The following is a 140,361-nucleotide window of genomic DNA, read 5'->3' on the forward strand; positions in this document are numbered from 1 at the left end:
ACTTGGAATCAGACTGGATTTCAGGTTTTATTTGTTCAGGTTTTGGAGCGTTCGCATGCATGTAATGAGCTGTCTTGGGGATGGGACCGGGAAACTCATTTACATTTGATATACACCTCGGTACTCAGCCTGCAGGTGACTTTGTACAGTATTTTTAGTGCCGCCGTGTTTTGACTGCAGCCTGTCCCGTGAGGTCAGGGGTGGAATTTTCCACTTGTGGGGTCACAGCAGCTAATTGATTCGTTTCTGATTCTGGAGCATTCTGGATCTGGGGCTTCTGGGTTGGGAATGCTCAGCCTGCATGGGCACCCACCAGCACAGTGCCTCCTTTTCCTCATGACATCTCACAATGCCCTGTGAAAGACAATGCCAGCTGCCTCACAGACCCTGAGTCTGCGGTAGCCCCCTGGTCTACGGGGCCAGCGGCCCTGACCAGTCAGCCTGGCCATTCTTAGGAGCTCGGCCCCTCCTCTAGGAGCCCAGAGGTCATCCTTTGAATGACCTGCCTCAGATTCCTGCCTGGCGCCTCTGCAACACACCAGGTGACGTTGGTGGAAGCCACCATCTGTCCTAGATGGTGAAATCCAGAGGGCACCTGCCAGCGCCTGCCTTCACCACTGCCCTTGGCCCTCAATCATCTCTGCAACCCAGCAATGTCACCCAGGCATTCTGGGACTGGGGACAGAGCCGCTCCAGGCTTGGAGGTCTAAGCGCATTCAGAAGTATTTGCCAGCTTTCCCTCCCTGCTCCCCGGAGCTCTGGCCAAGTTCCAGGGTGGCCAAGGGGCAGAGGTGCAGAGCGGGTCCCAGGGCTGGAGCCCGGCACCTGCTCCCCACAGCCCCAGGGGCTCCCTGCGATGCCCTGTGGAGCTGGGGCCAAGCGAAGGCCCCTCCACTGAAGGGGCTCGGGAGAGAGGCCAGTGCAAACAGACTGACCCTCGAGATTTAATGTCCTGGCACAGAGGTGGACAAAAGCCAAGGGAGCACCCGGAGGGAATGACTCAAACTTCCTGGAAGGGGGGATGACTTCCCGTAGGAGGTGACATTTGGGCTGGGCTCTGAAGGATGAGTTGACACTCCCTCCATGGAGAAAAGAAGAAGAGAAATTCCAGCCCCGGGAGCAGCCTGGGCAAAGGCCCAGAGCAGGAGGGCGGCCATGTGTCACTCAAAGCCAGGGCTGAAGGCTGACCTGGGTGGGGTGTGGCAGAGGGGGAGTCTGGGGCTGTGCTCAGTCCCAGAGAGCTCGCCTGGCCCTGGGTCTCATCTGCAGCCTTCGAGAAAAGGAAAAGGAGCAGGAGGGAGTCGTGAGATGGCAGAGGGCAGAAAGCGCAGGGCCCTGAGGCCCTGAAGGGCCGTGTGTCCGTCTGCCTCACCTGCACCGAGGATGCGTGTGTCAGGCACTCTGCTGCGCAAGTGTGGAAAACCAGCCCTCCCCCAGACAGGGCCAGCCAGACCTGTGACCCCACAGGGACATCAGCAAGTGGCAAGAGCTCTGAGAGGGTGGCCCCAACCACAGGGATGAGGAAAGGCTTCCGGAAGGTGATGGTGCCCAAGAGCAGGGACTCTGGGGACAACTAGGAATCGAGCCGGGAGAATCCTGGGCGGGGGGAATGGCAAGCAGGAGAGCGTGGAGGCAAAGAGGTGGGGGACGTAGCAGGCCTGAGGCTGGACCAGGAGGCCGGGCAGGCCACAGCATGAAGTCAAAGTGATGGGAGTCCCTGGAAGCTGACCAGGACACAACACTGTCTGGTGCGCCCCTGGACTGATCTGCAGGGAGTCCACAGAGGACAGAGGTCTAGGGAAGGGGGGCCGGCAGGACGCTGGGGCAGTGTGCCAGAGGGAGGCGTGGGGTGGCGATGGGGACCAGGGAGGACAGGACGTGGACTGTGTCAGGAAGAGAGGACGAGGGACAGGACCTGGTAACAAGTGAGCTGCGGGGTGGGACATGGGGGTCTCCAAGCTCCACACCCGTCTATGGCTCAGGTGCACAGAGATGGAGGGGCCACCCGTCAGCCAGGCACTGTGGCCAGGTGGGGATGAGCAGGGCTCCCACTGCTGTCCGTGGTGCTAGTGGAGTACCCCAGAAGGAGCTCTGGTGGAACTGGGGTGGGGGCTGGTCTAGGGACAGAGGCAGGAAGCCAGCAGGGTTTGGGGTATGGAGAGTGGTTAGAGGAACAGCTTCCGCCTGTAAGCCCCAGGAACTCCCCTCTGCTGAGGAATCTGGATGATGCTCCCAAGCACAGATGAAGATCAGAGAGGGACAGTGATATCTCAGGGTCACACAGCAAGGAGTAGAAGACAATGGCCTAGAACCCAGGATCTTAGAACTCAAGGGCAAGGACATCTGAGAGAAGGTTATGTCCTCAATACCACTGCTACTCTGCCTCCTTCAGGGCCTCTGTCATTCACAGTCCCCCTTTCTGCCTTCTATCTTCTGAATATCCCTTCCCCAGCACTCTGAGGCCAGCAAGGGGAAGGTGTGGGGGCTGGGGACACCCCATCTAGGATGTCCAGACAAGCCCAATCCCTTCTTCTCTTTCTCCTTTCCTCCTCCCCTTCCTTCCCTCCCCTCCCACTCCCTGGGAATGAGGCCTCCCAGTTGCTTAGCAACTAGCAGAGCCTTGGAGAAAGAAAATGGAAATAGCTTAGGAGGTGCCTCCCCTCTGTTAAGGTAGAGGCTCTTGGTGTGTTGGGGGGAGCAGTGTTTTACTTTGGATGTAGCCCAGAGTCATACCCAAGAAGCCAGGGCTTCTTATCTCTAAGCCATGCTTACCCTGAGACTAAAAGGATTTGTCTGCCTGGAAAGCTAATGTCAATGTCATCTTTGGTCACATTATTAGAAGCAGTGTTTCCAGAACAAAGGAGGTGACAGAACTGTGGCCTTTAATGTGGGGGAGACACCCCCACCCAGAATGTTGGTTTTAAAGAAATTAACCTGATCACTGTAAGGATTGGAAAGTATGTCTGGAATGGGAACTTGAGAAGACCCCGGCTGAGAGCTGCAGAGCTGCCCTGGGTGAAGCCTGGGAGGTCGAAGCATCCATAGTCTGTGACCCTATTAGACAGAGCCAGGCCAGTGGGCTGGGGCATGTGGGAATGGTTTAAGCTGAGCCTGAAGGAAAGACAATAAATAAATAAAACTAACAAAGATTCCGAGTTGCCTGATTGACTGGGGAGTTAGGGGGCCACCCAGGCATCTGCACAGGGCAGAGGGGCATCCTGGGTAGTGGCCAGGTCCCTGGAGATGACTAGCCTACAGCCTTTGCAGGCCACCTAATCCAGCCTGCACCCACCCGCCCACTTACAGATGGGGACAGCCAGCATCCCACCCGATTCAGGCCCCAGGTGTGACCTAAAGGTGCAACCTGTCATCTGTGCGCTGCGGCCTGGGAGCCACGGATTAGAGCCATGGGCGGGCCCTTCAATCTCCAGGATTAACTCGCAGAAGGGAGCTTAGCAGTGGCCCAGAAGTGACCATCCCGCCTTGGGTTTGTCTGTCTCACAGGGCCCTCGGCTCCGGGGCCACCGGCTATGTCCTCCACCGTGAACAACGGGGCGGCCAGCATGCCGTCCCCACCCGACGCCGCCAACGGCTTCCCGCAGCCCGGAGCCTCGACGGGGGCCTGGCCGCGGGCCGAGGAGGAGCTGCGCACCGCGGAGCCGGGCCTGGTGAAGCGCGCGCACCGCGAGATCCTGGACCACGAGCGCAAGCGGCGCGTGGAGCTCAAGTGCATGGAGCTGCAGGAGATGATGGAGGAGCAGGGGTGAGTGATGGCTGTGGCCAGCTGGGTGGGGCCATTCCAGGAGAGAGGCGAGGGCCCAGGCCCAGGCCAGGGGCTAGTCCAGCAAAGAGCCAGGGTCTTGGGCCAGCTGGGCCAACCATGGCAAGCCCAGCCCACCTTTCGTTCTTCTCTTCCTTTATTCAACCTACAAATTGTCTTTGAACACCTGCTGTCTGTCAAGCTGGGCTCTGGATTCCCAGAAGTCAAGGAGACACAGTCCCCAGGGAGAGAGGGGCACTTACACACCAATGACAAGCCCATCCCAGTTACCCACACTTATAATCCCAGTGACTCAGGAGGCTGAGGTAGGAGGATGGCAAGTTCAAGGCCAGCCTCAGCAATGCTGTCTCATTTTTTTTAAAAAAAGGGGGCTGGGGATGTAGCTCAGCATAGCACCACTGGGTTTAAGGCCTTGGTTTCCCCGTCTGTGAAATGGGTGGATCAAGCTGCCACACCAGTCCTGCAGCCAGACAAGAAAACACTGAGATACTTAGTGTGTACCAGGGGTGACTGTGGCTTCAGCAAAGGAATCACCTGCTGGGTTCAGGTCATTTCCTGTCCTCAAAGACCACCCCCACCCCTAAATACCGTCTCAGAATAGAAAAAAGCATGTTAACATCCACCCCAAGCAGACTAGAATCATGGTTAAAGGACAGGGGAGGTGAGAGCCAAGCGCTTCAGGAGCCCGAGCAGAGATTCTGCCAGGGGAGGGGAGGCTGCCAGAGAACAAGACATTTGAATGGGCTCTGAAGGATGAGTAGGAGTTCGTCACACCATAGGTGGGGAGCAGTAATTCCAACCTCTGAGTGCACTCGTCAGTCAGAAAGGGTTAGGGACATGCACACGTTCCCACGTCTAGCGGAGGCCAGAAGCCCCCTCTCAGGGAGCTGGAGGCACAGGAACAGAACAAGGCTGGTCCCATTCCTGCAGCTCCAGGGACAGCCGGGGGTCCGAAAGCTCCCTTGGCATCTGTCTCGAGTGCATTGACACAGTGGGCTGGAGCAGGGCTGGCCCCGAAGCAACCTGTGCCTGGGTCAGGGTCTGGAGCCATGTAGAGCCCAGGTGTGGCCCCAGTCCACAGTTCTTCCAAACTTCACCTGCATCTGAACGCCCAGGCCCCTGGGCTCCCCAGGAGGCAGCTGAGACAGGGGCCACCATCTCTGCAGAGCTCAGAGAGACACTGAAGCTCAGACAGCCACAGTGGAAGGCCATTGGGAAAGTGGGCCATGGCCAGGTCTGCACTCAGCCTCCGGGGCAGCCGCAGCAGGGCTGCTGGGAGGGAGGAGAAACAGGGACCCAGTGCCCAGGGGGGACCAGGTAGGTCCCCTGCAGAAATGGATGGCTGAAAGGGAGGACATTAAGGGCAGAGAGGAGCCCCCAGCCGGCAGTGAACGAAGGGATGGGACGAGCTGGGGTTCTAGGCCGGGTAGAGGGGGCGAGAGCATCCTCCGCAGAGAGCACCTGGGGCCTTTATTAAACCTGCCGACCTGCTGAGTTGGAGACTCCAGGGCTGAGGGGACTGGAGTGGTGTGGGTGGGGAACGAGGGTAGACAGGGACAGGGAAGGAACAGCCTTCCCCAAGTTCCTGCCCTCTTCCTCCCTGAGTCCCCTCTGCCCTGTCAACCCTCCTGCCCCCACTCCAGCCCTCCTCTCCCCTGACCTTCCCTCCCAGGGCCCATCCATCCCTGAGCCCTCCTTCCTGAGCCCAAGCAGAGGGCCACGGGGGTTTGGCCACATCCTGTCCTTGGCATTAGACCCCCAGTGTCAAGGTCTGCTGCCTCTCTGGGAAACACCCTCTAGTTCTCAAGACGTGGTGGGGCCCTTCTCCCTGCCCAGTCCCCCTTCAGGTGGCTCTTAGACTGGAGTCTCCTCTGAAAGCTGGAGTTACCCTCCCCCACCTTCCTGTCCTTTAGTAGCCATGTGACCTGGGGTGGGGGCCACAGCCACTCTGAATCCGAGCTGTCCAGGCTCCCCGCCTAGCTTGACCTCGGCCAAACCATGGCTTCCTGACAGGTACCACAGGTGACCTGCCTTCGGGGGCTGTTCTAGGGGTCCCTGGACCACAGCACAAATGGACAGTCCCCTCCAAGTGCTTGGTAACACTGGGACCCAGCAGTTTCACACAGTTTCGTCACTGGTATTCATTTCTGCGAACGCCGGTTCATTCGTATTTATTTACTAGTTCTCAGGCATTTGACAAATACTGCCACCAGTCACAGGCAGACAGGCTCGCTGGCCCCATTACAGAGCAATCCCTTCCCTTAATGTTGACGGATGGCTGGCTAATTTGCTGGCAGTTGACACCGCACTTGAAGTCACCTTCCCAGGCAGCCTCTGCACGCAGGCTGTGGGGTTTGGGGACACAGAGCTCCAGCGTTCATGATGCGATGATCCCCCTACTCCTCAGCATCCCCCCCGACCCTACCTACCTCTTGCCATGCCCCTCCTCATGAGGACACAGGGCGGTGACAGCATGGTTCTGCCCCTAGCTGGGCTACGAGCCTGGAGCCCTTTCCTCTCCCGGTTCTGATTGCCTATCTGTGAAATGGGAATGCAGCCACCCTCACCTTCAGAGCAGGGGCGAAGAAAGGACAGGCAAGATTAAGCCTTCTGGGGCAGTTCTGGGGCCCTTCCAGGGTTCTGAGGTCCTTTCCAGGGACCTCACCCGCCCCTGCCCTAGTAAGTGATCCAGGAAAACCTGAGGCCACAGTGAATTTGGCGAGTCCTTCCTTCAGGGTCACAGAGTGGAATGGAGACTGAGGAAGTCCAAGGGCAGGAGGAGCCCTGGAGCCAGGAGGCCAGGCACGGAGGCTGACATCAGTGCCCGCCCCGAGCCCCTGCTGCGCCCTTGACTTTGAGCCTGAGGCTTTGGCCATGCCAGCCAGGCCTTCTGTGTGGCCTTAGAGTGGCAGATGTGCCACCTCCTCAGGGAGTGTGGTTTGGAGCAGCCTCCTGCCTGCATATCAGCCTTGGCCTTCTGAAAAAGCAGAGAGGAGGCCCAAGTGACTCCTGAAGCCCTGGTGCCCTGCTGGCCTGGCAGAGGTCAGGGGTAAAAAAAGGCAAAGAACCTGGACTCTCTGTCCCCACTGCTCTGGAGCCAATAAGCCTCAATGTCTAGCATTTATTTAGCATCTACTGTGTGCCAGACTCTGTACAAAGGGCTTCGAGGGCATCACCTACCTTAATCCAAAGACACCCTTAACAGGCTGGTCATGTCCCTGGTCATGTTCCCATTTCACAGAAGTAAAAGGCAAGGCTAGGAAAAGCATATGGATTTGCCCAAGGTCGCAGAGCTAGTAAGCTGGGGTGTCAGGACTAAAAAGGGGCTACCTGGCTCTACTGTGTGTCGCCTCAATAACTGTCCCCCATGGCCTCAACAGAGAAGGCTGAGCCTCAGACATCTGAAGGAAGGGAGACTCAGAGGTGGTGGCATACTTGAGATTTCTCTGTGCAATAATCAGATGACATCTCTGGGCCCTCAGTGTCCCCAGCAAGACACATGGGGCAAAGAAACCCTCCCCACACCTCTGAGATGTTTTAAACCAACATTCCCGCCCCCAGCAATGCCTGGGCTGGGCAGCTTGCCCATGACCAGATGGCCCTAGGGTGAGTCCTAGGCTTCTGCACATGGGCCACTCCAGGTCTTAGAGAAACCCTCCTCTCCACCCCCACACGCTCCACAGACCCCCGGCTACGGGGCTTGGACCCTGTCCACAGCCCCCTCTCGAGAAGCTGGGGAGCTGCCCCAGACTTGCTCTTGGGCCATCTCCTCCCCTATTCTGCCTGGCCCGGGGTCTTATGCCAGTGACCCAGCTAGCCTCTGCCTCTCTCCCGGGGTCTATGAGTCAGGGGCTGAGTGCTGTTGAGGGCCTGTGCTGTTCGTCTCTGCTGGTGACAATGACAAGCTAGTGTCCTAAGGAGAAGGTGACATGGAACGGTTGTTCTGTGTCTTCAGTTGCTCACAGAGAAGCCACCACTCCTTCTTTCTGGGCCTAGGGACAGCCCAACTGGCCAGCCCCAACAAGCAGCCAGGCCAACAGACTGGCATTTCCAGGGGACGTCGAGACTGCAGTTCAACAGGAGCTGGGGTGCGAAGGGCCCAGAGGTTGGTGAAGCTGGGTTACAGGCCTCAGCACAGGTGGCCTGCACCCCACCCCAGCATACCGGCCCCAGTCCTGCCTATCACTGCTGCACAGGAACCTGAGTCTGCAGAGAGTCGGGTCAGGGGCCGGGTAGGAAGGAACCCGTTCTCCTGCTCCAGCCCCCCGTGCAGAGCCAGTGGGTCCCCAAGTCCACTCTCCCTCCTAGATTACGTGTGTCCCTTGTTTTCCCTCCATTCTCAGGATCACTCTGACTCACCATCTCCTACATGAATCCCGACAGTGGCTCAGTGTCAGCCTCCCTGCTTCCAGGTCCCTGTCCCCACTGTGTCCAGGTCCCTCTCCTCCAGCCACACAGCACTGGAATCATCTTCAAACTCACCAGTGCCTCTCCATCACCAGCTACTCATTTACCAAAACATGTTGGATGCCACAACACGGCAGGCACAATGCCAGGCACCAGGGACATCACAGCCAAGTAGACAGAGATGGCCCGTGCCCTCAGGAATTCCAGGCCAGAGCAGGACACAGACAAATCAAGAGAGAATTACTGGAGCATGAATCACCTGCCAGGGTCTGGGAGGGTTCGGTTGCTATGGAAACACAAATGCCGGCCCTGAACCTGGTGGCGGGATCTGTCCTGCTGTCGACACTGATAGAGGCGAGTCTTGGTGCTTTAGCCGTGCTGGTTTCCACAGGGTGAGCCTGGACGGTCATCAGGGAGTCCAAGGACGTGTTTGTTTTGAGGCCCTGAAGACTTGCCACTTGCTGCCTGCTAATGTTTGTTGGAGGAGTGCAGGGAAAGACCAAGGGGAGGAAGCGAGATGGGATCCTTGAGAAAGAAGAGCATGAGTGGGAGGGTTGGCCCTGCAGTGGGGACAGACACAGGGTGGGGATCAGATGGCAGGGACAAGATAGGACACTCCCCCATTCCCTGTTCTTGTCCTGGTGTGTGTCTTCTGCCAGGGACAAGGAATGACCTGTAGCCCAGAGAGGTCATGACACAAGATTCACTCAGTAACAGCCACTAGAACCCGCTATGTGTTAGGGGAGAGGCGAGGTGCAGAGATCCTGGGGGGCAGCAAGGACCCAGTCCAGAGGCAGAGATGTCTAAAGGACTGGGGGGCCAGGAAAGCGCTGTGACCGTGTTGCAGAGAGGGGATGACGGACCCTGGGGCAGGGGCAGGGGCAGGGGCAGGGGTAGTGGTAGTCCCTGGCCTGAGTTTGGGCTCCAGGAGTGAGAACAGGGCAGAGAAGTCAGGAGCGCCCATCAGAGGCCCAGAAAGGGGAGTAAAGGATGTTCCATGGGACCCAGACAAGCCCCTTGGCAGCCTTGATCTGGCAGCAGCGGTCCTGCTCTGAGGACCTCCCAAGGCTGCTGTGAGGATCAGCCATCAGTGAGGCCAAGTAAGCAGAAAAGGCCATGCCTGCCATGTGCGGTGGCACACCCCTGTAACCCCAACAGCTGGGGAGGCTGAGGCAGGAGGATCACAAGTTCAAGGCCAGCCTCAGCAATTTAGCAAGACCCTATGCAGCTTAGCAAGCCCCTGTCTCAAAATAAAAAATAAAAAGGGCTGTGGGTGTGGCTCAGTGGTTAAGCACCCCTGGGTTCAATCCCTGGTACAAAAAACAGGGGGTGGGGGTGGGAGGTACCTCTGTCCAAGCCAGGATTCTTGCTTCTCCCAAAAAATATCTCAGAGATGTGGGACAGCAACCTCTGGGGCTGGAGTCTAGCACACACCTGGGTCAGCTCTCCCCACCTCTGGGAACAACTCTTTTTTTTTTTTTTAACTTTTTCTCATGATTGTTGAGTCTCCCTGTGCGGCTCAGGCTGGCCCTGAACTCCCTCGCTAAGTGATGCTCCCACCTTAGCCTCCTGTGTCGCTGGGACTAGGGCCACCCCTGACCTGACTCCTCCCTCGGTCTGGTTGTGTTTGGGTGGTTTGTCGGCCTGGTGCACATAGATGGGCCTTGGGCCTCCTCAGCACCGAGGGCCTGACCGGGCTCTGTGGTCAGGCAGGCGTGTGCCCTTGTGACCCTGGGCTGGGGAAGAGGCAGAGGGAGAGAGCAGAAGCCAGGAAAGCAGGCCTGCAGCTCTCTGTGCCCCACAGGTACTCCGAGGAGGAGATCCGGCAGAAGGTGGGAACGTTCCGGCAGATGCTGATGGAGAAGGAAGGAGTGCTCACCAGGGAGGACCGACCTGGGGCCCACATGTGAGTGCTCCCTGGATAGGGGCAGGGTGGGCACAGAGGGGAACCAGAGGGGCCTGTCCAGGTACTCCCTCAGGGGGTCAGCGCTGGGGTGGGCGCTGGGGTGGGTGGAGGAAGAGAGAGCATGGACCCTGCTCGCTGGAAGCTGTGACCTGGCCCAGGGCACAAGACGGAAACCCGCACACCAGTACCTTTCCTGTGATGGCCAAAGGCTTAGCAGGTCACGAGGGTGTGGGCTCCATGGAGGCCTTGTCTCTGCGGCCTCAGGGCAGGGCAGCAGTGGTGAGCTGTGGGCCTCTCGGCGGGTTTTGCTCAAACAGGGACGTTTGGGACTCGGAGCAGAGTAGAACCGCACAGCACTTGAAACCACGACGAAAATGGGTCTAGCTGCAAAAATTAGATGGGTGGGCACAGGCTGTGCCTGCTGGGGTCCAGCTGTGGCTGGAGGGCTGGCCCAGCTCCATGCCTGCCAGGTGGTGTGTGCTCGGGGGTGCTATTGAGTCCACTTGAATGCATCTTCACCTTGCTAACCCCTTATTTCCTCACCAGCTCCAGCATCCCGGGCTTCTCTGGCGGGAAGTGTAGGACAAGGACCCCAGTAGGGATTGGGAAGGCCTTCGCTGCAGACTCTCTGCTCTGCTAGGATGGACTCTTCCCCAAGTGGCCCAGTTGAACCTCCTCTCTCTGGTCAGGGCGGTAGTGAAAGCAGTCAGAGTCGACCTCTGGTTTGGCAGGGAGGTTCAAGGGTGACCTCGGGAAGCCAGGCTCAGCCTTCCCAGTCTCTCCTCCTCTCTGGACCCTGGGTGAGGATCCAGGGTTGGCCGACACCAAGTCCTTCCCTTCAGCCGCCCAGAACTCACCACTGCCGCACCATTCCCTGTCTCTGTGGGCAGGGCTGACCCTTCTCCTCCCTTCTCATCGTCCTGACAACCAGATTCTCTCTGATGCTGCCACAAGAAGAAGACCCTGGCTCTCTGACTTGTGCCCCTAACACTGCCCCAGGGCCCTTCTGGAACACCACCCATGTTTTCCTCTCTCATGTGAGTGAGAACAAGAAGCCTCTGGATCCAACTTGTTCCACTGTCTCAGAGCCTTCCCTGTGACAACTGTCCCCTCCAGCTCGAGCTAGAAGTTCTTCCCTTTGGCCTAATTCCTATTCCAAAGAAAACCGCACTCCCTCAACCCTGCTTTCCACTTAGCTACGGTCCCACATTTCCTTTCCTTTATCAGCCTAATTTTCATAAGCACCCACTGTCTCCACCTCTTTAAGCCATGGAGATGTGGCTCTGTCCCCATGACTCTGAGACCTGCTTGGCCACGGCCACCTGGACTCCACTTCCCCTGGCCTGTGGCCTCTCTCTAGCATGTGCCACCATTGCGCTTCCCCTTCTGAAAGCTCACTTTCCCCTCTGCTCCCAAGGGGCAGCTCCCCAGGAACTTCCTCTGCCCCTCTGAGGGCTTCTGCTGTGTCCCCTTCCCCTGCCCACTTCCCAGAGGTTGGTTTTCCACTAAGCTGTCAGTTCCAGGAAGACAGGATCTTAGTCATTTCTTTTGCTTGTATCTGGTACCTAGAACAGTGTGGCTCACCCAGTTTCCCCCAAAACCTCGGTTTCTCCATTCATGCAGCAAGAGAGAAGCCGACTTACAGTTCACGCAGCAGGAATGATATTCAAATAGTCCTCCAAACAAGGAAGAAACTGGCTGTCAGGGCGCAAGTGGGGGGAGCTGTCCGTGGTGCTGAACACAGACTGCCCTGGTCTGAGGCACAGAGGTAGCAAAGAGGGAGGGCAGGCCGAAGTCTGGTCTTGCTCCTTCCTCTGACCGGGTCTTCACATCTCAGCTCACTTCTTAGAAGGGGTATGGGAGAGTGAGTGTGGGCTCTGGAGACAGACACCACCTGTCCAAATCTCTAATTTCCCAATCCCCTGTGCGGATCCCAGCTCCACCAAACCCAGTATGTGACTTGGGCAGGTCCTTGACTTCTCTGGGTCTCCATTTATTTACCTATGAAATGGGGATGTGAGTGTCTGTGTCATAGAGTTGTTGAGGATATTAAACGAGACAGTGGCGGGGGACGGTGCCTGGTATAGAGCAATCACACATCACGACCTGAAAATCACCACCACCATCCCATAATCACCCGGCGAGGGCAAATGCCCAATTGACCTTGATTTCTCCCCTTCTGCCTGGCTGTCTCCATCCTCTGCCAACTGAGAGGCTCCCTCCAGAGCCTATGAAGCCCTCTGATCCCGCAGCAGGCCCTGTGCTCCTCTGGCCTCCCCCCACCGTAGACTGGTATATGGGGACATGGAGAGATTCAATGCCCTCTTAGGTTTAAATGGCAAAGCCAGACACACTCAGGGGGGTGGGGGGGAAGACTATAAGAGCACATGCTGTCTTCACCCACAGAGGCAAGGTCACTCCCAGAGCTTTCTGTCCCCAAGGGCCATCCTTCTTTCTTAGGTTAACTGGTTTGAGTGACAGCTCCTTGTAACAGTCGCCTCTCCCCTAACTGGACACCAGAACATCATACTGTTGCAATGTCTAGATATGACTCCATGGACGTTGGGAACCAAGTGGGATGTGGTCAGCAGGTGTCTGGGCACTTTCCCCTTTGGGAGGGAGATCACTTGGTGAAACTGGAGGGACACTAATGAGACAGCTGGGGCTTGAATTGGGCTGTTGCAAGGAGATGAAAGAGAAGAGGTAAGGTGCCAGGAACATTGAAACCAGATGATCTTATGGCTCTGGAGGTTGCTTGGATGTGTTAAGGAGCCTCAGGTGGCTGAGGCTCCTTAGCACCCATGAAATCAAGCCTGGCTTCCTTTGCTGGTGTCCAAGCCTCCCACTCCCGGAACCCAGCCCCACTCCCACCCTCAGCATGGGCCAGCCTGACCTGCTTGCTGTTCCTTGGCGTCCTGAACATTCTCACTTCCATCCTTCGTTTATTCTGGACCCTCAGTCCCCAAACGCCCTAGCCCCCTTCACATGGGTTCAAATATACCCCTCATGCAAGCAGCCTCTAAAAACTGCATTGCTGATCTCCCTGGGGGAAAGTTGCCTCTTCTTCTCTTCTGAGCACATTCAGCATTTTCCGTGCTTCTCGCAGCTGCCTTCAATTCTTATTTTTTCCCCAGTCCAACAAACAACCTTTAAGAAACATTGTTTTCATAGTTATATAACAAAATCCTGTTTGTGGAAAACAGTGCTCATAAGCTATTTCCTTACATGAACAGAAGGACCAAATGCCAGGTTTTCCCCGCAGTGTAGCTGGGGGTATACAGAGTGTGAGTTCTGGGTACCTTCTAGTTTCATCCACAAGATGGGAATATTAATGGTGGTCCCTGTGTCATAGAGCACTTGATGATTCAATGAGATAAGTACATGTTAATTGATCGGATAGTGCCTGGCACCTGGGTTGGTAATTGTAATAAGCAGCAGATCACCGCGTGGTGCTAGAGCTGATCCGGCCCTGTTCCTGCTCCCACCCAAGGTCCACGACAGTCCTGGCATGCAGTCTGAGTGGCTGAGCAGAGAGGGCAGACCCCATGCCTGGAATCCCCCATCGTTCTGGATGCATCATCTGCCAGCTGGCCATCATGCTCCAGGCTAATGGGAATCAGAGTTAATTAGCAGAACTGCTGGCCTCAGGAAGAGCACGTGGCCTGCAGTCTTCACAGGGTCTGAGCTCTGCCAGGGTGGCAGGTCCAACGTATGCCTCACAGGGCTCTGTGTCCCACTGCAACACGTCTTCTGTCCCTCAGCAGCAAACTGTCTGCACCTACTTTGGTCATTTCTTCAGGGCTCAGTCTGTTGGCATAGTGGGCAACACCTCCTGTGCCCACTCCATGGACATGATGAGGGTCAACTAGGTAACAAACATGAACCGCAGAGTATAAAACATTAAATACATCCAGAGCACACATCTACAGCCGTCCCTATACAGCAGGGAAGGGCCAACTGAGCTAAAAGCCCCAGCTCTGGATATGGGCAGGGAAGGTCCACCAGCAAATTCAAGGCCTGTCCTATTGGCACAAGAATTCTCAAAGCCAGTTGTAGCCAGGTACAGTGGCCCACGCCTGTCATCTCAGCAGCTCAGAAGGCTGAGGCAGGAGGATCGCAAGTCCAAAGCCAGCTTCAGCAACTTAGCTAGTCCCTAAGCAACTCAGTGAGACCCTGTCTCTAAATAAAATACAGAAAAGGAGTGGGGATGTGGCTCAGTGGTTAAGCACCCCTGGGTTCAATCCCCAGTACCAAGAAGAAGAAGAAGAAAAAAGCCAGTTGCATAGCTGAACTTAATACTTACTTTAAAGGCCTCAACTCTACAAGGACTATTCCTTTCCCTCTCTGGGTCTGTTTTCCCATCTATAAAATGGGTACAGGTAGTTTCTTTAAGTTAGAAAGTGGGATAGTGAAATGCCGAGAGCCATTTAAACAATAGAGAACATAATTCTTAGTGATATTATCATTCAGGGGAAATAAGATAGGAGAACCCAGGTTCTAGCCCTGGGAGATCTCCTCAAAACAGATGTAGGGGAACCAGGAGCACAAAGCCAGCAAAGGGGGCTGAGGGCTGAGATGTAGCTCAGTGGTACAGCACATGGTCAGCAAGCTCAAGCCCTGGGTTTGATCCTCAGGACCTCAAAAAGCAAAGAGAAATGAAGCCAAGCCAGCAAGAGAAGCCTCAGTCCACATCCATTTTTGTCCCTGAAACTCCCAGAACAAGTCCTAGAAGGCTTTAAGGCTGGGAACGTGGCTCAGTGGTAGAGCACCTTCAATCCCCAATATTGCAAAACGCAAAATAATTAAAAAAGAAGATACAGAAGGATTTGAGACCTTGCCTCTCTCCCCAGGCCTGCTACAGTACCCTAAGCCCATCCTCCAATGCTCCCAGCATTTAAGACCCCAATGGTCTACCTAGCAGGGACAGGAACATGAGAGAGACCCTTTCTAGGAGGGCGGATGGGAGAGGCAGTTAAAGGAGGGTGGGGAGACAGTGTTCCGCAGGAGGTGCTACCCAGACTGAGCTATTTTATTTTGTAAATAACCTTCAGCATGTTCGTGTCGGGATCAACTGAAGCTCTCGCTCCCACTGGCTCACCCACACACTATTTGAGGTGCCCTTATGTTTTGCTAAAGACTGTATTTTATGTGTCAGACGTTCCTGCGGATGATGAGCTGTGTAGGGGGTGACGGGCCCTCGGAGCATAGAGGGCTGGGCAGGCAGAGGGAGTTGGAGATTCAAGGACAGGGTCAGGAGGTAGGAGGCTACCAGCTTCAGGGAAAACCCACAGAGAAGAGCAGAGAAGTTTGAATGAAGGGATGCGGGGGTGTTTGGCTCTGCGGGGGCAGGAGGGTGACCTGAGTCTCTCCTTCATCGCCCCAGATAAAACTCCCTACTACCTGGGTGGACTCCAGGGCTGTCAGAGCCAGCTCAATGTTTGGGAATTGGATGACACTCTTGAGACTGGCCTCCAGGCTAGATAACCCTGTCATTTTTGGGTTACATTTTTATTCTTAATATAAATTTTGTCTTTAAATGGTCCATTAGTGGCCGAATGCTGGAGATTTGTTCTCTTCTTTTGGCTCTGTACCTATGACCTGCCTCCCTTTCCTCCGTCTCTCTCTACTCTGCAGCGTCATTTCTCCCTGGAACAGGCATTGGTGTGTAAGTGCTGGCAGGCCCCCTGCCTGACAGTGTCTACCAGGTGCAGGCAGAACCGTCACAGGCCAGGCCTCATGTCAGGGGCTTCACAGAAAGAAGCTTCCTTAGCCCTCTGCTCAAAGCTGGGATCTTCTTTTCCTCCTTGTATAGATAAGGACCTCGATCTGCCAGCGTGGTCCTGCTTGGACCCAAACCCACCTGTGTGAATCCAAAGCTCATGTCCTTCACACTCTGCATTCAAGCCCTGGCCTCCCTCTGTGGGGGGAAGGATGAGCTAGGCTGGTGGCACCAAAGATAGAAGGCAGTTCTCCTGAAACCAGGGCTGAGCCTCCCTCTGGGAGGGGCCCCACCTGAGCCACTAAGGATGACAAATGGAAGATGAGGGTTCACCACCCTGGAACCCATTATGGTAAAGCCAGGGAAAGTCACTTGTAAGCTTCTTGGAAAAAAAAATGCCCAGCATCCATTACTTTCATGAAATTTCCCAAAAGTCACTCCCATCCTGGAGAAGAAGCCCAGAGAAGGCCTGACAGGGCTGGGGGTGCGGCTCCCTCTGGACTGTTTGCCAAGCATGCCCAGGGCCCTAGGTTTAATGCCCAGCACCGAAGGAAAAATAGGGAGATGGGGGCGGCCAGGGAACATGACAGGTCCTCGGCCACGCAGTGACTCAGGGACAGCGCATGAGAGCTTGTCTGAGGCTTTCAAAGCCCTTGCTCTTCCCTGCTGCCTGTAGATAGGAAAACAACAGAAAGGCGAGTAGGGACGAACTCCACTCTGTAGCAGATGATGGCTGGGGGCTCCGCTGTTGAACTGGGACAGGAGGTTGTCGGTCCCCACTGAGTGAAGCAGGGACTTCTGCGACATGGATGGCGAGTGTGGGAAGCGGCAGAGTGCTGAGGCCCGCACCCTCCACTGCCGGCGGGTGATTGATGAGGACATCCCGGGAGCGGGAGATGAGCAGCAAGGGCTCAGGAGGCTGCAGAGGGGAGAGAGGAGAGGCTATGAATATTTCAGAGGCTGAGGCCAGGGCGGGAGGAAAGGAGGGGAAGAGGCGGGAGCCATCGGCAGGGGGCTCAGGGACTCAGAAAGACCGACATCAGCCAGGGGGAGGTCAGGAGGGAGTAAGAGAATGGGGCTCAGGGAGGGAAGGAGGGCGGGGAGGGACTCCTGAATAGTGCGGTGGGGTTCAAGGACACAGGGATCAACAGGGGGCTCAGTGAGGGGGTGGAGTTCAGTGAGTGGGACCGGGACAGAGGAGGGGACTCGGTGAGGAAGAGGCTCAGGAAAGAGGGAAGACTGAGAAGGGTGGAACTTGGAACTTAGAGGGCTAAGTGGGCACCTGGATGCTCCTTTTTCTCTTTGCAAACATTGTCACCGAAGGCTGAGGACCTGGAAGGGCAGAGCTGGGTTAGGTTACCCAAATCTCCGCCTGATCTTTAAGGGTGGGGGCCGCAGATGCTGCCGCCCGAGCTGATGACCCCCAGGTCCCTTCCTGGAGCCACCGCCGCACCCCCGCGGACCTTGGGGCAAGGTCAGCGCGTGGGATCCAGGAACGGGCAGTGGGAAGGAGGTCCGCAGAGACAGGTGGTCAGAGTCCTTGTTGCCTGCAGCGTGGCGGAGACCCCACGGCCAGCAGAGGGTGCAGAGCCGGGCCTGGAGTACGCGCCCTTCGAGGAGGATGACGGCCCAGTGGATTGCGACTGCCCGGCCGCCTGCTACCGCGGGCACCGCGGGTACAGGTGAGCGTCGCCAGGGCGGAGGGGAGGGCAGCGCGGGGCCGCCCCACTCACCGCCCTGCGCCCCTTCTCGCCCAGAACCAAGCACTGGTCCAGCAGCTCAGCGTCGCCCCCTCCCAAGAAAAAGAAGAAAAAGAAAGGCGGCCACAGAAGAAGCCGGTGAGAGGCGCAGGGCTCCGGGACAGGCGTGGGGAGGGGGAGGGACCCCCAGGTGCCTGTCCTTGTCCAGCCATATCTGTGAGCCCTGCACCTGTCTCAGCTCCTCCTACTGCTAAACACCTTCCCTCACTCAACTCCTCCCCTTCTCTAGGCCCCGCCCCCTCATTGAGCCCCTCCCCTTCACCAAGACCCCACCCCCCCAGAACTGAACACAGCAACCTGCCTGTGATCCAACAACCTGGCCCTCCCCCAAGGTTTCCGCACCCACCGCCCCAAATGTGTGGTGCCTCATCTGTCATTCCATGGCCCCCCTTCCCTGCCCTGAGTGACACCCTAGGGCCCCAACTAACATATCCATCTGTCTGTCCTTTCTCCTGGCTTCTACCCTCAGCAAAAAGAGGAGACTAGAGTCAGACTGCAGGTCAGTAATGAGGGTGGTGGGCAGGCTGGGACTCAGGTGGGGCATGTCTGTGGGTGGGACAGACCCCAAGGCCATCCTGCTGGAAGAAAGCCTCACACCTTAGGGCTTGAACTCTGGACTCTGTCACGGGGCCAGCTTTTCCTCACAGAGGCCAGTACTCCCACCATTGGAGGCTCTAACCTTTGGGATTCCAACCACCTTACCAAGGGGCCTGGAAGGGAAACCGGGACACAACACAGACAGCCATCTTTAGGGACCTCACCAATCCAATCTTTGGGCCTCAGATCACACTGAACTATGGGCAGCTGGGCTTCATGGCCTGGAATCCCCTTCCCAGCTTCCATACCCCAGCCCCCAAGCCTTTTCCAGTCATTTCCAGCTCCCCTCCCAGCTCACCCCTGTGTCCACAGCTGTGGGAGCGCCTCACCCCTGCGCAAGAAGAAGAAAAGTGTAAAGAAGCACCGCAGAGACAGGTACCTTACCGCCCCACCCTCCACCCAGCCTCCTCTCGCTTCCATGGGCCCATCGGGATCCCCAGGCCAAGCCCAGCCAGCTCAGGAGAGCTCCTTTATCACCACACAGGTCTGATTCCGGGTCCCGGAGGAAGAGACGGCACAGGTGAGCAGTGCTGTGCAGAGCATGGGTTAGGGGCTTAGGGTCCCTGAGGCCCACCCGAAGCAAAGATAATGACAGGAGATGAGTCATGAGTCTGGCCCAGCTCCATCCTCTGACTCTGGGAACTGCTTCTCAGAGCCAGGTGGGGGTGGGTAGCATACAGACCAATTCTTTGCAACTTTTGTCTGCCCAGGAGTCAACCTTGACATAGGTGGCTCAAGAATTTCCACTACCCAAGGGGTGTGTCTGAGAAAGTAGCAGCAGCAGGACTCCAAATGTGCAGGGAAAGCAGATGGCAGGCAGAGGGACCTCCATGCGTGGAGGGCTCAGTGCTGCAGCAGACAGTGGTCAGGCTGGGGCTAGAGCTGAAGCTTCCGAGGGGCAGGTACCAGTCCCCTACAGGCTTGACTAGTGGGCCTGGGAGCCCGCACCGGTACTCTAAGCAGGATAGTGACTTATCCAGGACATGCTGGGGGAGGGGAAAGAAGGAGAGGAGAGGATAAGAGAGGCCCAGGCAGGGAGGGGGGTTGGCCAAGGGGCAGCAGAGAGGTGAGGCCAAGAAGGTAGGAGACTCAGCACAGCCGGGGTGCCTGGGACCGAAGCTGTGGGGCAGTTACATTCCTATAGTTGACGTCAGAGCCAGACCTCCTTCCAGCAGCCCTGAGGAGGGACAAAGTCCCCAGTCCCTTCCCTGTGATGGGACCTCAGTGCCTGAGACCACTGGGCAACACCTAATCCTGCCCCTGCAGTTTCCCCAATTTCCCATCCTCCCTCCACCCCACCCACACACCACCCAAGCCTATGGGTCATTATGGGCCCCTGCTGTCCCAGCATGGTCACCATCAGCATGGGGCCTGGAGAGGACCTGGAAGTGAGCAGGGCTAGACCAGCTTCCTGAGGAGACTGGGGCCTAATGGAGATGTGCAACTTCCGGAGCCCAAACCCTTGGCCTCCTGGGCCTGTCCTCACTCAGTCTGCTCCTGGGGGAAGGGCATGTCATGTATCGTCACATTGCTTCATTCTGGGATCAGAAGGACTAAAGGAATCTAATGTCACCAGTGAGAGGTGGCATCAAGGAGGGTGGCATCTACAGGGACTTGGGGCAGCTTGAGTCTTTGAGACCTAATTGGAAGTTTCTCAAACTTTCCATCAAAGGCAGAAGGTACTGGGGTTGGGGGACCTGCCCCAGAGAACTGTATGGGGACAGGGGTGAGCAGCTTTGGGGAAGCCCTGGATATGGATCCAGAAGTCATTGAAAAGCAAGGAGATCGTGCCCAAGAGAAGCACCTCTATCCCAAAGCCCAGGTGAGCTGCCCGCAGCTGGGTCATAGCCTGAGAGGAGAGGGCATAAAAGAGGTATGAAGGGGCCACTTACCACAGTAGCTCATTAGGGGGCCTGTCCCAAGATATGTCATAGGCCATGCAAGTCACCTTTTCAACCCACCAGAATTGTACCCTGATGCTGCCAGATCCGCAAAAAAATCCCCCTTTCCTCTCGGGGCCTTGAAGCACCCTAGCAGATGAGACAGCAGGTCCCTGTCAGCCAGGGAGGAACATGTTTCAGGCCGTAGCCAAGCATAGTTCTGCTTCAGAGCTCCAAGACCCCACACACCTCTTGTTCTGCTCAGGCTTGGTCTCTGCTTCCCACAGATCGAGGAGCCCCAAGAGCAAAAGAAAAGAAAAGAACAAAGAGAGGAAGAGGTAAGCCCTTCCCCCTCCCTTCCACCTCTGCCCTGGCCTTTTAGCATCACAAAATGAGGCCTCAAAGAGAGCTGGCTCCCAGTGCCCACCTTGCCCAGGGGGAATTGATCCCACCCCCAGAGAGGAAGCCCTAGGTGAGTCAGTGGCACTGATGGAACGCAGGCCGTTGTCTGTCTCCCAGTCCAAGGTCCTTTCCATCCCAATCTTTGTGACCCCCTGCCCTCCCCAATCTCAAGTCACAAGAGCAGCAGGTGAGGGATGGCTAGCCAGGCTGGAACTGCCTAGGGAAAAAAAGACGCCTTTTCCTAACTGTGACACTTGACCTGTAGGGGCCGCTGTTCTCTGCAGCCAGCACTAGCTGCCTTTGGATAGTTTTATAGGAAACCATGGGGATCTGCAGTGACCTCCATCAGACTTCACCGGGTCCCTGCAGGCAGGTCAGGCAACCCCAGGGCAAAAGTGGGCAGAGCTTAGGCACTAGCTGATTCCCCTCCCCCACGCCAGGCCTCACGCAGAGTCCCCAAGCCGAAGGTCCCACCGCCACAGCAGTGGCAGTTCCCCCAGCCCCTCGCTGTCCTCGCACTTCAGTGACTCCGGATCACCTAGCAGGTAGGCTTGGCTCTGAGAGGGCTCAAGGTGGGCTTTTTTTTTTACTTTTGGGGGTGTGGGGTGCGGGTATTGCAGATTCAGCAACCCAGGGCTGGTTGGCAGGGCTGGTGGACAGATGTCAAATGATCAGTAGGTAGTGGTTGGCCGGGGTCCTGCAGGTGACCACCTGCAGAAAGAGCTGAGGTGCCACATACCCTGAGGCGGAAGGCAATCATGACAGTGCGGCTACGTTCAGGTCCAAAGGAAGGGTGGGAGTGTCCCCGCTGCATTCGAGGGAGCGGCCTCCAGCAGAGGGGGCTTCCCACGCGGGCTCCCCCATTCCCCCGCCCCCAGGCTGAGCCCCAAGCACCGAGACGACGGGCGAAAGACGGGCAGCCAGCGGTCCAGCGGGAGCCGGTCGCCTTCCCCGTCAGGCTGCAGCGGATGGGGGTCGCCCCAGCAGAATGGCGGCAGCAGGCAGCGGAGCGGAGCGCACCGTGGCCGCCCTGGCTCGGCACACAGCCCGCCCGATGTACGTATGCTCTGTTTTGCTGAGGGTTCCCGCGCGCTGTGCGGGATGCGCCGTTTTTTTGGTGGCGGGGTGATGTGGTCACCAGAGGGACGGACACGGACACGAGTGTGTCAAAGGGGCGGGGCTGCTTCCTCCCTACCCCTGCGCCCAGCGGCCTGTACCCCCATCGAGGGCGGGGCGTCGTGGCACCGGAATCTCCAGGAGTGCTCTGGTTGTTGGGCCCACCCGGCCCTAATGGCAGGGTGAAAAGGGCTTGTAAGCTTGGGCCACCCTTGAGCTTGGCGAACTGAAGGCCAGGCAGGGGCTGACCATCCAGGCACTCCGTTGGTACAGAACTAGGGAGGAACAAAGGTCTCTGCCTCCCCCAGGCCTAGCGGGGAGCGGGCAATGACATTGGTAGGAGTCATAGTCAGATACTGGAGTCAAGAAACAGGAGCACACTGCCCCCTCTTGGAGTCCCTCCCCTGACCCACTGCTAGCTCCTCTACCTCTCTCAGGTCCTCGCCCATCTCAGTCCCTGTGCTGCGACAAAGCTGCCTTTCTAAAATCCCTGCACCCTGGAAAATCTGCCTTTTTGGGCACTGCCCACACTGGGACAGGTGTCTCAAACCTACTGTTCCACTTCCCACAACCTACTCTCCTAAGATACCTCCCAGGGAGCCGCCCTCTGGGGCTCCACACCAACACCGCCCACAAAACTGTCCCCACCTAAACTCCAGGAGATACACAGTCACCTCCACCCCACAGACAGGCGTGGTGCAGGCACGAGATGGCGGATGGGCTGGCTGGGCGGAGGTTCTCCAGACCCTGGTGTCTGTGGGTTATAGGGTACAGGTTGACACCCCTCAGAAAGAGGGGGGCGGCAGTGCTGGCAGGGGCACCCGTGAACTCTGGGACCTGGGGTAGGGAGGCCTGCAGGCTCCTCCCCAGACCCACAGACTGCCCTGGAAGGAGGCCAAACAGGGAGAGGTGCCCTCCACAGACCTCAGGTCTCAGCTTCGAACGTGTCCATGTCGGTCAGTTTCATTTTGATTTTTGGCTAATTCCCTCCACTCCCTTTCTTTTCTCAAACACCCTTCCCCTGGGGGGGGGCTCAGAAGAAAGGCAAGGACAGCCGATAAATGTCTCTTGATCTCAGTGTTGATTTTTTACTGAAGGACGTTATCTGTCTCTAGACTGTCCCACCTGAAAAAGATCCAGGCTCTTGGTCTGGCTTCCGGGACTGTGGTTGGGCCACATGGGAAAGGTCTAACTGAAGGCCCCGTCTGTCTTGGGAGTAGGAGAGGGCATGCAAGGGTAGCTGAGGGTAGTAGTGGCAGGGACAGAAGTGGGCGTGGCCACCCTCACCTGCCTGAGCACAGAGTCATTCCCCAGCGCAGGGTCATAGGGCGGGGCTAGACAAGATGCCCACTGGGACCCTGCAACCTGCTTAGCCCCAAATGCCTCTTCTTCAGCATCGCCTCCTCCTGGGACCTCCTGAAAGACACAATCACAGATTGTCTCAAACCAGGGTTGAGAGCCCCTTCCCCCTTCTGGTCCCTTCCTGGCTCTGGAGTTTTGAACAACTACCCCACCCCTGCAAGAGTTCTGGGCTCCTGCATACAAAATACCCCCACTGACTTGAGCAAGCTGATGAGGAAGAGGACCTAGCCTTGGAGAGGGAGACTCCGCAGCACCCATGTCTCTTTTCCCTCCCAAATGGTACTCCATGAGGATGTGGCCCCAGGAATGTTCCAGGGGCCCATGCTTTCACTCTGCTCGGAGCATTGGCCCCAAATCCTATTCCTGTCCAAGGACTTGGGAGATCTGGGGCCTTGAACACCCGGGTCTCTAACAAGCCCTAGCATCCCCTCTTTGCCTGAAAATGCTTTGGGGGGAGTTAAATGAGGCCCATTTCTCTCCCATCCAGAGAGGCGAGATGGGGGGCTGGGGTGTCACGGACTTGACCATTAACGACAACTACAAAAAAAAAGGGGCTTTGGACTAAAGTACTGGGGGTGGTATTCTTGGACCTACCTTTAAAAAGAGAGAGAGAGAGAGAGAGAGAGAGAGAGAGAGAAATGGAAAAAAAAAGAAAGAAAGAAAAAGAAAAAGAAAAGCTCAACATTTTTAACCCCGTCTATGTTTTTGTTTGTTTTTTAGCCTCTCCCATTTGAAACGTGGTAATATTGTGATTCCATTTCTTGTTTAGCCGGCAAGGGAAGAGGGTGGGGAAGGTTATGTCATTTTTCCTGTTATTTTGTTTTTTGTTCATATTCCTTTTTCCTTCCTTATTTCATTTTTCCTGTGTAGTGTACAGAAATGCAAACTATCTCTCTGGGCTGTTTTTCCCCCCTGTCTTCTGTGTTGTTTTAGAATTTTGCTTTTGTGTGTGTCACTGTGGGAACCTTTCTTCCTAATGCAGAGATGGTTTTGAATTTTAAGTGAACATTAATCATAGACATATCTCTCTATACTTATTTTCCCCTCATTATCAGAATTTAAAAGGGAAGATAAATGCTAAACTGAAATGACATCCACACCGATTCTGCCAAATCAGCAGCAGCTCCCACTCCACCCAGGGCACCCCAGGGCAGGCACTGGAACTGTTGCCACTTTTAAATGAACAAAATCAGTGCTTCTGAGTCTGTGAAATTTAAAAAATAAATAAATAAAAAGGGCTGGGGACGTGGCTCAGTGGTTAAGCACCCTGGGTTCAGTCTCTAGTACCAAAAAAAAAAAAAAAAAAAAAAAAAAGTAGACCCGAGGCCTCTGACCTCAAGACCCCCTGTAGAGAGGTAGTAAATGGAAAGAATATGACGGGAGCCCTGAGCCAGAGGACAAGGATTTGGGAGAAGGATTCTGGCTGCCTTGGCTCCAGCCTTCCCCCACAGAACCCTCCAGAGGTCTATGGCATGCTTTAAGTCCTCCCAACTCCCTAGAACTGGGGCCTGCCCACACTGAAGAACTAGGGCACAAGTGGCCCCTTGTTCCAGAAGCACACTCTATTATTGCTGTCCAGTTCATGTACAGACAGGGAAACAGATAATTAGGCACAGAGAGGGAATGGAGCCACTCAAGATACACACCGTGGGATAGAAGAGTAAAATGCTGAGCAGGGGACCTCATGGGAGAAGTCCTTCTGTCTGGTGTCACCTGGAGCCTTTGCCAGGCTCCCTTCAGCTCCATGAGCCAGGCGGGTGCTAGCTTCCCCCACTCAGGCTCCAACACCCTGGCCATAAAGGTGTTCAGCATTTGCCCTCTTAGAAGTGGGGCCACTTTGGCTTTGGCCTTGGCTCCACCTGTCTCTAGCATTAGAAAGGTCAAGGAAGGGCCAGGGGTGTGTCTCAGTGGTAGAGCAGGCGCTCTGCCGAGGTCCTGAGTTTGGACCTCAGCACTGAAAAATAAATAAATAAATAAATAAATAAATAAATAAATAAATAAATAAATGTGTGTGTCAGGGAGATTCAGAGGGGGCACCATTTGGTGATAGCGACAGAGAAGTCTCAGGGCAAACCTTCTGTGCTCTCTCTGGCCAACATTTCATCACACAGTGGGCAGCCTCCAGTAACCTCAAGAAGAGGTGCCTTGTCCCTCCCTGACCTGCCTCCTGCAGGAGGAACAGCGGCCACAGCTGCAGCAGGGCGGTCAGGATAGGAGACGGCGGCTCTGCAGTTCTCCCGGGATGTTCCCCTCATTTCCCAGGACAGAGCCAGAAGGCAGGAAGGATGAATTTTGCTAAAACGATGCCAATGCCCGTGGGCCAGGGACAGGGGTTGATCTGAGGCAGGACCGGTCCTCCCGATTGAAATTGTGGTTGTCTTCCCTTTTAAATGCACACCCCTCCTCCGCCGCATCTGTCCACTCCGGCCTTGTTTAAACAGCTTTAGCTTTTCTCTCTTCTTTCTGTCTGCGTCCACCTGTCTGTCTTTCTGCCTCCTTGAGTCTGTTTCCTTCCGCCATTGTATCAGTCCTCTCATTTCTTCTCCTCTCTCTGTTTCTGTCTCTGCCTCTCTGTGTCTGTCCATCCCTCTTCCTCTCTGCCCCTCTCCCTGGACATGGGCCTCTCTCCCATGCTGCCACCACCTCTTTACCCTGCTGTGGTTCTGCTGCCATCAGCCGCTTCCTGCATGCTCTCTGGAAGGTTCCTGTTGTGTAAAGAATTGAGGAAAGCTTGGCTGTCAAAGCCTGTGGTTCAAAAAAAAAAAAAGCAAACAGAAATGGCTGGGCAAAAGCCCCTTCCCATCCCTGGGACCAGACCCCTCAACCACCACCTCACACTGGCTGCCCATCTGCTGGCTCAGAGGGGGAGTGCAGGAGCGTCACTGTCTTTGCCCCGTCTGCATTCCCAATGCGGAGACCTTCTTTTCTTTTTTATTATTGCATTCCTGTCCCTGACCACTGAGAAGAAGGTAGGTATCCTGGCTCCGCTGTGCGCTGCCCCCGCTCCATCTCAGATAAGCCCCGCCACTCTGCTTGGTTTGAATGTGGTTTTTCTTTCTCTCTCTTTCTCTCAACCTGGCTCTGGTTGGTTTTCTCTTCCTCCCTTTTCTTTATTTGAGTGACTACTCATTTGTAACCTGCACTTTCTCCAAATGAGCTGCAAATCTGTGTTCCCTGGTTTGTCATTTGGTTTTCTTCACTTCCCCTGATGACTTTTCTAGTCCATCTCCTCCTTCTTCCTCTCCAACCCCTCTGCCCGCCCCAGGCCCTCCTCCATCTCCCTCTTTCTCATTTTGTTGTCCGAATGCATTTCTGTGTGGTGTAGCATCCAACCGTGTGTCCCTGGACTGCGCGCTGCGGTGGAGCCAATTTGAATTCTGTTGTCTGGAGAGCTTCTAAACCCCTTGCCTTCATCCTTGCCAGCCCCTGGGGGTTTGGTCAGCCCCTGGCCCTCGGGGTCCACCTGGGCAATTCGCAATGGTGGAGTGGATATGCTGGGCCTCTTGACCTCCGATCCTGGAGGAGTTTTTGATTGAGGTCAGGCACAAGGAAAGAGCCTGTTTTCCCTGCTCCCCGCCCTGGTCTGGGCCAACTGCACCAGGCTGACCTCTGGCTAGGTGCAGGTCCTTTTCTAGCAGCAGGATGGAACTTGGGGGTAGGAGACACAGGGCTCTGGGGCACCCACAGGCACTAAAATTGAGCCTCAATGCTCCATCTCTTAGGTGTGATGGTCTAATAACTGCAGGGGTTGAGCTGGCCAGGAGCAGGTGCAGGACTTTGAGGACCTATTTGACAAAGTCTCCATGGGGTGGTTTGGGGGATGCAGTGGACTCTTAGCTTCCTTTCCCCTGCCCACTAACCAACTTGGACAGCCCTCCCCCCACTCCCAGCCTCCTTTCAACCTCTGCACTCAAGCAGCTTAATGGTGCCATCGGTGCAGAATGATCCAAAAGGGACAGTCACTAGGGGGCCAGGATTCCCCCAGGGGTTGGGGCAAAACCAGGCTTAAGTCCTGAGACTTGTGACTCTCTACCCAGTGCTCATCCAGCCACACTGAGGGTACCAGCATTAGAGGCAGGCATTCAGGGACCCACATTTAATGGGTTCCTTCCCACCAGGGAGTATCTATAGAAATGTGGTGTCCCAACCATGCTGAGCCTCAGGGGGCCTCCAGCTTCAGCTTTGAAAAGAGAAGGCCTGGCTGTTACTCCCTACCCCACGGCTTACCCCAGGGCAGGTGCTGGGCACTCACCCACTAGAACACTCTTGCAGGCCGGGGTGGTGCTAGGAGGGGGACAAAATGGTTGTTCTTCCCAGAGGGAGAACAGAGGCAGCCTCCCAGCCTGACGGGGACCAGGAGGCTTTGCCCTGCAGATGGTCTGATGTGCCCAGGACCCCACAAGAGAGAGGTGACCACTGCGAGAGGCAGTAGGGAACAGGCCTAGAGCTTCCCATCCTGTCACTGGCCCTCAGAATCCCAGGATCAGGGGAGCATACCGTCCCTTTCTACATCCTCCCATGGTCTCTTCCCCTCAAGCTTTTCTTACAGGAGCCAAAGCAAAAATGTCAGCTAGCAAGTGGCAGCAGGGAGCAGGGCCTCTGAGGCAGGCAAGGCCCCTCGGCTGCCACTCACTCGCTCAGTTGCTGAGCAAACAGGTGAGGCCCTGCAGGGTGTCTTCGCCAGGAGGTGAGCAGGCAGACCTGGGTCTGTGGTCCCTCCCCACCTCAGACTGGAAGCCTGGCAGAGATCTCTGCCTGTTGAGCAGAAGCTGGAAGTCAGGTGGGCAGTGCCTGCTCATCACAGTGGCCCCAGCCCTGGCACAGAAGGAACTGAGGAGCTGCTGTGGGGTCACAGAGGAGTGACCCTGACTCGACCTGAAGGCCAGGAGAGGCTGGGGAGGGGGCAAGAGCACCAGCCAGGCTGCAAAGGAAAGGGAGGGAGAAAGAAAACATTAAGAAGGAGGAAAAAAGTAAAAAGAAAAAAGAGCAGGCTTCCTAGAAGTCATTGGGAGGTCTCTGGCCCCCACAGTCCTGCCCAGCTGTGGAGTATGGAATCCCGTGGTGTCTGGCCTCTGATCTTCCTTTGAGGGAAGAATGAGACCTAGATGCTGAGGACACTGCTCAGCCTCTGGCAGGTTCCTGGTGATCCTTTTTTGAGGACTTCTGGAGGAGCTGGGTATGGGGAACACCCCTGGAATCCCAGCCACATGGGAGGCTGAGGCAGGAGGCCAGCCTGAGCAACTTAGCAAGGACCCTGTCTCAAGATAAAAAGGGCTGGGGATGTAGCTCAATGATAAAGTGCCCCTGGGTTCATCCCTAGGCTCCATGCCTGGTATGGGGGTGGAGGGGCTTCTGGAGGAATGGTGGAGAAGGATCTGAAGGTGGCCTAAGGGTCTTCCCTCAGGTCCAGCTCTATGTGTCCCATACCCAGTAGCACCTTCCCATCCTCTACCTACTGGGCCTCTGGGACACCACCAAGAGGCCCCAGGCCTTCACGCATTGCTCCGAGCCTGTTAATCTGGAAGGGTACCGTGTCTCCCAGTTCCTTTACAGGCCAACCCTGTAAGGACAGAAAAAGACTCCAGTTACCCGCTTTTTACCAATGGAGAAACTGAGACCTTCCCCCCACAGTTAGGTCACTTACAAAAAATCTCATAGCAAACTTGAATCACTTTGAACCTAAGATGTCTCACTTTGCCAATTACTGTCACCTTGGGCTGGGGCAGGCCAGTTGGTTTGGAGCAGAGGAGAGGGATGTCAGGGGAGCCCAGGCTGCAAGACTTACTAGGCAGGAAGCATCCAGCTCAGTCCAGGGGCCTGGCTCAGAGGCTGGGACCCCAGTGGCTGGACTGCACCATGGTTGGGTGGGTGCCTCCAGCCCAGACCCTACATGCTCCTCACACCACCCTTCACTTCCAGCCCAAGACAGTGGGCAGATGAGAGGGTCCTGCATGTCTGTGGGAAGGAACATAATGGCCTTGAGCTTCCTCTCCTTTGGAGCCATGGTTCACATCTGGGTCCTGACTCCTGAGTACTCTGCCCCCCTCACCTCAATGCCTCTCTGACCAGAGTAGCAAGCAGAGCTGTTGAAGGAGGGCTCCAGCATCCACCTGGGCGGTGGGTACCTTGAATTGTTTCTGAAGCTCCCCACCTGGTACCCATTCACTTGATGCTCTTTGACCCTCCAGGACAAAGGACAGAAACTGCAGATTTAAAGATCCTGGAGATGTCTTTCTCATTTGCCTCTTCTCAAGGGAGAAGAATGCTGAAGGAGAGAACCTAGGGCTGGGGCGTGGAGTGGTGAGGCCCGCTGGAGGGAGGATGGGGGCCAAGGCTGAACAACCCACCTCAGTTCTACCAGTGAGGCCTGAGCAGGGGATCCAGAGGGCCAGGGTTGACAGAGAAGTACCTCAACAGCAGGTCCTATGCCCACCTACGCCTGCCTCTGCCCCAAGTGGGGACATCAGGCTCTCCCAGACAGGTCTTGATGGCCCCATTGACTTTGGGCTGTTGCTCCCACCAGCCATGGCTGGTGTTCTTTGGCTGCTTCAAGCACCAATCACTAGCTGGCTGTGCCTGTTAACCCGTGGGGCTTACATCCTGGCTCTACCTGCCTCTGAGGGCAATTCTTCCTCAGCAAGTGGTATTGAGGCCTTACTAGCTGATAACAACTGGGGTTCAGGTGCTGAGCCAGACACCAGGTTGCCCTGGAGGTGCTTGAAGTCAATTTGTTTGTGGTGCCTGGGGAGATGTTGGGGACAGGCCTATAAACAAACAGGTATTGTCAACTCTTACAACTTGAGAGCCCAAGGACAGGAGGAGGGGTCAGTTTCCAGTGAGTTCCAGCTCAGGGAGAGGGATGGGGAGGGGGATCCAGGTCACACAGAGAATCCTGGAATACTTGCCCTGGAAGAGACATAGGAAGCAAAATCCAACCTTCTGATTTTGTGGATGGGGAAACGGAGGCCCAGACTATGACAGTGGGCTTGGCCAGGGTCCCTTGGTGAGGTAGTGGCAGGCTCTCAAACCCCTGGTCGTCAACCAGGGCCCTTTTGATGGTACCAGGTGCCCTTTCTGGTTTTCTGTATCCTGATCCTCATGTTCTAAATCTACTTTTGGAAAAAAAAAATTAAAAATTAAAAACCTTTGGCATCTCTACCTGGCAGTCAGCCAAGAGGTGCCCAGTGGCCTGGGGAGCCGGGCGCTACTAGTCCTCCCTCCAGAGGCAGCATGGCCTCTTCTCAGGCCTAGTGTGGGGTGGTTGCGTTTTTCTCTCTCTCTCTCTATCTCTCTTGCATTTTTGTGAATCTAATGATGAACTTATGCTACCACACTTTTCCCTTCTCTTACACACCTTACCTACTAAAGGAGGAAGTGCCACTTTATTGGTAAGTGGACGTTAACCAAGAGGGACTTAAAAATCAGAACTTTAAAAAAAAAAGAAAAGAAAAAAAGAAAAAGAAAAGAGAGAAACAGAAAGACAGTCGGGTGCTACTGACAGCTCCAGAGCTCTCTGCAGGGCCGGAAAACAAAGAAAGAAAAATATTAACAGAAAACTGTCAGGTTCCCCAGGAGATCATTGGTTTTGAGTTTGGTATCTAATGACATTTGTGGATTTTTGGTTTTTTGGTTTTTGGTTTTTTTTTTTTCTTTCTGTTTTCCTCCCTTTCTTCGGTTCAGTTTTGAGTTCAGTTGTCCCTCCCCGCCCCTCCCCCATCTGTGTGCCGTGTGACCCCCTCCATCTCCTTTGCCCACCCCCTTGCGCTGGGGGGCCTGGCCTGGTGGGCTGGCCCTGGCCGGGCCTCCCGGTGCCGCCCTCTCTCTTCTCTCTGCCGGGAATCGTCTGTCCCCTGCGGGGTCAATGCCAGCCCCGGTGCCCGTCCTAGAGCCCCCTCCCCTGCAGCCCCACCCCCACCGCTCCGTCCCTCTTGTGTTTTGCATGCCGAGAATCCTGCATGAGCTGCACTGTTAAGGCCAGAAGGTGGACACTCAGAGAGGCAGAGGCAGGGCAGGCGCGGGGAACCGTGTGTGCGATGCTCCGGGACTGGCAGCCCTCGCCCGGGCCCGGTGACAGCCCTCTCTCCTTTTCTCCCCCCACCCCACCCGCCCGCTCTCTCACCCTCGACCTCTCGCTCTCTCGCTGGCTCTGTCCTCTTGCCTCTCATTCTTCCTCTCTGCTTCTCTAACTTCCCCCTGGCACTGTCCCTGTCTCTCACCTACCTCTCTCTCTGTCTCTCTCTGTCTCTGTCTCTCTCTTCCTCTCCTCTCCATTCTCCACCTCGCTCCGCTCTGTCTCCCCTGCCCGTCCCTCCCGTCTGGCTCTGTCCGTCGCCCTCTCCGCCCCTCCGTGCCCTCTCTGCCTCTCTCCCCTCAGAAGCCCAGCTCGCCCTCGCCCAGGGCCCGCGACAAGGCAGCGGCCGCGGCACCCACGCCGCCCGCGCGGGGGAAGGACAGCCCGAGCCCGCGATCCGCGCCGTCGTCGCAGGGCCGCGGAGGCCGCGCGGCGGGCGGGGCGAGGCGGCGGCGGAGGCGGCGGCGGCGGCGCTCGCGGTCCTCGGCGTCCGCACCCCGCCGCAGGGGCCGCCGGCGCGCCCGGCCCGCGCCGCCCCGGGGCTCGTCGCGCTCGCTCAGCCGGGCCCACTCCAGCAGCGACTCGGGCGGTGGCGGCGCCCCGGGCCCCGGGCCCGAGACGGGCTCCGAGCGAGGCCACGGCGGACACGGGAAACGGTGAGCTCTGGCCCCAACTCACGCAGAGCCCCCTCCTCGATGGCCAGCGGTCCCGGAGCTCCCCAACCAGGGCTCCGCGTCCAGCAATCGCCCCCTCACTGAGCGCCCCCCGCCCACGGAGCTGCCCTCTGATGGACGACCCTCCCCAGGGAGCTCTCCCTTCACGGATGGCCCCGCTCCACGGAGCTCCCTGTCCCCCCACTGGTCTAAAACCCCAGGGAACACTGTCCCCCTGCTGAACTCCCCCCACTGACCACCTGATCATCCCCCCACCCCAGCCCAAGGAACACTCTCCTGTCCCCTGGACTCACTCATCACTCTCCCCAGACTTACGCTACCTCTACCCCGCACTGAGTCCTCCCCTCATTACTTAGGACACCCCACCCCCGCCGCCGCTGAACCCCCTCTCTGTGCTGCCTCCAGGGTGAAGGAGCGGCCAGCGCGCGCGCGGCCGGCCAGCACCTCGCCGTCCCCTGACCCGCACGGCAGGCGCGGCGGCCCTGAGGGGAAGAGCTCGTCACGCAGCCCGGGTGCCCACCCCCGGTCCTGGAGCTCCAGCCGCTCCCCCTCTAAGTCCCGCTCGCGATCCGCGGAGAAGAGGGCCCGCAGCCCCAGTCGCTCTCTGTCGCCCAAGAAAGCCGTCGGCCGGTGAGTGCCCGCCCGCCCCGCAGAGGTCGTGGCCACGACCCAGGTCGCTGGCTGCAGGGGGCCCCGCCTGAGGAGCCGGGCCCTTCGAGTCCCGTCGCTCACCTTGGGCCGGCCCTGCAGGGACAAAGACGGAGAGGGCCGCACGAGGCATGCAGAGGCCGAGGCCGCCCGCGCCCGGCGCCGCTCGCGCAGCTACTCGCCCATCCGCAAGCGGCGCCGCGACTCGCCCAGCTTCATGGAGCCACGGCGCATCACCAGGTACGGAGGGGCTGGGGAGCGTGGGCGCAGGGCTAGAGCCACTGACCCGAGTCAGTGACGGTGACCTTGGAGGTGAGGTTTCATCAGCCCAGCCTGGGGACCTTCTCCAATGGCCAACTGGAGCCTTGGCGCGGGGCGGGGAAGGGGCTACAGCGGCAGGAACGGAGGAGGACTCAGTGAAGGGAAAGGGCTGGGCTGGAGGGGCTGGGGTGCTGGGGATCAGACAGATGGAGGAGCCTCCTTAGAAGGAAAGGTCCCAGCGGGGCCTGAAGGCCCATGGAGGGGAGAGAGCTCTGTACTTGGGTCTGAGTGGGCGCCTCAGCAGGCATGAATCTCCGCTCTGGAAGGTCCAGCCATCTCTCTGGAGCCCGTTCTTCCCTCCCCACACCCGCCTCCACGCAATAATGTCTCCTTTTCTCCTTCATCTCAAGGTCCAGTGTGCTGAGTGGCCTGTGGCCAGCCTGGGGGCCCGATGGACCCCTCTCCACAGGCTGCCGGGGAGATGTCATGTGAGCTGGTCTGCTCCGGTCAGCTGTCTGTCTGTCTGCCTCTCCTTTTCTCACTAACATCCCAAGACCTGGGGAACTGGAGGAGGAGGCACAGCAGTGTGGTCTCTGGGGCAGCTGTGGAGGAACCCGGTGCAGCCAGGAAGGCTGTGGCCAGGGTGTGGCTGGTTAAGCCAAAGCCATAGTCAGAGCTCCTCTGCTAGGACTGCAGGGGTCTGGGCCTGGGTCTCCAGGTGACATTATGACTTGTCTTTGTTAAAGTCACCTTTAAGCCTTGGATTGGCCTGGCATGGGTGGAGAATTACTGAAGAAGTTCTGAACCCAGTTCTGAACCCAGTTCTGTCACTGTCTTGCTGGGCAACCTTGGGAGATTGGTGTGCCTCTCTGGGTCTCCACTGTCATGTGTGTACAGTAAGCAGGGCTCTTTTCAACTCCAGCAGGGTCAGATTCTCACACTTATTCTTCCTAGTCCTGAGGGAGGAGAAGGCATTGCCTCCTTCCCTACCCCATAGCTAGAGGCCAGACTGCTAAGCTTGGGACAGCCAGACAGCTCACACACACCACCCACAGCTGGAGGTCCTGAGACACCTGAAAGCCTCCACCCCTGCCACCTGGCACCCACTTCAGCCCTCTCCAGGCTGCCTCCTCCTCCCCACTGACACCTGTTTTCTTCCTCAGAATTAACCCTGCGATGGGACACTAGCCCTCTTAACCCTCTCTTCTTTCCTCTGGGTCACAGCCTCTCGTGCCTTCAAACTAACTCCGGGCCAGCGGGAGGTAGCTGAGTGAAGAGTGGGCGCCGGTAGGACTGGGCCAGGCCTTGAGCACGGCAGCAGCGGCCAGGGTGTCCTTGTTCCCTTTGAGTTACCTGAACAGCCCAAATTCTTGTTTTTGTGGGGTACAGAGAAGCAGGGTTGGTCATATTCACAAAGAAGCCATGCTGGGTGGGGCTCGGCAGCACAGTGCTTGCCTAGCATGTGAAAGTTCCATCCCCAGCACCATACATGTGCACAGCTGCACACACATCATACACACGTGTCTCTCTCTCTCTCTCTCTCTCTCTCTCTCTCTCTCTCTCTCTCTCTCTCTCACACACACACACACACACACACACACACACACATCATACACAACACTACTTAGCGCTGTTCAAATTTTCATTCAAAGCTGGGTGCAAGCCAGACGTGGTGGCGCACACCTATAATCCCAGGACTTGGGAGGCTGAGGCAGGAGGATCCCAAGTTCAAAGCCAGCCTCAGCAAATTAGTGAGACCCTGTCTCAAAATACAAATTTTAAAAAGGGCTGGGGATGTGGCTCGGAGCACTGCTGGGCTCCATCCCCAGTACCCCTCAAAAAATGTTTCATTCATTCCACAAACATTTATTAGCACATCTCAGATCATACAGAAACCTGGCTCCTTTCCCGGTGGACAGGTGAGAAAGACCAAAATGATCCACAGGGCAAGTGATTCAAATTCTATTTGGAGGGGGTGGACATCTCTGAGGCCAGGGCTCAGGGGACACTGAGGCAGGAAGCCCTGGTCACTGCTAGATGGGGCTCAGGACCTGAGTGAGAGCCCAGAGGGCAGAGAGCTCGGCCCTGGCTGACCTGTAATGCTCTTTTCCCCCTGGCAGTGCCCGGAAGCGTCCTATCCCCTACTACCGGCCCAGCCCCTCCTCCTCCTCCAGCTGCCTGAGCAGTGACTACTCAAGCAGGAGTCCCAGCCGCAGCCCCAGCCCAGGCCACAGCCACGGAAGCTACAGCAGTCGCAGTCGCGGGACCCGCAGCCGCACACACAGCCCCTCCCGGACCCCCAGTCCCAGCTACCAAAGCCGGAGCAGCTCTGAGAGTGGGGGTTTCTGAGCCCAGAGAGACCCAGTTGGGGTCCCCTGGCACAGGGAGAGGCCAGGCCCCAGGACCTGGAGGGGGATGCACCCCCCACTGCAACAAAGAAGTCCCGGGGCCAGCACGTGGGCAGATGGGACCAGGGAAGACCGTGAGGGCCGGTGCCCTGCCCGTAGGAGGAGCCAGATTGTGCTGCTCAGAAAGGGTGCCCAGCCCGCCTCCTGCCCACCTTCATGTCCAGGGAACAAAGAGCCGTTTCGAACACAGGGATCACCCTGTCCCCTTCCTGCTTGATGCCAGCTCACCAGGCTGGGGGCCACTGCCAGAGAATGGCATGAGTCCACAGTCTGCTGTGTCACCTCACCTCCGTTCGTAGGCCCAGGCACATCTTGGAGAGGGCCAGACCTCCTCTCCCTGCTCCCCAGGGCCCTCCTCTCCTCTCTCTCTCTCTCACTGGGAAGATGAGGAGGTATCCAGCAAGCTGGGTCTAAGCTAGACAGAAGGAAGAATGGCCTAACTCTTGGTGCGCCACCATCCAGGCTGGGGAGGAGGACCCTGGCTGAGGGCTGGTAGCTGGTCCCACAGCCTCCCCCAACCTCTCCCCTGGCCCAGCAGGGCCCAGACTGGGCAGCCCGCAAAGCCCCAGCCTCAGGTCCCATGTCTCCAGGCCAGGCTCTTCCCTCCATCCCCATCCCAGCCCTGGGCCAAGGTCATACCAGCCAGGCCTTCCGTGTGACAGGAGGTGGGGGTGGAAGACCACATCTTCATCTGACCCTGAGGTCAGAGAGGGTCAGGTCAGGGGGTGGAAGACGACAAAGGCTGAAGATGGCACAGGGACTTGTGACCATGGGCAAAACAGCGCAGTCAGGTGACAGAGCTGGCCACAGGGAGCTGGGAGGGATTGGAGATGGGTCAACGGCATTGGGCCCCACCAAGAGAAGGGTAGCATGTGCCAGTCTGGGACACGACTAGATGACAGCCCAGGGTTCAGGCATAGGGAAATGTGTACGGTGCCCTCAGGGCCTGCCCAGGGAAGCGCCTCCTCCCAGGCTTTGTTGGGACAGGCCAGCCAAGGCTCCCCAGGGAGGGGTAGTGCAGCCCTTGGAAGGGAGGCCAGGATCTAGGCCCAGGGCCTTGCCCTGGCACCGACGGGGACGCAGGCCCCCAGTCCTCTTCTGCAGCTCCCAGCCCCCTCCTCCTGGGGCCCTCAGGGATCTCACAAAGTCTTCCTTGGCCCAAGAGGGCAGATGCCCTGGGCGCTGATGGGGGGAGGGGTCTGGGGTCTGGTCCGGGTTCCCCCCTCTCTATTCCCCCTCCCTTTTACTCCGCGGTGCGGATAAAAATTGGACTCTAATAATAAACACTCAGTGCCCGGATGGCACGTGGTGAGAGCAGGCCTCTGTGAGTGTGGGCATCTGGGCAGACTGGGGAGGGCAGGGAGGCCTGGGGTCATTCCCTGCCGTGTGGACTGAGAGGGAATCAGACTCCTCAGTACCCCAGAGAGAAGAACTGACACCCAAGAAGCAGGGACCAGCATATGTATCCCCTGCCTCTGAGCAAGTCCACCGAGCCCTCCTGAGGCTCAAGCGGGAGGAAATTGGACATAAGGAGCCAGATGCGGTGGCACACACCTATAATCCCAGTGGCTCAGGAGGCTGAGGCAGGAGGATCTTGAGCTCAAGGCCAGCCTTAGCCACTTAATGAGGCCCTAAGCAACTCAGCAAGATCCTATCTCAAAATAAAATATAAAAATAGGCTGGGGATGTGGCTCAGTGGTTAAGCGCCCCAGTGCCAAAAAAGAAAGAAATTGGACACAAGGAGAACAAGTCCGTGGGCACAGAGCAGAGGGAAGAGGCTTGGAGGACCCTCATCGCATGGCAGAGCGTTCCGGAGGCTGAAGCAGCACTAGGGTGTGAAGCCTGCCCCCTGCACTTCCTGCTAAGTGACACACAGGCCTGAGATGAAGCCAAAACGCAATATTACATTGGCAGTCCTCAGCACAGTGGCAGGCAGAGAGTTCAAAAGATGGCCACTACCAGGCAACACTGGCCTGGCCTAGCATCAGAGGAGGGCTTGGAAGAGGGGTTCAATGTGGTAGATTTCCTTTTTTGAACCTAGGGGCACTCTACCTCTGAACTACATCCCCAGCCCTTTTTATTTATTTTAAGACAAGTTCTCACTAAATTGCTGAGGTTGGCCTTGAGCTTGTGATCCTCCTGCCTCAGCCTACTGAATTACTGGGATTACAGGGGTGCACCCCCAAGCCCGTTTTAATTTTTTTAAATAACTACTCCCATTGTATTTCTTTTATATAGATCCATACAGATTCTCCTTCCCCTGCCCTTTTCCTGTCCTGCTCCTCCTCTTCCCTCATTTTCCATTTTCTCCTTCTCCTTCCTTTTATTTTTTTTTGAACCAAGCATCCTCTAAGACTCTGTTGGAGGCTGAGAGCCCATTCCCCAAAAGGAAGTGCGCATGCCCACTTTGGCACCTTACATCAATCTCTCAGACACTCTGAAGCCCTACAGGTGCCCCAGGTTAAGAACCCTGGTCCTCCTCGGCTGATGTGGCCACAGCTAGGACACTGCATGACCTCCCCCCCTTTCCAGTTTCTCTTCCCCCAAACTGGAAGGGGCACCTGACACAGCCAGTGGCCAGCGGCTGTGTCTAATCCCAGAAAGATGTTCAGAGAAGCCCTGGTGATCTCTTTAACCCTCTATACAAGTTCAGCAAGATGGCCTTGAATGAATAAAGGGTGGGAGCTGCACATGGCTGTGCTCTGCAGATCCCACCTCCTGGTGGCGAGGGCAGGAAGTACACCCAAAGAATGGCATAAAATTCAACTTGTTGAGCCTGGTGTGGGGCCTGGGGCTCTGCTGCTCCATTTCCCAATACCCATCCCAGTCTTTGGTATTCCATATCCACAGCCAGGCAGCCCCAGATGATGCGACTGCTACCTTTCTGTACCATTTGCCCCTTCATTGGCCAGCCCTCCTCCATCTCTGCCCACTCCAATCGTGTGTGTGTGTGTGTGTGTGTGTGTGTATACACACACACACACACACACACACACACACATATTTTTTTCCCATACTGGGAATTGAACCCAGGGGTGTTCCAGTATTCCACCCTCAAGCTGCATCCCTGGCCTCTTTTTACTCTTTTTTTAAAAATATTTTATTATTTATTAATGGACCTTTTATTTATTTATTTGTTTATATGCAGTGCTGAGAATTGAACACAGTGCCTCACTCATGCAAGGCAAGAGCTCTACCACTGAGCTACAACCCCAGCTCCTCTTTTTACTCTTTGAGTCAGGCTCTAAGTTGCTGAGGCTGGCCTCAAACATTCAATCCTCCTGCCTCAGCCTCCCAAATCACTTGGATTATAAGTGATCTGGCCTTCCCACTATTTCTAAAATGCATCACTGGCCATTCATGTGCTGAACACAATTCCTGGTGCTGAGGACACAGTACTGAATGAATCAAACAGGACTCCCTGCCTTGAGGACCCTGCATGCTGTGATCACGTCCACCAGCTTGCAGGCCTTGGAAGGCCTTCCAAATGACTCTACCTGGACTTTGCTGTCCCCCCACCTTTCATCCCCTCGTTGCCCTGGGCTCCAGTACACCTCAGTCCAGTGACCCCCAGTCATGCCCTCTCCATCTCCACAGACAGGTGGACTCAGGGTGTGAGGCCCCTCCTAGCAGCCTCCTACCCCATGGAGCCATTTTGATCCCCAGCTGTAGTGGCCCCAGATTCTTCTAGGAACCTCTTCTTAGGGTCCCAGACTCTTATCCCAGTTATTCGTGGACATGTCTCTCTTCCCAACTCTCTGAGCTTCTGGAGACCAGGCCACGTCTTCTTGGTCTCTGCGACCCCCATACAGGCACTTTTGAAGTGCTTCTTGAATGAGCCAATGAGTCAATGAGGGAATCAAAGGACCAACAGTTCCTAAGCCTTGGGGAGGCCTGGGACCAAAGGTGAGGTGTGATGGCAGCAAGAAGACACCAGAGGGCGACAGAGAGTGAGGGAAATGCCAGCTGCGGAGACAGGCCAGGGCTGAGTAGATAGCTCCCCTGTCTAGAGGGTCCATCCCAGCCTGGAGGCCGCCAGCCCAGGTAGTCTCTCTGGCTCCCTGGGGAAGAGGCTACTTGGCGCAGTTAGGGACAGTACCAAGCCACTGCCCCTCCCAATACCCGAACCTCAGCCTGCACTCTGCTTTGTACCTCGGGAAAGGGAAAATCACCACCACTACCACCACCACCACCGGCAGCAGGCAAGAAAACAGGAAACTCCCAGGCGGCCTGGTGACCGGAGGAGAGGGTGGAGCAGCCTCCCCAGGATGTGTGCATTTTGCACCAGAGGTTCCTGAGCGTGGCTGGCGCTCTCCTGGTTTGGGGGTGCAGCGGGTCCTACAGCAGCCCCTTCTCCAAGCTGCTCTCCACCTAGGAGGCCCAAGACATGGGGTGCCTCAGCCTCTGGAGCCCCACCTCCACCCACCCACTTTTTTTTTTTTTTTGGTACCAGGGATTGAACCCAGGGTAACTTTACTATTAAACCATGTCCCCAGCTCGCTCGCTCGCTCTTTCTTTCTTTCTTTCTTTCTTTCTTTCTTTCTTTCTTTCTTTCTTTATTTATTTTTGAGACAGGGTCTTCCTAAGTTACTTAGAGCCTCACTAGGTTATCAAGGCTTGCGATCCTCCTGCCTTAGCCTCCCCCGAGGATGTGCCACTACACCCGGCTCCACCTGCCTACTGTCTAGGACTTCCTTGGAGTGGAAACCCAAATCCACCTCAGAACAGGAACCCTTATTTCCTATAGGTCTGGGGGATTCCTGCCTGAGAGGTCATGGGAGAAGAGGTGTCTTCAAAGAAGTGTCCAAGGAGTTCCTGAAACAGAGAGGAAACGCAACTTGGGACCAGCAGGGTTCTTGGTTTATATAAAAGAATTTCAGCACACGCCAGTCAGAGAGGTTTATTAGGAAAGTAGATGCATATTCAAAGGAGAATGTGGATCATCTCAAGCAAGAGGTAAACTCTGGGGCTCCCAGCTCTTCTTTTAAAGGATACTTGGTGCTGGACACGGTGGCACAGGCCTGTAATCCCAGTGACTCGGGAGGCTGAGACAGGAGGATTCCAAGTTCAAAGCCAGCCTCAGCAACTTAGCGAGGCCCTAAGCAACAGAGCCAGACCCTGTCTCAAAATAAAATATAAGAACCAGCTGGTGATGTGGCTCAGTGGTTAAGCGCCCTGGGTTCTATCCCTGGTCCCAAGAATTAATTATTTTATTTTATTTAACCCTGTTTTATTTTCCTTTCTCCTTTCTACCTATTTGTTATTTCTTTGGGCCTCACACCCATCCCCTCTCATCATCTTACTCTGATTTAAAGCAGACCCCAGTAAGGCCCAGGCCTAGTAGACCACCAGGAAAGGAAGGTCCGTTTCTTGGGCCCGGTAAATGTCTCCCCAGCCTCCCCTCTCCTGCCTCCACTGTTACAAAGAGAAACGTACTCAGTGACATTTGCCAGAACCTGGTGAGGAAGATTTTATCCAGGACCATGAGACGGGCTCAAGACACTGCTGTGGAGCTGAGTGCCACTTTCAGGGGGCAAGAGGAAGTGTCAGCCTAGGCACAGGGTGGGGCCAGCGGATGGGAAATGACTAAGAGGAGCCTGGGGGGGGGGGCGGTGAGGGGGCTTCAGGCTAGTCCCATCTGGCAGGGTTCCAGCTGAAGGCAGGCCAAGAGGTGTGGGACTTCAGCTGTGGGGATTAGGGGTGGAGGAGGAACCTGACCAGACATGGAAGGCTGCGGATTAACTGACTGATCTGGGCTCTTGCCAAAACTAGATTTTACAAGGAAGTGCACAGATGACCTAGGAGATCGCTCAGGCACCTAAGTTTGGTCAAGCAGAGAATCTCGGTCACCACTGCCCAAATACCCCCATCCTGCAGCATTTTGACTGCGAAGGAGCAGGCCAGAGGGGGGCCGAGTGGAGGAGAAACTTGACTCATGGCCCTGGAAGGAGCCTTCCAGAACATGCAGTCCAATGGTCTCATTGTGCAGATGAAGACAATGAGTCACGGTGCTGGCCTCCCGCCAACCAAAGCCAAAAACATCCAGTTCCGCGGACTCCCCAAGCCAGACAGCTTCTGTCTGCTAGACAGCCAAGGGCAAGAGGGTCCAGAGGATGGATCCCCAGCCCTGCCACCTTCCCCAGTGTTGTGGGGGTGGGCGGTGACCCCCAGGCCAGCCAGAAACCAGAGGCCTAGCAGGGGAGGCAGGCTGGACCTGGGTTTGAGGAAACATACTCCTAGAGAGGGAGTGTCTAGATGTTTCCAGAAAGATCTAGTGCCCCCTGCCCCCGTTTGCTTTAATGACAGCTGCCCTCATTTTTAGTCCCAGCAGACCCAGTGGCTGGTGCCACCATCAGTCATCAGCTCTCTCAGCAGCTCCGGAGGGAGTTGGAGCAGCTGCCAGAACACTCCAGTGCTTTCTCTGAGGCTGGGCCAGCAAGGGAGGGGCTGGTTGAGCTGCAGTTGGCAGAGGCCTGTCAAGGGCGTGGCCTGTGTGGCCAAAACCTCGGGCACAGTGCAAGGGGTGGAGGTTGGTCTTGCAGCTTCTGCAGAGTGCCCCAGATTTAGGGGTTAAGGGCACAAGGAGGGGTCCTCCCATGAAGGAATCTCCAGACCCTACAGAGGGCACTGAAGGAGATGGGACTGTGATCCATCCCTATGGCTTCTCGGAAATCCCTATGGGGGTAAAGTTCTCCTCCCCCCCACTTCTCTCTCTCTCTCTCGCTCTTGCTCTTTCTCTCATTCTCTCTCTCTCTGCAGTGCTGGGGATGGAGCCCAGGGCCGGGTGTGCCAGGCAGATGCTGTACGACTCAGCTATACCCCCAGCCCAAAGGGTTCTCTTTATCTCAGAAAAACTACCCCTGGAAAGACAGGGTCCTGTTGCTGCAGCGGGACACAGACCACCAACAGTGGGCACTGCCACTCAACCCTGGCTCTGCTTGCCAAGCCTGGCTGCCACGGGGAGAGTCCAGCCTCCTGGGGAGGCACTTGGTTAGGAGTGCCAAGGACCCCAGAGGGCCTGGTCCAGCCCTCCCTGTCCTGCCCCCTGCCCCTGGGTCCCAGAAGCCCCCTGCCTGGGAAGTCTCCCCCTGAGGAAATGGGAGTCCTGAACTCTAACCCTTCCCATCCCTTCCAGCTTGAACCCAGGGGCACCTAACCCCTGAGCCACACCCCCAGCCCTGTTTGTATTTTATTTAGGGACAGGGTCTCACTGAGTTGCTTAGGGCCTTGCTAAGTTGCTGAGGCTGGCCTGGAACGTGGGGTCCTCCTGCCTCAGCCTCCCAAGTCACTGGGATTACTGGCAGGCGCCACGGGGGACCCAGTGAGACCCTGTGGCAATTCCGGCCCTCAGTTTTCTCATCTGAAAAAGGGGACTCAGACGAGCTACTTATGTATACACCATAAAGCACATACAACTGGGTAACTGTCACTGTTTGAAGCCACAATATACAAAGCAAAAGACCCTCAAGAGAACACTGAGGGAGTTTGAGCACCAGGCACTCAACACACCTTATCACATTAGGGACTCGTGGCATTGCTGTCAAACAGGAGGGGCATTATCAGCCTCATTTTGCAGATGGAGACATGTGCGCTCAAGAGGTCACCAGATTCGTGAATAGCCCAGCCCTGTCTGACCCCAAAACCCAGCTTCTCACCCCCCTCCACCCTGCTCCCCGTGCAGCCTCAGTGTCCCCTCTTTTGTGATCAGCTGATCTCAGAGTAGTCATCCCTCAAGAATGGCCCACTCAGAGGGACGAACGCCAACTGTGAGTGACAGGCGGGGCAGGTCAGTGTGCCCTGGGGTTGCACCACCTTCCCGGGCCTGGGCAGTGGGGTGGACTCTCCTCGCCCTGGTTTCAGGCAAGATGAAGGAAGCTTGTGTCTACAAAGTGCTGGGCAGCCACCAGCAGCGTGGGTGGGCCTGGCAGGGCCCCACTTGAAAGCTCCCATGACCACACCTGACAGCTCCCTCTTGGGTGGGGAGCCCTGGGCTCCAGCCTGGGCAGAGACGGGCAGGTCTCTATCTTCTGATCTCACCTGAATTTATAGAAGAGCTGGAGGTGGGCGGGGCTGGGAGTGCCGGGAACCATGGCCTGCAGCTTCCTAAGACGCTTAGGAGGACAGCCAGGAGCTCCCAGCTGAGATCTTCCCAGCTCCTGGCGTGACCTAGCAAGGGAAGCGGGCAGAGGTGAGGGCAGGCATCCTGGGTGCCCTACACTTGGCCCCTGAGCGTTCCAGGATCTCAGCGTTCTCTCCTGGGCTGACCTGGGACTCATGACCCAGCCCGACTCTACCCTGATGCAGAATGGGTGGGCAGGAAAGAGAGGCACCCATGAGCTCTCTCTCTGAAAGGAAACTGAGGGGCTGGGGGTGTGGCTTAGTGGTGGAGCACTTGCCTGGCACGTGTGAGGCCCTGGATTCGATCGTCGGCACCACATAAAGATAAATAAAGAAATAAAATAAAGGTATTGTGTCCACCTACAACTGATAATAATAATAATAATAATAAGGAAACTGAGGCTCATCAAGGTGAGTGGCCTGGAGTCCACCTGCCAGTCCCTTGAGTCTGGGTCTGGGTAGGACAAGGCCTCAGTCTCCTATAGAACTGGCAGGAGTGAGGGCTGGGGATGTAGCTCAGGGGTAAAGCAGTTGCCTGGCATGTGTGAGGCTCTGGGTTTGATTCTCAGCACTGCATATAAATAAATAAGTTAAATAAAGGTTCACTGACAACTAAAAAAAAATAAAAAAAGAATTGGCAGGAGTGGAGACTGCACCCTGGGACATGCAGCCAGAAGGATGGGGTGGGAAAGAGGAAGTAGGGAGCCCAGGGGACCCGACTGTGAAGAGGCTGACATGTTGGTACTTTACAGAGACAATGGCCAGTCAACCTCTGGAGTTTCAGCTAAAGAGGAGGGAACACAGAACCTAAGTCAGGAAGAAGGAAAGCTGAACAGGCCACATCTGTGCAGGGAGGGGAGCAGCATCCTCAGGCTGAGCACCTCCTTCAGAGCTGGGAGATCGGGGGCCTGGACCCCAGAGGTGGTCAGGTCCGGGAAGAGGATCAAGGGGTGAGCCTTAGGCTCCAGGCAAATTTGTGTGAACTCGATCTCTTGAACCCACACTCCGCCCCCTGTGTGGTAGGAGTCATAAGCCAAAGGGAGGGGGCTGGGGATGTGGCTCAAGTGGTAGGTGTGAAGCACTGGGTTAGATCCTTAGCACCACATAAAAATAAAATCTTGTGTCCACCTAAAATTAAAAAATAAATATTTTTTTAAAAATAAGCCAAAGGGGATTTGGGTGGCGCACGCCTGTAATCCCAGCAGCTCGGGAGGCTGAGGCAGGAAGATCTCAAGTACAAAGCCAGCCTCAGCAATTTATCGAGACCCTAAGCAACTCAGCAAGACCCTATCTCTTAACTAAAATATTAAAAAAGGGCTGGGTGGCTAAGCATCCCTGGGTTCAATCTCTGGTAACAACATCAGTAACAACAGCAAAAAAAAGTGCTGGGGGGGGCAGATTTTGAGCTCATAAGCTGCAAAAAGGAAACTGAGACCATAGGAGCAGGGCCTTGGCCAAAATCAGATAGGAAGCCAATTGTAAAGGCCAGACTGGATTCAGATTCATTGTACTGAGGTTCCCTGGCCAGGGCTTCTAAAGGAAAAATAGATATGGGGAAACTTGACAATAACCTCCCTACTGACCCGAGTCTCAGCCAGGTGGGCCAGCCCCACTGCTCAGGAGAAGGGAGGGGAAAGGCTAACTCGGCCATCTCCAATTCCAGGCAGGGAACAGTTAACTACCAACAATGAGGCACTAGGCTCCGGGCTAAAGTCTTCACTTGCATGAAGTCATTGAATCCCTGGCCCTTTCCAACAACACCAGCCACATCTTGGTGTCCCACCGTGGGAAAGTAAGGCACAGAGCTTAACTTATACAAGTTCACCTTCTTGGTGGCAGATCCAGTGGCCTCAGGCAGTCCGGTCTTGAAGTCCACCCTCTCAAGTACCACCCCACTCGGTTCTAAGGACACAACTCATCACGGGGCCCCTCTGGTCCAAACCTACCTCTACCACTTCCTAGTCGTGGGGCCCCACCCTGGACAAGTAATCCAACCACTCTGGGCTTTGATCTCCTTAACAAAAGGATGGGACGGGCCACGGGCCAACTCCCGCAGCGCTTTAACGCCCAGGCTGAGTGCGCCCCGCGATGGGCACAATTCCAGCTCCCGTGCTCTCCTGTCATTTGTTTTCCTAAACAAGAGAAGTTTCCAGATGTGGGCAGAACCTTCCTCGCCCCGCCCGCTGCCCCTCATAAGCCGTGGGAGGAATGCAGGGGGAGGGACGGCCCCCAACTGGTCATTGCCATTAATAGAGACCTGAAGCACCGCCTGCTAAAAATACCCGGCTGGAGACCCATAAAAGCGCAGCCGGGGCCCCAGCCCAGCACTTCTCGGACTTCAGCCCGACGCGCATTCAACCGCCCAGCGCAGCCAGCAGCCAGCATGACCGAGCGCCGCGTGCCCTTCACGCTCCTGCGGACCCCCAGCTGGGACCCTTTCCACGACTGGTACCCGAACCACAGCCGCCTCTTCGACCAGGCCTTCGGGCTGCCCCGGCTGCCGGAGGAGTGGACGCAGTGGTTCAGCTCCAGCGCCTGGCCGGGCTACGTGCGCCCGCTGCCCGCCGCCGAGGGCCCCGGGGCCGTGGCCGCGGCCGCGCCCGCCTACAGCCGCGCGCTCAGCCGGCAGCTCAGCAGGGGCGTCTCGGAGATCCGGCACACGGCCGACCGCTGGCGCGTGTCCCTGGACGTCAACCACTTCGCCCCGGAGGAGCTGACGGTCAAGACCAAGGACGGCGTGGTGGAGATCACCGGTGAGCCCCTTGAGGTCCCCTGCGGAGGACGAAGCTGGCGGGGAGAGCCCGCGGGAGCCTCCCAGGGCGGGATGGGCTGGGCCGAGGGTACGGCCCGGGAGAGGTCCGAGGCCTGTTCCTCGACCCGCTTCCCTTGGCTCGGAATGCGTGATGTGGGTCGCTCTGAAGGACCCGGGGCGCGAAAGACGTTAAGAGAAGAAACAACGCCCCTTCCCTTGGAGAACCCCATCCCCGACCCCTAAGAGCAGGTGCCTTGGCCCTGGCCCGGGCAGCGGAGGGGGCGTGTACAATGCTTTGTGCGCCTGCGGGCGCCCAGTCCGGGCCAAGAGCCCAGCGCCGCGCCCCCACCGGTGGGAAAAGTTCTGGGTGGAACTTTTTGAAAACTTATGACGCAGGGAGCGGACAGTCAAACCCCCTCCAGATACCCCCAGACAACTCGATCTGTGTCCTCCTGAGACCCAGCTACCTGGGAGCAGGTGGTGGGGCCTCTGACCAGAGGAGCCTGTTGGGACTGGCGTGGGCCGGTCCACACAGCCTCTGACCTCCTTCTACCCCACCCCAGGCAAGCACGAAGAGAGGCAGGACGAGCACGGCTACGTCTCCCGCTGCTTCACTCGGAAATACACGTGAGTCTTGGCCCAACTTTGGAGGGTGTTGGGAGGGGGTCCAGCGGAGTGGACGCAGGGAAGGGGACAGGGGCGGTGTGTAACAACTGCTCTCCTTCTCTGCATGTCCAGGCTGCCACCCGGTGTGGACCCCACTCTGGTCTCCTCCTCTCTGTCCCCTGAGGGCACACTCACCGTGGAGGCCCCCATGCCAAAGCCAGCCACTCAGTCAGCGGAGATCACCATCCCCGTCACCTTCGAGTCACGTGCCCAGCTGGGGAGTTCAGAAGCTGGGAAGTCTGAGTAGACTGGAGCCAAGTAGAACCCATTACCCTGCTGACCACCCCGAATAACGACTGGCAGTTCCCCTTCACCCACCCGTGTGCTCTTTTGATACATGTACCTTCTCTTTTTCTCAAATAAAATTCTAAGTAACTGCTGGACACTGTCTCAGACCCTTCTGGTGTTTGTGGAGGCCTGGGGGTGAGCGCCCTGAGCAAAAGCCTCCTGTGTTCTTACCTAAGCTGAGGGCCTGCTGGGCTCAGCTCTCTGCTGGACTTTGGGGACCCAGTCAGGTGTGGGGGAGAAGAATCCAGGAAGAGCACTTCTCCCTGCAGTTGGTATTCAGGGACCCAGCTGGGGTAAGGGGAAGGTGCAGTAGGGGCAGAAGAGGGGACTTACTAGGAGCTCATGGTCCCTTACTGTCCTGTCCAAGAGGCACAGGACCATGGAGAAGGAATAGGAGGTGTGGCAACTCCAGCTGACTACAAAGAGGGTTTGGTCCTCAGAGGACCTGAATGCAGGACAGGCACATTCTCTCAGGAGGGGCGGGTGCCTAGCAGAGGAGTGTGTTCTAGTTGTTGGTTCCTGGGGAGGGAGGGCTTGCCTTGACTGGTCCAGGTAGGAACCATCACACCTCATTAGCCCTCCCTAGTCTGCCCTTGCTCCAGCCCCCACCCTCCAGCAGGCCCAGGGAAGGTTCTAAGGAGCCTGCTGAGGGGGCTTTGGAGCCCTGTCTCCAGCCCTATTCCAAATTCCCCCCAAATTCCAGGAACAAGGTCTCAGAACCTGAGGCTGTGACAAGACACACCCACACTCATTCCTGAGCCCACAGCCCTGGGAGGAGCAGCTTCCACAGGGAAGAGGGGTGCACATACCTGCGATGCTGCCCTCTATGCTCCCAGCCTCTTGGTGTCCACTCCCTGGTGCAGCCCCTGTTGTGACACCCACATCTGGAGCAGGCGTGAAGCCAGGGCAGGTTGGGCCTGAGAGGCCTGGCTGGACCTGGACCAAGGCCAACGGGGAAAAAACATGCAGCAGGAACTGTGTCAGTGCAGCTGGCAGCACAGGTCTGAGCTCGTCTCCCAGGATGCTGCCCCGCCTCTCCACCCTTCTACCATCAGGCCAAGACTGCTTAGGCCCATTTCTGAGCTCCAGACCCTGAGCCTGCCACCCCTCATCCCTAACACTGTCCCCCACCCCCGCCAGGAGCCTCTGGATGCCTCCATGTTCCTGTGGCCCGAGATGCCAGCCAAGGTTTAAGCCGTCTGCAGTTCCCCTGTGACAGACACCAGGGATGCCCTGGCCTGCTGAGGCCTGGCTATGTCAGACATAGTGACAGTGAGGCTGCCCTGAGGTGCCCTTGGAGTGTCATCCTCACATCAACCCTGAAAAGAGGTACAATTACTCCTGCTTAAGCCCTGGGAACAGCATGTCTCAAAAGAAGTGACTAGACTTGGAAGGGAGGAGGTGGGTGACGTGTGTGTGGTCAGATTAGCCCAGACCCTGCTCAGGGACAGGGAGAGGGTCTCCACAGTTTCAAGTGCTACCAAATAAGGCTTGATGAGGCTTTGAGAGGAGGAGGCTGAGGACCAGGAAGCCAAACAGACCTGGAAAGAGCTGCCAAGAATCTCAGGCCCAGTGTCAAGATCACAGTCAGCGGCAGGCAGGGGTCAACCTCTGGGGTGTTGGGGGTGTCCCTGGGGTAAAGTCCCAGGGCAGTATCTTTGAGGCTCTGGGCACTAGGGGCCTCATCTGAGACATGGCTGGGGCACTGATGGGAAGGTAAATATAAGAATTCAGTCCCTACAAAGGAAACCAGGAACTGAATTCTTATTTTCCTGGGACACTGAAGTAGAAATGGGATAATTGAGGTAGCTGGCTGGTGGTGGAGCCACCCAGCCACCCAGCTGGGGCAGAAGGTTAAGAGAAAGTGCGGGTGGGCTGCCCTACACCCTCGGCTCAGGGATGCTGGGTAGCATCTCCAGGTGGAGTGGGCTGTGGCTGGCAATACGTGACAGTCTCTGCTGAGGGCATCTGGCACTGGCTACTGGGAGACTCTTTGATGTGGTAGAGGGGCAGCCCTTCCCAGGCCTGTCTCCAGTGTTTCAATGTGTCCATCTCTAAAGGACTCCAAATGTCCTTCAGTTCTGTGGGCTCAGATTGGCCTTGGGTCAATGCATAGGACACACCCGGGAGGCTCTGGTCAGCCTAAGGCCATCCGAGGGCAGTGCTCTGTGATCTGGCTATGGTGGAGGCTGGCAGGCCCAGCTCCCTGGAGGCCCACAGTTCCTGTGGCTGCTGCTCATCCCCAACTGGCTCAGGTTTACCCAGGGATTCCTGGGCCACCTTCTGCTCCAGAGTGCTTCCTGGGCCTCTCTTTTTCTGTCGGTTCCAGTAGACATCTCCTCTGGGCCCAGAACCCAGCTGTTGGTCCAAGTCCCTGCTCTCAAGGGGTCAACTGGAGGAAACAGCATGATTCCCTTAGAGAAGGGCCAAGCTGGGTTTAGTGGAGGCGGGCAGGAGGGATTTTTCGAAGTGAGACTTGTGGGATAGGCAAGGAGAGACAGTCACAGCCTTGGGCCAGGGCTGGAGTGAGGGAAAACAAGAGGGGACTTGAGAAAAATGTGTGCCACATGCCCTGTACCTTGCCCCACCCTGCTGACCTTGGCACTGAAGGCCAAGCTAAGTGTAGACTACTGAAGTCATAAAAAAACAGGACGGAGATCAAAGCAGATCCCTGCTTTATTCATTCATTCATTCATTCATTTATTGGTACTGGGGATTGAACCCAGGGGTGCTTGACCACTGAGCCACATCCCAACTCTTTGTATTTTTTTAAAAACATTCATTTTTTAGTTGTATGTGAACACAATACCTTTCTTTGTTTTTATGTGGTACCGAGGATCGAACCAAGTACCCCTTCCTTTGAGTCACAACCCCAGCCCCTATATTTTTTATTTTAAGACCAGGTCTTGCTAAGTTGTTGAGGCTGCCTTTGAACTCACAATCCTCCTGCCTCAGCCTCCAGGGTGGCTGGAGTTACAGGTGTGTGCCACCATGGGCCATTTTAAACAGGGTTTAAAATGCCTGCTTTAAAATAGGGCTCTGGTTCTCAAAAGGGGGTGACTGGGAACGTCCAGCTGAGAGGCGGGCCCGTGGGCTGGGGAGAGGGGCTTGCTGACCTTGCCATCGGTGGGGTTCAGCAGGCCCTGGCCTTGACTGCTGGGAGAGTGAATCCTTTGCAGATTCCGCCACCTCCCCTGCTACAGAATTGTCCCAGGAGGGGGCTGGAGATGTGGCTCAGCGGTAGCGCGCTCGCCTGGCATGCGTGCGGCCCAGGTTCGATCCTCAGCACCACATACCAACAAAGATGTTGTGTCCGCCGAGAACTAAAAAATAAATATTAAAAATTCTCTCTCTCTCTCTCCTCTCTCACTCTCTCTTAAAAAAAAAAAAAAAAAAGAATTGTCCTAGGAATTGGCAGGCAGCTTTCCACAGCTCCCCTGGTGGGGAAGAAGGGAGGGAGCAAAAGCTTCGCCAAGACAGGGCACAGAACTGGGTCTCAGGCAGGACCAGAGCACCTTGGTGATGGGGAGAGGGGAGGAGGGTCAGGCATAAGAGAAGCTCCTACCAGGGACTGGCCATGTGTTGACAGAGTCCCAGTCTCACTCGCCTGGCGTCAGCCACCTGAGGGCAGGGCCAGGCATGGGTCCAGCTGGTCAGAGGCATCTGCTGACCTCACTTTGGAACCCCAGAATCTCCTCACCCTATCCTCACACTGGGACCTGGGAATCTGGGACAATCCCCGAGGTCAGGCACAGACCTGCACAGCAGCCAGTGGCCAGCTGAGCCGGAGGTCAGGCACAGACCTGCACAGCAGCCAGTGGCCAGCTGAGGACCACTGCGGGGCAGCAGGGGGCAGCATGAGGCAGCTGTCTGGGCGAGGGCAGGGGAGGCAGGCAGGTCTGATCCAGCGTGGTGCTGGACCCAAGCTCAGAGCCATGAAATGGGGCTGACCCCCACCTTCATCCTGCTCTCAAAGGAAAGAGACTCCAGGAATGTGGGGGGCCTTTCCATGGAATTCCCTTGACAGTGCTTGTCAAGGCACGGGGTGGGGGACAGCATTACCCAATAGCCACGAGAGTCCCTAATCTGTAAATGTCCACTGCAAATCAGAAAAAGATACCTGCTCCCTTCAAGGGCCCAGGGCATGAGGAACCCCAACCCACCCCTTTGGGTGAGTACCTTTCCCAGAAGACACTTGGCCTCACCCCTCAGCACACAGAGGAGAATTCTAGGCACAGCAGGGGCTGTACTTGCCCAGGATTGTCCAGCAGATCAGGGCAGAGCAGGCCACGTTGTCCCGAAGCCTCTTCCTGGGGTGTGGAATGCCTAGCGTAGTGTCCCCACCCACTGTTCTACCCAGCCACTTGTGCCCTGTGTGTGTTCTATTGGCGGATGCCCCAAGTGCCAGCCCTGAGGGGCACAGGCTTCCAAGGGGAAAACCCACATGTGAGCAGAAATCACTCCACACCTGCAGGAACCTCTGAGCCAGGGGTGGGACTCTCCTCCCCACTTCCACGCCGCCAGGTGACTCCAGACCTCACTGTGTGCAGCACTGTGCTTCCTGAGGATGCGCTGTGTCCTCATGGGCTTCTGAGAAGAGACAGCTCTGTCTACTTCCCATTGGTGCTGGAAGAGTTGGCAACATCAAAATGCCAAGAATCCCGGGCTCACCAAGAAGGGTCAGCTCTGGGTGACCTTGAGCTGGGTGACCTTGAGCAGGGACGTAGAAGGTGGGAGAGCCTGACTGACCAGCTAGCAGGGGAGGTGCGTGCCCAGCCAGGTTCCCACCTTCAGCCCAGAGAGGAAGATCACATCTGGGGAGCAGCCCTGGGGTGTCCCCACAGCACGATGGCCCCTCACACCCTTCTGTCCAGCCCAGCAGGTCAGGCTGCCCTGTCTACCAGAGAGCACAGGCAGCCTTGCCTCTGTGCCAGGAAGTCTGCCCCACCCTGGCCCTGGGGCTGAACAGGACAGAACCTGCCAAGGTCTGGGATGAGGAGTAAATTGAGAGGTTTAGGGATAAGCACCAGGCAGGGCCACACCTGGGCTTGGGCCAGTCTTGCCCTGGGCTCGGCCTCCCGCCTCCTGTCTGTCTGGGTTAACAGTAATGGCAGGGTGGGAATCAAGCAGCAATCACAAAGGTTGGATTGTCCCCTAACAATAGTAGGAAAGCCAAGGTCCCAGGGGCGAACAAGGAAATGAGACAGCGCCATGCAGGACCACAAGGGCCCGGGCAGAGCCCGCTCTGTGGGACCCCTGTCTCACCACATCCGCCCACCTGCACAAGATGGGTCTCTGCAACTCCTCTCAGGGATGGTAGGAGGACCCCTGTGTTCAGGCTGGAGGAATCAAGGACAGGAGGCTGATCACTTAATCAGGTGGATGGATGACAAAGAGGCCCCTGAGTCCTCTCCCTCAGGAGCCCCCTTCTTCCCTGGGTTCTCTACCCTTTCAGCCCCCTTACCCTCCTACCCTCGCTGGGCCCCTTCAGAGCGGCCATCCTCCACTCCTGACCCCTCTGATTCCCATCGCCCTTACTTAACCCCATCCCTACTCCCTCCCTACATCAAGCCCCCTCTAGCACACTGAACCCCCTTTCTTGGAATTCTCCCATCTCTGAACCCCCACCTTCTTCACTTCACCAAGACTCCTCCCTTTTTGAGGCCCTCCCCTCTCTGCCTCCCACCCCCATCTTTGTCTTTGAAACCCCTGGAGAGCCTCTGCTCAAGGCCTGTCCCGCCTGACAGCCTTGAACCCTAGGAGTGCCTGCAGGAGTGATCCTTCAGCAGGGGTCCTGGAGCCCCAGGTCCGGTGCCTCTGGGTAGATGGAGTGGTTCTGGAGGAAGAGTAAGTGATCCCCAGCAGGAAGGCCACAGGCCTGGGTACTCAGACCTCTCAGACTGTCCTGGCTCCCTTCAAGCAGGAAGCTTTGGATCACTGCCCATGTGTACCAGGCTGGAGCGGTGCCAAGGCAGGTCCTGAGACTGGCCCCTGCAGGATGCCCTAGGGCTAGGCATTCTAATCACCTTGCCCCCATGCCCAGATATAGTAAGTGACTGCCCCCTGGTGCTCCTTCAGAGAAAGACCCCAGACATCCCAGAGTGCTCACTCCAGAACCTTCCAGAATCTCTGCCCAGGTTCTGGGCTTGGCAGTGTCAGCAGAAATGGGAGCAGGAGGCCCAGTCTTGGAAAATACTGACGCCACCGCCGTCCCACCCTGCCATGCCATTGGTCCCATTCGTCCTTAGGGGCCTTCAAGCCTGACAGCATGTCCCCTGCTCACTGTCTTGGCTGCCATTCTGATTTGGCTTTTGTAGGGCCTGGAAGCCAAGGCTGAGATCCTGGGCCCCTGCCTTGCCCTGGCACATCTTTGCTGCAGGGCGTGTGAATCACTGTGTCTGCTACTATTCACAACTGCCACGTACTGGACACCTGCTAGCTGCCCATCACTCCTTAGCTGACTGACTCCTCATAGCAAACCTAGGCCACTAAGAGGCAGCAGAGGATCATGGATACGCTGTAGACAGCAATATCAGCCTGCCTGAGTTCAAATTTCCACTCAGCCACTTTCTAGCTGTTGGATCTTGGTCTAGTTAATAAGCCTCCGTTTCTTCATCTGCAAAATGAAGCTGTATAGGAATAAATAGGTGATGTTTTTAGAACAGGGCCTGGAAACAGTACCCAGTCTGTATAGGAATTGCTATAATGTAGACCACATTATTCCCACTTTACAGATATGGAAACTGATAGGCTAAGGAACTTGAGAAGTTATGCTACAGATCCAAAACACAGTAGGATGGGAATCTAAATCCTGAGTTCTTAAGCTTTTCTTCCCCAACACAAAATGGAACATTACTGAGTGACAGAAGCCACACTGAAGCTGATTCTTACATCCAGGTAGGATGGTGATGTGGGAAACTTGTTCCTCCTTCTGGGATGAAATTATACAACTCTATGTTGGAAGATGGGGAGGGGAGAGACTGAGGTATCTGCACCCCCTTCTATTTCTAACATCTTTCCAGGTGGTTTCTGCCGGTGAGCCCTGGCCCTGGTTGGCCACCATTCAATTAGAAGCGTGAGCATGGGGCTGGCCAGTACACCTGGGCAGAGGACCCTGCACACCATGCTTGAGGATGACTGGCCTGTAACACTTAGTAGGACAGTGTGCAATCTGAGGCTGGACAGGCAGGCAAGAGACGGGTGCTGGCCTCAGTGTCCTCAGGACACCAGGTGTGCCCCGTATGCCCACCTCACTGCTCCACAAGGGGGGCAACGTGTAAGGTGATGGGAACTGTCAGATCCGAGTCTCTGTGTCCCTCTGATACCTCCCAACAGTGTGTGGTGGGGGTCAAAGGTATTCAGAGCCCTGGTTCCCCCTCTGCGAGATGGGAATAATGCAGACGTCCTAGGACTGTTTCAGAATGAGATCTGTAAGAAGAAAAACAGCAACTCAGCGAGACTCTGTATCGAAAATAAATAAATAAAAAGGGCTGGGGTGGAGCACGGGAGACAGGGCCACTGGTTCGATGAAAACGCTGGGTGCAGGCGCGGGTCCCGGGCACACCAGGAACCTCAGGCTCCGCGCTGCCAAACCGGTTCCTTCCAGGGACAACGCCCACGGAGGTCACTACCGCCCTCTAAGGAGTTATGATGCCCTCCACACCGCAGACCCGGTTCCTCCGGCAATGAAGGAGGGTGGCGAAGGCGGGGTGGATAAAGCTCCGCGGTGGCGGGAGGTCCAGGTCGAGCACAAATCGAGCTCCGAGGCAGATGAGCAGGCCGATCATGGAGCAGGAACCCGAGCCCTAGCAACAGACCCGCCATTGGCGGTGCGGGAAGAGCCTAACCTGTGATTGGCTCCTACCACGCCCGCGAGGGAAGGGGCCGCCTCAAGGGGCGGGGCCACGGACGGGTCCGGGCCCCGCCCGCCTCACATCCGGGCACCTGCGCCGCCCGCGGGGTCGGAGCTACTGGGGAGCCGGGGAAGCGGAGGGAACTCTCGGTTTGCCCGTGCGAAACGAGCCCGCGGGAGACGCAGGCAGTGAAGCTCGTGGGTACGGGCATCAGTGGCGGGGAAGGGCCCAGAGAGAAGCCCCGGGTTGGACCTCCCAGCTGGGCTGGGCTGCCGCCCTGCGACCAGCAGTGTCCAGCGCGGGGCAGTGGAGGGCAGTAGTGCGGGAGCCCCTGGGTGGGTGGGACCTCGACCTGGAGAGATGCAGACGCCTCCCTCCCAACTCCAGGCCCGGGGAACCAGCATCATTGCAGTTGACCAGGCGGTCAGACCAGTCATTTTTCGTGCATTTTTTGGGTGCTAGGGGGAACCAGGGCTCTTGTGTTTGCTCTAGAGCTTCATTTTGTCCCTCCCACCACTTGCCCCCTCCCCCCCGCCCCCGGGCAGCCATCATTCTCTCTTTGCTTCAGCCCCATGGGACGTAGCATACTGATTGGTCTTGGGGATGTGGACAGTATTTAGGGAGATTATAGGGAAAAGGACACTCATAATGCTTCAGAGCTTCTGTCCTTCATACCATTTCCCCAGCCTTTGTTTGTAAAATCTCGTCTGTGTTCCTAATGTAATCTGATTTAGCACCGGAGGATATTTTTTTTCCCACTTTGCCCCTCCCTTACCCACTCCAGCCTAGAACTCATGACTGAAGGACCACAATACACCAATAAGGAATGTTCCAGAGACAGCAGTCCTCAAAGTCAGGAGGCAAAAACCTTGCAAACCATTATATATATATATATAAAAAACTCCACTACCAGTTTTTTGGAAGTCACTTTTGGCTCCCTAACAATCCAATATGACCTTTCCCATCTGGCTTTAGACTTACAACCACCCAGATGTGGTGGGCCACAGGATCCCAGCGCCTCAAGAGGCTGAGGCAGGAGTGGCCAGCCTGATCAACTTGGTGAGACCCTGTCTAGAAAAACAGAATGGTCAGCGCAGTGGCGCTCACCTGTAATCCCAGCGCCTTGGGAAACTGAGGCAGGAGGATTACAAAGCCAGCCTCAGCGACTGAATGAGATCCTGTCTCAAAAAAAAAAAAAAAAAAAGGGCTAGGGGATGTGGCTCCAGTGGTTTAAGTGCCCATGGGTTCAACTCCTGGTACCAAAAAAACATAATGTAGCTCAGTGATAAGGGGTTGCCTACCATGTGCAATGCCAAATTCAGTCCCCAGTACTACATAAATGACAAGAGAAGCTGCAATTGTAGCTCAGTGGTATAGTGCTTGACTTCATTTGTGGTTCCAACCCGTGTCACTAAACAAAAATAACCACTAAGACCCCAGTCCTAAAATACTGCTTCAGATTAGAATAAAAAGTGGCATTTTGATGTCTAAGAGCCAAAATAGTAGGTAAGATAATTTGTCCATCGTTGGAAGAACCAGGGTTTTTTGATGGTTGTTATTGTTATATTGTACAGGGGGATGACTGAACCTGGGGCACTAAGCCACACATCCCCAGCCTTTTTTTTTCTTTCATTCTTTTTTAAAGATTGTCTTGCTGAATTGTTTAGGGTCTTACTAAGTTGCTGAGGGTGGCTTTCAAATTTCGACCCTCCTGCCTCAGCCTCCAGAGATTACAGGCATGCACCATTTTGCCTACCTGGGAGAACCAGTTTAGCACAATGGCTGAGGCTTCCCTAACCAGACCCAGAATGAAGGTGGCTGGCATCCACTCACCTGTTGCTGATATAACTATGGCACATATGGCGAGTGGCACCATTTCTCCACCCCACCGACACCCTGCTCAGGACACAACAGCTTTAGATTGCCAGGCCTCACCAGGCCAAGCATGTGGGACAGTTCACTGAGTCAAAGCAAGTACTCGCTCACTGAGCACCTCCCTTTTCCCATGGGGGTTGGGGGAAGGTACTGTGAGGAGGCAAAGCCCCCAGCCTAGCTGGCCAGTCAGGAAACATGATGGTTCTCAAGGGTGGCTCAGTCCTCCTGGCCCATGATTCTGAGCTGCTTTCACCCTGTGGCTTAGGTTGGCCTTGGTGTTGGTTGCTGCTGACCAGCAAAGGAACCAGGGAGAAGGCTGGAAGACAGAGCCACATCCTCCGGCAAGGGAAGGGGCTGCGGGCATGGCTCAGTGGCAGAGCCCTCCTAGTGCCACAAGAAAAAAAGAAACAAAAATCCTCTGGCAAGACAAGTGTCCCAACTGGGTAGAAAACAAACTGAATGGCAGGAGGAAACTTACAGACAAGCCCATAGTGTGGGACATTCTATGAGACTATCAAGTAGCCTGTTCTCTTGCAATCCAGAGTCAATGTCATAAAAGAGGTCGAATTAATTTTGAATTGATCCTCCTTGGCATGGGAGGGGTGTTAGAATGAGTCATCAAGGGCTGGGGTTGTGGCTTAGTGGTAGAGTGCTCACCTAGCATGTGTGAGGCCCTGGGTTCGATTCTCGACACTGCATTCCTGTAAATAAAGGTCCACTGACAACTCAATAAGCATTAAAAAGAAAAAAAAAAGAATGCTTTAAAAAGAAGAAAAAAGAAAGAAAGAAAAAGAATGAGCCATCAAATGCATCCTGAGGACAATGTGGGGAAATCTGAACATGGGCTGATACACTAGGGAATTGCTGTTTGGTGTAATGGTGGTTACATAAGAAAACTATCCTTATTTTTAGGAGAAATGTGAACATGGAGTAAATGGCATGTGGCGACTTCCAAGTTCCACAACACAAAGAGAAGTCTGCCCCCTTCCAATGGGGCTAAATCTTCTAATTCAAGAGGCCACCAAATCCCATTTATCCTTATTTAAAATCACTGTGCAAACATTTCTGGTCCATAGTAGCGCTCAAAAGAAGCAAAAATCCTATCTGAGGCTGAGCCAGATCAGGAGGGGGACAGCAGTGGTTATACTACAAAGGGGCAATGAATGGGTGGCATGTGTACAGGCATGGTGGGACAGTTAATGGGAAACCAGGGGTCAGCACAGGATTAGCCAGGTAGTAAATATTTTAAGGTTTGTGAACCACCTGTGTTTCTTGTAGGAGGATCCAAAGTTCAAGATAAAAAAAAAATAAACAAAAATATATATAGTAGATAAGAAAATTTTTAAAAATTGAAATCAGTCTCAGCCACTTAGCAAGACCCTGTCTCAAATATTAAAAAATTAAAACTACATTCTTAGCAAGAATACAAAAAACTGTTTTACATTGCACCCTTTATTTATTTTTCAGTTTTTTATGTGGTGCTAAGGATCAAACCCAGCACTCTTCGCATGCCAGGCAAGCGTGTTACCACTTGAGCCACATCCCCAGCCCCAACATTGCACCCTTTTATACTGTTAGGTGCATACACCACTAATTAAAAAACATTCCTACCCCCAAATCATGTTCCTCAAAGTAATTCCTATTGGCTTTCCTCTCTTGCAGTAGGGCAAGAGTGCCTAACCAGTACCTTACTTAACTTGGGCAATCTGTTTACTTGTGAGGCCTGTGAAAGCCTGCCCCTCCTTCAGACTCCTCCCGGACCACAGGTACCCACAATTCCTTAGAGGTAGGGCTGGTGTGGTCTGCATCTAACCCGTCCTGTCTCATCCCTCCAGACTTGGAGGATTCAAACCAGCAGGCTCATTGGACAAGGCTGGTATATCACATTTTTCTTAAATATTTATTTTTTAGTTGTACTTTGACACAATACCTTTTTTATTTATTTATTTTTATGTGGTATTGAAGATCAAACCCAGGGCCTCGAACATGCGAGGCGAGCTCTCTACCACTGAGCTACAACTCCAGGGCCAGGTATATCACATTTTAATGCTCTGATCAGGTTGGTGACCACTTAATGTCAACTCCCAGAAATAGAGAACAGGTAGTTTTCAGAAGCTATTTCTCCAAACTTGCTCTGAAAACCAAGTTGCCATTCTTAGCCACTCGGATCATCCAGAGTGAGTCAATGTGCAGTCTCAGTTGACCCGTGCAGAGGCCAGTGTGTGTGGTCATCGCTCATAAATAGACTGGAGAGAAACTACACCCGCCCTCTGCAGCATGCCTGCTGTGCTGGAAGGTTCCTGCCACTGAACCTCCTTATTTAGGACCTCTACTCCACCCCTAAAGTTGTCAGGATGAACTCTGCTCCACAGATGCCCATCCAAGCAAGGGGGCTGAGGGACTCCCTAATACCCACTCCTGTCCCTGTCCCCTTACTTCACTGCTTTACCCTACTGGCTATTTTCAAAATTCTATAACACACTCAGCACGAGGACACAGAGCTTGAAGAATGAGTTTGTTGTTCTGCAGTTCTGGGGACTGAACCCAGGGGCACCGTTATCATTGTGCTACACATCCCCTGCCCTTAGTGAAAAATTCACTAAGTTGCCCACACTGGTCTTGAACCTCTGATCCTCCTGCCTTAGCCTCCTAAGCAGCTTGGATTAGATGAGTGCCACCTGAACCATGAGAAGCTTCTAGCCTTCTTCTACACCACCATTCAACCCAGCTCTTCAGGGCCATCCTTTCCAATTACCCCCTCCCCCATACTTCAACACACTGCACGTAGCAGCAGATATCAGAGTCCAGTTGACCTATAAAATAGTGAAACAATGCTACGCCTCTATTTTTTTTTGTTGTTTTGGAAAACAACTATTTTTCAAGAAACAAATGGTGATTGTTTTTAGACAAATGAGTATTTTTAACTTGTAGTTTTTGATTCAACCCCACACAAACAAAAGCTCTTCAGAGTTATGTAAAAGGGTTCTGAGTTGAGAAAGTCTGAGGACTGTTGCATCAAAGAAATCTTAAAACTGGCCAGCCAGACATGGTAGTGTCTGCCTGCAGTCTCAGTGACTTAGCAGGAGGCCAGCATGGGCAACAAAGTGTCCCCCTCCTCAAAAAACAATTTCCAAGTGTTTATGGAATACTCTGGGTAAATTCCACTCATGATAACCCTAAGAAGCAGGTGTCACAAAGGAACAGGGTGTGGTAGCAACTTCTAAGTCCTTTTCCCTTGTTTCCAAAGAGCCTTAGGGACCCTCTGAAAACCTGCCCACGCCTGTACTTTCTCCTTCTATGCTCAGTGGCTCCTACACTGATCCTGCTCAGCACATCCTGAGGGGCCATGTCAGCACTGCCAGAAGCAGCCCGGGCTTAGCTCACCAAACTTGGAAGGGCCCCAAATCCAGGCATCAGTGAGTGGTAGGACCTCAGGCCCAGTCACTGCCAGTTCCAAGCCATACTTGCAGTGGCACTCAGGGTGGTCCCAGGGACAAACAAGCTAACCCAGGAGACAATTCATTCAACGTACAATGAAAGGCCTCTTACACAGTCTTATCACACCAAATGTGAGTTGAAGTTTCTCAGAAAATTAAAAAAAAAAAACTGTCTCCCTCCACTGTAAAGGCCACCCTTCCCTTCTGCTGAAACTCGTACTCCCTGACAGGTGCAAAGGCTTTATCTCATGGACAACATTCCCACTCACAGGTACCTCCTGACACAGCTGCCTCCAGCAGCACCTGGCTATTGGGCTCAGGAGCAGGATTCAAACTCGGGCCTGTGCTTCTCACCAGTTGTATCCCCAAAGGGCCCTTTGGGACCCAGCCAAACACAGTACTTTGCAAGAGATTTGGGCTGGGTGTGGTGGCGCACACCTGTAATCCCAGCAGCTTGAGAGGCTGAGGTAAGAGGATGGTGAGTTCAAAGCCAGCCTCAGTAAAAAGTGAGGAACTAAGCAACTCAGTGAGACCCTGTCTATAAATAAAATACAAAACAGGGCTGGGGATGTGGCTCAGTGGCCTTGTGCCTGAGTTCAACCACTGTAAAAAAAAAAAAAAAAAAAAAAAAAAAGCAGACTTAGGAGGCCCAGACAGTGTTCTAATTTCTATTTCCTTTTTTTATTCAAGTGCTGGGGATCAAATCCAGGACTTGTGCACATCTAGGCAAGGGACAAGTGCTCTACCGCTGAGCCATACCTCAATCAACCCTTGATTTTCTTAAGGTCACTAAGCCCAGGTCTGACTCCCAGACACAGGTCCTTTGTACTGGAAGCTGTCTCGCCCCACACCCCATCAACCCATCCAAACTCACACACCTCCAATCATACCCCCAAAAGCAAAGGAAAAGTTAAAACATTAAATGAAACTAAATGGCACGGACATCAGATCTGTAAGTTTATTTGCTCAATGTACGACAGCTACATAATGACTCACATTCATGATATTCCATCACTGAGGAAAACTGCTAAGAATGGTCCGTGTGCGAAATAATTCCTTAGAGAAACACGGAGTTGGAAAAATAATCACTGATTAGACCTTAAAAATAGTTCACTGCATAACATGACAAAAAGCACAAAGGCTCATTTGGAGAACATAGTCAGTGCTCTCCTACACTGTAATAGTTATAATTTCACCATGACAAACACCAGACATTAAGATTAAGCTAACACTGGTGTTTCTTTTGCCCCCCCCCTTAAAAACAAAATATATAACTGCATGTCACTATAGCAACATCCAAAACAGATCAATTTGTTACGATCACTATTTGGTAGAGCAAACTTGTACCCCCAAAAGGAAAAATTAAATTAAAAAAACTTTAAAAAATTTGAAGACTTAATTTTTTTTTGTCATAGGAATACATAACACCTACAGTATAAGTTAATAAATTTCAAGCTACTGTATAGAAATACAACACGAGCATGCACAATATTGTATCAATAGAGTAATGGAGGAGTAATCATTTCACTGGAGAAACTGTATCATAGGCAAGTGCATTTCTTTAAAAATAAAGAAAAGAAAAGAAACCATTCAAGCTGCGTAACACCAAGTCTCCCGTCCCTCTTCAGTTCCAGCCCTCTGTCTGTCTGCAGGGATTTTATCTTGCATTATTCTAAAACGCAGCCAGAGCCAAAGCTGAAATTTAAAGGAAAAATAGGTTTTGTAATTCCAGTCAATCATTTCCAAATGCGATAAGAACGGACACGACACTGCTCACTGGACATGAAGATAAAATTAGGGAAAGACCCACTCGCCCCTTCCCCCAAATGTTTTCCATCCACAGCGATGACTCCAGGCTCCTGTAATGGCACAAAAGCGACAAAGCTCTGTTGAGTTAGAACTCCTGGAAGAATTCAATGAGTCAGGACTTCCACCAGGGTGAGGAGGGGCCCTCAAAGGAAAATCATGCTGGGAAACTGCAATACTACGGAGCACATGACTCTACGGTCATCACCACTCTTCTATTGTCACTGTCACTGTGTCCTGTTAAACATACTCATTTCCTAATTGTAAGCTTGATTTTGGTCTAGCGAAAGCATGTCAGGTTTTCCTCAGTCATTACTCATATCTCTCCTTGCCTAAATAAAACAAAGTAACAAAGTAACTCTGGTGTCATTACCCATCTTAGGAGTCCACATGGTTACTGATTTTGTTAAAAAAAAAAAAAAAAAAAACTAAGAAAAACTGGACAGCGACATGCAATGGGTCATGTTTACAGAGACCAAGCTGCAGTGGGAAGGAGGGCCCCAGGGCTAACTGAGAACAGCTGTGTGGAAACAGCTCTGTGGTTTCCTTCAATTGCAAAATGTGCGCTAACTCAGAGAGGTCAACCTCCAACTTCCATGCTTTCCTTGAAAAGAAATAGGGGAAAAGTTTTGGTCAAACAGGATTCAGCTCTTACTCCCTGTGGTGACTTCACTCACAGCCCGCAGCAGGCCCGCCCTCGGGAAGGAGAGCTGGAGGAAGGCTGGGCAGGCGCAGCGCCTCCTGCCGAGTCTCTACAGGTTCAGCTTCTAGCACCTGACTCTCCACACTGTACCACACACCTTCTTGAAGGCCACCAGCCTCTACGATCCAACCTCCAAGCCACTCGGTACAGCAGGGAAAGTTCATGTGCAGAGGGGAGCAAATGGCAGTGCGATCCCTGAGGAAGGAGCTGAGGCAGCTGGGAGCAGGGGTCATGGAGAATCTAACACCATACATGACAGACAGACCTGAAGTACCTCCATTTTTGTGGTGCTTATCGTTTCTGTTAAAATGATTAATAACTTCTGTTGTGGATTTGTTAAGAGGAAAGGAGGATGAAATCCCACAGCCACCTGCCAAGCACCTATTAACCGAACCTAAAGTAGCTTTGACTCTCCTCAGGGCAGGTTAGCCAAGGAGGCAGAGAACAGCAAAACCAACCTAGATACGGCTAAAGAAGAATGTAAAGCCAAAAAAAAAAAAAAAAACCAGCAAAGAAAAATTCACAATTGATGGCTTGATGTCACATATGGCTGTAATGTAGAAATACTGTAAACTGCAATTTAGTGTTAATACTGTCGAATAATCAGACTTGAGGAAAACGGGCAGGCCTAAACTGTAGGATGAGCAAACCTCATGCTCTAAGTCTGTTTGCTTGGGATTTAAACTATGCCATGTCTGGTAGAGGACACCCCAAAAGAAATGCACAGCTAAAACAGAGGAGAGAGAAAGTACCCAAAACTTAAGACAAGAGCGTATGTACATAAAATCCTTACTGGAACCACAGAACTTACTGAATGAGGGCCATTCCATTTACATTTTCTTTTCATCTCAAAACCTATCACCTAGCAATAAGTTAAATTAAAGACAGACAGCTCCACTTGCATGAACCTACACCACAGTCCATATGCCGTGAGACTGCTACTCCAATACCAGCACAGCTAGCCTGACTTTCCACTAGTGGTATTTTGGCAAAAACGTCAAAGAGGCGATCAAAGACAGGACAGGTCGTGGGTTTCTCCCTGGGAAGGTCAGCCCTCCCTTTCCCTCCCCCACCCGACCCCCAACTCATGGGAAAAAAATAAAGACTGCAGTAGTAGCATCAGCGTGCGCTGCCAGTCCACCTGGGGCCTTAATTGTTGCCTTCTCCGCCCTCGTCGTCTTGCTGATCGCTTGTCCAGAGCGTTAGGTTGTCACGGAGGAGCTGCATGATGAGAGTGGAGTCCTTGTAGGAGTCCTCGTTCAGAGTGTCGAGCTCGGCAATGGCATCGTCAAAGGCGGTCTTGGCCAAGTGGCAGGCTTGCTCTGGGGCGTTCTGGATCTCGTAGTAGAACACGGAGTAGTTAAGCGCCAGGCCCAACCGGATGGGGTGGGTGGGCTGCATGTGCTCCTTGCTGATCTCATGGGCTTCGCTGTAGGCCTTCTCAGAGGACTCCACCACGGTGGCCCGCTTCTCTCCAGTGGCTACTTCAGCCAGGTAGCGGTAATAGTCCCCTTTCATCTTCAGGTAGAACACCTTGCTCTCGTACTGGGTCTCGCTGCAATTCTTGATCAGGTAGTTGTCCAGCAGGCTCAGCACATCTTGACACACCGCCTCCAGCTCCTTCTCGATTTTCTCCCGGTAAGCACGAACCATCTCTATCTTCTTCTCGTTGCCATCTGCAGATGTCTTCTGCTCAATACTACTGATGACCCTCCAGGAGGAACGGCGAGCTCCAACGACATTCTTGTAAGCCACAGAGAGCAGGTTCCGTTCTTCATTGGACAGTGGCTCATTCAGCTCTGTCACCTGTGAGAAGAAAACAATAAAGAGCTGTTACTGTACAGATGATATCAACTGGGTTAGTCACATCTTCATACCACTAAAACACAACAGTAGATCAAAATGATTAACAGAAAAAGAAGCACACTGTGCGGGAATAGGGAAGGGAGTGGAGGGGGAACAGGCACCAACAAGGGAAAAATGCAGCTGGATCAAGGTAATCAAACCCTGGCTTCCTCCTCAGAGAAGGACCCAGGCCCAGCACATGTAGTTCTATGGAAGAACTGTCAAGTCTAGCTCTTAGATGACAACTCAAGTTGTTATCTTAATTGCAAAAGGTCTATACAATTTTCTCATGTAACATCACATACATATGATCCTACAGATTCTAATTATAGATGACTTACATTCCTCAGCTTGTCTGACAACTTCATTTGCACTACCCACTGACCCCTAGGCCTACCCCTTTTGGGTGAGAATATACCTGAGTCAAGTTTGAGTTGACTTTTGAGAAACAAGAAGGCTTTTCTGCTGGTATGCCAAGAGAAGATGAATTACCAGGCGTGGTGGCGCACACCAGTAATCCCAGTAACTTAGGAGATAGAGGCTAGAGGATCACAAGCTTAAAGCCAGACTCAACAACTTAGCAAGACATTATCTCAAAAAATAAAAAGGGCTGGGGCTGGGGGCTGGGATTGTGGCTCAGCGGTAGAGGGCTCACCTAGCATGGGCAGAACCTGGGTTTGATCCTCAGCACCACATAAAATAAATATTAAAAAAGAAAAAGAAAAAAAAAAGGGTGGGGGATGTGGCTCAGTGGTTAAGCACCCCTGGGTTCAATTTCTGCTACCAAAAAAAAAAAAAAAAAGTGGACAAACGTGTACTTGTGACAGACAGCGTCCATAGGATTAGTAACATACAGGACAAGAAAAATGAGCAAGTACTTCTGGAGGTAGTCAACAGAGATGATGCTTTAATAGGAACTTCAAAGGTTTCTGTCTTCACCATCCTAAGACTGTCAAGACATTAAGTCACTAACACTCCCTTTTTAAATTTTACCTGGTTGTGTGATATCACAGCCATTAAGTTTCTAACAGAGCTCTTACTTTCTTCCAGATTCTGAGGCCACATTATTCATCTAGCCTGTGTTTACCGGCTGCTTGTTCTTCTGCCCCGCCTAGAACACCTTCCAGTACTCCTACCTGGCATATACTAAAAGTATTAAAAACCAAGATAAGGCCAGGGGCAGTGGTACATGCCTATAATCCAGCAACACAGGAGGCTGAGACAGGCAGATCACAAGTTCAAGGCCAGCCTCAGCAGCTTAGCAGAGACCTGTCTCAAAATAAAAAGGGCTGGGGATGTGCTCAGTGGTAAAGCTCCCCTGGGTTAATTCCCCACTACCTCCCAAAGCCTCCAAACAAGGTAATACATTCCCTATGAAACCAGTTTTTCCCTACTCTCTTCTTTACCCCCAGGTAAACTAGCCACTTGTTATGTTCCTGGTGTTGATCATAGCTTCTATGTAAAATTGCATTACATAATATATATACTAAAGTGTTTGTGGGGGGGATGCTATGCCAAAGATTTTTTTCCACGTCCAAGTCATTTACCTTCTTTCTATAGCCTTTTATTTTTATTTTTAATATTTTGTTAGTTGTTGATGGACCTTTATTTATCTATATGTGATGCTGAAAATCGAGCCCAGTGCCTCACACATGCTAGGCAAGCTCTCTACCACTGAGTCACAACCCCAGCCCCTTTTCTATAGCCTTTTAAAAAGGAATAGGGGATTCTTAGGAAAACTGATTATAGTCAGTCCCAAGTTTCTTTTCTTTCTTCTTCTTTTTATACTGGGAATTAACCTAGGGGCACTTTACCACTGAGCTACATCCCCAGCCCCCTTCATTTTTTTATTATCTTAAGAGGGTCTCACTAAGTTGCTAAGGCTGGCCTTGAACTTGTTAACTGTAGCCTGTGTTTAAACTTCTTTGTAGTAAGTCCACAGCAGGAGTCACTGGGATTACTAGTATGCACCACCACACCCAGCTTGTCGCCACCAATTCCAATGCAGAGATAATTAAATCAGAACATAAAAACCAGATCATACTTATTAGGGTGCTACAAGCAATTCAGTCTTTGAATTCATCATGTGTAGTTTACTAATTTTTGAGATATCCAGAAAATGTTATGCAATGCAAATATTTCTTGAACTGATTAGTATTTTTTCAAGTAATTTTCTTAAGTTAACCTTTCATGATACATTACTGACTCTCTATTATAATACCTAAAAGCAGATGAGTGTGAAGATGCTGCTAGAAGAATTCAGAGCACAAGTCAGGGAAGAGATGTTTTTCACTCCAGGACCCCTGTCTCCTCACCCCCAACACCCTGCCCTGTGTAAACATCCCTTCTCCTGGATGAACAGGGATGCTGATCATCTTCACATAGTCATGGCTGCTCACTCCTCGGGCAACGCTCACACACTGAGTTCTGATGGTTACCACCACACAAATGCCAAGAAAATTCCTTGCCTGTCACTCAAGGGGCAAAACATTCCACTTCTCATGGTCATAGCTCCCTTACCCATAAACAGGGATTTGTGCCGGGTGTGGTGGCACACACTTATAATCCCAGCATTTCGAGAGGCTGAGACAGGAGGATCGTGAGTTTAAAACTAACCTCGGCTCTGGCAAGGTGCTAAGCAACTCAGTGGTTGAGTGGCCCTGAATTCAATCCCCAGTACCAAAACAACAATATAAAAAACAAACAGGGATCTGTTATGACAAAAGGCTAAAGAGCTGGGATCCAAGTGCATGTGCTGGGAGATGTGAGCAGGTATACTTGAGGATGCCCTGAAGACTTTTTCCTCATGTATTTCTCACTATTGACACACATACATTTCTTTTTTTTGAGAGAGAGAGAGAGAGAGAGAGAGATTTAATATTTATTTTTTAGTTATCGGCAGACATTACATCTTTGTTTGATACATTTCTTTTTTATCTTCCCATATCAAGTATTTCTTCTCTATCACATCCTCTTCCCTAGCCTGAGGCTTTCTTTGCTCCTTTATACCACTTCCCTTCCATGAATCTGAGCACTGGCCTGCAAAGAACTCCCCAGACTGGCTATGAGACAGGCAGAGGCTCTGGCAGGTCTGTGGGTGAGCCCTCAGGCCACCGTGCTCTCACCTCTCCTACTGCCAACATGGGCTGGTACGACCTAATAATGGTCTCTGATGCCAGGAGAAGCTCCAATGCCTGAGGCCATGGAGATCAAGTTCTGGCCTTTCCCCTAAATCATGCTGTCCTTATTTCAAGAGCCAGGCTCTATTTAAAACTCAAGTGACCTCACCAGTGCACTATACCGTTAGGTCTTCTTTGCTGCAAAGGAGGTCTGGCTCCAGGGCACAGGGTAGCCACTGAGCTTATGTAAAGCTTTTCTAGTTGCGCAGACAAACTGCAACAGGGAGATTGTGAAATGCCAACGCCACCTTTAGATAGAGTAACTCAAGCACATTTGGAACACACTAGGATGTTCTCTGCCAGTGAAAAACTAAGTTCGAGGGGAAAACTCTAAGCTCAAAAAGTCCTCAGAGTCAAGTAAGGTTTCTTTAAAAATCTTAACTCAGGGGCTGGAGTTGTAGCTCAGTTGGCAAGCATTTGCCTTGCATGTGTGAGGCACTGGGTTCAATCCCCAGCACCACATAAAAACAAATAAAATGAAGGTACTGTGTCTGTCTACCACTAAAAAAAATTTTTAAAAAATCACAACTCAGAATTTTTAAAAAATCCCTCAGATCAGGACTTGCAGTGTAGCTTACAGGTAGAGCAATTACCTAGCATATATGATGCCCACCCCACCAAAAAAATTCCCTTAATAGGATTTATTTTTTTATTTTTTAAAAATTTTTTTTAAGAGAGAGTGAGAGAGGAGAGAGAGAGAATTTTTGATATTTATTTTTTAGTTCTCGGCAGACACAACATCTTTGTTGGTATGTGGTGCTGAGGATCGAACCTGGGCCGCACGCATGCCAGGCGAGCGCGCTACTGCTTGAGCCACATCTCTAGCCCCCCTTAATAGGATTTAATCTGTGGTTTTTACATTAAGAAATCAGAAATTACAGCCATACTATAAGGTAAAAATACTACTAAGGTTTTAAAAAACTTTTTTTTTCAAGTGTCCAAAACAGGTGTTTATTTTGTTTTGGGCGCTGGGGATGGACTGAGCCCAGGGCTTCACACATGCTAGGCATACACTCTTCAACCAAGTTCAACTCCAAGCCCCATAGACTATTCAAGGTGAGAAGACATCATGTATCCATACAAATGTTAAAGGAAGTAACATTTTCAATACAGCCAGCCACCGAACTGTTTCTAAGAATGCAAACTTGTAAATATGGTCCCCAAAATTTACTGTCAGCTGTTGGAAATGTAGAAAGTGTAGGTCGGTATCCTTCAGAGCTATATAATCTACTTAAAAACAAAATTAAAAAGGCTAGAGTTGTGGCATGGCAATAGAGAGCTTGCCTAGAATGCACAAGGCCCTGGGTTTAATCCCCAACACAGGGAAAAAAAAAATTGAGTCTTTTCTTCCCTCAACTCCTTCTTGCTCAAGTTCAAATTTCTATTTGTAATGGGAAGATGTGAAATAGAACGATTAACAAAAAGGCTTAAAAATCTGTAATTCTCTTCAATGGTTTCAAAAGTAAAATTCCCAAATCCCAGCTCCTAAGGAAATCAGTTATTAATTAGCAGCAACTACTCTCCCCTAAGAGTTGATGCAGAGAGAAATCTTTTCTACTTAACTTTAGTAATTCTTTTGAGATTATTAGAAAAGCTACTTAGATGATTTTCTGATCTTAAGGCTTGGAGTACCAGGTCATTCAGTTTCCTCAATTTACCTACTAAGAGTCTTAAATTGAGCCAGACACGGTGACACATGCCTATAATCCCAGTGGCTCAGGAGGCTGAGGCAGGAGGATTGGGAACTCAAAAAAAGCGAGGCGCTCAGCAACTTATTGAGACCTTATCTCTAAATACAATACAAAATAGGGCTGAGGATGTGGTTCAGTGGTTAAGTTGCCCCTGAGTCCAATCCCCAGTACCCACCCCCCAAAAAAGGACCTTAAGTTGTAATGAAGGTAACTTTTCATTTTTGAACTTCAGCAACTTGGCAAGATCCTGTCTCAAAATAAAAAGGTTTGGTAATGTACCCATTGCTAAAGCACCCCAGAGTTCAACCCCCAGTATCTCTCTCTCTTAATTAAAAGCAGCAGCAGCAGCCACTGGGGATATCTAGCTCCATTGTGCCCCTTTTGCTCCCCTAGGATCTGATGATGCTATCACCGAAAGGGCCACAAGGAATGCTATGTAAGGACACCCTGCAGCAAAATCAAAGAGAAGAAGATGAGCAGGGACAAAACTCGTGTGCACCGGTACCCACTGCCACCCAATAGGGCAATTTCTGCTCAACTATCATGAACCACCGCTTCAAGAAGGCCTGTCTACTGATAATAAACTACGATTTTTTAAAACAACCTTTAGTTACCTGAACTATATACTCTGAGCAGAAAAGGAAGAGCTCACACAGCAGGTTTTCAATGGCGATCCTTAGAGAGGAAAAGCTGGCATCTGAGAACTTGGATTTTGGGAAGGTTCCTACCACCTCGGGAAAGAATGGCTCACTGTCTTTCAAGTGTTGGTGAAAACCATGCACACTAGCCAAATTCCTGGTAGAAGTCTGGAACTCAGGCACGTGCTAAGCCGAGAATGCCCACAAGACCAGCACCGGGTGCAAGGAGCTTCCTGGTGGAGGCCATTTGTGCTCTGCTTGTCATTCCCCAGGGAAGAGCTAGAACAGTCATGCCCAGTCTTCTGTCACCTTTGTCCCAAGCACCTCTTCCCTTCACTGACAAAGGCTAACATCTTTTGACAGTAATGACACAGCCATGGTACAACTGCATCTTGAGTCCTGGCAAATCACTGAACCTGAGGGTAACCCTGGGGACCCCAACACATTCATTCTAGAAAACTTGACAGCATATCCTTTAAGGTTTGATGACCACAGAAAATCTACTTAAAGGCCTACTTATCAAAATCATCCACCAAGCATTCACAGAGCACACTGAACATATAAAGACAAAAATTGGTGAGATGAACTCTGAGCAAGCACTCAGCCCTCCCAAGAGGAGACCCAACTCACATTAGCGCCTCAGAGGAATTCCAGAGGCAGCAAAACTCCCTAGAAAGATTACAGATTTTAGCCCAGTACAGTAGTACATACCTGTAATCCCAGAGACTCGGGAGGCTGAGGCAGGAGGACTGTGAGTTCAAAGCCAGCCTCAGCAACTTAGTAAGGCCAAGAAACTCAGCAAGACCCTGTCTCTAAATGAAACAGGAAAAAACATCCATGGCATATTCAGGGACAATCTCGAGGTCTCAGAGAGACCTAGGCAAAAATCCAGAACATAGCCATGAAGTCCTGTGTTCTTTTCAAAGGTGCAATACAAAGTGGGCCATCACTCACCTTCCAGGAGTGGCCCAGAAGGACTCTTCCCCATAGTCACAACTAACAAACAGAAGAGTAAGGAAACACACTTCTGGCTTTAACACCCGTGCTAAGGGTCTGATGTAGATGCTGCTACATCACAGACAGAGCCAATTCCTCTAACACAAAAAGGCCTTCTAAGGATTTACAAAATCAACAAATAAAAGGGACAGATAGCTAGTTGAGAGAAAAAGAAAACGTAAACAAAAATGCCAAACCTCATTCATTTATTTAAAAGTTCCGTTTTCTCCTATCAGACTGCCAAGGCTTAAAGTTTAATGACTCCCTGGGAGGGTGACAGTGGAAGTAGAAGTGCAAACTGATAAAACCTATACGTGAGGGCAACTCAGAAATGACCAAAGAAATTACAAATGCTCAAAAAACTTTGGCCCCGTAATTCAACTTTTAAGAAGTGATTCTATTTAAAACAGTTATAGGCTGGAACAACCTAAATGATCTTAAACGGGGTACTAGTTAGATTATAATACAATCATACAACAGAATCCCAGATAGGCACTAAAAAATTCTTTTATGTATTCTCAGTGTACTTCCAGAAAGGTATGAAACAAGACAGGCTGGGAGGTGATGAGGGTTGAATAGACTGAGTTTACTGAGCAAGAACATGCTCAAACAAACCCTCCCCACAATTCATACCTACCAACTAAAATTTAAAGCCAAACCTGAAAACCCAAGTTTTCTTTTAAAAAGCCCAAAGTCCATAGTTTAAAAGCTCATGAATGCCCTTGACTTACTGAAGCCCTCACCTGCTGCTCTGTGCACACTGCTCAATCTCTACCCAAATACCACCCTCCTCTTCCAAACCCCTAAATGAGGACTGGAGCCATAGTTCAGTGGCAGAGCACCTGCCTAGCAGTGTGAGGCCCTAGGTTAACTATCTAGCACCACAAAAATAAAACAAAATAATTTAAAAATAAATAAATAACACTAACTGAATAAAAATCCCTTATCAGGCCAGGCAAGGTGGCACCTACAGTCCTAGCTACTCAGGAGGCTGACACACAAGGATGGCTTGAGGCCAGCCTGGGCAACCTGATGGGACCCTACTGTATCTTCATACAGCTATGTTCTACCCTGTTTCACCAAACAATGAACTCCAACATTTTTCCAGTTTATACTCTACATACATGGTCTTATGGTTTTCAAATATCACCGTCCCTTCCTAAAGTTCCACAAGCACACATTTTCACATTTTAACATACAATGTCAGTTCTGCTTATGCTCATTTTTTAGCTTTTTAAAATTATTTTAATAGGATAGGGCTGGGATTGTGGCTCAGCAGTAGAGCGCTCTCCTAGCACGGGCGGTACCCGGGTTCGATCCTCAGCACCACATAAATATAAGACATTGTGTTGTGTCCATCTACACCAAAAAATAAATATTTTTTAAAAAATTTAATAGGAATATTTCCAGTTTCACTTTCGAAAATTGACTTTATATTTTCTCTATTATGTTAAGAGTGTATCCATGTATTTCATATTTTTCTGATAAACTTTTGTAATCATAAGTGGGTTTTCACTCCAACTATAATTCTCTACTTATCCTACAGATAATCACTGATGATTTGTATTATTATTCCTATTACAAAGACAAGAAAATTAAGGCTCAGAGGCAAACAGAACCCAAATGACTAGCTCTAAATTCCACATAATTCCCACTATACAACTAGTTTTTAACTAAGGACAGAAAGCTTTTTATTAAAAAACTCACTGGCCAGCCCTACCTCTTGAGGCTCAGATTCAGTACTGCATGGAGCCAATCCTTATCTAAGGCCAAAAACTATACACTGTAACTTTCAATGCTGAGTTACCATATGACTCAATGTTTCCAATGCAAAGTACAGAAAAGAAACATGAAAATATGTGTCCATACAAAATCTTGTTTAGGAATGTGCATAAAACCATTAGTCATAGCTAGGCATGGAAGCACATGCCTGTAATCCCAGCAGCCTCAGAGGCTGAGAGTGGAGGATTACAAGCCAGCATCAGCAACTCAGCAAGACCCTAAGGAACTTAGTGAGACCCCGTATCTAAATAAATGAAAAAAGGGCTGGAGATGTGGTTCAATGGTTAAAGTGCCCCCTAGGTTCAATCCCTGGCACCAAAATACTTAATAGTCAAATTAATCATAATAGTCAAAAAGCAGAAACAACCCAACTAATAAACCATCAACTAATGAACATACAAAATTTAGTATGATGCATATAAAACAGATTACTTTTTGTTGTTTATTTCTTCTGATTATTTTGCAGTGCTGGGAATCAAACACAGGACCTCCCATGTGCTAAGCAAGTGCTCTATCACTGGGCTACACCCCTAGTCCCAATGAAATATTATTAAAGGATAAAAATAACCCTGATATGTGCTACATAATTTTTTTTTTTCACTAAACAAGTCAGTTGCAAAAGACCACAGAATGAAATGCCCAGAATATATACAAACCCAGAAACAGGGCAGGTCACATAGGCAGGGGTATGCTCTTCCTGGGAGACGCAGAAAGTGACAGCCAACAGGTACAGGGTTTCTTTTGGGGTTAATGAAAACTTTCTAAAATTAATTGTAGTGAAGCTTACACAAGTCTGAACATACTAAAAATCATTAAACTGCACACTTTTGTATGGTATACAAATTACTTCTCAACAAAGCCTATCAAAAATCGCTATACATATCATAATTTACATAGCATTTTCACACCAGCAATTAAATATCAGCTGATGTGCTGACAGGCTCAGAATTCCCCACAACTTCATGCTTCATCATAACGTGGACTTAATGTAACGGCACAGTGCAACAGCACAGGGCTCTGGCTGGTATCCAATCCTCCTCTTAGGATGCCATTTAAATGCCTGTACAATCGCATGCAGGCTGACACTTCTCAATAGCCTCTCCAAAAAGGAGAAAAGGGCTGCTGTTTAGTACACAGGAATGGTCAAGCTAACCACATTCCCCACCATGGTTTAGGAAACAGGGAATCCAGTCAAGGAGGAAAACACCCTGGAAGAGCAGGCAGCCCACACCCAGTGCAAGCCAATACTCTGGGCCTCTTATCAACACTGCCGAGGACCTTGGACCTCTCACACACACCTTCTGTGAGAACTCACCCACATCCCACCTGCAGAGATCAACAAGCACTTGACCCTTCACATCAATACTGAGTTTGTGTCCTTCACAGCTGCAAACTTTCTCACAACAGGGTTATGGCTCAGTGGGAGGCCCTGGGTTTGACCCTCAGGACCAAGTATACAGAAATAAAATAAAGGTATTATGTCCTGGGGCTGGGGATGTGGCTCAAGTGGTAAGTAGCGTTCAGCCTGGGTTCGATCCTCAGCACCACATACAAAGATGTTGTGTCTGCCGAAAACTAAAATGTAAATAAAATATTAAAAAGAAAAAAAAGGTATTGTGTCCACCTATGACTATTAAAAAAAAAAGCTTTTAAGGCCGAGTCTTTTTTTTTTTTTTAAAGGCACAGGGGCCAGGTGCAGTGGTGCATGCCTGTAATCCCAGTGGCTCGGAGGCTCAGGCAGGAGGATCAGGAGTTCAAAGCCAGATTCAGCAAAAGTGAGGCCCCGAGCAACTCAATGAGACCCTGTCTCTAAATAAAATACAAAATAGGGCTGGGGATATGGATCAGTGGTTGAGTGCCCAGGGTTCAATCCCTGATACAAAAAAAAAAACAAAAACAAAAACACTGAGGATTGAACCCAGCTTAGCAAGCCCTCTGCCACCGAGCTATACTCTGGGTCCTTCTTATTTTGACACAGGGCCCCACTAAGTTTCATAGGCTGGCCTTAAACTTGCAATTCTCCTGCCTCAACCTCCTAAGTAGCCAGGATGGGAGGTGTACTCCACCAATCAGAATCAATTCAAACAAGTAGTTAATCAACTCAAACAGTTCTCATCTCTGAATGGTTTCTAATCCTACTTTCCATTTTTAGGACAACTTCCCTCACCATCCTAACTCTTCCCAAAACATGCTCCAATTCACGAGTACCCCATGGCCTTCTATGTAGAATACAAACTACCACCTAAACAGGGCTATCTTCAGAAATCATCAAATAAATAAGCCAATATTTTAATTTTTTATTAGTTTTTTCATAAATCTTGTTTTTAACGTTGAAAAAGGGAAGTCTTTCCCACTAGAAAATTAAACTGTTATGCATGAAAGTTGTTATACTGGCTGGGGTTGTGGCTCAGTGGTACAGCACTTGCCCAGCATATGTGAGGCACTGGGTTTGAGTCTCTGCACTGCATATAAAAAAATGAATAAAAAAAGGTCCAACTAAAAAAAAATTTAAAAAAGAAAAGAAAGTTGTACAAACTATAATTAAGTTCAGCACTTTTAAAAAACAGTCTTCAGGGCTGGGGATGTGGCTCAAGCGGTAGCGCGCTCGCCTGGCATGCGTGCGGCCCGGGTTCGATCCTCAGCACCACATACCAAAGATGTTGTGTCCGCCGAGAACTAAAAAAAAAAATAAATATTAAAAATTCTCTCTCTCTCTCTCTCTCTCTCCTCTCTCTTTAAAAAACAGTCTTCAGCCACAGGCACAGGAGAATGAGGAGAATTCCAAGTTCAAGGCCAGCCTCAACAACTTAGTAAGCTGAGGTAGGAGCATCCTGACTTCAAAGCCAGCCTCAGCAACTTAGCAAGGCCCTAAGCAGCTCAGCAACAACCTGTCTCTAAATAAAACAGGGCTGGGGATGTGGCTAAGTGGTAGAGCTAAACCAAGCCCAATCCCCATTCTCTCTCTCACATATACACAAACTTTCTGTGATATTATTTACTGGGATTGCATGAATTGTGACCCTACTTTGGGTACAACCAGAGAAGTCAAAAATTATGCTCCATTTGTGTATAATGAGTCAAAGAGCATTCTACTGTCATATATAACTGATTAGAACAAATAAATTTTTAAAAAATAACAACAATCTGGTCTCAATGTCAGTACCACAGAGGTAGAAAATTTCTGCTCCAAGCTAGCAATGCCCAGGTCAAAGGCTGGGGATATAAGTGGAAGATAGTGGGGCTGGGGATGTGGCTCAAGCGGTAGCGAGCTCGCCTGGCATTCGTGCGGCCCGGGTTCGATCCTCAGCACCACATGCCAACAAAGATGTTGTGTCCGCCGAGAACTAAAAAAAATAATATTAACAATTCTCTCTCTCTCTCTCTCTCTCTCTCTCTCCTCTCTCACTCTCTAAAAAAAAAAAAAAAAACAAGTGGAAGATAGTAAAAAACAAAAAAATCCTTGATGCCCAGATCACAATGATCAACTCTTATTACAAATCTGCTTTTTCATAGTAATATTAATAATAATTCGTATACTGCGCCACTCTCTGCATCTTCACATTAATACAGGGCTCACATTCCACCCCCACAATCTGAGCTCGGTCATATGAATCACCAATGAATCACTGTGGTCCACTAACAATCACTTCTGAAATGTTTTTCGAGTGACATGAATCTACATGAGATGTATCAAGGCCAGACTGTTTGCAAAAAATGGCTCTCATGATAATCTCTCCTAACCCTGTGTCCACCCCTTCCTTTGCAATGCTTCTGCACCTCCCCCCTCAAGAAGCAGAATTTACTTTTCCACCCATATAATCCGACATGGTCACGTGACTTGCCCCAGCTAAGGGAGCACTAGCAAGAGGCCAGCAGAGCCTTCAAAGGAGCTTGTGTGCCCAGAGCTTGCTGCTGGGAATGCGCCTATCCTACCCCCAGGAAGCAGCCTGGGCTAACCTTGAGAGAGAGGTCACATACAGCTCACCCAGCCCCAACATATCTACAAGAAACTTATTTTGGTGTATAGCTTGATACGTGTTTAACATTTTATTCCACAGCTTCAAACTAAATAAACTGAAAAAAATAAAATAAAATTGTATACACAAGACCTCAGAAGCTTTATATTTTTCCCCCACAAATGCTATTGCTGCATACAATATAATGAACAGCGACATCTGGGGACTCACAGGGCTGGAAGCAAAAAGACAGTTCATGTGTCTACATTCACCTTGCTCCAGTCTGATCTCAATTTTAACTGTCAGGACACATAAAAGCTCCTAAGCCCATGTCCAAAAGATACTCATCAAGTGTCTCTCAAAAGCCCAGACACATCATGTCATTCCCTTGGTAAATATCTAAATAACTCTACTCCAAAAATTAGGTTAATCAAAATTAGTTTAAGGACTGGGGATACAGCTCAGCTGGTAGAGTGCTTGCCTCGCATGTACAAGTCCCTGGGTTCAATCTACCAAAAAATAAATAATTTTTTTAAAAATTAGTCTAAAAGATTCCTAACAGGTATGGTGGTGCACACCTGAAATCCTAGCCACTCTGAGGCTGAAGCAAAACTGCAAATTCCAACCCAGCCTGGGCAATTAGAGACCCTGTCTCAAAATGAAATTTAAAAAAGGGGGGGAGGGAATAGGTCAGTAGTAGCATGCCCCATGGGTTCACCCCCCAGTACTGAACAAAAAAATGAGTGATACTAAGTTTTGACAACTTACCCCAAAGCACACCCTTGACCTTATTCAGAATCATTCATTTAAAAAAAAAAAAAATCAAACTCAGACTGGGATTGTGGCTCAGTGGCAGAGCGCTCGCCTAGCACGTGTGAGGCCCTGGGTTCGATCCTCAGCACCACAGAAGAATGAAATAAAGATAATGTGTCTAACTACAACTAAAAAATAATAAATATTTAAAAAATTTAAAAAAAATCAAACTTAAAACCTCCAACGTTTCAGTCCTCACTACTGCCCATCAGACTCGCTCTTGAATCCTTTTCCTTCCTTCTCTTTAGGGTTCATTTCTTTCTTTTATGGGTCATTAGATCCATCGATTCAATTTTTTTTTGCATAAATATAAAAGTTTATTGTGCCATGTTCTTCTGCAACATTATTTCTCTAAAGCACCTAAATGTTCAATCAATCCAACCACCTGGTATTGCTGCTCTTACACCCAAGATTTAGGCAAGGAGAGAAGTTAAGAGAGGTAGATCAGTTACTACAACCTGCCTGGCAGCCCTTGCTTACTACAGGAATGTCTAGATAAGTCAAATAACTGTACCCATCACTGCCTCCTCATTGAATGCCTAAAAAGATGTGTTTTCCCCACGTGGAGGAGCAGGTTTGCCTAGTATGTGTGAGTCTCTGGCTATGTTCCCCAGCACCTAAAGCAGGAAAAAGATGGTTTTCCCTCCATGCATTCTTACCAGCCATGTCTTTATCGTCTTTCCTCTCCCTACTCTCCTCATTTCCCCTTTACACACACTCCCAAGTTCAGGCTTCAATAAATGATGCCCTAGGGGCTGGGGTTGTGTGCGAGGCTCTGGGTTCGATCCTCAGCACCACATACAAATAAATAAATATATTGTGTCCAACTACAAAAATTAAATATTAAATAAATAAATGATGCCCTTCAATTCCCATCTCTTTGTTCTTGTTTCCTTCAAAATGAGGCTCTTAGAACCATGTCGACACCTGTTACCACTTCTCCCATCTTCTCTGCTCTCCTCAGCCACTGCCACAGTGACCCTCCAGTCACCCAATGCCTTCCACCTCACACACCAGGGTTTTTTGTATCCACCTTACATTTTAATTCACAGGGCCTAAGGGTGAGGCTGGGATAGAGTGTTTACCCAGTGTGCACCAGGCCTGGGCACACAGCCAGAAGAAAACTGACACACACCACTGACCACTCCCCTTTCTGGCACTCTGCTCCGGGTGTCACCATCCTCTCCAGTCTTCTTACATTCACTGTGCATTTTTCTTCCTCATTCCAGGACCCATGGCACAGGGCTTCCCATTTTCAACTCTACATTTCCCTAAGGGACTTCCTCATGTGTGGTTCCAACTATCACAGAGGCAGAAGACATTGTTAGAGGGACAACTCTATGAGGGTAGCAGATGTTATGTTCTCCAGCTCTCAGACCAGTCTGGTCTAATTGGAGGTAGGGGGCTCAAACCCAGGGCCTTGCATATGCTAAGCATGTGCTCTACCCCTGAGCCACTCCCAGGCCACATTTCCTTATCTCACGAATTCACACTACTTTGAGTGGTTACTCTAGTGCCTTTCATGTAGTAACTTAATTTGCCTCATTTTAAACTTTCCCTCAAACTGAAAATGACCACAACTAATCATTTGTCCTCCCTCCTCTTTCCCAGTTCATCTCTAACCATCTATTTCTCTCTCAAGTCTGCCTCTGTCCAGGCACCCATCTGTGAAACCCCTAGAACCCTCGACTAATCTGATCAGCCTTGCTCTGCCTCAGTGTCTTTTTTTAAGAGACAGTGAGAGAGAGAGGGGGACAGAGAGAGAGAGAGAGAGAATTTTAACATTTATTTTTTTCTTAGTTCTCGGCTGACACAACATCTTCGTTTGTATGTAGTGCTGAGGATCGAACCCGGGCCGCACGCATGCTAGGCGAGCACGCAACCGCTTGAGCCACATCCCCAGCCCTGCCTCAGTGTCTTCCTGTTCAATCTCTACAAGGCTGACCTGGGAGCTTTCCTTTTGGTACTGAGGATTGAACCCAGGGGCACTTAACCCCAGCTCTTTATATATTCTATTTAGAGACAGGGTCTACGAGTTTCTTAGAGCCTTGCCATTGCTGAGGCTGGCTTTGAACTTGCCATCCTCTTCCCGAGCTGCTGGGATTACAAGCAGGCACATGGTACCCAGTTCCCCTGTGATCTCTTCAAACCAAAAATTGGATTACAATCCTCCTCTGCCTCAAGTGACTCTCCAAAGCTACAGAAAAACCCAAAACTCTACAGGCTCTTCAAGCACTGGCCATGAGTTTGCTTAGACTCGGCTCCCACTGCGGAGCTGCCTGTGCAGCCAACAGGGAAGAAGGGAGTCAGTGAGATCCTGCTCCTGGCACTGACTCAGCCAGCCAACCCCTCCACCAGGGTATCCTCCTCCCATCCTCCCCATCAACTCCCACAAAGGACACTGCTCAGGCATCAGTGCATATAAGCAACCTTCCCTGATGCCCCAGAGAACTGTCCTTCAAAGATTCCACAGCCCTCACCTCAATTTTTTTGTGCATGGAATGAATGCTCCCAAAGCATCTTCAGTGACACTCACCACAGCTCTAACTTCCCTATATGGTTCTGCATTAATATCATCATTTCTTCCACCTGCCTAGAATGTTTACAAAATATTAAAATGATTAAACTTTTATACAAAATATGAAAAAATAACTTTTTTTTGGGGGGGGGTGTTAACAGGGATTGAACTCATTGAGCTGCATCCCCAGTTCTTTTCGTTTTATTTTGAGAAAGGGTCTGAGTTGTTTAAAGCCTAAGTTGCTGAGGCTGGCTTTGAACTTGCCATCCTCCTGCCTCAGCCTTTTGTGCTTGCTGGAATTACAGGCATGTGCCACTATGCCCAGCAAAAATTAGCATCCTTTTCCTTCCTTTGATCTTCATCTAAATGCTCTTAAAACATGTTCAAAATTCCATTTTATGTATTTCAAACAAAATCACATTTTTCTTTTCTTTTGAGGCAAGGTATCAGTACATTGCCCAGGCTGACCTCAAACTCCTGGGCTCACACAAGTAATCCTCTTGCCTCAGTCTCTTGCGTAGCTGGACTACAAGCAGCTGCTACTATGTCTAGCCAATATAATATTATTTCTGACACACAGAAAGTCACACCTTCCTCCAGGTCTATTTATTTCAGGAAGTATTACCATTCAGTTGAGCCACATCCTTTCACTTTCTGGCACTATTTGTTAAGACTCTTGACAGCAAAACTATAGTAATTAACTTTATGTTAAAAATCTCAAGTTCTCGGGGCTGGAATGTGGCTCAAGCAGTAGCGTGCTTGCTTGGCATGCGTGCGGCCCGGGTTCGATCCTCAGCACCACATACAAAGATGTTGTGTCCGCCGAAATCTAAAAAATAAATGTTAAAAAATTCTCTCTCTTAAAAAAAAAAAAAAAAAATCTCCATCTCAAGTTCAGGGATGGGAACATAGCTTAGTTTGTAGAGTGCTTGCCTCACATACACAAGGCCCTGGGTTCAATCCTCAGCACCACAAAAAAAACAAAACAAAAAAAAAAACAATCTCAAATTCAGCCAGGTACAGTCACCATTCATAATCACAGCTGATCGTCAGGCTGAGGGGAAGATCACCAAGTTCAAAGTCAACCTCAGATGTAGCAAGGCCTTCAGCATCAGAGCAAGGCCCTGTTTTAAAATAAAAATAAAAGACTGGAGATGTAACTCAATAGCGCCTCTGGGTTCAAACTCTGGTTCAAAAAATAAAATAAAATAAATCAAGTTCTTTGTTAAACGGATTTAAAACATACTAGCTCATGTAATCAAATGACATTTACTAAAAAAAAAAAAAATTAGGATTACCCTAAAGGAAATTTGTTCTGCTGGTTTTTGGAGATTTTGGTTTTGTGGTTTTTTTGTTTTTGTTTTTTGTTACTGGGGATTAAACTCAGGGGCGCTTAACCACTTGAGCCACATGGTCATCCCTTTTTTTTTCTTTTTTTTGAAACAGGGTCTCACTAAGCTTTGAACTTTTGATACTCCTGCCACAGTCTCCCAAGCCACTGGAATTACACCCATGCACCACCATGCCCTGCCTGCATTTTAAACTTAATACAAACAGCACAATCTCAAAATCACCTAAATGGGAAAAGAAAATATTAAATACACAGTAGTCTAAAGGGTTTTTCATGCTTCTACAATTAATGGTATACTAAAATCATGAAAACAGATCAATTATTGGTACAACACTTAAAATAGCAGTCTTCAGGGGCTGGGGTAGCTCAGCGGCAGAGTGCTTGCCCAGCATACATGAGGAACTGGGTTCGATCTTCAGAACCACATAAAAACTAACATATAAAATAAAGGCATTGTGTCCATCTACAACTACAAAAAAAAATTAATTTAAAAATATCAATCTTGGGCTGGGGATGTGGCTCAAGCGGTAGCGCGCTCGCCTGGCATGCGTGCGGCCTGGGTTCGATCCTCAGCACCACATACCAACAAAGATGTTGTGTCCGCCGAAAACTAAAAAATAAATATTAAAAATTCTCTCTCTCTCTCTCTCCTCTCTCACTCTCTCTTTAAAAAAAAAAAAAGGGGCTGGGGATGTGGCTCAAGTGGTAGTGCGCTCGCCTGGCATGCATGCGGCCCGGGTTCGATCCTCAGCACCACATACCAACAAAGATGTTGTGTCTGCCGAGAACTAAAAAAATAAATATTAAAAAAAAAAAATTCTAAAAAAAATAAAAAAAAAAAAAAATCAATCTTCAGTACAACTCCTTTTGAAAACTAAAAGAACTTTAAAATTTGTTCTAATTAGTTATATGTGACAATAGAATGCATTTTGACACATCATATATAAATGGAGTATAACTTCTCATTCATCTGAGTTACACAGGTCATGTAATCATATATGCACATAGGGTAATAATGTCCAGTTTATTCTACTATCATTCCTACCCCCTAAAAACCCTTTTTGAAACATTAGTCCTAGTTTTAGAAAAAATACTTCTAGCTCAAACCTAGGCCAATTAAACATTCCCACCTGTAAAATGGGAAAAATTTCATTTATGATGCTGTCGTAAAATTAATGATAAAAGTAAGTAAACATGCTTCCCAAGGTGACAGTAAATATCAAAGGGGAGAGAGACTGGTGATCAAACCCAGGACCTCATGCATGCTAGGTAAGTGCTCCACCAACTGACCTACATCCCAGCCCAATATGTTCCAATATTTGGTCCAACAGGGCAAAATTTTAAATCTTGTGTTGGCCTAAAAAAGGCTTTTAGTCAACGTAGAACTCTACAGAAAAAATATTTTTTAAAAAATTCATACCAGGGGGCTGAGGATGTGGCTCAAGCGGTAGCACGCTCGCCTGGCATGCGTGCGGCCTGGGTTCAATCCTCAGCACCACATACCAACAAACATGTTGTGTCCGCCGAGAACTAAAAAATAAATATTAAAAAAAAAAAATTCATACCAGGGATATTAGATTCCCATGACCCCTTGTGGGAATTATCACTTGAATAAATCCTATTCCTTTACTCATTTCTTTTAAAGATTTTCTTTTCTGTAGATGGATACAATACCTTTATTTTATTTATCTTTATGTGGTGCTGAGGATTGAACCCACGACCTCACACACGCTAGGCAAGCACTCACTACTGAGCTACAACCCCAGACCTTCCTTTACTCTTAAAAAGGGCTGGAGATATAGCTCAGTGAGAAAGCATCTGAGCTCAACCCTTAGTATCCCATTCCCCAGAAGGAAAAAGAACAAAAAAACAAAAAACACCACCATACCAAAAAGTACCTTAACTGTTCAAATTCTATTGTGGTCCCAAGACTAGTATGCTGCAAGTAATAATACTGTTTTTTTTTTTTTTTTTTTTTTTTGTACTAGGGATTGAACCCAAGGGCACTCAACCACTGAGCCACACCCCAGTGCTATTTTGCATTTTAGAGACAGGGTCTTGCTAAGTTCCTTAAGGCCTCAGATAAATTGCTGAGGCTGGCTTTGATCCTCCTGCCTTAGCCTCCTGAGCCACTTGGGATTACAGGCTTGCACCACCAGGTACTGACATTTGTTGCTAGCAGATATTAATACTTTCTGAAAAATTAACATTTAAGCATCACTTATTAAAATTAACACACATTAAAATGCAGAAAAAATTCACACATGCCATATTAAGCCAGCCAAATGAGCACAGGAAAGCAAGATCAAAATTATAATCCATTCAGAAAAGTTTCATAGATATACATGCCAAGGGGCTGGGAATGTGGCTCAAGCGGTAGCGTGCTCCAGTGGCATGCGTGTGGCCCGGGTTCGATCCTCAGCACCACATACAAAAAAAAAAAAAAGAAAAGATGTTGTGTCCGCCGATAACTGGAAAATTAATATTAAAAAAATTCTCTCTCTCTCTCTTAAAAAAAAAAAAAAAAGATATACATGCCAATTTCAAATGAATAATGTTTGGGGCTGGGGTTGTGGCTCAGCAGTAGAGCGCTTGCATAGCACATGCCAGGGCCTGGGTTCGATCCTTGGCACCACATAAAAATAAATAAAGGTATCATGTTCAACTACAACTAAAAAAAAAATATTAAAAAAAAAGTTAGGATTGGGGATATGGCTCAAGTGGTAGCGCACTCGCCTGGCATGCGTGAGGCACTGCTTTGGAATCTCAGCACCACGTTAAAATAAAGATATTGTGTCCACCTAAAAAAATATTTTAAAAGTTAGTAGAAATGTATTCATGCAAATTTTTAAAATTCAGCCTGTATGTTAAGTTTATCATACCGTTTTTCCTTCCCCAATAATGATAAAAAATAAATTGGCAGATATCTACCTGATATTGGCTACTCACTGAACATTATCATTGAATTAATCAGCTCCACTTTTTTTGTATATGCAGTATAGCAGAATAAACCCAAGGGTGCTCTACCACTAAGCTACATCCCCAGCTTTTTTATTTTGAGACGGTTTCACTAAGTTGCTGCAATCCTCCTGCCTTTGCCTCCCTAGGCAATGGGATCACAGTTGTGTGCCACTACACCAGGTAGCTCAACATGGATTCAAACCAAGGCTGTCTGGGACCAGAGTGGTGGCTGTGTGCAATCGCTCCCTCCCTCCCAACCCCCACCTCCCACACACACATTGCCTTTTTTTTTGGGGGGGGGTGGGTACTGTGAATTAACCACTGAGTCATATTTCCACCCCTTTTTGTTTTATTTTGTGACAAGGTTTTGCTAAGTTGGTAAAGCTGGCTTTGAACTTCCAATCCTCTTGCCTCAGTCTTCCAGGTCATGAAATTTTTTTCTTCTTTTTTTTGAGGTACCAGTATTGGAATACAGGCCTCATGCACGTTAGGAAAGTGTTGTATAACTGAGCTACACCCCAGCTGTTTCGATTTTAATTTTTTATGTATTTGAAGGGTGGGGAACCCGGGATTGAACTCAGGAGCACTCAACTACTGAGCCACATCCTTAGCCCAATTTGTATTTTACTTAGAGACAGGGTTAAGACAATTTCTGGCTAAATTAATTTCCCAGGCTGACCACAAACATGTGATCCTTCCTCAGTCTCCCAAGTAGCTGGGATTACAGTTGCTGGGATTACAACTGCACTGCCATCTTTAAGGCAAAAAATATTTGTTTAAAAAAAAAATGCTTGGGCTGGGGATGTGGCTCAAGCGGTGGCTCAAGTGGTATCGCGCTCCCCTGGCATGCGTGCGGCCCCGGGTTTGATCCTCAGCACCACATACAAAGATGCTGTGTCTGCCGAAAACTAAAAAATATTTTTTTAAAAAAATGCTTTATTGAGGAAGAAGGATTGCCTTGTTCAAGGCCAGCTTGAACAACTTAGCCAGACCCTGTCTCAAAATAAGATTTAGAGCCAATGGGAAGGACAGTAGAAAGATCCCATATATATATCCTATATAAATGTATGATTACACTAGTGGAGTGACTCTGAACCATGCACAGCCAGAGGAATGAGAAGTTGTGCTCCATTTGTGTATTATATATCAAAATGCATTCTATTGTAAAATAAGTAAATATTAAAAAAAAAAAAAAGTTTAAAAACAAAGAAAGATTTTAGAGCCAGGCATGATGGTACATTTCTATAATCCCATTGGCTTAGGAGACTGAGGTAGGAGGTGTGCAAGTTCAAAGTCAGCCTTGGCAATTTAGGTCTTGTCTCTGAAAAAAGAAAGTTGGGGGGGAGGGGGCTGGAGAGGCTGGGGATGTGGCTCAGTGGTTGAATACCCTGGGTTAGATCCCCAGAACCCCTCCCCAAAAAAGCCTGGGAGGTAAAAGCCAAACAAAAGCAAAACTGGCTTACTCACATAGCCCAAACCAATCCAGAGTTACCTCCTCTATAGACTAGAGAGGATAGTCTCAGAAGTGAACAGAACTGCCTTATAATAAAAGGCAGCAAGAAGCAAGTAAAAGAGCGTCTGGATCATGTCTGCTCACCTACAGGGACTGCATCATCCCCTCCCCACAACAGACCACCCAGGCTTAAGTCCTCTCATGGGAGTACAGATTGAAGGCAAGGCAGCATCAGGATGTCAAGCACCCTCAGTAAAAATCCAGGGGAGGGCTGGGGTTTCAGCTCAGTGGTGGAGCACTTGCCTAGCACCCATGAGGCACTGGGTTCAATCCTCAGCACCACATATAAATAAGTAAATAAATAAATAAATAAATAAATAAAGGCATTGTTTCCATCTATAAATAAAAGTAGTTTTTAAAAATATCAAGGGGAGGGCTGGGGATGTGGCTCAAGCGGTAGAGCCCCTGCCTGGCATGCGAGAGGCCCAGGTTCGATCCTCAGTACCACATACAAACAAAGATGTGTCCGCTGAAAACTACGAAATAAATATTAAAAAAAAATTCTCTCTCTCTCTCTCTTTAAAAAAAAAAAAAAATATCAAGGGGAAGGGCTGGGATTGTGGCTCAGCAGTACAGCGCTCACCTAGCAAGTGAGAGGCCCTGGGTTCAATCCATAGTATTAGTTGTATTGTGTACAACTAAAAAATGAAATATATATCAAGGGGAAAAGTAAATTATTTGCCATCTGGATTAAATGATTTAAGCAAGAAAGTACACTATGAGGTTGCCAAATTTGAACATAAAGAAATTTTGCTAGTAATTTCAATATTTGTGGAATATAAGGAACAATTTTAGGTAGATAAAAAGCCAACTTTCAAGATGGTAAATAATCCCAAAAGGGACCAGAATTAAGTCAAGATTGCCAAGGTGCTGAAAAGTGGGGAGGCTGGGCATGTGGGGAATTATGGTACTACTCATCCTCGTTTTGTATGTTTAAAAAAGTTTCCATTAAAGAACAGAAAGGCAATTATTCCAAGTGCAGAAAAGCAGGAGAGGAGAGGAAATGGAGCTTGCCTTGCTTCCTCCTCCACAACAGCTCAGGATAAAAAGGAGGCTGAGGCAGGAGGATCCAGTTCAAAGCCAGCCTCAGCAAAAAGTGAGGTACTAAGCAGCTCAGTGAGACCCTATCTCTAAATAAAATACAAAATAGGGGTGAGAGGGGAGGCTGGTGAAATAGCTCAGTTGGTAGAGTGTTTGCCTAGCATGCCAAATCCCTGGGTTCAATCCCCAGCAGCACCAAAAAAAAAAAAAAAATGGGTTGGGAATGTAGCTCATTGATGCCAAGTTCAATCCCCATACCGCCCACCAAAAAAAGTGCTTCTCCAATTTTGAACCACAAATATATACGCAATACCCACTCTATATTAATCTTTTAAAATTTCTATGAGATGAACTGCCATTAGCACTGGGTCTTAAAAGCTTTAAACATTATTCTTAATCTATGGCCACATCCCCTACATGCATCTGATCTCAGACCTGGGTGGTCTGTTGTGGGGAGGGGATGATGCAGTCCCCGTTGGTGAAGCAGACATGATCCAGGGTTAGGCCTGGTTGGTACTTGGATGGGAGCCTGCCTAGGAATACCAGAGGCTTTGAATAATGTATATTTATTTTAGGATCTTTCCAGCACAGAGACATACATAGCAATAACATTTATAAGTACAAATTTGAAAGAAACCTAAGTGCTAAATTAAAAAATAAAGTAGGCACACTGGCATACACCTGTAATCTCAGTGGCCCAGGAGGCTGAGAAAGGAGAATCATAAATAATAGACTAGCCTCAGCAATTTAGCAAGGCCCTACACAACTAAACAAGATCCTGTCTCAAAATAAAAAATAAAAAGGACTGGGGATGTAGTTCAGAGTTTAAGCATCTCTGTTAAATACCTTATACCATGAGGCTGGGGTTGTAGCTTAGTGGCACAATCATGCCTAGCACATCTGAGGCACCCGGTTTGATCCTCGGCACCACATAAAAATAAAAGTATTGTGTTTGTCTACAACTTAAAAAAAAAAAAAACTGGCAGCAAAATAATAATGATGATGATGATGATAAGAGCTGGGGTGTAGACCAGTTATAGAACACTTTCCTAACATGCATGAGGCCTTGGGTTCAATCCCTAAAACAACAAAAAACTAGAAATGAAAAAGATTGTGACATGTCCACAGGATTATTCAGCCATTGAAAATATTGATGACAGCTAGGCATCATTGCATGTGCCGGTAATCCTAGTGGCTTGAGAGACTGAGGCAGGACCGGTCCAAGATCCAGGCCAGGCTCAGCAATTTAGCAAAGCCCTAAGCTACTTAGTGAGACCCTGTCTCAAACAAAAAACATTAAAAAAGGACTGGGAGTACGACTCAGCACCCTGGGCTCAATCCCTAGTACAAAAACAAAAAAGAAGGAAAATATCATGAAAGCAGGGTGAGAGCATACTCCAGCAATCCAAGCTACTCAGGAGGATGAGACAGGAAGATCCCAAGTTAAAGGCCAGCTTTCACAATTTAGGAGATCCTGTCTTTATTTAAAAAAAAAAAAAAAAAAAAAAAAAAAAAAGACTTCCTTAGAAAAGCACAGCATCACCAGACCCAAGATGATTCTAGAATATCCCTTCCACATTCATTTGTCCCAAACTCGTTTTTCTTGCCTTAGAATCCCCTTTTCCATTGTTCTTTTCACGATTCTGTTAATTTCTCGTCATTCCCAACCTCATAGAACTTTCTATTTCTATAATTTTCTATAATATAATTTCTATTTCTATAATTCCACAGAAATACCAAAATAGACTATTTGCAAAGAATGGGGTAGGACTTGGGGGGAAAAAAAAAACAAACACTTGGCCAGTACCACCAACCAGCGCCAGGCAGGCCCTCAGACACAGGCATACCAGCAAGGAGTATGGGGTTATTTGGATGGCTACCACCCATGCCAGGTCTTCCACAGCAAAGACACACTATTTCACACTGGATTACTACAAGTAAGTATTATTATTTTTTTAAAGAGAGAGAGAATTTTTTTAATATTTATTTTTTTTAGTTTTCGGTGGACAAAACATCTTTATTTTATTTTTATGTGGTGCTGAAGATAGAACCCAGCGCCCCGTGCATGCCAGGTGAGCGCACTACCGTGTGCTTGAGCCACATCCCCAGCCCCACAAGTATTATTAAGAAACAATTCAGTAAAAAAGAAGTTTTGAGCTTAGCTGGGTATGGTGGCATGTGCCTATATTCAGGAGACTGAGGCTGGAGGATACTTGAGCCCAGTTCAAATGATCCCATTTCCAGAAAAATAAAAGGTAGCAGGGTTAGGAATGTAATGGCAGTAGACCATGTGCTTAGCATGTGTGATGTCCTAGGTTTAATCTCCAGCACCAAAAGGAAAAAGAAATTTAGACCTATTTCTACATCCTTAATAACACCATAGGTACCTTGTTTCCTAAACCTGGCTATTTAATTATAGCAGCTTAGGAGTCATCAATAATTCCTTTTAAGCTAAAATAAATAAATAAATATTCTGACTTCCTCTCTCTAGCCATTTCTCACCCTCTGGCTGCAGCTGCTCCTCACACTCAGCTAGGGCAGGGCTGGGAAGTAACTCCTCTTTAACTGCTATCAGTACACATGGAACTGGCCCCTGCCATCTCTGCACAGTCCCAGCTTGGACACCCCTAGCAAAAGACTAAAAAGAGAGGAAAGCTGAGTACTTGTGGGCTTTCTCCACAGATGAAGAGGGTAGGAACACTTGAGTTCACTTGGAATTACCTTTTTATGTCATGCTAAGATTCCATCTTTGTAAGAACACTCACTCCTCTATTTCTTCACAACCAAACTTGGTGTTATGTGGCACACTAGTAGCATTCAACTTAGGTAAAGCAAATGCTTCTCTCTGAGATGCACCCTTACAAGCCAGTGGCTTCCTCTTCACAGTTCTTGGGAAAAAAAGGTGGAGTGGATTGGTACAGCAGCTGTCTATGTCTAGCACACCTGAGAGCCTGGGTTAGATGCCCACAGTCAAAAAGAAAAAGAAAACGCTCGTGCAAAAAAAGATTTACAATTTTTGCTGGGCACTGTAACAACACCTCTAATCCCAGAAACTCAGGAGACCAAGACAGGAGAATATCAAGTTCAAAGCCAGCCTCAAAAATTTAGTGAGACTGTCTCAAAAAAAAAAAAAAAGGAAACTGGGCTGAGGAGATATCTCTCCTGGGTTCCATTCCCTTTATCTCACCCCCCCCAAAAAATTCACAATTTTTACTGTTTATGCATAATCATGAAACCAAGTCCATTATTTAATAATTTACCTTAAGATTGTTTTTTGAGCTCCCCCCCCCTTAGGCTTTTTTTTTCCTCCAATGGGTAAGGCATTTTTGTTTTGCAGCCCTATGAAATCAAACACCTTGGGTCTCCAGCATGTCCTGCAAATGCTTAATAACTGAACTACAACTACAAACTAGAGCCCAAGGCTTAAAAATGTTTCTGTTCTTTTTTGAGACAAAGTTCACTGTTGCCTGGACTGGCCTTTTTAAAGCCTTGAGCTAATCTGATCCTTCTGCCTCAGCCTCCCCAATAGCTGGGACTATAAGCACTTGCCATTATACACTCTTTGGGAGCCTTTTTTGATCATTTTTGTTGTTGTTGTTGTAGTTGGATACAATACCTTTATTTTATTTATTTATATGTGGTGCTGAAGATTGAACCAAGGGCCTCGCACATGCTAGGTGAGCACCGCCGAGCCCAGCCCCAGCCGTGTTGATCACTTTTCATGTAACTAAATTTCAAATTTATCAATTAATTTAGTAAAACCAAACAATGGTTTTGTAATGACATGATTTTGTAACTAATCAAAATGACAGCTGAGCTGGGGTGAGGCAGAAGGATGGCAAGTTCAAGCCAAGCCTGAACAACAAGGGAGGCCTGTCTCAAAATTCAGAAAAAGGACTGGGGATGCGGCTCAGTGGTAGATCACCCCTGGTTTCAATCCCCAGCCCAAAACAAAAGAAAAAAAAAAGAAAATTATAATTGATGCTTAAAACGGAATTTGGGGAAGAAAAAAATTATGAAAGGAAAGAAAGGCCATAAACTAGTTGGTATGGTAGCCTTTATTACCTAAAAAGGTGACAAAGACAGCCAGCCCTTTCATAAAGACTGATATAACTCGTAAAGCACTAAGAACAGAGCTCAACAAAAAGTGACTTTTCCCTATTATTATTAAACATAGAAAGTGGTACTTGCTTCTTTTCTTCCACATCCTATGGAATTTTATAGGAATACAGAGTAAGTCAGATGCCCTCCCAGAGGCTAGGGTGCTAGAATTGGGGGCAAGAAGTAGTATTCAGTCCAAGACTCACAGGAGCACACTGCTAACCAAAACAATCCCTTTAGCTTCTTACAATGGCATCCCATCCAGTGGGAATGCCAGACTGAGCAACCCAGCACTCAGCGCTGCAGTGTGTTCATTAGGGAACTGCCACCACACAGTGGGGAAGTCACTTACAATACAGTCAGCCTCAGGGCTAAAAATGAGTTGCAACACCACCAGCAACATTTCCATAATCTCCAAATGGCTTGCTTAGATTTCAGGCAAATTGTTCTTATTTATTTGGATGAACAGCCTATGGCTTTTAAGTTCTATGACTCTTTAATCAGAAATATAGTTCAAACCTCGATAATGAGAAGTCCCTTTTTTTGTTTTATGCTGAAAAATTCAGATGTTCAAAAACAAAGAAAAAGGGATAACCAATTATCACTGGCTGTGAACTGCTGTGGGCATTTACTGACACAGTCCTGAATCAGTAATCATGTTTTGAAATTCAACAGCCATAGGCCGGACTAGCATCACTTTTTAAAAAATACCACTTTCTCATTTTTGAACTAGACAGAGGTGATGGTTACACAACACTGTGAAATGTACTAAATACTACTCAATTGTACACTTCAATTTTTGTTATATGACTGTTATGTTGTGCTATATGACTTTCACCTCAATGAAAACACTATTGTTTTCTCCACTCTTATTAATAATAGTTTGACTTAATAAATTGATAAGTCTTCCCCAAGTACTAGAGATGACATCCTACCCAATATCTGCTGTCAGAGTACTGTTGTGAGGATGTACATTTAGCAACATCTGTTGTCTCAATTCAAAAGACACATGAACATTTTTTAAATTACTGGAAAATGCACTTAATATTCATTTCAGTACTGTGAATAATAACACATGAAAAGCAAACTGTTATCTGTATTCTCTCTACCTCAAAGAGAACAATTCAAACCACAGACTGGCAGAACTCCACCTCTACAGGGCCTACCATGGTGTCATTACTCCATTAGTGATAATGGCTATTGATCTAGCTTCCTGGAAGAGGTAGCAGGAAAAATGCAGCATTTCAGATGGTATAAATTGTTAAGTCCACTAGGAAAATGTGCTTTTATGCGTGACTATGACAGCCTTTTGCCAGCCATACCCCCACTACCCACTTAGAAGAAATTAGTAGTCCAGAACCTTTCCTCCCCCTGAGGCAAGGACCAGTAGCCTACTTAAAATATTAACTTATTAGGCTATTAAAAGCCAAAGGACAAGGCAGTTCAGTGATCCCCCGCTTACCCAAGGGGTTATTATGTTCCAAGACCCCCCCAGTGGATGCTTGAAGCCCTGAATAGTCCAGAACACCATATCTACTATTCTCCTACATCCATATCTATGATAATCTGTAAATTAGACACAGTAAGAGCATAATGAAACAATTTTAACAATAGACTATAATAAAGGTTATTTAAGACTAATTAATTATTTTTTTAATTTCTGGAACTTTCTATGTAATACTTAGAACTTTCTATGTAATATTTAAGACAGTGGCTGACTAAAACCACAGAAAGCAAAAATGTGGATAAAAAGAAACTACTGTACTATCTAAAAAAGTAGTTAACATCTATATTCACACTCTGCTTCTTCAGTGTGGTCTTCAGGGCAAGACTATGTATTTGTCTTAGCTGACCTAACTCTCCTCTTCAAAATGCTATACCACATATTATTTCTGTCTGATCACCCATATACAACTCATTCTGCAGATATCTCAACATTGCAATTACCAGGATAATTTCATGAAATACAAAAAATTTTTATCTCCATATCAGGATTTTAGCCTTCTAAAAGAGCTTGACTTTTCTGGGGGGGATGCTGACGATCAAACAGAGAGTCACACATGCTAAGCACACACTATGCCACTCAGTTACACCCCCAGCATCCAACACTTATAAATGGGAAGAACAATGGTACTATAGTTACCATTTTGGAGCACCTACTCCATTCTCCAGTTTTTCGGGTAGGAATTACTGCATCATACAGATGAGGAAAACGAGGGTCAGAGCATAAGCCTATTTCCTTAAATTCACAGAAAATACACTGAATTTCACAAACTATGATTTTTTCCATACTGTGTCAAAGACAGATAAACGGAGCAAAAGACAACCTTCCCAAATCCAGACACATTTTATAATTGGTTCTTGTTCCCTCACGATTATTGGAAATGACACAGTAGGAAGCCATGATTTTTTAAAGGTTTTTTTATTAAAACCTGTCAATAAATTATTTTCAATAACCCAAATATACATTCCAGGCCTGTATTATGACCATAAATACATTCTTATTTTAAAAATTCTATTTCAATTCTATCATTGCCCCATTATCAAAATTAGTTTTTAAAAATATAAAAGTATCTTAAAAACTTTTCTAAGAATATTAGAAATGGGATGGTGAATAAGGCATATCTAAAGGTCATTAATTTGCATGTCTAAGGGTAAATGAAATTCTTATTTTTTGGACCAATTCTTATCTGGTGGAAGATGAAGCACACAATTCCACCTGGCTTATCAGGTAATTTCTGCATTACCTTGGACAAATGCCATTTGCAAACTCCCTACCAGCCCTTAGGTGCATTGCAGCCTCTGTGTCATTGTGTGTGACATCACTGGGTTGCTATGGATATAGGTGCGAGGTCACTCGCTCTCCTGTGGAACTAGAAATATGGAAAAATTAGAAGAATCTAAACACCAACTAAATATATTTCCAATACTGATTAACTACTGAAGTCCACCTTGTATCATATGAGCATGAAAATGTTACAAAATAGCAACTTATCAATACAGCAGTATTCTCAATTTTGCCTGTTCTCTTCCTCTTAATTAAAAAAAAATTAATATGGATGGTTTAATTATGAAAACAGCACTATCATCTTTTAAGATGTAGTGAAATTATTTAAGAATTAATCTTCAATATCTCTGCTGCTTCATTTAAATGATTTAACATGCAAGGTACATACACTCCCTGCATTCACTTCACACCACAGATGCATTTTAAAACCTTTGTTACATAAGGCAGGAAGTTAATATTAAGATAGTGGGAAACCTAAACCATTAATTAGATTAATCTTCCATTTTATAATATTCAGTATTTCCACCCTAATATAATATCAAACGGGTTGCCGACCCATCAGATAAATGTAGTGTTAAGTGACAAAATGGTGCAACACAGGCAGGAATCTGCATCCCAGACAAAATGCGACAACTGGAGATCAGTATTCTTTTCATCTGCATGAGAATACGCTGACTTAAAATAAAATTTTTAAAAGCCTCAGATGTATTCAACAAATTTAAAAAGAAAAAAAAAGACTTTTTCCCCTTTAAAATAACTCCTCCCAGCCTCCACCCAGTCTAGGCTCTCTGCAATATGACAAATGCAGAATCTTCTGGAATGACTTGATACTGCCTCCCACCACCGCTTTGTTTGCAATATCAGATCAGACAGAATATGTTTTTTTTCAACTTATAGGAATTTCAACGGACGCGTGCCTGTATTCAAAAAAGAAACAGCATATGTCACAAATTGAACCAGTCAGCTAACGTTCACAGGCTTTATTTGAAAAGTAATACCTACCCTTTTTCACACACACACACACACACACAAAAAAAAAATTAAGAAAAATGGAGATGGCATGTGGAGGACAATCAATGAAAATGCCAAGGAGTCAAATGTCCCCCACCACCACCACTTCCTAAAAGCCAGAGACTTGCTCAGGGGAATGAAGAAAGAGGAGCCTTTTGTTAAGAAAAACGTGAGCAAGGAGGTTTCGATTCTGCACCACTGAGCCCAGGTTTTCTGGGGAGCCTACGTCTTTCCCGGGGAGGTTCCTTAGGAATCTGTCAGGGAGGCTGCGGGAAGATGACTGGGGGTGGGGGGTGGGAAACCGGGAGACCTGCTGAGTGAATGGGAAAGGCGCCGCCCAGACATCGGGGAGAGAAAGAGGAACCGCATCCATGCGGTCCCCCGCCCCCACGCCTGGGCTGGGAGGAGGGGAAGTGGGGCACAAAGGATGCGCACCGCCCGCCGGGTCCTCGGCGCACCCGAGACCCGGCTCCCGGGACCAGCCTCGCAAGACCCCGCCCCAGCCCGAGCCCGAGCCCGGGAAGGGCCTCGGAGGCAGCGCGGCTGGGCCTGGGGGACGCCGGGGAGCGGCCGCGTCACCACACGGGTCCCCACCACTACCAGGACCCTCCCCAGCGCCCTTGTGGAGGGAGAAGGGGCAGCCACCCTGGGGGCGCGACCGGCGGCCAGCCGCGACAGGCTACCAGCCCCGGGGCCTTCCCCGCCGAGGACCGCGACTCGGGAGGGGCTGGGGCGAGGCGGGGGGAGGGGAGGAGACACTCACGTTCTTCATGGCCGCGGCCATGTCGTCGTAGCGCTCCGCCTGCTCGGCCAGCCGGGCTTTCTGCACCAGTTGCTCGCGGTCCACCATCTTCACGGGCTGAGTCGAGCCGGAGGAAGGAGACCGGGACGGCCTGAAGGGCTTGAAGGGCGGCTGTGGCGCGGCTGGAACTCGTGTGCCGGAGGGACCGACCCACGAAGCGAGAGGCTGAGACAGCGGCGGCGCGGAGGAGGTGGCACGAGCTGCGACCGCGGGACCAGGCGCAAGGCGGCTGCGGCTGCTGTGCGTGCCGCGGGCGGACAACCCCCTGCGGCCCCGCCCACGCCGCGTGACGCAAAAGGCTCCGCCCGCGCGCCCCGCCCAGGCCCCGCCCGGTCCTTTTTCGGCTGAGTCTTCTGCCCCCGCAGCGGGTGCAGCTAGCCTGCGTCTTCTGAGTGTACCCCACTTCTACGCTGTCCCCCAACACTCCCCTTTCTTCACTTCACCCCGGTTCCTTCGCCCCAGCCGTTCCAGGGACCCCCTTCACACCTCCCCCTTCAGCGCCCGCCCTTCCCGGCTTCTGGCGCGCAGGCCACTGGGCGTTGTAGTTCCTCCTTTCCCGGGCCGACGGGTTGCGGAGACCAAGGACAAAGGGGCGGTCGAGACTACATCTCCCAGCGGCCGTAGCGCACGGGCGGAGGAAGATAGGATTCCAACCCCGCGGCCACTGGGGACCCCTGGCGGGGATGCGGGCTGCCTGAGTTCGAGCGAGTGCTGATTCACGGCCCCGCCCCGTCTCCTCCTGAAGCCGCGGGGAGACGGGGCCAGGGCCTCAGCCCTAGACCGTTTCTGAGATTAAAGTACCAGGCATGGGAGGTAGGCAGGGAGGGAAGGTGTCCAGTGTAGCTGCAGATTGTCCATCCACCATCGTACAGAGGGGTGCCTGCAGGTCGGATGTCCAAATCCTGACTAATTGTTATCCCTTCCCTCCATACAGAAAATTCCAGTTCCCCACAGCTTAAAGTTTGGGGGCTTGAATAGGTGAAGTCATGGAAGGACAGATACCGGCAGGACATACTGGTTAATTTCCAGAAAGGATGCAGCTGTCTGTCGCAAGCTGACCCTGGGGGCCCCCTCTTCTCTCCAAGGTGGAACACCGAAGATTCAATGACATGCCAGGCGCGGTGGGACACTCTGATGATCCCAGCCGCTCTGAAGGCTTTGAGTTCAAAGCCAACTCAACATCTTAGCGAACCCCTAAGCAACTCAGTGAGACCCTGTCTCTAAATAAATAAAACACAAAGTATGGCTGGGGATGTGGCTCAGTGGTTAAGTGCCCCTGAATTCCATCCCCAGTACAAAAAAAAAAAAAAAAAAGATTCAATGACAAATTCAGCAGTCAGTGCAGTGACCAACTGCCTACTCCATGGGTTGTGTCTGGGGGTGGCTTCCCATCATTCTCTCCCCACCCAAGGGATACATACTGAGGTCAGGCTGATATAGATTTGCTCATGTGCTTCTGTCTTTGACATTCCATGTAGCTCACACATCCAGTAGTTTTGACAGTTTGTTTTATCTACTTCATCCATTCAATTATCTGTTGAGCACCCACTATGTTCCAAGAACTGTTCTAAGCAATGGAATAGAACAAAACAGGCAAAACTTCCTACCCCCCCAAAAAAAAAAAAAATAGACAAGATAAGAATAAATATGTGGGCCAGGCGTGGTAATCTCTGTAGCTCAGTGGTAAGGCGTCCCAAAATTCAATCCCAGGCCCCCAGAAAAAAAAACAAATAGATAAGGGGACATAGGATGCACTTCAGTGGTAGAGCTTGTGCTTAGCTTGCATGAGATCCTGGGTTCAATCCTCAGCACCACAAAAATAAATAAACATAAATAGATGTAGAATATGTCCAGAGACTCTGGAGGCTGAAGCAGGAGGATTGCAAGTTTGAGACCAACCTCAGCAATTTAGTGAGACCCTGTCTCAAAGAAAAACAAAAAAGGGGTTGGGAATCTGGTTCAGTGGTTAAGTTAAACACACTGAGGTTCAATCCCTGGTAACTAAAAATAAGAGCAATAAGTAAACTGGGCAAGTGACACTGCCCTGTAATCCTAACAGCTTGGGAGGCTGAGGCAGGAGGATCACAAGTTCAAAGCCAGCTTCAGCAATTTACAGAGGCCCTAAGCAACTTAGCCAGACTCTGTCTCAAAATTAAAAATAAAACAAATAAAGGGAGTTGGGAATGTGGCTCAGTGGTTAAGTGCCCCTGGTTTCAAACCCCAGAACAAAAAAGAAAAAATTGTTTTTTCTTTCAGGTTGGATAGAAAGAGGTTCTGAAAAGCTACTCCATGGAACTTGGTAACATATCCTACCCAACCCTTGAAGAATTATTGGATTTGAGAGTACAACAAGCAGAGACTCAAAGGCAAGGTCATCCTGCACAAGTTTATTGAGAGGCTCCCAAGTGATGGGTAATGAAAGTAGGGGAGGAGTCAGGGACAGGACACCAGGGGCATTGAATGGCAGGCTAAATAATAGAGGGGCTTGTGTTTTTTGCAGTGCTGGGGATCGAATCCAGGGCCTTGCTTGTACAAGATAAGTGCTCTAACACTGAGCGGCATCTCTAGCCCAGGAACTAAGTTTTTATTCTAAAATAAACAGGAAGCCTGTAAAACATTTTTAACAATGACAGAAAATGATCACATTAAGGTTTTGTCACCTTCATCACCCTTGACTGCTCAGTGCTTAGCATGGTACCTGTTCTATAGTAAGAACACAGAACCCAGGAAATAAAGAAATGAATGAATGAAGGCACTTTGGACAGGCTGCTCTGGGAAGGGTGTAGGAGATGGAGGAGTGGGGAGTGGGGAGGAACTCTAGAAATAGCTCTGTTCTCCCCCTCCTCCAGCATAGGATCTGGCCTGGCCTCTCTTCTTTTACCACACCACCCAGCAAAATGCAATCCTGCTGGTGAATAAACCCTCCCACTTCCTTCTGTCTCTTGAGGAAGCCTCCACCAAGTCATTCCTCTTCCTGTCTCTTCCTCCCTGCAGGCCAGACCTGAAACCCTCTGGCCTGGGGCATTACAGGTCCAGGGGAACAAGCCTTTCCAACCAATCCTGATTGTCCACTTCTGGATTGAACATACCAATGATTCAGGCCCTAGATGCTAAACGTTGGGCACTTCCTGACACATTTCAGGCCACTTGTCAGAGGGCTTTGACCTCTCCACCTCAGTTCCTCTCCCTACCCCCACCCCAACCCCATACCCCCACCCCCACCCGCTAGCCTGCTGTACTTGGGGAAAAAAAAAAAAAAGAAGAAGAAAGGGGAGGAAAACATTCAAGCCAAATCTGTATGGGAAAAGTAAAACAGATGCAAAGAAAAAATGTTTCAGAGCCAAACAGGAATATCTGCAGTCTCCATATTGAGACTTTCCTCCAATGGTGCAGAAGAGCTGGCCCTGCCTTCCTTTCCTTTTGACTTTTGAAGGCTCTAGGTTTAAAGCCACAGCTGCCCAGCAACCCAAGTATTCAGAAGGCTGCTCCTGAGCCATGATGATGTGAAACAGAGCAAAGGGCTTAATAGCCTGTCTTCCTCCTCTGCTGCTTTATAGCACTGCAAAGAATCTGGAGAAGGGGGTTGGAGAATTAGTGTTTAGGCATCTGCCTGGCCCCCAGCCCTGGGTGCATGGCCTGTCCTCCCTAGGGATCTCAATTTCCCCCACTTTTAAAATGAGACATTAAACTAAAGGAGCACTCAGTGCCCCACCCAACTATGATGAGTCAGGGTTCTAGATTCAACATGTTCTTTTTTTTTTTTTTTTTTTTTTTTTTAAAGAGAGAGTGAGGGAGAGAGAGAGAAAGAGAGAGAGAGAGAATTTTTTTATTTTTTAAATTTTTTTAGTTTTCGGCGGACACAACATCTTTGTTTTTTTTGTATGTGGTGCTGAGGATCAAACCTGGGTCACACACATGCCAGGCGAGCACGCTACCGCTTGAGCCACATCCCCAGCCCTCAACATGTTCTTCTGAAATGGAAAATATCGACATTCTTCAGCTGTGGAAATAGAGCAGAGGTGTCTATGCCTGCAGACCTGGGAGAAGGTCGAGGCCCAAGGATCAAGAGGCTCAGATTCATCTCTGTTTTTCAGACAAGAAAACTGAGGCACAGGGAGGTTGTGTGCCACTGAGAAATTCAAAACTGGGCAGATGTTAGGGACTCCCAGTAGCAAAGGCGACCTGGCCTCTCCCATCTGCAAGGCTGAACCTCCCAGGCCTCTGCTCAGGAAAGGAGGACCCTTGACCGCAAGGGACTGAACTGCCTAAGAACACCCTCCAGCCCCTTCTCTGGTGCTAGAGGACATGACCTTTTAAATGCATCCTCTCTGGCTGAGCTGGCAGATAAGCAGGCCAGCCGGGGACATTAGTGTCCTTCTGTTTCTGTGTGGTCATAAATCACCACAGCCCCATCCCCTGGCTGCTGGCTTCCTCCTGCGGCTGAAGAGCTCGCTGATTAGTGCAGAGGGGGCAGCAGTAGCATCTTCCCAAGCCAACCTGCAATGCTCCCCACCCTGTCCCCTGGGAACACTTCCCTGCCACTGCCCTACCAGGTTAGCCTGCAGTAGGGCAGAGAACACCATGGCTTTGGAAGCAAAGAATGACAGGAGAATCTTAGCAGACTGTCTCTCCTGCTGTGAATCCTGGGCCAGTGGAGGAATCCTGCACTGGGAGGCAGGGCCCAAAGGTAGAGGCCCTAATTTTACCATTGAGCTTGCTAGGTAACCTTGGGAAAGTCACTTTACCTCTCTGGTTCTCAAATTAAGCATCCATAAAATAAAGGAATTGGATGCATGCTTCTAAACCCCTTGCAGGCAAGATGTAGAGGCACATGCCTATAACCCCAGCTACTACCTGGGGAGCTGACCAGGAGGACCTCAATTTTAAGGCCAGCCTCAACAACTTACAAAATCCTGTCTCAAAATGAAATAAAAAAAGAGTTGGGTGTGCTGGTGCATACCTGTAACCTCAGCGACTCAGGAGGCTGAGACAGGAGAATTGGGAATTCGAAGCCAGCCTCAGCAGTGGTGAGGTACTTAGCAACTCAGTGAGACCCTGTCTCTAAATAAAATACAAAATAGGATTAGGGATGTGGCTCAGTGGTTGAGTGCCTCTGAATTCAATCCCTGGTACCAAAAAGAAAAAAAGAAAAAAAAAGGTTTTGAGAGACAGAGAGAGAGACCACATTCACATAATTTTTATTATAGTATATTATTGCAATTGTGCTATTTTATTATTATTGTTGTTAATCTCTTATTACTGAGCCTCATTTGTGAATTAAACTTTTCCGTAAGTATGTTTGTATAGGGAAAAATAGTATATCTTGAATCCAGTCTATCCCTGGTTTTAGTGGGGTTCTTCAGATGGATCCCCCATGCAAGGGGAGCGGGGGGAGGGGGGCTACTGTATGTCTTTAAATATTAAGTTCTGCTTTTCACTGAAGGGAGCCAACTTCAAATTTTACCCCACAAAGGAATATGTGGCACAACAAAAAATGGGACACTGTTTCAAACAGTGACAAATCTCCCATTCTGGCAGCATGAACTCGGACCAAGTATGGGCTTAACTATCTCAACATCTGGTTCCCCACAGAGATGGTAAAGAGCAGTCTGCACCCTGCCCTCTGAACTGAGCTGGGAATAGGATGGCAGGATTCTTGGTAGAGGGGTCTAAAGTGAATGTTTTGATACTTGAAATTCCAAGGGCAGTTGGAGTTGAGGACAGGGCACTCAGGGAATAGTCACAATGCTGGGATGGTGGCAGCCTGCAGATCCCATGTATTTAGAGGACTCTAAGCTGCATAGAGTCCACCAATTTCAGCCCAATTCCTGGAAGCAAATTTCTTTTCCATCAGCTGGTGCTGTCCAGGGATGTTACAGGGACCCATGAATAAGCAGGGTCAGAAGACCAGCTGTTCATGGGTGATGCTGAGCAGTGATCCTCCACCTGGGTGGGCAGTACAGCCCCCTCAATACTTGTGGGGAGGCTAAAGTCCCAGACCCAAACTAGATGCACCAGGTCAAAATCTCCAATTATGCCAGACATGGAGGTGCACACCCATAATCCTAGCTATCGAGGAGGCCGAGACAGGAGAATCACAAGTTCAAGGCCAGTCTTGGCAATTTACGGAGACTCTCAGCAACTTAGCAAGATTGTCTCAAAATTGAAAATAAAAAGGACTGGGGATGTAACTCAGTAGTAAGGCACCTCTGGGTTCAATCCTCCGTACCAAACGCACGCCCTGGCTGGGGGTGATGGTGCACACCAGTAATCCCAGTGACTTGGAGGCTGAGGTAGGAGGATCACAAGTTCAAAGACAGCCTCAGCAAAAGCGAGGCACTAAGCAACTCATTGAGACCCTGTCTCTAAATAAAATACAAAATAGGACTGAGGATGTGGCTCAGTGGTTGAGTGCCCCTGAGTTCAATCCCTGGTACCCCCCACTGCCCCCACAAAAACAATCTCCAATCCTGGGATCTGAGAAGCTGTATGTCTTCAAAACTTGCAGGGGGATTTTTTTCTGTACCACCAGTGGTCTGCCTGAGTCTGCTTCCAAAGGCAACTCTGAAGGAAACCAGGCTGGATTGCCTGAAAAGGAATTTAAAGGGCCTTGGGGCCTTGAGGAAGCTGCTGGGAGGGGCTCGGGACCTAGAACTTTCTGGCATTGGCCATTCTGCCAAGTCAGCCCAGCACTAATGCTTCGAGAGTATAAATCCCACTTGGTCATGTAATATGAACGCCAGTGCTGACACAGCAGGCAGACAGGAACCCAGGCTGCACTAGGGGCAGGAGGGATGTACAGACATCCAGTGCCAACTCCTTGCTTTGGGCCTGAGGACAGCCAGGGACAAAAAGCAACCTCTCCATCCCAAGCCTTCAGAGACTCTTGATGACTCAGGGGCATGGGGCCTGCCTTGTCTTCTAGGTTTCTGAGTAAGCCAGGTTCCTTCCCTGTCCTTCCCTGTCAGGATGGTAGACTGGCAGGGACAGCAGAGGGACTCTTGTTCATCCAGGGCGGGAGTCCCTGATGCAGCATCCCATCCCTTCAAGGTCACGGCTGGCTGGCATACCCCCAGCCATAGGCAATTGGCCATTTCCCGAAGCCCCCTTTACTGTCAGATAGCCCTCCTATTTCCAGATCCTTCTGCTCATAAGTCTTCATTCTATCTTCGGGTGTTATAAGAAAAGAATGTGGTGCACACCTGTAATCCCAGCTTCTTGGGAGGCTGAAGCAGAAGGATCTCAAGCTTGAGGTCAGCCCAAGCTACTTAGCAAGACCCTGTCTCAAAATAAAAAAGGCTTGGTGCAGAATCTCTGAGTTCAAACCCAGCACCGCAAAAAAAAAAAAAAAAAAAAAAAAAAAAAAGATAACCCTTCTTCTCCCCAGTGATGCCAGAATGTATAAATTCCTTCTTTTGTGGAAGTGCTGGGAATGGAAACCAAGGCCTGCATGCTAGACAAGCGCTCTATCACTGAGCTACACCCCCAGCCCTGTGTGAAGTTCTTTCATCTCCCCATTAGACAGTCCCTATAAGCAAAGAGTAGGTTTCAACCATGTGCTTTTTCCATCCATAATATATTCATGATAAGAAAGGATAGATAGTTTAAAAAGGACGGGCCAAGTATGGTGGTATACATATAATCCCCAGGTACTCAAGAGGTTAAGGCAGGAGGATCTGAGGCCAGCATGGTAAGTTAATGAGACCCTTTCTCAAAATAAATAGATAAACCTGGTGCAGGGTACACACACCTGTAATTCCAGCTACCTGGAAGGCTGAGACAGGAGGAGGATCATGAGTTCAAAGCCAGCCTCAACAATTTAGTGAGGCCCTAAATAACTCAGTGAGACCCTGTCTGTAAATAAAATATTTTAAAAAAGGGCTCAGGATGTGGCTCAGTGTTTAAGGCCCCCTGGGTTCAATCCTTGGTATCATAAATAAATAGGCAAGAGGTCTGGGGATGTAGCTCAGTGATGGAGCAACTCTGGGTTCAATTTCTAGTGCCAAAGAGAGACAGAGACAGAGAGAAAAGATGGCAAAGACCGGAGGTACTGAGCTTTTGAGAGTGCCCCCTGCCTTGTGTCCAGAGCATCATGCAAGACCTCGGAGCTCTTTAATTAAGTGACAGTTTGGCCTCTGGCCCCAGGGCAGCCACATGCAATGTAGGGTAGGTTGAGTATTTACACAAAAAGTCTAATTTGGGGTTTATAATCAATGCTCTGTCCTCTTCCCCCAAGTCTTCACTTCAGTCTCTATCACTCAGATGGTGAGGAAAGGCCAAGAAGTGAGAAGAAACAACATTTGCCCCCTGGTCCCAGTACTCAGTAGGAAAATAGACTATTTGCTGTTACTATCACAAAATATCTGAGACCAAACAATTTATAAAAAATAGAAGTTTATTCGGCTGAAGTTCCGAAAGCTGAGAAGTCCAAGAATATGAAACATGACACCAGCATCTGCTCAGCTTCTGGTGAGGGCCTTCTTTGTTGCATCAAACCATGGCCAAGGGCATTAAGTAGCAGGAGGGTGCATGCAGGTATTGGCTCAGTTCTCTCTTCCTCTAATTACAAATCCCCTAAGGCCATCATGGGCTCATCCTCATGACCTCAGGGAATCCTAATTACCTCCAAAGGTTGCACCACCAAGTACCATCACATATGAATTTGGTGAATGTGAGTTTCCAATCAAACCACAGACAGGCACTCCAGGGGGAGTAGTCCAAGGCACAGCGAGGTTATGTAATCTGCTGGGGTCCCACAGCTGGAGCCTGGGGTCATAAACCAGATTCTCCTGTCTCTTGATCCTTATCCTACCATCCAGAAGTCTCCGTTGGCCTCTTTTCAGAAGCAACAGAGGCAAGTCTGGGTCTCTACACACAGCTGGGGTTGGTCTCCCCCTCGGGCTCTGAGAGGAGGCAGAGAAAGGTAGGGCTGGGAGGGTCTGAGTGAGAAGTCGAGGGGCCAGCTCACTCACAGCACGATGGAGACTCAGAGCCACAGGCCTACTGGGGAGGTTGGAAAGAAAGTGGTTCCCAGGGTACTGCCAAGGCCACAGCCTCCATATTGGATGCAGAAGCCTGAACAGCCAATGGAACTGGAGACCTGGCTGCACCAAGGACTTCTTCCTGAATAACCTTAACCAAGTGACTTCTCTCAGATCCTGAAGGATTCAATGATCCAGAAGCTCAAGACAAGCCACTTGGGTTAATGATAAAATCTTTGCCTTTTCCTGCCCTTGTGTAAGTCCTCCAACTTGAGATCAGAAGTGCTCAGTGGGATCCAGGGGATTTCCTAGCTACCAGTGATATCGAGGGGATTTCCTGGGTTCTGGGGGGTGGAGCAGAGTAGGAGAAATAAAGAGGTCCTCAGAGACCAAGGCTGGGGGCCTGAGGATGAACTAGAGGCTGATGGTCCTTCCCATGCTTCAGCCACGAGGGATTTTCAGCTTTGCATTTTAGAACATTCACTTGGCAGCAGGGTAGAGGGAGGACAGGACAGGGATGAGACCAGAGGAAAGAATCCCTTCGTGGAAGATCTTTGCTAGTTCCTCCTAGGGGAGCTGGTTGGGGGTTGGGTTTGGAAGACATGGCGGCTGGGACAGGAGGGAGACTTCTCTGAAAACAGGTGCATGGGGAGGGTCCCATCTGCTTTGCTAGGACAGGTTTATGGAAAGACAAATGGAAACTGCTGGGTGTTTACAGGTACCCGAGTGGGATGCCCGGGCTGGAGCTGGGAAAAGAAATTGGAGTTCTCCGTAGGAGGTGAAGCCTGGGGCCTCGGAAGACTGAAAGAGAAAGGGATGAGTAATGGGGACAGGCCAAGGAAGGTAAACTCACAAGGAGACCTGGAGGATACGCTGGGAGGACCAGGGGTCCATGTGTCCCAGGGACCACACAAATGGCTCCAGAAAAGTCTGTAAGGACAGAAGAGAAGGCCTTTTCATGACTTAGGGCACCTCTGTTGACCTTGGCAAGTGCCATTTTGGGGGAGGGTACAGGGGATTGAACCCAGGGGCACTTTATCACTGACCTACATATATCCCCAACCCCTTTTTAATTTTTTATTTAAAAACAGGGTCTTGCTAAATTGCTCAGGGCCTTGCTAAGTTGCTGATGCTGGTCTCAAACTTGCAATCCTCCTTCTTCAGCCTCCTGAGTCACTGGGATTATAAAGCATGTACCACCACACCCAGCTGGCAAGTGCCTTTTTGATGGGGCCCAATTATCGTAGATTAGGATGGCAGGGATAGAGAGGTGAAGGGTTAAGATTCGGAGATGACCGTTTTCCAAGGTGCTTCACGGGTCAGATGAAGAAGGGAGATGTTATTGCTGGTGGTTTCATTACCCTAGAAGAGGCCTGGGATGGCTTAAATGCCGGAGCCTAGAGAGACCAAGGCTGGAGGGTTAGGGGCTGGGGGTGGAGGAGATAGGAGCATCTTTTGAGGTGGGGGAGGCCAGAAGCACTGGAGGATGGCCCTCTGAGATGGAAGGTGAGTGGGAGGGTCTTGGGAGTGGATAGGGAGGTTCCTGGGAACCTGTGTCACTGTAGTAGAAGCTGAAGTCACCTGCTGAGTCACAGCAGGAGGAGGGAGGCTGGAGAACAGGCTGCCAGTTTGAGGGAGCCTCCAGAGAGGGTGGGGGAGCAAGCTGTGGAAGGACTGACCATTCAGGGACCAGCTGGGCTTGGAGGCCTGTGCTAAGCAGCCCCCTCTGCCCAGCCCTGAGGTTTTCTCCAGTAGCTCTAGGCAGTATGGGCTGGGAGCTGAGAAGTTTGAGGTCAGACCACCTGCAGCAGGCCAGGGGTCAGCTGGGACAGGGGACAAGGAGCCCAACAGATCAAAGGAGTAACTGGCCAAGCACCAGTCCAGGTTGGGAAGGAGGAGGTGGCTACAGAATGGAGGCCTTGGGGTCAGTCAAGAACAGGCAGAGGGGCTGGGGATGTGGCTCAAGAGGTAGCATGCTCACCTGGCATGCATGTGGCCCGGGTTCGATCCTCAGCACCACATACCAACAAAGATATTGTGTCCGCCGAAAACTAAAAAATAAATATTAAAAAAAAAAAAGATTAAAAAAAAAAAAAAAAAAACAGGCAGAGGACAGTGGAGCAGGGGGTGCCAGAGGGTCAGGAGTGTCCCTTCTGGGAGGTTCTCCAAGATGAACAGAAGCCTTGGAAATTTGTGGGTGGTGACACAGGGGCTGAGGCTCAAGTCTAAGGAGGTTCACCCTGAGAGGCTCTGGAGGAAAGTGCTGGGCCCTGTGGTTGGAGGTGGAGTCCCCCAGGGCGAAGCAGGCCCTGGGGAAATAGGAAAGCTGCAATTCAGAGCACCCAGGACTAGGCTCTGGGCAAAGGGACAGATCACAGAGCTGCAGATCTGAGCCTGAGGAGAGGCGTCTGCCAGGACCAGCATGAAGGGTAGGGAAGCATGTGGCCTGGACCTGTCCACCCCTCAAGTCTTCCGTTGATAAAGGCCCTGCCATCACATGTCCTGTTCTGTAACTCGGACATCTGAGCAACACCTTCCTCCTCTGGAGACAATTTGGGCCTCTGGGGTTGGTTGCCTCAGGAGGGACGAGGAAGCCGAGAGACGAGGAAGCCAAGGACTTGACCAGACTAGAGTTCCACTGTGGTATTTCCCTCCATTATAATCTTCCCACTGGCTCACGCTGCCAGTTGAGAAGAGGCACTAGGCTGGGGAGGCTGAAGCAGAAGGATCATGAGTTCAAAGCCAGCCTCATCCATTTAGCAAGGCCCTAAGCAACTCAGTGAGACCCTGTCTCTAAATAAAAAATAAAGGGCTGGGGATGTGGCTCAAGCGGTAGCGCGCTCGCCTGGCATGCGTGCGGCCCGGGTTCGATCCTCAGCACCACATACCAACAAAGATGTTGTGTCCGCCGAGAACTAAAAAATAAATATTAAAAATTCTCTCTCTCTCTCTCTCTCTCTCTCTCCTCTCTCACTCTCTCTTTAAAAAAATAAAAAAAATAAAAAAAAATTAAAAAGGGCTGGGGATGTGGCCCAGGGGTTAAGCGCCCCTGGGTTCAATCCTCGGTACAAAAAAGAAAAAAAAAAAAAAAAAAAAAGAGGCACCAGTCAGAGCAGGGGTAACGGGACTCCTGAGGGACTGGAGGCCCAAAGGTTATTCTTGGTACAGAAGAAAGATTAGGGAGGAGAAACAGGCACACTGTGGTGGAGACAAAGAGAGAGAGAGAGAGATCTGACGGAGGGACAGACAGGAAGACAGATTGCTGGAGACAGAGACAGGGAGAGAAGGTGCTGAGCAGGCTGGCTGGATGCCCAAGAGTTGTCCCGGAAGCTGCTGGGCTGGACCCAATCAGGCAGGATGGATGGCTGCTTTGGAAAGGCAGAGGCCATCAGGCCAGTAATGGGGCTGGCTGTCTCTCCCCTCTGAACAACCCGCCATGGAAAATGCAGCCCAGGGACTCTGTTTCCCCAGACAGGCTAAGGTTGCCCTTGAGGGCTTCCTAGAGGGCAGTATGAGGCCATGAAAGGGGCCTCTACGGAGGCACGGACCCCAGTTCTGCCTCTCCCTAGGATGAGGTTTGGCACCCACTCACCTGTTCCTTTTTCTTTCTTCTTTATTTATTTAGGTATAAGTGACGGAACCCAGAGGAGTTTTACCACAAGACCACATCCCCACCCCTTTTTATATTTTATTTTGAAATAGGGTCTCACTAAGTTGCTTGGGACTTGCTAAATTGCTGAGGCTGGCCTCCAACTTGGAGCCTCTTGCCTCAGCCTCCCTAGCTGCTAGGATTACAGGCGTGCCCACCACACCTGGCTTCCACTGAGCTTCTTGCAGGTCTTGGCTCTCATCTACAAAATGGAAACCACCACAGCTATCCTCAGGGATTCTACCTGTCTTCACCTGCCCACAGAGGCATGGACCTGAGTAAGACCAGAGCATAAAGGTGTCCTTTAAGCCTAATAAGAACTTGGAGGTAACAAATGTCTCCTGTACCCAGTACCCTTTGAGAATATTTCAAAATCTAGCCAAGGGACTAAGGATATAGCTCTGTGGCAGAGTGCCTTGCATGACATGGGTGAAGCCCTGGGTTCAATCAGCAACACTGCAAGAAGGAAAAAAAAAAATCTAGCAAAGCAGTTTGGTCAAAGGATTGTGATTCTAGCTCCCAGGCTGCACAATTTCTAAAGATCTCACCAATTGGCTAGGTGCAGTGGTAATCTCAGCAACCCAGGAAGCTAAAATAGGAGAATTGTAAATTGGAGGCCAGCCTCAAATTAGTGATTTAGTGAGATCCAAAACAACTGAGTGAGAGTCTGTCTAAAAAGGAAAAAAAAAAAAATGTTAAAAGGGCTGGGGATGTAGTTTAGTGGTAAAACGCCCCTGGGTTCAAACTTCAGTACTAAAGTTAAAAAAAAAAAAAAAAAAAAAACTCACCAATTAAGGGCTCCTATGCATCATCCCCTTCCTCCAAAGTCCAGGACTAAGCACTCAATGCAGAATGCCAAGACCATTAAAACAAGAGAAAAATATGTCTCATGGCTACATCCTAATCATACAAGGCATCAACCTACATTGTGGCCCTCCACAACTTAGCTGGAAGAGAGACTCTTGATCACCAAGGTCACCCATAACCTGGCCCCATCCTGCCTCTGAGACACTCATTTTTCTACTCATTTATTCAAATGTTGAGTGTCGGGCTGGTGATGGAGCTCAGTGGAAAAGTGCCTAGCATGTGTAAGACCCTGCACTCAGTCCCTAGCACTGAATTAAAAAATGCTAAATGTCTATTAGGTGCATAAAGTCTAGTAGGTGGATTGTGATAAAAGGGCAACCCCAGAATACTGGGAAAGGACATGGGGCAGGGGGGCATCTCTCCATCCCCACCTGTTCAAATCTATGGCCTTCAACCCGAATTTAAATTTTTTGAGGGGAGATACCAGGATTGAACTCAGCGGCACTCTACCGCTGAGCCCCATCCCCAGCCCTATGCTGTATTTCATTTAGAGACAGGGTCTCGCTGAGTTGCTGAGGCTGGCTTTGAACTCACAATCCTCTTGTCTCAACCTCTTGAGCTACTGGTATTACAGATGGGTGCCCCTGGGCTGGCTCAACCCCAATTTAAATATTCCCTCCTCCAGAAGCTTCCCCAGAACTTCTAGAAATTCCCTTTACTTCTGCCTGAGTCCCACAACATTTCTCCGAATCCCCACACCCTGGAATCTTTTATAAAGGGCTGAGAAAATATATGCATTACATTCCTAAGAACCTAAAACCTGTTTATCTTTGCATCTAACATAACCCAGAACAATAGCAAGGTCCAGCAGATACATATTAGTTGTGTGTCTTTGAATCTCATTGTACTCAATGGATGTATTATAGTTTTGAGGCTTTCTCACCTGGAAATGGGGGAACAATAATTTTCACTTCCCACTGTGGCCAGGTGAATCAATGGAGATATTACATACAAAGTTCCCTGCAAGCTACAGACTGCAAAGCTCTGCACATTTGTGGGCTGTGACAGCAATCTTGAGAGAGCTGGACTCAAGAGTCAGGCACCAAGGGCCTGCAGCTTCCTCTTCTTCCTGATGGTGATGGAGAGCTCTGAGCCTGAAGAAAAAAATACGGGCAGGCAGACCAAGAAGGGAAGAGGTGCATGGGAGCTCCTGCATACCTAGCTTCCCTGTCTGCCTCTAGCTCAGGGGGGGTGACCTTGGGCAGGTTCCTTCTCCAAGCATGTGTTTCTCCCTCTACCAAGTAGGAATACCAATCTGTTTTGATTAGCAGGGCCCATTCTGAAAATCACACAGGCCCCAAACCCCAATGTGATTCCACATCTTTCGCCTTTGCTGGGATTTTACTGTAGTTGGTTGCGTTAAAAAACTGCCCAGTGCGCATGCCTGTGCAGGGACGGGAGGGGGGGCTCCCTTTCTAATGCAGGTGGTATTGAGAATTAGCTTTAGAATTTTATCAGACTTCTCTGAGTTAATCCTGCCCTCTAAAAATCTGAGTAAATACCCCAGCCTTGGGGGAGGGGGCAAGGATGTTGTGTCAAACCTTTTTTGTAAGCTGCAAATGGCTGCACAGACTAGAAAAGTCTGCATACCCTCCAAGCTCTTGGGAATCCTTCTCGATTCTTCCTGTCCTCGAAGAGGTCGCACCAAGGAACAGACCCAGGATCCAGCCAGCCCCGCCCTTTAGATTGCCGAAGCCCAGTGGCTCCCAAAAGCCCGAAGGGGCGAGGTGGGGTGGGCAGATTCCAGGGGAGTTGAGGGCGGCTCCTTCCCCCTTAGCCCCTCCCAACCCGCGCTCTGCAGTTTGCTATGATTGGCTGTGCAGGTTCTCAGGCTCTCCAATCGGGAGGCTGCAGCGGAGCCAGGGGTGGAGCTTCAGTTCCCACGCGGGGCGGGTCTCATGCCCCGCCCCGCGCGGCGCGTCACTCGGGTCGTGACTCAGCGGGAAGGTGCTACCGGAGGAGGCGGGAGGGCCATGCCAAGCCGCGCCCTGCTCCGCCCGGCCCAGGGCCTTGCGGCTGGGGAGGAGGTGGGGACTTAGGAACTAAGGCAGGAGTCCCTGAGATCTACACCCTGGTCTTTTTTGTGTGATCAGAAAAAAACCTCGACCCTTTTCTGGCCTTTGGTTTTCCTTCCTTACAGAAGAGATAAGAATACACACTTCGCGGCTGGTCCCGAGGCAAGATAATGCCAGATAGGAAGGCCTGGAGCTTTGGGGTTTGACTTTTCAGGGTGTGAATTCCAGCTGTCTGATCTTGGCCAGCACCGCAATCCTCTTCTGTAGACCCAAAGAACAAGTTTCTTTCGCAGCTGAGGTGGTTGGGCAGGTGAAATGAGAGGGTGTGCACAAATGGAGAGGGGAAACAGTTCTGCACAGTAGTTTGGTTGTAGAATCCCCGATAGGAGAAACAGCTCTGAGTAGCAAAATAGAAATCACAGTTTTGAAAGGCTAGTCCTGGAACCTAGGCCATAGACAAGAGAGCTGTACAGTTCTGCATTAAAAAAAAAAAAAAAAAAAGGTAAGACGTCCTATTAAAAAATATTTAAAAACAGGCAATGGCATTGAATGAATAGACATTTTTCCAAAGAAGATAAACATATGGCCAATAGGCATGTAGAAAGACTGAACATTATGAACCTATTTCAGGGGCTGGGGATGTGGCTCAAGCGGTAGCGCTCGCCTGGCATGCGTGCGGCCCAGGTTCGATCCTCAGCACCACATACAAAGAAAGATGTTGTATCCACCGAAAACTAAAAAAATATTAAAAAAAAAAAAAGAACCTATTTCACTCCATGTTCCTAGGTGTGGAACAATTATAAAAACAAATACAGTATATATTATGGAATATAATTAATAATACTTATAGCCTAATATATATAACCATATGAGCTTATGGCTGATTTCCAATCTATTTTAGTGCACTTGTGTCAATTTTGTTGAAATATTCTCAGGATTGAAACCTTGGGACTTAATGGGTTTCAATCATTAGAGATATACCCACTAGGATGGCAGAATTAGAAATTAATATGTGTTGGGGTTGGGGATATAACTCAGTTGATAGAGTGCTTGCCTCACATGCGCAAGGCTCTGGATTTAATCCCCAGCATGAAGGAAGGAAGGAAGGAAGGGAGGGAGGAAGGGAGGAAATAATAGGTGTTGGTGAGGATGGGGAGAAATTGGAACCTCAGTGTATTGCTGGTAGGAATGTAAGACGGTGAAACTGCTGTGGAAACAGGTGGCTCCCTAAGGTGTTAAACACAGAATTGCTACCCGAGTCAGCAGTTCTACTCTTAAATATATACCTAAGAGAACTGAATATGGTTCTCAAACAGATACCTGTATACAGATGTTTATAGCAACATTTTTCATAAGCAAACGATGAGGGCTGAAGATATAGCTCAGAGGAAGAGCTTTGCCTTGCATGCTTGAGACCCTGGGTTCAGCTGGGTGGTGCACGCCTGTAATCCCAGCAGCTAGAGAGGCTGAGGCAAGAGGATCTCAAGTTCAAAGCCAGCCTCAGCAATTTAGAAAGGCCCTAAGCAACTTAGGAAGACTCTATATCAAAATCAAAAATAGGGCTAGGGATGTCCTTCAGAAGTTAAGTGCTCCTGGGTTCAGTCCTGGCACCAAAAAAAAAAAAAAAAAAAAAAAGCACCTTCTGCAGGGCCTGGTTCACAAGGACTCTTTAAAAGCAGGGCATTTATTTATTTGGCACTGGGTATTGAACCCAGGGGCATTCAACCACTGAACTATACCTCCAGCCCTTTTTATTTTGAGACAGGGTTTCACTAAGTTGCTTAGGCTGGCTTTGAACTCACTATCTTCCTGCCTCATCCTCCTGGGCTGCTGGGATTACAGGCACACACCACTGCACCTGGCAAAAGCAGGGTATTTAATTTTCAATTTTCAGCTGTGCATTGAGCCCTTACTGTAAATCACCTGCCAAGTTTGCTGTATTCACAGCCTGAGATTGGTTGTGTTTTGGGAATAAAGACCTTAGTCGATTTAGTAGGAAAAAAGTTTTCTGAAGGAGGAGGCAAAAGCAGGAATCAGAATAAGCAAAAGTTAGGGGTGATCAGCAGAATCCAAGATTTGTGGTTGGGATGCTGGCTATCCTACTTTAATGATAATAGATACCTAGCTGGATCCTTTATTTATTTATCCATTTGGAGTTGCTGGAGATTGAATCTGGGCTTTGTACACACTAGGCAAGTTCTCTGTTACAGAGCTACAGGCCACCACCCTTGTGATCTTTTCTTTTGGTATTGGGGATTGAACTCAGGATGCTCAACCACTGAGCCACACCTCCAGTCCTTTTTATTTTTTGAGACAGTGTCTCACTAAGTAACCTAGGGCCTCTCTAAGTTGCTGAGGCTGGTTTTGAACTTTTGATCCTACTGCTTCAGCCTCCCAAGTTGTTGGGATTACAGGTGTGCACCACAGTGCCTGGCTAGCTCTGGATCTTTTTATTTTTTATTATTTATTTATTTATTTTTGAGAGAGAGAGAGAGAGAGAGAGAGAGATTTTTTTTAATATTTATTTTTTAGTTTTTTTCGGCAGACACAATATCTTTGTTTGTATGTGGTGCTGAGGATCGAACCCGGGCCGCACGCATACCAGGTGAGCGCGCTACCGCTTGAGCCACATCCCCAGCCCTCTGGATCTTTTTAATGAAACCTTGGGGGCAAGGTATTCTTGGCAAGTTGAAAGATGGCAATGTTCAGTTGGCAGTGGGGCCCTGTATCACTTTTCTGTGGATCCCCATCATCCTTGGAATAAGCTCCTCTGTGACCCAAAATCCCTGAGTGCTCCAGCCCTTACCAGATTCTCTGACTCATGTTCCTTTTTGCTCCAATCATGATGTCCTTCACTATGGTACTTTTGCAGCCCAGGCTAAGTCCCCACTGAGGGATCTGGAATAGATCCCCTCAAACCTTCCTTTTTCTTTTTTTTTCTTTTTTGGTAAAAGGAGCACTGAGCTCTTTACCACTGAGGCACATCCCCATCCTTTTTTACTTTTTATTTTTGAGACAGGATCTTGCTAAATTGCTTAGGATCTTGCTAAGTTGCTGAGGCTAGCTTCAAACTTGAGATCCTCCTGCCTCAGCCTCCTGAGCCACTGGGGTTATAAGCAGGCACCACAGCACCCAGCTGTATATCTCCTTTTGAAAGTTGGCCTCTGTGCCTCTTGCTCTGTAGTCTCAGAGCCCAGCATAATGCTTGGTCTAGTAGACGGATGTTCCAGAAGTATTTTTGCGTGTCCTCCATTCATTCAAAAAATATTTATTTGAGCATCTGCTGTATGTTAGGTCCTGTGTACAACATTGGGCACAGCAAAGCAACCCCAGTCCTCAACCCTAGGGCTAGGAAAGGTCAGGCCAAGCAGCAGTGTGTGACATGTGGGGTGAGTGTGGTCACTGGGGAATTACAGGGTGTAATAGGGGTTCCTGCTCCAGACTAGAAGGACCTGTCTGTGAAGGCCTTCTGGAGAAAATGAAAGCTGAGACTGAGGCTAAATAAGAATTGGTGAAGGGGAAGGAGGAGGAGAAGATGATGTGTATTCCAGGCAGAGAGAACAGGATGTGCAGAGGCTCCCCTCTGTGGGAAGAGAGCCCAGACATTAGAGGAATTGAAAGTAGTTCAGCCTGGCTCAGTCCTGGCAGCAAATGGCAAGGGATGCTGAAAAGACAAACAGAGCCAGACTGTGCAGGACCTTTTTAAACTGGGCTAAGGCGTTGAGGAAGAGCACTGGGGAGCCATGGCAGGTGTTTGAGCAGGGGAGTGGAGGAATCTCTCTGTTACTGTGCTATGGGGAATGGATTACAGACAGGGAAGACACTTAAGGATAGAGAGAAATGGACAGCTTCTGGGAGAGTTTGAGAAAAATCAATAGAACCTTGTGATTTATTCGTTGTTTGGGGTGGGACTTGAAAAGGATAACATCCCAGATTCTGGCTGGAGCTAGTGATTTGGTGGTGCAACTACCAAACAGGGGCACTCAGGTTTAGATGTAGATGACAAAGTTACGAGTGGGATAGGGTGTTTTAAGAGAGAGCAGGGCACTTGAAGTCGGTGTGGGATTATTCTGTGAATTTCTCAAGAACAAAAGCCTTGCCTATTTATTCCTGTGCTCCCAACCTCAGGAGGCCCTGGCCCAGAGAACACCAACGTGTGCTGAAAAAACAGTGAACAGAAGCTGGGTGTGGTAATCCCAACAATCAGGAGGCTGAGGCAGGAGGATCACAAGTTTGAGGCTGGCCTCAGCAATTTAGCAAGACCTTGTCTCAAAATAAAACAATGAAAAGGGCTGGAGATGTGGCTCAGACTGGAGCACTTGCTGTCATGTTAGAAACCCTTGGTTCCATCCCCAGCACCAGGGGGGTAAAAAATGAACAGAATCAGCCTTTGCAACTGGCTGCAAGACCCACAAGACAGAGCAAAACTTAGGAGCCTGATGTCTGAGTCTGGAAAGCCAGGCTATGCTGCTCTAATGAACAACTGGATCTCAGTAGCTTAAACAAGGATTTTTTTTCTCACTTCCACTTCATGTCTGTCTGAGCTAGTAGAGGCTTTGCTCCGAGTGGCCTTTGCTTAGACACACATACTGGATGTCACTAGGTCACCTTGAAGGAAGGGAATTGTGCCATATTTCATTAGTGAAAGTGTGTCATAGGGCCATGCCTCACTGAAAGATTGTGATGGTAACTGGGTGTGGTGGTGCACACCCATAATCTCAGTGACTTGTGAGGCTAGGGCAGGAGGATCATAAGTTCGAGGCCAGAGGCCAGCCTGGACACTTAGTGAGACGCTGACTCAAAACTAAAAAAAAAAAGGGGGGGGCAGGGAAATAGCTCAGAGCACTTATCTAGCAAGTGCAAGGTCTTGTTCTCAGCACTACAAAATAAAGGGGGGGAGGTGGGCATGGAAATGCAAATCCACCTCCCACCTCTTGCTTGCAAGTAACAAACTGGTAATGCTGATGCCCACTGCTAACAAGAGCCAGGAAGCCTAGGTTCCAGTTCTAGCTCCCTCTGCTTACCCAGACAAACTTTTTCTCCTCTCTGAGCCTCACTTCTCCCTGTTTGTAAAGCAGGATGGGAAATACTTCCTTCCCAGGGCTGTGGTGAAGATCCATTCAATGTTTATTTTGTTTAGATGAGGAGAGTCCAGTGCTGGGAAGCTGTGATATTTCTTGGGACATTAGAGACACACATTACAAGGAATGTGTGGCTGGAATGGCTAATACCACAGGTAAAGCAGAATCCCTCAGTGTGCTGGGGACAGCAAGGCAGCTAGAACATTCCTCTGTCTCTCTGCCTAACTTCCTGAATTCTTTCCTCTTTTTTCTTTCTTTTTCTCCCTCCTTTGGTACCCAGGGATCCTTTACCACTGAGCTATATCCTCAGTCCTTTTGTCATTTTGATTTTTCATTTTAAGACAGTCTTGCTAAATTGCTGAGGCCAGCCTAGAACTTGTCATTCCTCGCCCCAGCCTCCTGAATAGCTGGGATTACAGGCATGCACCAGTGTGCCCAGACCGGCCTGGGCCACTTTCCTATCTTTCATTCCTGTAGCCCTTGTCCCTCCAATGACACAGCAGGTCTCAGGGAGCTCTTTAACAAATGAGGCAAAGTCATTCCTGCCAGAAGCTGAGGGAATTGAGAGTCAGAGTGTTCACCTTACTCCTTAGATGGGAGTCAGGACTCAGGTTTAGAGCCTGTGGGAGACAGAATAAGGTTCCCCAAGGACATCCGCATCCTAATCCCTGGAACCTGTGACTATGGCTAAAGGGATTTTGCGTGTTTGATTAAATCAAGGATATTGAGATAGGGAGATGATACTGGATTATTTAGGCAGACCTAACATAATCACAGAAGGCCTTAAAAGATGAAAGAGGAAAGCAAAGAGTCAAAGATGAGCTGTCAGAAGTAAAGATCAAATCAGGTGCAATGACACAGGCCTGTAATTCCAGCAACTCAGGAGACTGAGGCAGGAGGATTGCAAGTTTGAGGCCAGCCTCAGCAACTTAGCATGTTCCTATCTCAAATTTCTGAAAAATCAAAAAGCGCTAGGGAATTAACTCAGAGGTCAATCGCCCTGAGCTCAATTTCCAACACTAAAAAAAAAAAAAAAAAAGAAGGCCCAGAGGTCAGATGGTGTGATTCCTGGGTAGAAGGTTATGAGCAGCTTCTAGAAGCTAGAAGAGGTAAGGAAGCAGAGGCAGATTCACCCCTAGAACCTCCGAAAGACCATCACCCTGTGGACACCTTGAATTTTATCCAGGGATGTCCATTTCAAACTTATGACCTCAAGAACTGTTAAGATAGTAAATTTGAGGCTGGGGATATAGCTCAACTGGTAGAGTGTTTGCCTCACATGCACAAAGGCCCACATTAAAAAAAAAAAAAAAAAAAAGATGGTAAATCTGTATTGTTTCAAGGAAGGCCATTGGTGGCCATGTTATAGCAGTAAGAAAAAAACTAATACAAAGCCTTGCAGGCTTGCTAGGTGCCACCTCTGGCACATGCCTCCAATATGAGCAACTCTAATCCCAGCAACTTGGGAGGCTGAGGAAGGAGGATCACAAGTTCAAGGCCAGCCTCAGCAATTTAGCAAGGCCCTAAGCAACTTAGTGAGATCCTGTCTCAAAGTGAAAATTAAAAAGGGTTGGGGATATGGCTCACTGGTAAAACACCTCTGGGTTCAATCCCCAGTACCAAAAACAAACAAACAAACAAAAAACAAGCAAGCTGGACCTGAAGGGTGGGGGCTTGACACTGGACTGTTGACACAGGCAAGTCACATAGCCTGGGGCCAAGAGAGGCTCAATCAGGATCTCCACATTGCTTTGTTTCCCATCTCCCTTCCCACTCCCTTTAATCACTTTTTCTTCTCTCGTGACTCCTTCACCTTGCTCTGTGACCTTGAGCAAACCCCTTCCTTTAGCGGGTTCTAGATTTCTATATAGGTAGAAGGAAAGAGGAGACAGGCCAAGGGCCAGGGTATTCTCTAGGGACCTTGGAGGCCCGCCACAGTGAGTCAGCATTTCCAGGATTCAAGCTCAGAGATGATGCTCTTGGGCCACGGCCTTCCATCCTCAGGCCAGATTCCTCCAGAGAGTCAGTCCTGCCTGGAATCTTCTGTTGCCACGGATAATGCACTGCTGTTCAAACAATGACCTCAGTTAAAAGTCAGGGGGACAATGCTTTATTGAGTTGGCACCTATGAACTGGTGGCTACAGGCCCCCAGGCTTCTTTGTTACTGCAAAGTGGAGGCTGTGGAGGGGGGCAGATAAATCAGAGCTGCTGGTTCCAGCTGCAGGGAGGAGCCACTGTCCCTGCTTTGGCCCCTCCAGCCCCCTTGTCCAGCCGAGCACCATCTAAATCCAGGCCTTCATGGAGAAGGTCAGGCAATGACCCAGGTTTTTCTGCAGCCCCTGGGAGTCTAAGGAAAGAGCTGCATGTGCCTCCTGGCTCCCCTGCTTAGGGATCCCCAGATAGGTCAGGGAAGGGAAGGGAAGGCATCCCATTTACAGAGGAACCCTGAGCCTTCTGGATCCAGGTAGAAGGAGGCAGGGTCAATAGTACTGTAATAGGAGTTCCCATGAAGAGAAGACTCCAGAGTCCCCAACCCCACCCCTGCCATTTTCTGTTTTGGCTAAACAAAACATGGATGTGTTCACTGCACTGGACTGCAATAGTTGATGACAGATCGAGGTCACCCAAGAAGTTGATGGGGACAGAGCCAGGTTCCCCTAGGCGGGACTTCCCCTCTGGGCAGACTTTCTCCCAAGCAGGGGAGGGAGGGGCAGGGAGAACTGGAGAAGTCACTGGAGGAAGGCTTCTTGGAGGAAGAGGGACAGGTTACAGTAGGCTCCCGGAAGAAGTGGTGGTCTGTCCAGCCAGCTGGTCACAAGGGCCGGCACAGGACACTGGCATCCTCACTGTGGTCACAGTTGTGGGCATCCCAGCGAATGTGAGAGCAGAGCAGTAGGGTGCTCTCGTCCCCACGGCACTTGACGTTGTCCAGAAGGATGGGGCCTCGACCTTGGCCAAAGTGGGCCTCACCAAGGGCTGCCAGAGCCGGGCCACAGCCCAGCTGGCGGCACAGGACACCAGCTGCCCGCAGGTCCCAGGCATCATCACAAACTGTGCCCCACCGTTGCCCTAGGAAGAGCTCTACACGCCCCTCACATCGGTGGGCTCCACCGACCAGACGTAGGTGTCCTGTGGGGGAACAAGGCCTGGGGGTAAGGGGGCTGGCCCATGCCAGGCCATCTCTAAGCTAGGCCAGATAGGGGGTGAAGAGGCTAAGGCAGGGTTTGGGACACAGCACTGCCCAGGAAACCCCATGAAGACAGACAACTGAGACCGATTCAGGATGAGCAGTGTGCCAGACCCAGAGACAGGCCTGAGAGAAAGAGATCAAACGTGCTGAGTGCTTCTGTCAGCTGTCTCATAATCCCAGTACTTCAACACCAGGCCACCCATCTGGGGACTGTGAACATGTCCTACTGTGTCCCCTGAAGGTCACTGGAGTCTCTACCCCACTTCCTGAACTAAATTTGGAATTCCTTCATTACTCCCCTCAGGACAGGATCCCCACTCTTTCCCTTTAATCCTAACTCTAGAAACCTCTAGGTTGCTCTAGTTGGAAGTTCATCTCCTCCTTTCTGGACATCATACCCCTATTAATTAGGACTGAGACCAGCACAAAAAACAAGTGTTTCAAAATCTGGTGCAAATCTGTTGAGCTGCTATAACTCAGGCTGTGACTTCCCTCAATCTAATCCATCCTTTTCTGATGCTCCCACCTCATTTTCAGCTGGCTGTGGGCACCTACCATCCCTGGGTCGAGGTGTGGGCACCCGAGTGGTCTCAGAGCCGTCCTGCTGGACCTGCAGTCCCACTTCCTCTGGGCCTGGCTCAGCAAGAAGAGAAAAAAGAGATGGCTGTCACGTTGGGGAACATGCTCCTCAGGGCCAGATCACCTCCTCCTCTCCTCCCATTCCCAGAGAAGTCTGATATGGGGTCAGACAGGACTTAACAGGATATTAAAAAACTGCTCCCTGTCCTTTGTACTAATTTGACCCTGGGGCCTGAGGCAGAACGCTTTGCGGCCAGGACTTTGAAGAGGGAGAGGACGCCCCATCAGGCCTGGGCACTAAATGAGGGTGAAGATATTGATTTCCACAGCAATCGATGAACAGAAGCATTTTTCAACGTCCCATTTCCACTGCCTCCACCCGTTGGCGACTTCTGGGAAGGCTGATCGACTCTCCCTTGCTTCCCACCTCTCTTACTAGAGTTTGCTGGACTATGACTCAGACTCCAGAGAGGTCCAACCCTAGGGCGGGCTCCCAGACGCGCCCTGCACTGCTGCACGGAGCAGCGCTCCCAGGCCCCGCCCTGCCCTCGCACTGCGGAGGCCGCGCCCTTCCGGCCCCGCCCCTTCCGCGCAGCCGCAGAGCGCGACAGCAGGCTGGCCGCTAGTCCCGACGGAGTGCTCCCGCCGCAGTGCCGCAGAGAGGCCTCAAGCGCGTCCCCGCCCATCCCTCTCAGGCCCCGCCCACGCGCGCAGTGCGTGTATTCGAGGCCCCACCCTCTCCGCCATGCGTGCATACTTGGGCCCCGTCCGCACCGCAGAGGGCGCCTCCGCGCGGTCCAGCCTCAGTCTTACCTGCGCAGAGAGCGCCCGCGTCCTCGTGGTGACCGCAGTTGTGCTGCCCCCAGCCCAGATGGAAGCAGTCGCTCAGGCGGGCTTCGGTACCCACACAGCCCACATTGTCCAGCAGCACCGGGCCGCGGCCGTAGCCGAAGTGACCGAGACCCGTAGCGCCCAGCGCAGGTCCGCAGCCCGCTTCGCGGCAAGCCACGCGCGCGTCCGCGAAGTCCCAGTCATCGTCGCACACGGTGCCCCAACCCCCGGCGTACAGCACCTCCACGCGGCCACGGCACGGGCCCGGGCCGCCCACCAGCCGCAGCCGCCCGCCTGCGGGGCGCACAGGCCCGCGGCCAGAGGGGGCTGGGCTGGGGCGGCCGGCTCCCTGGCCGCCGCCCCTGCCCCATCCTCTCCCACCCCCCGCGGGACACCTGCTCGGCCACTTACTTTTCTTCCCCGCAGCCCAGGTGGGTGTGGTGGACAGAACCGATTCCCCAGAAGACTGGGCACCAACTCTGGTACCTGCGGAGACAGCGTTTAAAGGGCACTAGGAGGTCTGTCCTGCAGCAGGCAGGGGGACCCCACCGCACCTCACATTCAGTCCTAGTCTCAGAGTCACCATGTGTAGTGTATAACGTAGAATCTTAATTCTAGACATTAACCTAATTTTAATCCCAGTAACAGCTCCAGCCCCAGTTCCAACCTCACTTAAAAAAAAAAAAAGAGAGAGATTTTAACATTGGTTTGTTTTTATGTGGTTCTGAGGATCACCCAGCACCTCACCCGAGCTAGGCGAGTGCTCTACCACTGAGCTACAGCCCCAGCCCTCCAATCTCACTTTTAACCTTGATTCATCCTTTAGGTTAACTCCCTCACCAAGTCTCTGATTCCCAAACTCAGCAGCAACCCCAAATTTTACTTCAGTGCTTTGGAGAAATCTTACCACCGCCTCCCACCCCGCCGAACTTTTCATGGCTCCGGGTTTCATCTTTGTTCCATCTGCTCATGGTTCTCTCACCCACCCTTACCATCTGGCCAAAAGCCCTGGCCTGTGAGTAATAGACCCCTTCCTGTGGATCCAAAACAGCATTCCCAGTGCGCAGCCCCACCCACCTTGTTCCTACGGTTTCAGCCTGGAGGGTGGGCTTTATACCTGATGGCTCAGTGTGCCAGGCCCCATCTGCTCCTGTGGCCAAGGGTGGCAGTGCTGTGAAAGTTGTGGGACCCAGGACTAGAGCAGGAGAAAAGAGAGCAGGATCAGAGGCTGAGGTTCAGGTGATCCATGGACTCTCAGGAGAGGAGAGGAGGGTCTCTTAGAAATGACACCAGATTTTGCTTCCTTGGACAGGGGCTCAGCCCTAGCTGGGATCCAAGAAGGCCCCACTTTTGACAGTAGTGATTGACTTGGGCTAGCCTTTACAGTGTATTCAGGGCTTACAGGACCATGTTTTCAGTTCCTTCCAGTGTCCTATGTTCTCAGAAGCCCAATGTGTCCAAGACTGGAGAGAGAGCCTTGCCCACTAGGGAGGGCCATTCACAATTCTGAGGGGCTTGCAGAACAAGACTCATCTTGCAGATAAGATAGAGTTAGAGAGGCTGGAATTGTGGCTCAGCGGTAGAGTACTCCTTGGGTTCGAGCCTCAGCACCACATAAAAATAAAGGCATTGTGTTTTGTCCATCTACACTTAAAAAATAAATGTGTGTGTGTGTATATATATATGTGTGTGTATTTATATATATATATGTGTGTATATATATATATTTAAAGATAGAGCTAGAAAGGGGTGGTCTGCTCAAGGCCATGCAGCAAGGACAGCCCTAGCTCTGTCAGATTTCTTGTATAAGAGGGTAAGGCTTTGACTCTCAGGGCCTCAACTTTCCCATCTGTAAGTGGGAATGATAATGATAGCCCTTGGAGTGCTAAAGTACTTTCCATCTTATACAATAGGGTCCATCTGTGAAATATTGTTATTGGCATTATTAATCCTATAGGCTGAGAACACTTCTCAAATTGGAGAGAGTCCACGTGGGAGAAAGTTACTATGGGAGCTTCAGGATTACAGAGGGCTATGCTAGGTGATTCTGATGTATCTCGGGGGCAATTTTAAAGTACGGTCACTTTTTTTTTTAAACATTTATTTTTCAGTTTTCAGCGGACACAGTATCTTTGTTTGTATGTGGTGCTGAGGATCGAACCCGGGCCGCACGCATGCCAGGCGAGCGCTCTACCTCTTGAGCCACATCCCCAGCCCATTTTTTTTTTTTTTAAATCAGGGATTGAACCCAGGGGCACTTAACCACTGAGCAACAACCCCAGCCTTTTTTATATTTTGAGGCAGGGTCTCCCTAAGTTGCTGAGGCTAGCTTTGAACTTACCATCCTACTGCCTCAGCCTCAGTATTCCACTAAGAGTTCTTGGAAATTGCTAGAAAGTTCTGGAGGCATTATTAGTGGAGCAGTACTGCAGTATTGTTACACAGCTGTGGAGTGTTCCCTAAATAGTAATGGGATATTCTGAGGCACCTTCTGGAGTAGGACTGAGAGACGTCACTTCCAAGCCCTCCAGGAAAGCTCTTGGAACCGCTAAGGTAGCCAATGCTCGCTCCTCCCCCGCCCAGGCCTCAGTCCATCTCCACCTTGCCCTCCCCTCCAGGGCCCGCCCCAGAGCCTGCACCTGCGCAGAGCGCGCCCGCGTCTTCGTGGTGACCACAGTTGTGCACGCCCCAGCCCAGGCTCAGGCAAGCTGCCAGGCGGGGTTCGCCGCCTTCACAGTGCACGTTGTCCAGCAGGATGTGCCCCGTGCCAAAGCCGAAGAAGGCGTTGGTGGTGGCGGCCAAGGCCGCCCCGCAGCCTAGCTGGCGGCAGACCACAGCGGCGTCCGGCAGCCCCCAGTCATCGTCACACACCGTGCCCCACAGGCCGCCGTGCAGGATCTCCACTCGGCCCTGACAAGGGCCCGCGCCCCCCACCAGGCGCACGCTGCCCTCACCTGGTGAGGGGAGCGGGCTGGGGGCAGGGAACATCTCCCACCTGCTCTGCCTCCCCATTCACACACGTGCGCCAAGCCTGGACGCACCCTTCCGTGCCCCAGGACCCACAACCCAGGCGGAGCTGCCCGCCCACCCACCTCCAGGGCATTGCCTCCTCACAGTCTAGATGGGGCGGCTGTGGGGTCACAGGGCAGCCAACCTTGGTTGGGTCATTCCTGCCTAAAACCAGCCCTCTGGTCCCTTTTCTCTGCTCTCCTGGAGGACTAGAGCGCATGGCTTTGCCTTTACTACCACCTGAAGAAAACCTCCTCTTTCAAGGTACAGCCCCACAACTCTTCCTCCATGAAGCCCTCCTGGCCTCCTGATGGAGGGAACCCTCTTCCTCCTCTGGACTTCCTTAACTGTCCTTCTTTGGGGGCCCTTTCCCTTTTTTATTTTTTGCAGTACTGAGGAGGGCGCCTGCTAGGCAAGCGCTCTACCCCTGAACTACATCCCTAGCCCATTTTAAATTTTGTACTCTTGCTGAGTACCCAGGTTGGCCTTGAACTTGCATCTTCCTGCCTCAGCCTCCCATTGCTGGGATCGGATGGCAGGCTGCCCTTTTCCTTTTCTTGTTCCTCATTTTTGTGCCCCCCTCCACTAATCTGCTCCCACCCCCAGCTCCCTCCTGCTCACCTTCTCCAGCCTTCGGTTTGCAATCCCCCTCTTCCCCTGCTTAGGGTAGAGTGTGGGCAACTCCTAAGGCCTAGGGGGTCCCCCACATCACCCTTACTTACCTTTCCCATTCTGAGGAGTTGTAGGGGGCGCTCTACTGCTTAGCACCTTCCTTGTTGGGGGCTGTGTCAGCAAGAATTCTGGGGAGGAAGCAGGAGGAAGGGAGGATACCTGAAATTTTCTGTGCTACATTTTCCCATCTACAGAATGAATGACAGGGCAAGGACGTGGATTCCTAAGGTGCTGCCTCTGGGGCTTCTGGCTGCACAAAGGGTCAAAGAGAATCACCCTGGGATTGAGAGGAGGAGAAGCTACCAAACTTCTTACTTCTTCAGTTTTTTCTTTTTCTTTTCCGCAGTGCTGAGGATTGAATCCAGGGCTGCTGTATCACTGGGCTACACTGCCCCCTCAGCCCTTTTTATTTTGAGATGGGATCTCACTAAGTTGCCCAGGCTGGCCTCAAACTTGCAATCCTCCTGCCTCAGCTAGAGTCATTAGGATTACAGACTTGAGTCATTGCACCCAGGAAAGCATCCTTCTTAAAGCAGTTTGCATTCCTGGGGAACTTATGCACATTTTCAGGTCCCACCTCAGACCTGCATACAGCCCTGCCATAGTGGGCCACCCTCCCCATCCGGGGCCTCAGCTCACCATCGCACAGGACGGCAACATCCTCATAGTGAAAGCAGTTGTGCACACCCCAGCCCCGGCTGCCACACTCGCTCAGCATGGTCTCCTGCCCACGGCACTCCACGTTGTCCAACAGGATGGGCCCCCTGCCCTGGCCAAAAGCAAGGGGCCGCGGCACAGGCAGCGCCAGGCCACAGCCCAGCTGACGACACACCACATTGGCGTCCACCACGTCCCAGTCATCGTCACAGACACTGCCCCAGGAGCCACTGTGCAGGACCTCCAGGCGCCCCCGGCAGCGGCTCGGGCCCCCCACCAGCCTCAGCTCTGTGAAGAGGGTTGAGCTGGCACCAGGGGGATCACTGGGCCCAATCTGCAGGATGCCCACTTTGCCGTAAGCCATGGGCGTCTTGGGATCTGTCCCTTCTGTGAAATGGAGAGTCTGAGGCAGTGCCTTGGACGTGGGGGCATCTAGAGTCACAGAGGGCTGGTTAGTCATTCCTCCCTGAGGTCCTCTGAGTGCAGAGTACCTGAGGGCAGGTAAGGGTAGGGCAGGGCACCTACCTGAAAAAGTCCTTGGAGTGGCCTGGAGGGCGCTGGCTGAAACAGAGCAGGGGAGAGCTTGGGCCCCTCTGCCCAGCCTCTGGCTGTCTGGTCTGAGCAACACAGCTTTCCCTCCCCATGGTCACCACCCAACTCCTCCCGGTCTCCAGCTTTTCCAAAGTCTCTCTCTGGAACTGTCTAGATCAACCTCCCTACCTTACCTTTTCCCAGCGGTCCCTGGACCACTCCAGAAAGATCTGCCGGAAGCTTCCTGTCTCACTCTACTGCTGAATCCCTGCAGGAGTCCTAGCCCTGAGTTCTGTTTACAATGACTTTTAGGGCTTTCTGACCAACCTCAACTTTTTTTTTTCTTTTTCCTTTGAGGTGGTGGTGCTAGGAATTGAACCCAGGGATCCTCTATCACCAACCTACATTCCCAGTTTCTTTTTTATATTTTATTTTAGGGTCTCACTAAGTTGCTGAGGCTGGCCTTGAATTTATAACTCTCCTGCCTCAGCCTCCTGAGATAGCAGGTGTGGGCCACTAGGCCCAGCTTTAATCTTCCATCAATCTTGTCTCCAGGTCTTGAACCCTCTGGCCAACCCTACTAATTATGGCCCTGAAGATCCTTCACGACCCAGTTTGGAGCTATTCTGGAAGCCTCCCCGTGTCCCTGGGCTAGACGAGCAATCTCCCCTGATTCCTGGGTACTGTGTATATGCCTCTTCCAGTGCCTTCTGCCTGGTAATGTGGACATGCCTGTCTCATACCTGGGTCCCCAGGGCTCCCTGCTCAGGGTGAATTAGAAGATGTTCAGCACCCCCTCCTTAATCATGTAAACTGCAGTGGAGATTCCTTAGGATTTTCCCCCAAAAGGTTAACCTATGGAATCCTTCTGCTTTGGGTGTCACTTATGTGCTTAGTGTCTCATGGGACTAACTCACTCTCTCATTAGGACAATGTATGAGTCTTGTAGGATTTAACAGAGGTCAACTTCAGTGGGGTTCAAGGCCCTCCAGCAAATATTGAGATGGCTACCAGACAGCCATGCAGGACAGTCGAGAAAACCAAGAGCCAGGAAGAAATAGCAGGGGCTGGCTGGGAACACTCACCCAGTGGCAGGAGGAGGAGGAGGGACAGGGCTGGGGGGAGGGGTGAAGGGGCCACGCCCCCATCTCCAGGCCTCCACCCCCTGCTCTTCTCACTGGGCTGGGAACCAGCCGGCATCTCTGCTTCCATGTACCTCCAGCCAGCGGATGGCCCTTCAGATGGTCCCATCAAGGGGCTGGAGAGAAGTCACAGCTGGAACATCTGGAATTCAAGATTCCCAGTGTTTCCTTCCAGCTGGAAGGGACAACTTCAGAAGGAAATGGCATTCCACTGGGGTTTGACATTCCTGCTGCAGGCAGAGGCAGGGGCAGGGGCAGCAGCTGGGAGATGACAGTTGGAAGCAGGGACAGAAACTTAATGAGGAGTTAGGTTTGGCTGGAACCGGGGATGCGTGAAGAAGGCAGGGAATGGGAGTGAGGTTGGAAGGGTTGGCAGGGCCCACGCAGACAGCCGGATGGCTCAGAGCTCATCCCCCAGGGCTGTGCATCCCCCAGGGCAGTGTCCCAGATGGCAGGCACTCCATTAACTGCCCTAACCTAGAGGAATATAGATATTCACTTATTGTTTGATTTTTATTGGTTGCCTTTTTTTTAATTTAATTTTTTTAAAATTTTAATTACAGTGCCTTCTATTTATGGTAAAGGACCGTGATTTTCCATTTTTTTTTGGAACAATATAAAGTTTCCCTTTAAGATGGATTTAAATCCAAAGAAATGAGTCAATTCAAAGAAAAAAAAAAATTAAGGAAATCAGTTCCCATGTAATCCCAGGGACTCAGGAGGCTGCGGCGGGAGGATTGCAAGTTCAAAGCCAGCCTGGGCAACTTAGCAAGGCCCTATCTCAAAATAAAATTTAACAAGGGGGGCTGGTGTTGTGGCTCAGCGGTAGAGCGATTGCCTAGAATGCGTCAGGCAATGGGTTCCATGGCACCACATAAAAATAAACAAATGAAATAAACATATTGTGTCCATCTACAACTTGAAGAATATTTTAAAATATTTTTTTAAAAAGATGTGGAGAAAAAAATTTAAAAAGGGTTGGGGAGGGCTGGGGATGTGGCTCAAGCGGTAGCACGCTTGCCTAGCGTGCGTGCGGCCCGGGTTCGATCCTCAGCACCACATACCAACAAAGATGTTGTGTCCACCAAGAACTAAGAAAAAATAAATAAATATTAAAATTCTCTCTCTCTCTGTCCCCTTCTCTGTCTCACTCTCTCTTTAAAAAAAAAAAAATTAGGAAAAAAAAAAAAGGGTTGGGGATGTGGGTCAGTGATAAAGTGCCCTGGGTTCAGACCCCAGTACCAAAAAAAAAAAAAAAAGGTGGAGGAAGGTCTGAGGGATTTACCGCCATTTGGAACACTCTGCCTTCTGAAGATTGTTTTTTCAGTGCTAAGGATGGGACCCAGGGCGTCCTGCCAACTGAGCTACACTTCCAACCCCAAGACTTTTTTAGATTTTTGGATTGAGGTATAAAACCAAAACAATCCCCCCCCAAAAAAGCATAAATCCTGTGTGGGATTCAGTGAACGCTCACTCTGCATCATCGGTGTCCTAGAAGCCCCCCACCTTCACATCGACTTTTCTGGCAGACTTTAGCTGAATGTGACACCAGGTGTGCCAAAGATGAATTGGTGGGTCGGGTTGGGGACAGATGGAGACTTGCTCAGAGGCTGATGCAGGTTCTCAGGGCTCCAGATAATGAAGGACAGAGAGAGAAGACAGACGCAAAAGATAGCTGGGGACCAAGTTGGCAGGGCAGGGCCTCCACGGGTTGGGGGACTGGAGGAGAGGAACACCCAGCTGCCTCCCAGTCACCCTGATAGGCACTACAGGAGGAAGTGCCCTGGAGGCTGGTTTTGTTGGGATCTGTTGAGAGCAAGGTACTTGATGCCCCTCCCAGAAGGTCTCCCCCTTGCCCACAACCCTCATCTCCACCTTGCCCACAACCCTCCACCCTGGCATAGTTGGGGAGAGATGGAGAGGGTGAAAAACTATCTGGACGCAGACACGGAGTTTTCAACACCCCATTCATGGGGCCTCGTACAGCCCCCAGTGGAATAATCAGCTTTTGTCCTCCCTCTGCCTGGACTGGGGACAGCTGGGAGATGGGAGCTGAGAACCTTGAGGAGGGGGAGAACCACAGGCCACTCTCTGCTGGGGCACACATAGTTTTCTGGACCTTCCCTTGCCTCCCAAGGCCACTCACTTCTCAGGCTGCTGGGACACTCACTGCCCACCCCCAAGCCAGATCAATCTCCAGCCTGGGGGTGCGGGGACAGATAGATTCCAGAGAACCTGCCAGGAATCCTCAGGTGCCCCCGCTCCTTCCCCTGCAAAGGAGAAAGACCCTGCTCCTGATCTCCATGGACTTCTAATCCCAGCTGACCCTAGCGCTGTCCAAGTGTCTGGTGAAGCCTGCCTCACCCCCACTTCCAGTCAGCTCCTCTGTCCTGCTCATGTCCTGGAAATGTCCGTCAAGATAGGATTCACCTTCTTCCTTTCCACCTTCCACAGATGCACCTGAATCCTTGGTTGTCACTTTACAGGGCAGGCAACAGCACAACACAGTGTTTAGAAGCTGCCAAGCCTCCCTGTTCTCATCTGTAAAATGGGGTTAGTAACACACTTACAGTTGTTGGTAGATGAAGGGAACTAACATTTGTAAAAGGTTTGGCCCACAGTGAGTATCATAGCTATTATTATTATTATTATTGTAACCCCATCCAGACTATGAATCCTCAGTGGCAGGAGCCAGATCTTATTTAAGGGGCAGCAACTGGCACAGGATACTCAGGAAATGTTTGTTGAATGACTGGGTGAAGTTACGGGTGCAGAATCATAGATTGAAGCCATCAGAAGGGGTCCAGGAGATTATCAAGGACAATTCCCCATCTGATCAGTGGATAACTTTTGTCACACACACAGACACATACAGACATACACTCGCAAAAGTGAAGGATCCATACCTGGGGGAATGTTCTGGGCTCTTTCTGTCCCTTCTTCTACAGTCAATCCAAGCTGGAATCACTCTCTCTGCCCTCGGATGTTTGGGAGGGGGAAGGATCCCCCCAGTGCAAACCAACTCAGAGATTTCTTCTTTTCTTTCCAAAGATGGAAGGTGAACAGAGGCAAAGTCCCTGTCCATGGAGCTGGCTGGTGGCCCCAGCCTGTCCCCACCTGACCTTAAGGGCAGAGCAAGGCAAAGGAAGAGTGGAGGTGGCTTGCACTGCCTGGAGCAGCCCCAGAGGAAGGGCACCAGAGAGAGGAGGAGCCACTGGGGTTGGGTGGGGGCCCTTGGACTCTCAGGGCCAGGCAACCCCTCCTCTCCCTCCCCCTACAGGGCTCCGGTTTCTGAAAGGCCTGCGCAGGGCTCCACCCCTTTGCAGAGCAGCCAAGCATCCCTGATTTCTGAAAGCCCTGACCCAACCCGGGAGTCCCCTGGACCATGTCCTGACCAGCACCTCCGTGGGGGTCTGAAAACATGGCCCCAGGAGCCTGGGTGCATGGGGTGGGCATCCCTGTCTCAGATGTTGCCAATTCCGTCTTCCTGTTTGGTACCTGGAGTTCTGGTACCTTTTGGGGTTTTGTAGTTATAAAAGTCAGGAGGTGACCTATAGTTGCAATCCAAGGCTGGGCTGGGATTCTGCACATGCCCACTGGAACCACAAACTCTCAGAGCTGGAGAGCCCCCGAGAGCCCTCAAAGGGTGGTTCCCAAACCCAGCTGTATCCTGTCACCCCTGAAGTGAGTTTAAAATACAAGCATCCCTCTCAGGTGGTTTCTAAGATATCCAAGATCCAAAATCTGCAGATGATCTAAGACTCTTATATAAAATGGCACAGTAAGTGCATATAACCTATGCACAACCACACGTGCCTGTGATTTTATTATTATTTTTTACAGTGGCTGGGATGAAATCTCAGGGCCCTGTGCATATAAGGCAAGTGCTCTACCACTGAGCCACACCCCCAGCCTTTCCTGAGTATTTTCAATCCCCCATCTGAATTCTAGGACAGACCTCATGGATACAGAGGGTGACTAAATGCAGATTCTTGCCCCCACCACTTAATGCCCAGAGATTCTCATCTATCAGTTCAAGGGCAGGAGCCTCTCAAAAGTAAACACACACACACATACATACATACTTTTTGGTTTGGGGAATGGAACTCAGGGCCTTGGACATGCTAGGCATTGTCCTGAGCTACACCCCAAACCCCAAAAATATGTCCCTGAAAAACTTCTTCTTTTTTTTTTTTTTTTAGATACTGGGGATTGAACTCCAGGGAACTCAACCACTGAGCCACATCTCCAGCCCTATTTTGTATTTTAGAGACAGGGTCTCATTGAGTTGCTCTGAGTTGCTTAGTGTCTCACCTTTGCTGAGGCTGGCTTTGAACTTTGAAAAACTTCCAAGGATCAAACAGGTCTCTCTGCCATCTTCAGCAGATCTTTCTCATATGGATTTTTATTTATTTATTTATTTATGGTGCTGGGGATTGAACCCAGGATCTTGTGCATGCGAGGCAAGAACTCTACCAACTGAGCTGTGTCTCCAGTCCCCCAGCTAGATTCTTAACACTTAGCTTCTAGCATTCTGGTATGTTCAAAAAGCAAATAATGGGCTGGGGATGTGGCTCAAGTGGTAGCGCGCTCGCCTGGCATGCCTGCGGCCCGGGTTCGATCCTCAGCACCACATACCAACAAAGATGTTGTGTCCGCGGAGAACTAAAAAATAAATATTAAAAATTCTCTCTCTCTCTCTCTCTCTCTCTCTCTCTCTCTCTCTCTCTCTCTCTCTCTCCTCTCTCACTCTCTCTCCTCTCTCACTCTCTCTTTAAAAAAAAAAAAAAAAAAAAGCAAATAATGAGGGCTGGGGATATAGCTCAGTTGGTAGAGTACTTGCCTCGCATGCACAAGGCCCTGGGTTCAATCCCCAGCACCACAATAATTAAATAAGGGCTGAGGATATAGCTCAGTGGTCTAGTACCACTGGGTTTAATCCCCAGTATTACAAAAACACAAGCAAATTTTAAAAACAGCGGCAACAACAATAAATCCACTTAAATACCACTAGTATGAGCAAGGCCATAGATTTGATCACCAGCACCAGAAAAAGAGAAAAAAAAAATTAAATGCCACTAATTTTGTATTCTTCCTCTCTGAGAGCTCGACCCAGGCCCAGTGATAGGCTATCTATAAATGCTGCACCTGCCGGTACTTCACCATCTCCTGCTAGGATTTTTCAGTAGACTCCTGACTCTTATTTCAGTTACTGGGCAGCATAAGATCCCACCCAGGAGCAAGATGTGGTGGCCCATGCTTGTAATCTCAACAAATTGGGAGGCTGAGGTAGGAGGATCCTGAGTTCAAAGCTAGCCTCAGCAAAAGCAAGGTGCTAAGCAACTCAGTGAGACCCTGCCTCTAAATAAAATACAAAATAGGGCTGAGGATGTAGCTAAGTGGTCAAGTGTCCCTGAGTTCTATCCCCAGTACCGAAATAAATAAATAATGAAAAGGGTAATTTACCATTGAGCTATACTCCCTGTCCTTTTTTATTTATTTTTGGTATTGGAGATTGAACCCAGGGGGGGCTTAACCACTGAGCCCAGGCCATTTATTTATTTATTTAGAGTTTTATTTAGAGTTGCTTAAGGCCTCACCAAATAGCTGAGGCTGGTTTTGAACTCCTGCCTCAGCCTCCCATACTGCTGGGATTACAGGCGTATGCCATCACACCTGGATTTTTTTTTTTTTTTTTTTTGACACAGGGGTCTTGCTAAATTGCCAAGGCTGGCCTCAAACTTGAGATCCTCCTGCCTCAGCCTCTTGAGCTGCTGAGATTACAGGTGTATACCACTGAATCAGACTAGGAAAATAGGTCCTATTCAAAGCCAGCCTTGAAGGGAGGCAAAGGAGACGTCACTGTTTCAAAAGTTCCATATGCAAAAAGCTCTGGGATGAGGACAGCTGTATTTACTTAGGTACTGGGGATTGAACCCAGAGGTACTTTACCACTGAGCTACATCCCAGCCCTACTTATTCATTATTTATTTAATTAATGGAAGCATTGCCTTGCTATGTTGCTGAGGTTGGTGTCACAGAAGGCTTTCTTTAGAACTTGGAACACGAGGGAGAGAGAGAGAGAAAGAGAGAGAGAGAGAGAGAGAGAGAGCATGCAAGCACCCAGTGCAATGGTCCACATCCGTTTGGGCCAGTGGTTTGGGAGGCTAAGGCAGAAGGACTTTGAGTTCAAAGCCAGCTTCAACAATTTAGGCCCTAATTAATTTACTGAGACCTTGTCTTAAATTAAAAAATAAAAAAGAGCCCAGCACAGTGATGCACGCCTGTAATCCCAGCAGCAGGAAGATCATGAGCTCAAAGCCAGCCTCAGCAACAGTGAGGCACTAAGCAACTCAGTGAGAGCCTGTGTCTAAGTAAAATACAAAATAGAGCTGGGATGTGGTTGAGTTAGGTTTAGGGTTACCCTTACCCTCAGTGGTCTAGTCCCCCTGAGTTCAATCCCTGGTACCAAAAATAAATAAATAAATGAATGAATGAATGAATGAAAAAAAAAAAGTATTGGGGCTGTGGCTCAGTGGTTAAGTGCCCTTGGGTTCAATCCCCCGTATGGGGTGGGGGACACACACAAAAGAGAGGATGTTAGAGATGGAGGAATAGATTGGAGAAAGGTTGGGAGGGATAGCAGCCTCCCTGTCTTCCACTTTCAGCCTGAGGAAGCTGTTCTCATGGGGGGAGGACGCCTTTTTTTTTTTTTTTTTTTTTTTTTTTAAAGAGAGAGTGAGAGGGGGACAGAGAGAGAGAATTTTAACATTTATTTATTTATTTATTTTCTTAGTTCTTGGCGGACACAACATCTTTGTTGGTATGTGGTGCTGCTGAGGATCGAACCCGGGCCGCACGCATGCCAGGCGAGCGCGCTACCGCTTGAGCCACATCCCCAGCCCCGGCAGGACGCCTTTAGTCTGTTTGCTCTCTGGTCCCTCTTCCCAGCAGATTCTGCACCTGCCTCAGTCCCCACCTGGGTCCTCCTCTCTTTTTGGCTTTCAGGGTTCTGCCCCGCCCACCTCCCCAACCTCCTAGGCTCACCCCAAGGGAACAGAGTCTTCAGCCACTCTGGGCTCCTGACCACTTCCCAGGCCTACCCAGTGTCCTCCATCTCTGCTCACACAGTTGCCCCTGCCTAAGCAGCCCTCCCTTCCTCCTACCCATTAAATGGATCAATTGAGTTTTCCCTCAGATGTTTTCCATTGAAGAACTTGCCCCTGGATATTTGTACTGAAATATACCAAAACCAAAATTCAGCACAAGGCCTTGGGTTTGATCCCCAGCGCTACAAATAAACAAACAAACAAAAAACTGGGCATGGTGCTGCACACCTGTAATCCCAGCAGCTTGGGAGGCTGAGGCAGGAGGATTGAAAGTTTGAGGCCAGTGTCAGCAATTTAGCAAGACCCTGTTTTAAGATTTTTAAAAAAATAATAAGATAAAATAAAAAGGACTGGGGATGTAGCTCAGTGGTAAAACCTCCCTGGGTTCTAAACCCAGTACCACAAAAATAAATAAACTTGAATTTGACTCTCGAGGTGGATAACAATGGAGGAACTCCATCTGCAGGGACATGGTGTTCAGTTGATCCTATAATGTTCGATAGGGGTCCACGGGACTCCTTTTGTCTCCTAATTGAATCCTTGTCCTCACCCTTGCCAGCCACATGCTCCCGCTGTTTCTGATCTATACCCCCCACCCCATTCAATCTGGGTCCTGTTCCTGTCTTCACACAGACCCTCAGCTCCTTCCTGAGAGCCGGGACAGCAAACATCAAGAGGGTGGGAGCAGAGAAGGGGCGACAATTAGGGCTGACCCGGCCACCAGGCCACCAGTGAATGCTTTAAGGTAAATAAGGAATCCCTGGGGGGTCCCAGCTACAAACCAGGTTCTGAGTGTCCCTCTAGGCGAGGGCTGGAGGCCCTCCTGCCTAACAAGCTCCCAGGTGTTACCCATGTGTCCACACTGGGGACCACTTCACGCAGCTGCAGGGGCCTAGCTGGCTGGGGAAGAGAGGCCAATGGAGCACAGGTGAAGAGCCTCCATCCAGGGGTATAAGATGGCTGGCTGGGGCTTGCACGAAGCACAGCAAGAGGCACTCTTCGGCGCCATGGAGCTGAGCTACGGCCTCTTCATCTGCTCTCTGCTGTGCGTGGGCACAGAGCTGTGCTCCCCACAACCTATCTGGATCTCGGCTGGGCCCACCCAGCTGCTGCTGCCTGCATCCCCCGTGGAAGTGGAGTGTCTGGAAGCCCAGCTGGTGGTCGCTGTCAGCAGGGACCTTTTTGGCACCGGGAAGCTAATCCAGCCTGCTGACCTCAGCCTGGGCCCTGAGGGCTGTGAACCCCTGTTCTCTGTGGGCACCGCTGATGTGATCAGATTTGAGGTTGGCCTGCATGAGTGTGGTAACGGTGTGCAGGTGAGGCTGGGCCCCTGGCCCTGGTGGGGGGGACAGCCTGGTTGCAGTCATGAAGGGACTCTTCCCTTGTAGATGGGGAGGTGACTCAGCTGAGCCCCGAGCCTGGACATTGGGGGTGGCCATGGGGAGGCTCCTGGCTGAGGCTACTGAAACCTGGGAGGTAAAGTAGAACATAGTGACAGTGACCGATGGGCCAGACCAGGCACCCCACTCTGCCTCCTTCTGATCACTTCCTCCACCCACAGAAAGGATGCAGGAGCGATGGACCCAACATAGAACAGGGAGACAGAGGATAACCCTGCGGGTAGCCAGGTACTTGCCAGGGGCGTTAAGAGTCTTTGACACTTCAGAAAGCCTGCCATAACCAGAAACGCAGGAGGATCTCAAGTTTAAGACCAAACTTAGAAACTTAGAGGCCCTGACTCAAAAAGGGCTGGGGATGTGGCTCGGTGGTAAAGCAACCCTAGGTGCAATCCCTGGTTCCCCCCCAAAAAATCCTAAAAGTTGTCACTGGGATGGGGAGGAAGAGGGAAGAGAATTTTGGCTTGCCTCCTGTTTGATGGCTTGAAGCTTTGAACTAAAAGGGTTATGGGCCGGGGCATCGTAACTTACCCTCCTGTTGAAGATTCCCAGGCTTCCTTTGGGTGCCTGGGAGCAGGTCCAAACAGTAGAGGCTTAACATGGGATGCAGGTTAGAAAGAGACCTCAGGTAACCTAGGCCACGCCCCTCCCCTAAGGAAGTGGACACTTGGCAAGGCAGGACACAGGGCTCCCCAGCTAGTCCTGATTCCCCTGGACCTACATCTGTTGGCCTATGGAGGGCCAGTCCTCCCCTCCATCACAGGGCCCTGCTTCTGCTCTGCTGACCCTGGACTCTACTTGGCCGGGCGAGGGCAATACAGCTCCTGGACCCCTATAGGCTGAGCTCTGGTCTCAAGTGTGATTTCCCCCAGGAATCTCCTCAAGAACTCCCTGTCCTTGTCTTCCTGGGGAGCCAGAGCTACAGCCTCAGTTGTGGTGTGTGGGTTGGTTTTTTTTGTTTTTTTTTTAAACTAAGGATTGAGCTCAATCCTCTTTTTTTAAAATAAGGAAAAAACCTCACTAAGTTGCTGAGGCTGGCCTCAAACTTGTGATTCTCATGCCTTAACCTCCCAAATTGTTGGGATTACAGGCAGGTGCTACCACACCCAGTACTGTAAGAGTTGTTTGAAAAATTAGTGTAGCCCAGCGCAATAGCGCACACCTGTAATCCCAGCGGCTCAGGAGGCGGGAGGCAGGAGGATCACAAGTTCAAAGCCAGCCTCAGCAATTTAGCCAGATGCTAAGCAACTCGATGGGACCCTGTCCCTAATAAAATACACAATAGGGCTAGGGATGTGGCTCAGTGCTCAACTATCCCTGAATTCAATCCCTGGTACCTCCTCTCCAAAAACAACAACCAAAAAAATTTAGTCTAGCTTAGTCCCAAATTCTAGAATAACCTGGGGAGCTTCCAAAAATCCTGAAGTCCAGGCTGTACCCCTCACTAAAGTGGAACGGGCACGGGAGGCAGCCATGAGCATCTGAGTCTCAGGTGAAGCCTCCAGCAAAGCCTGGCAGCTTCTTCCTTTGCCAGTGTTCTGCCTCCTGCCTGATGAGGTTCACCTGGCCCTGGGCTCAGTTTAATGCTCCGCCCTGAAATTATTCTCTTAAATGAGAGGCTCCACAAATTCTGCTGCTGGCCCTGTCTGGGGCACTTACAGATCCAGAACTGCCCTCTGAAGATCTAGGATGGGGGGCAGCTGGGCCACAAGGGACCTCCTTTCTAGGCAGGCTCTGTAAGGGGAGGTGAAAAGACCCCTGGCAGGGCCTGCTCGTCTCCTCCATCCTCAGGAGACCACTGCACCTTCCCCTGCTTCTGTGAAGTGGGCCCCAGATAAGGTGGGAAGGTGATAAAGTGAAGATTGGCCAGGCGCGATGGCACACGCCTGTAATTCCAGCAGCTCAGGAGGCTGAGAAGGGAGGATCAAGAGTTCAAAGCCAGCCTCAGCAAAAGCAAGTTGCTAAACAACTCAGTGAGACCCTGTCCCTAAATAGGGCTGGGGATGGGGCTCCATGGTCAGTGGCCCCAAATTCAATCCATGGTACCCACCAAAAAAAGGCACCAAGCTGCCCCTAGGTCTTTCTTGCCTCCCTACCCCAATAAGAAATTGCCCAAGGCCAGGTGCAGTGATGCACACCTGTAATCCCAGTACTCGGGAGGCTGAGGCAGGAGAATCACAAGTGTGAGACCATCAGTGGCATAATATCTCCGAGTTCAAGTCACAGTACCGCCCAAAAGCGGTGTGTATATCCTGAGGTCACTGGGCACTGCTTCCTATCTGCCTGCCATGTAGCTGATGCAGACACCTACAGGGGTGTCGGGTAAAGACCCTGAGATATTAAGAGGACACCTGCCCAGCCCCTCCTTGCTGGTTGGTTTCACCCCAGCAGGCTGCCCTCCCTGCACTCTCACAGGGGCCAAACCTGCCTGGGCCAAGTGACGCCTGTACTGCTAACGCCTCCCCTTTGCTTCAGGTGACAGATGATGCCCTGGTGTACAGCACCTTCCTGCTCCATGACCCCCATCCCATGGGAAACCTGTCCATTGTGAGGACCAACCGCGTGGAGATTCCCATTGAGTGCCGCTACCCCAGGTCAGTGTGGGACAGGACGTTTTGGCCCCTAGTGGCTATGTCCCTGGTTTGCCATGGCTGCAGGCAGGTGGCTTGGCTGGTTGGAACAGTTTGCAGGTGGCTATGAGAAGGGAAAGTGCCGGCAGCTGTGGTCACTGCCCTCAGCCTGCGTGGAGGTGGGGGTGCCTTCTGAATTGTCTGAGCCTCTGACTTGCGTGGCCTCTTAAGGGAGGTTTAGAGTAGCCCTAGACCTTGGGGGGGGGGTGTATTAGGCCATCCCAGGCCCTCCTCAGAGTCAGAAGCAGTCTTTGAATAATGTTGCTGTGACTGAGACCCTGTGTCAAAATAAAAAGATGGGGATGTGCCCTGGTGGTTAAGCACCCCTGGATTCGAGCTCGAGTACCAGGAAGGGGAAAAAATACTGCTGCTACAGTAGTTCCTACACCAAGTCCTGGCCCTGCAGCCCCTAACATGAAACATGTGCCTATGAATTTTACCACCAAAGCAGGACGTGAGGGTGACCAGGCCCGTGCAGTCAGGGTTGGGTCCTATGTCGGGCTCAGCGGAGGGCATAGGCCTTAGTCCTGATCACAAGTGTAGATGTTCAGGAGGATTTAAGGTCAGGCTCAGGCTTTGGGTACCTTGGCCTAGCTGCCTGTGGGCCATCACTGAGGACATTGCCATAGAGAAACCGGACACCCCCTGCTGCCATAGGCCCTAGGGTGGTGGAGGGGGGTGTGCCCTGGGCCCGTGTGGGCAGCTGTGACGATTCTCCCAGGCAGGGCAATGTGAGCAGCCAGGCCATCTGGCCCACCTGGGTGCCCTTCAGGACCACAGTGTCTTCAGAGAAGCAGCTGATTTTCTCTCTGCGCCTGATGGAGGGTGAGCCGGAGGTAGGGAGCGAGGGGAGCTGGGAGGGGAGCTCTGGGCAGTCTCTAGCCCTGGTTGTGTCCTTCAGAGAACTGGACCTCTGAGAAACTGTCCCCCACCTTCTACCTGGGAGACACCGCCTACATCCTGGCCGATGTCCACACTGGCAGCCACCCGCCACTGCACCTGTTTGTAGACCACTGTGTAGCCACCCCGACCCCAGACCAGAGCGCCTTGCCTCGGCACAGCATTGTGGACTTCCATGGGTGAGGCCTGGGCTGACTTTCCAGGGAGTCTTAGTCACTAGATGGCCCGTAGCCCATGTACCCAGCCTCTAACATGTTCCCTTGTTCCCTTCCAAGTTGCCTGGTGGATGGTCTCTCTGATGGCTCTTCTGCATTCCAAGCTCCCAGGTCTAAGACCGATGTTCTCGGGTTCACCATGGATGTGTTCCACTTCGCTAACGACTCCAGAAATACGGTACTAGCTTTTTAAAATTGCCTAAAAGATTGAACTCTGGGGGCTGGGAATATAGCTCAGTTGATAGAGTCCTTGCCTTGCATGAACGAGGCCCTGGGTTGAATCCCCAGAACCACCAAAGGGGGAAAAAGAAGCATGACCCAGAGTTCAGTTTTTTTTTAAATACATGACAGCAGAATGCATTACAATTTTTATTACACATAGAGTACAATTTTTTTTCATATCTTTTTATGAGAATTTTTTAAATATTTTTGTACTCGGCGGACACAACATCTTTGTTATGTGGTGCTGAGGATCGAACCCGGGCCACACGTATGCCAGGCGAGCGCGCTACTGCTTGAGCCAAATCCCCAGCCCTCAGTTTTTTTAATAGCTACCATCTCAGCCACCAGGAGGCTATGCCTGTAACCCTAGCAGCTGAGAAGGCTGAGGCAGGAGGATTGAGTCCAAAGCCAGCCTCGGCAACTTGGCAAGGCCTTGTGCCTAAATACAAAAAGGCTGAGGATGTGGCTCAATGTTAAGTACCCCTGGGTTCAATCTTGGGTATCAAAAATATATATATATCCTCCTGATGTCCCTCACTGGTGTTTCCTTAAGCAAATGACTTACTAGTAGAGATAGCTGTAACTCTAAACTTGAGGGCCTCAATAAAGGCCACAGGTTCATCTTCTTGGCCTGAGCTAACACAAATCCATAAGCAGGGCTGGGGATGTGGCTCAAGGGGTAGCGCGCTCTCCTGGCATGCGTGCGGCCCAGGTTCTATCCTCAGCACCACATACAAAGATGTTGTGTCCGCCGAAAACTTAAAAAAAAAAAAAAAAAAAAAGCGGGTAGAAAATCCATGCAGGATGGGGCTAGTTTGGGATCCTAGAACTAGAAAAAAACTAGAACAGGGACCCAGGTGACCTAGCTGACAGCCCAAATAAGACCAATAACTACTGGGCTTAGTCACCAAGCTGTAGGGCCAGAACCCAGAGGATGATAGGTTGAGTGGAGGCGTTGGTCCTCCAGGAGCAAAGAGCTGCTGTGACCCCCTCTGCTGAGTCACCCCTTGGACTTGATCCTAGGCTAGACCAGTGACAGAAACCAGTTACACCTGGGGGGGCTTTGAAACAGATTGCTGGGCCCCACCCCTTGGGCTTGATTTAGTAAATCAAGACTAGAGCTGAGAATTTCTATTCCTAGCAAGTTTTCAGGTGATGTCAACCTTGTTGGTCCAGGGTGCCCCCTTGCCAACTACTAAGCTGGAAA

The 140,361-nt window shown here is 50.5% G+C and overlaps 5 protein-coding genes and 1 long non-coding RNA gene across 8 annotated transcripts in view; 3 read left to right on the plus strand and 3 right to left on the minus strand.

Moving 5' to 3' along the window:
* The first annotated feature begins 3,530 nt into the window (after positions 1-3,530).
* On the plus strand, positions 3,531-34,933 carry Srrm3 (serine/arginine repetitive matrix 3). Its single transcript, XM_026396962.2, has 14 exons — positions 3,531-3,763; positions 9,993-10,094; positions 17,367-17,495; positions 17,571-17,651; positions 18,043-18,072; positions 18,483-18,545; positions 18,655-18,690; positions 20,338-20,388; positions 20,893-20,997; positions 21,331-21,508; positions 31,305-31,657; positions 32,081-32,305; positions 32,426-32,563; positions 34,705-34,933. Exons 1-14 carry the CDS (start codon positions 3,531-3,533, stop codon positions 34,931-34,933), a joined length of 1,953 nt encoding a protein of 650 aa, XP_026252747.2.
* Positions 34,934-45,418: 10,485 nt separating this feature from the next.
* Hspb1 (heat shock protein family B (small) member 1) lies at positions 45,419-46,911 on the plus strand. Its single transcript, XM_026396917.2, has 3 exons — positions 45,419-45,863; positions 46,426-46,489; positions 46,601-46,911. The coding sequence occupies exons 1-3, from the start codon at positions 45,494-45,496 to the stop codon at positions 46,773-46,775; spliced, it is 609 nt and encodes a 202-aa protein (XP_026252702.1). The 5' UTR covers positions 45,419-45,493; the 3' UTR covers positions 46,776-46,911.
* A 14,014-nt stretch (positions 46,912-60,925) lies between these two features.
* Positions 60,926-95,729, minus strand: Ywhag (tyrosine 3-monooxygenase/tryptophan 5-monooxygenase activation protein gamma). 2 transcript variants are annotated; one of them, XM_026396854.2, is made up of 3 exons: positions 95,438-95,729; positions 63,632-64,296; positions 60,926-61,676 (listed from the first exon to the last, which is right to left on the minus strand). In XM_026396854.2, the coding sequence occupies exons 1-2, from the start codon at positions 95,522-95,524 to the stop codon at positions 63,640-63,642; spliced, it is 744 nt and encodes a 247-aa protein (XP_026252639.1). In that variant the 5' UTR covers positions 95,525-95,729; the 3' UTR covers positions 60,926-61,676; positions 63,632-63,639. The 2 variants fall into 2 exon arrangements, with proteins under 2 accessions (XP_026252639.1, XP_026252638.1); XM_026396853.2 differs by having other exon boundaries at positions 60,926-64,296; positions 95,438-95,728.
* Positions 95,730-103,894: 8,165 nt separating this feature from the next.
* LOC144256902 (uncharacterized) lies at positions 103,895-110,730 on the minus strand. 2 transcript variants are annotated; one of them, XR_013344309.1, is made up of 4 exons: positions 110,515-110,730; positions 109,857-110,067; positions 106,439-106,508; positions 103,895-104,379 (listed from the first exon to the last, which is right to left on the minus strand). It is a non-coding gene; the product is annotated as an uncharacterized LOC144256902 (long non-coding RNA). The 2 variants fall into 2 exon arrangements; XR_013344308.1 differs by having other exon boundaries at positions 103,895-106,508.
* A 7,432-nt stretch (positions 110,731-118,162) lies between these two features.
* Positions 118,163-126,790, minus strand: Ssc4d (scavenger receptor cysteine rich family member with 4 domains). The gene is made up of 10 exons (XM_026396929.2): positions 126,625-126,790; positions 125,534-125,569; positions 124,991-125,296; positions 124,402-124,479; positions 123,310-123,624; positions 121,788-121,865; positions 121,082-121,156; positions 120,653-120,964; positions 119,816-119,893; positions 118,163-119,199 (listed from the first exon to the last, which is right to left on the minus strand). Exons 1-10 carry the CDS (start codon positions 126,788-126,790, stop codon positions 118,883-118,885), a joined length of 1,761 nt encoding a protein of 586 aa, XP_026252714.2. The 3' UTR covers positions 118,163-118,882.
* Positions 126,791-134,797: 8,007 nt separating this feature from the next.
* The window catches only part of Zp3 (zona pellucida glycoprotein 3), a 9,807-nt gene continuing 4,243 nt past the window's right edge, over positions 134,798-140,361 (plus strand). Inside the window, exons 1-5 of the mRNA XM_026396872.2 lie at positions 134,798-135,106; positions 137,663-137,781; positions 138,539-138,642; positions 138,719-138,896; positions 138,993-139,110. Coding sequence (XP_026252657.1) covers positions 134,798-135,106; positions 137,663-137,781; positions 138,539-138,642; positions 138,719-138,896; positions 138,993-139,110 — 828 coding nt within the window. The remainder of the gene's footprint in view (positions 135,107-137,662; positions 137,782-138,538; positions 138,643-138,718; positions 138,897-138,992; positions 139,111-140,361) is intronic.

Source organism: Urocitellus parryii, chromosome 9, assembly GCF_045843805.1.
Source record: "Urocitellus parryii isolate mUroPar1 chromosome 9, mUroPar1.hap1, whole genome shotgun sequence".
Taxonomy (NCBI): Eukaryota; Metazoa; Chordata; class Mammalia; order Rodentia; family Sciuridae; genus Urocitellus; species Urocitellus parryii.

Excerpts from the sequence above, each read along its gene's own strand:
- Srrm3 (XM_026396962.2), top strand. The coding sequence starts at position 3,531 with ATGTCCTCCACCGTGAACAACGGGGCGGCCAGCATGCCGTCCCCACCC. Across the intron at positions 17,652-18,042 it reads GGCGGCCACAGAAGAAGCCG|CAAAAAGAGGAGACTAGAGT; the intron begins GTGAGAGGCGCA and ends TTCTACCCTCAG. Across the intron at positions 21,509-31,304 it reads CGGCACACAGCCCGCCCGAT|AAGCCCAGCTCGCCCTCGCC; the intron begins GTACGTATGCTC and ends CTCTCCCCTCAG.
- Hspb1 (XM_026396917.2), top strand. The coding sequence starts at position 45,494 with ATGACCGAGCGCCGCGTGCCCTTCACGCTCCTGCGGACCCCCAGCTGG. Across the intron at positions 45,864-46,425 it reads CGGCGTGGTGGAGATCACCG|GCAAGCACGAAGAGAGGCAG; the intron begins GTGAGCCCCTTG and ends ACCCCACCCCAG. Across the intron at positions 46,490-46,600 it reads TGCTTCACTCGGAAATACAC|GCTGCCACCCGGTGTGGACC; the intron begins GTGAGTCTTGGC and ends CTGCATGTCCAG.
- Ywhag (XM_026396854.2), bottom strand. The coding sequence starts at position 95,524 with ATGGTGGACCGCGAGCAACTGGTGCAGAAAGCCCGGCTGGCCGAGCAG. Across the intron at positions 64,297-95,437 it reads TGGCCGCGGCCATGAAGAAC|GTGACAGAGCTGAATGAGCC; the intron begins GTGAGTGTCTCC and ends TTCTTCTCACAG.
- Ssc4d (XM_026396929.2), bottom strand. The coding sequence starts at position 126,790 with ATGGGACCATCTGAAGGGCCATCCGCTGGCTGGAGGTACATGGAAGCA. Across the intron at positions 124,480-124,990 it reads TGTTGCCGTCCTGTGCGATG|AATTCTTGCTGACACAGCCC; the intron begins GTGAGCTGAGGC and ends CTTCCTCCCCAG. Across the intron at positions 121,157-121,787 it reads CTGGCACACTGAGCCATCAG|GTACCAGAGTTGGTGCCCAG; the intron begins GTATAAAGCCCA and ends CTGTCTCCGCAG.